Source organism: Xenopus laevis, chromosome 7L (genome assembly GCF_017654675.1).
Source record: "Xenopus laevis strain J_2021 chromosome 7L, Xenopus_laevis_v10.1, whole genome shotgun sequence".
Taxonomy (NCBI): domain Eukaryota; kingdom Metazoa; phylum Chordata; class Amphibia; order Anura; family Pipidae; genus Xenopus; species Xenopus laevis.
The window spans coordinates 82,430,061-82,559,114 of NC_054383.1; the positions used below are offsets into that span (position 1 = coordinate 82,430,061).

At 39.7% G+C, this 129,054-nt stretch overlaps 4 protein-coding genes across 10 annotated transcripts; 2 read left to right on the top strand and 2 right to left on the bottom strand.

Annotated features, from left to right (window-relative positions):
• Positions 1 to 28,776: 28,776 nt before the first annotated feature.
• On the top strand, positions 28,777 to 37,694 carry cxcr5.L (C-X-C motif chemokine receptor 5 L homeolog). Its single transcript, NM_001280587.1, has 2 exons — positions 28,777 to 28,846; positions 36,609 to 37,694. The coding sequence occupies exons 1-2, from the start codon at positions 28,787 to 28,789 to the stop codon at positions 37,671 to 37,673; spliced, it is 1,125 nt and encodes a 374-aa protein (NP_001267516.1). The 5' UTR covers positions 28,777 to 28,786; the 3' UTR covers positions 37,674 to 37,694.
• Positions 37,695 to 42,685: 4,991 nt separating this feature from the next.
• On the bottom strand, positions 42,686 to 69,985 carry bcl9l.L (B cell CLL/lymphoma 9 like L homeolog). 4 transcript variants are annotated; one of them, XM_041569258.1, is made up of 9 exons: positions 69,431 to 69,985; positions 55,067 to 55,372; positions 54,391 to 54,513; positions 52,437 to 52,641; positions 51,920 to 52,004; positions 48,644 to 50,759; positions 45,598 to 45,762; positions 44,117 to 45,049; positions 42,686 to 42,964 (listed from the first exon to the last, which is right to left on the bottom strand). In XM_041569258.1, exons 2-8 carry the CDS (start codon positions 55,323 to 55,325, stop codon positions 44,157 to 44,159), a joined length of 3,846 nt encoding a protein of 1,281 aa, XP_041425192.1. In that variant the 5' UTR covers positions 55,326 to 55,372; positions 69,431 to 69,985; the 3' UTR covers positions 42,686 to 42,964; positions 44,117 to 44,156. The 4 variants fall into 4 exon arrangements, with proteins under 4 accessions (XP_041425192.1, XP_018081325.1, XP_018081324.1 ...); XM_018225836.2 differs by having other exon boundaries at positions 42,686 to 45,049; positions 54,391 to 54,510; XM_018225835.2 differs by having other exon boundaries at positions 42,686 to 45,049.
• Positions 69,986 to 70,138: 153 nt separating this feature from the next.
• On the top strand, positions 70,139 to 97,322 carry upk2.L (uroplakin 2 L homeolog). 3 transcript variants are annotated; one of them, XM_018225837.2, is made up of 6 exons: positions 70,139 to 70,157; positions 91,602 to 91,691; positions 93,985 to 94,113; positions 94,993 to 95,125; positions 96,372 to 96,430; positions 96,687 to 97,322. In XM_018225837.2, the coding sequence occupies exons 2-6, from the start codon at positions 91,637 to 91,639 to the stop codon at positions 96,812 to 96,814; spliced, it is 504 nt and encodes a 167-aa protein (XP_018081326.1). In that variant the 5' UTR covers positions 70,139 to 70,157; positions 91,602 to 91,636; the 3' UTR covers positions 96,815 to 97,322. The 3 variants fall into 3 exon arrangements, with proteins under 3 accessions (XP_018081326.1, XP_041425194.1, XP_041425195.1); XM_041569260.1 differs by lacking the exon at positions 70,139 to 70,157 and adding an exon at positions 90,440 to 90,458; XM_041569261.1 differs by lacking the exon at positions 70,139 to 70,157 and adding an exon at positions 91,351 to 91,369.
• A 6,589-nt stretch (positions 97,323 to 103,911) lies between these two features.
• On the bottom strand, positions 103,912 to 109,231 carry rps25.L (ribosomal protein S25 L homeolog). 2 transcript variants are annotated; one of them, XM_018225838.2, is made up of 6 exons: positions 108,724 to 108,856; positions 108,420 to 108,449; positions 108,049 to 108,144; positions 106,872 to 107,055; positions 106,622 to 106,718; positions 103,912 to 104,970 (listed from the first exon to the last, which is right to left on the bottom strand). In XM_018225838.2, exons 1-5 carry the CDS (start codon positions 108,805 to 108,807, stop codon positions 106,624 to 106,626), a joined length of 489 nt encoding a protein of 162 aa, XP_018081327.2. In that variant the 5' UTR covers positions 108,808 to 108,856; the 3' UTR covers positions 103,912 to 104,970; positions 106,622 to 106,623. The 2 variants fall into 2 exon arrangements, with proteins under 2 accessions (XP_018081327.2, XP_018081328.1); XM_018225839.2 differs by lacking the exons at positions 108,420 to 108,449; positions 108,724 to 108,856 and adding an exon at positions 109,080 to 109,231.
• Positions 109,232 to 129,054: the final 19,823 nt, after the last annotated feature.

Consider the following 129,054-nt stretch of genomic DNA (forward strand, 5'->3'; position numbering starts at 1 on the left):
ACATTTTTATCATTCAGTTGTCTGAGGACTTCCCTTTGATAGTCAATGTAATCCATGATTACTATGCCTCCCCCCTTATCGGCAGGTTTAATGATAATAGAGTTATCAGCCTTCAGTGATTTCAAGGCATTCCTTCCCTGTAATGTAAGGTTAGGGTGTGTTTTGAATGTTTCCGCAGGCAATAAATTAACTTCGTTATTCACAGTCTGTAAAAATACATTGACATTGGCATTAGTCGAGGTGGGGTCATATATACTTTTTTTCTTCCATTTTGCAGCTATTGTTGGGGGTCCCTGTTCTCCAAATTGATCTAACAACCTCAGTTTCCTCCCCATTTTATAACAATACAAACAAAGGCCCTCCCATTATTTTTATGTGCCAACTTCTAGAACTGGCCCTGAAATATAATTACTTTAGATTTGAAAAAAACTATTATCTACAGAAGGAGGGAACGTCGATGGGTGCTGCAATGGCTCCTGCATATGCCAATTGCTATATGGCAGCCTTTGAACAACGTAACATCATACCCAAATTTGGGGACTCGCTACTAATATACTTACGCTATATAGATGATATCCTCATAATCTGGCGAGGACAGGAATGCGAACTACTTAAGATGGTGGAGACGGTTAATGCACTGAATACACCTGTGAAATTTACTGTTACATACAACACACAGTGTATCCAATTTTTGGATATCGAATTATTTAGGCATAAGAATGGCCTGGGATACAAGCTATATCGTAAGCCTACCGACCGAAATACACTGTTATATGCAACAAGTTACCATCCCCCTAGTTCTAAAAAGCGGTTCCATTTTCACAGTTCTTAAGAACTATGAGAAACAATTCAGATTGTAATATAGGGGAGGAACAGGTATTGGACACCTTCCATCGCTTTAAACAGAGGGGATATAGTCAGAACATGCTAACCGTGTCCCTCGATAAGGCTCGTGAACATCTAACACAAAAACAGACACCACAACAAGATGAGGCACCTAAGAGGCAAGATCGGTTTATCATAACTAGCAATTACACCTCGGGCTCTAATGTCATTAGATCCATTGTGGAAAATAGCTGGCCGATTTTACAAAGTGATAAAAAATTAGCCCAAAGTGTAACAAAGAAACCCCTATGGGGCTACAAAAGGGGAAAAAACTTAAGGGACCTTTTGATGCAATCTGACCCCATTAGATGCTATTCAAGTGGTGACAATACTATTAGCAAATTGAAAAAAGGTTGCTACAAATGTGCAGGGTGTACTACCTGCAGATCCATGACAACAGGTATGGTCTTCAGGCATCCACATACGGGAAAAGAAATACAGATTAAGCACCGCATCTCGTGTACCACAACACACGTTATCTATATGATAACATGTCCCTGTGGGTTATCATATGTGGGAAAAACACAGAACACGCTTCGTGAACGTATGGGGAACCATAGGTCCTCAATAAAGCGGGCGTTTGAGACTGGCGAATCAGATTTACCCTTACCACAACATTACCTAAAAATGGGACACAGATTACCCACACTTAGATTCATGGGCATAGATATGGTCCCTGAACCCAATAGGGGAGGTAACTGGAACCGCCTGTTGTCACAGAGAGAGATTTATTGGATTAAGACACTAAATACAGTCGCTCCCAACGGTTTAAACGAATATTGTTCATATAACCTTTTTCTATAATGTGCTTTCTCTATACATAGATTGAAATGGGTTTATTGTCACTTGAATCTGAAAATTGAAACAAAGTACTGTAAGACAATCATTTGCAAACAGAAATTCTGTCAATATAGTGTTTTTAAATGGTGTTTTGATACTATGTTTTTAAATGGTGATTGGATACTATGTCTCTTCTTAAAAATAGATTTTTGTAACACTTTTTAATATACCTTTTTATACTGTTTTAGGGATCAAATAACATGTATTTATGGCACTATGCACTTTCTTTTCCAGATTGTTCTATACAACTGACCATTCACCTCATAAGGCTCATGAAGGGTTTACCTCACAAGATACACGAAGGGTTAACCTGCTTAATTGAATATGTGGGTGGTGCTTTGGTGTTGGGTCACTAATGGTGAGTCTTTATAACCTCTCACATTTGTGTGTATTGTTATCTTGATAAAGATCCCCCTGGGGATCGAACGTCGATGAAATAAAATTAACCACTTGAAGAAAAATCCTGGTGTGCGTCAGCATTTGTGAGTGGATATATATATATATATATATATATACACAATCCAGAAAGCTCCTAGCGCACACCGTTAAAGTGAAATACCTGGGTGCTACCTTCAATGGCAGATTACGTAGTTTGCAAAAACGAAGATGCACACCAGGATTTGGCAAAAAGTTAAAAATTCATTTTTACTAATTTACATTTAAAAAAGAGCTGGTCAACGTTTCGGTCTAATTCTAAGGTCTTGATAAAGGTCTTAGAATTAGACCGAAACGTTGACCAGCTCTTTTTTAAATGTAAATTAATAAAAATGAATTTTTAACTTTTTTGCCAAATCCTGGTGTGCATCTTCGTTTTTGCAAACTATATATATATATATATATATATATATATATATACTTACTTGGTAAGGGCAGCACTCCGCCTTTGCAACATTCCTTAGGGTGCACGGTAATGTATAGTATAAGCAAAAAAGAAGACCAGCAACACGAGATCTCTTGTGATATACTCAAATATGTATTGTGAAATCACATGCAAGCCGATGTGACGTATATCACAAGAGATCTCGGTGTTGCTGGTCTTCTTTTTGCCTATATATATATATATATATATATATATATATATATATATATATATATATATACGTCTTTGTGTGTATAAGTCTGTATATCATTATTTGAAGGAATCTTTACCTTACATTAGAATTAGACTGATGTTGGCTACTAAAATGTAGCTTTTGAAGGCACCTTCCATCTATTTTAGAGGTGTCTTATGCAATAGATCAGGGGTGCAAATATAGACGAAGCAGACCCTTCAACTGCAGGAGGTATGGGTCCCATGAGGCCTTATTTCACATACAGTTTCAATAAATAATGGTAAACCTCTAAACATTTTGGGGGCCTGAAAAATAATTTGCTGTGGGGCCCAGTAATATCTAGTTATGCCACTGCAATAGCTGTTAATATCTGATACCAGATATCTCACTTACTATGATACTGACACTTTCCAGGTTTTTATTTGTATGCGTGATTATTACTTCTTCACACTAATATTGTATATTTTTTTGAAGCTTAAACCTTGCCAGTTTCCAATATCTCTTTATCCATAGCTGGATACCCTCTTTACACCGTAGAGTAAAGTTACTCTGCTGTTGGGAAAAGGTCAATCTGCCCTGAGCACGCTGACATGAGTTGCATCCATATCTGTCAATGCTCACACAGCGTTATTATGTGGGGTGTCATCTAGAAATGTATAATAACTGGATGTATGGAAGACTGGCTTTGTCTAGATTTGGTTTGGGCTGGGGTGGTTGAGGTCAAGACTGGTAGTACATTACCTGCCATAAATAAAAGAATGCAAACCGTTATTCTAATGCTACAATTATGAGTTATGTTATTAATTACAGAATACTGAGTAAGCATAGTAAGGTTGAAATATGAATTAATGAATTATTCATGTTATCTGGTCTTAAATATGTATGTCACAGCAAAACGTATGAACCCAACTACCACACTGTAATCCCTAGAGTTGAATCCAACAGCAACAGCCTTGAGTGCTGGTGCCTAATTGCTTATACATAGTTAGGGGAGTGCCATCTTCTATCCCAGGGCCCTTCGCAACAGGCAGAATTGCAATATATAGGCCTGGTTGTGCTTGTGTACCTTCTGTCTACTATTGAATCAAACAGCAGCCATTGCATCATAGACTTAGAAGACATAGCTAATGAGTTTGCAAGACATTATAAATGCTTAAATACCTATAAGCTGAATCAACACGGAGGAAGCATTAGTAACCTTTTTGGATAATATCCCAGGATTGACAAGGTTGTAGGGGGCATATCTAGATAATCCCACATTCCAGGAAGAAATGAATGCAGCAAAAATTAGTTTGCCATGAAGCAAAACTCCAGGTTCAGATTATCTCCCAGCAGTACTGTCTACTTTGAGACATACTGATACCCCCCTGCATAAAACACTGACCAAGACAAAGGAAGAGGGCACCCAACATAGTTCATATTACGCTCTTTTTTTTTAAACACTGATACCCAATGATCCTTATGCTGAGAGAGGGGGGAAATTCTAGTGCAGAGAACAGAGTTGCAGTCCCCCTCCAATGATATATAAGCAAGGGGAAGGGGGCACAACTCAGGATAAATTAAAGGAACAGTAACATAAAAAAAACATTTTTTAAGTAGTGAATAAACTATGTAGTATTGCCCTGCACTGGTGAAACTGGCATGTTTGCTTAAGAAAGACTACTATAGTTTATATCGACAAGCTGCTGTGTAGCCACGGGGGCAGCCATTCAAGCATAAGACAAATAGTAGATAACAGATAAGCTATGTAGGATAGCATTGTATACTACAGGGCTTATCTGTTATCTGCTGTGTATCCTGTGTCTTTTCTCCTTTATTAGCTTTGAATTGCTGCCCCCATGGCTACACAATTGTGTTGGGATAGCAGAGTCCCTGTCGGAACAGTTGTCTTATAATTAACAGAGATAAGTGAATATTGTTTTTTCTATAATGAGACAGAGGCAACCTACCTTGTGGGCAATAGAGCTTGATTTCTAAGTTTTTTACTTTATAGAGAAATAAGTGATCTACCAAACAGTAAAACTAAACCAACAGCAGTCCACTTTAGGAGGACTCTGTTGCCTGAGGAAGTGAATCTTTAAAATTGTTTACTTATTAAAATTCCTCTATCCTGTAGATAATTCACCATTACATATTTTATCTTCACTCTTCAATTACCAGGGATGATTCTTTATGCTTGTTGAAAATATATAATTGAACGTGAGTTCTTCTGCAAGGGCATTGTAATAATTTTCACTACAATTTCTGCTCCACTGGGTTTTGTCTTCACAATCATTGCAATATGTCCCTCCATATTTTATACATTATACAACACACATGCCTTGTTTTTCCATAATCTTTTTTTCCATTTTTATTTACATACTAATAAGAACTTAAGAAATGAGTGCCAAAATAAGTTTATGTTCATTAGTGTAACTTTAAAATGCTGCACCAAAAACACAAAAATCACAGCAGTATTTAGCAAGTTATATCACTCCTAATATGTTTACAACAAAATGCAATTTTCCATACAATTTGGTTGAATAGTATATACATTTCCTCTATATGTACAAATATATATTAATGCTCGTGATGTTTTCTAGAACAGTTGTTATAAACTCCCAAGACTTTGCAGCACGTCGGAGGGTTACATGACTGACAACAATTGGTTAAGTTTAGTTACATCCCCAGTCTGCCATCAAACGCCCATGTCTGAATTTGTTCCACATCTTTACATCCTCAAAGACAACAGCCTTACCTGTTTTATGCCACCAGGGGGCACTTGATCATTGGCTAATTTCTGGCACTTTACACAGGAATAAAGGATAACCACATTGAAGCTATAAACCTCTAGTCAGAATATAGTTTACATTTAATTGGGTATGCTTAAAAACGCTTAAAAACATTCAAAATATTTATTATAAAATATTCAGCTTTATATTAAATGTGACAGGATACATCAATTGCGTTACAGGATATATCAGATTCCTAATTCAACACTTCTGGTTGTCTAGTGCCTAAATCAAAAATCCTCTTAGCTTCTTTTCTTATGTAACAGGTTTAAGGAAACGGACCACTTATGGATAACCTGATACTGGTACCTGTGTCAGGTGCGCCCTCGCTTACTGTTAGAGATAGGGTTAACCACACTGTATCTCCACTGTAGAACAGATTATTTGAATAACTTGGGTGCCAGTGGTTCTTTAAAACAAATAACACTCTTTATTTGGAGATAATTCACAATTTGAGGTGAGTGCTGAAATCAAATTTGTAAATGCTCCAGATACTTTCTCAATGAGTTGTTACTCATACAATCACGGCTATAGTATTCTCAACACCCAGAGGTAGTATTGCCTGCCTTGGTGAACAATCCCCAGCATTAGGTGAAGATCACAGTGGTCTCGCACTCCAAGCATATACATTTTTATTGAGCCTAACCTGGCAGCATTGACTCTATAGGGTTCTAAATCTTATTAGGCTCCTTGTTGGAGCATCCGACTGCTCTACTAACTACGCTGATCCTGACTTCCACTCCTAGCACTTTTCCTACTGAAACCTTCCTTTGTTCCTCTAAGACCGCCAGCACCACACCACTTCCTCCAGCAAGTGGGTAGACCAAAATATAACAAGCATGTGTCCTTCACTTTTTATAAACTAGGGGAATCCTGACAACCCAAGGTCAAGTACTGAACTGCAAAGGGACCTGCTCCCCCTCCCAACTCTAATAAAGGCCCAATATAACTGGCTAAGAAGCCGCCTGGGAAAATGGTACTGGAGGTGTTGACGTTCTTGCATAAAAAGAGGGTATGGAATGTGAGTGGCAAGAGAAAAGTATTCAATGAGAGTGATCCTCTTCTCTGGAGAAGCTGATGGTTCATCAACATATAATCTGGAGAAAAAAAGTAGCTTTGTTGTAACATTAGAATATTAACTGAGAACAAGCTATAATGCTACTGGACTATCAATCTACAGATTCTGACTAATGCCAGAGGGGCTGCTATAAGATGCCACTGACAGTCACTATTTATCATACTTGTGTGGGGCTGTTTTGGCCTCTGTGTACTTCAAATGCCAGAATCTTTTTTGATTCTTAGTCCAGTTTTGGACACAGAGTTTTTTTTCTAGTGTGTCTCATTTTTCCTTCTCTTAACAGAAAAAAAGAAATATCATGGAAAAAATATTCATAATAGTGTATGATATTAGTCCCCTTCAGCCATCCAATTTAACTTAGGTCTTGAATGTATAATATCCATACAAAATCCAGTGTTCCAATTTGGCTAATAATTCTTCGGCTGGCTCCACCATGTGCTCCTGTCGTCACACACAGTTTTTGTAACAAGTATAAAAAAAACATGGAGGAAGCCTTAAAGCAGAACTTTGCTGCAAATAAATTTATTGAGTTGTGCCACTACATGTTGCGGGCCATAAGCCCTTTCTCAAATGTACACAGCAAATACAAATAGCTCAAGTTTGTAGAATCCCCTCCTCTTGAACAGTGAACATGGGTACATAAACAGTCCATAGGCAGAGTTTCTTATTATCTGTCCATTGTCCAAAAAGGGAAGGGGGTACTTCTCAGAGCTCACTTAGAGACTACACACACAATGCTTAAGGACCCAAAAATACCCAACCAGGTCTTCCAAAAGATGTAGTCCTGAGATAAAGGGCTTATTTGGGTTTATTTGCAAGCTGTAGGCCAGCAAATTGGGGTTAGTAAGTGTATAGCCAAGTTTGACTTTAATTTACAAGCATCTCATATTATTGTTATTTCTCTGTGGCTTTACTCTTATAACTAGATTTATTAAAGGTTACATTTTATTTGAGGTGCACTCAGTTTTCTAGCAGTGTTGTGGATTTTCTTGGACAACCTGTTGCTTAGAAGGCAATGAACCACAATTTCCACCATGTTTCTGACTTCACGTTGTAGTGCAGGACTAGCTGCAAGACCATATGAAGGAGCTTCTGGTGCAGACGGCAATGTTTGGACACATACTTGCATATGATGAATGAGTGCCTCAGTTCACGCATTATGCATGTGACTTAGCATCGGGAGACACTCTCTCCTGGTCTGAGCAGCATTGCAGTCTCGGGCATATTTTAATTTGTAGCATAAGCAATATTGCACTGAAGGGCATGTTTTAGTTACATTTAGTGATATGATTTAAATAAGAGATACCAAATGTGTAAAGTGGAAACTGATGTTTTTACTGAACATTGCACATTGACCCTTGGGTGAGTGCCCACAGATGCAGGACCAGCAGTCAACCCATGAACACTGTGCTTCTTGCATTGAACAGAGCTGTATTCATGGGTGAGCTGGTGCTATTTTTATAATGTTACTCTGTCATTGGCCAGTAAGTGGTACTCTTCACCAGATAATAAAATACATCACACTCTATAAAAGTTCATGTTTATACACTACATTACAAATAAATGATGTACAAATGGTGTCTCGTTTTTTTTCTTGAAGTGGGCTCCTGAGAGAGCTTGCTTCAGTGCGATATTTGAAGGCCATGGAAACTCCCTTTATATCTAAAAAAACAGAATCACAAAGCTACATCTAGGGGTAACTCACCTCTTAGCTAAGTGAAAATTGCTGTGAATAACTTTAATATACCATTGAATTAAAGTAAATGACCAAAGCAGTGGCATACTGAGACCATGCAGGGCCCCCTGCAAAAGAACTTCAGAGGGGCCTGGCACAATCTTACGCCCACAACTTGGCTGTCCACCCTCTCAGCCTCCTTCCCTTCCGCTTGGCTTCCAGCCCATCCTCCCTCTCTCTATCTCTCCCTCTGGGTCACCCGCCCAGCCTCTCACCTGTCCATGCCGACATGCCAGTCTCTGAAGATTTTCGAAGAGAAGAAGATGGCGCCCATGAACTCCAATACCTGAATCTGCACCAAGGGGTAAGTAAAATGTTAGGGGCACAGTGGCATAACTACTGGGGGAGCAGGGGGTGCGATTGGGCCAGGGCCTGCACCCCCTCAGGGCCCCACGGCAGCTCGTGCACCACTGACTTCTTCAGTGTTTCCGGGCGTACGGAGGGGGGCAGGCGCCCGGCTGCACGGCCCGTGCCACGGCCCGCCCCCCTCTAGTTACGTTACTGTAGGGGCATTTGCCCATGGTAACACTGAGGTTGGAGGGAGGGGGGGTCTATGTAGGGAAGGGGGGTAGGTTTTTTTAAGTTTAGGGTTGAATTCTCCTTTAAGTCAAAATTGACTATTTTAACGTATCCATCATTGTTCAGCATCAAATTCTCACGTTTTAAATCTCTGATTAAAAACAAGAAACATTTTAATATAGTATTCATTAGAGACAATTATTACAGAAAAATACAAAAAAGACAGACAATTTAGATGTTTAACACATGTTTAAAACATCTAATCCCTATTCAACTTAAAGTTATATTGCTGCAGTTAGATACAATGTACAAGGACTGCTCTGTTCCTCCATACCCTTGGCATACCAGCTGCTGGTTCAGGCCATACTCAATCAGGGATGGTAGCTTAGTGGGATGCCAATATCTAAGCAGAATAGCACAGTGAGGTGGGCTTCTGCCACAGGGCAAAATACAAAGTACAGTTATGGGACCTGTTAACTAACTTTAAATAACCCCCCATATGGTCTTTTTTGAAATGGACTCCAAACACATTCAGCAGAACTGAAGATGGGGAGGGCGTTTTCAGCAAAAGTTCTATATTTTTTAAAAAAAACTTTGACTTGGAGAGGTATATTTTAAAAAAATCACAAATTTGGATTTTGGATTTTTGTATTCAAACAAACTTGACATTTTACCAAAACCGAATGTTTGCTTATGTATTAAAAATTTGATTGAATAAAACCATGAATAAAGACATAAAAACATTCCTATTCTACTCACTTTCAATGAGATTACAAACTCTCAAAAAAAAAATCACACTGAAACAGTATTCCTATTGACTTCTACATAAACTTGCAAGGTTTTTGATGTCATGTGCATTTCCCCCTCACAAAAGCACTGATGCTGGTGTTATGGGGAAAAACACTGCTTTGTGGGCCAAAAAGATGGTGATTGTGTCCAATATTCTACTATGCACTTGAGGTAAGAAAGTTACTACTATGAACATTTTTTCAGAGGGTTAACTTACTTCTGAGGCATTTCCTACACATAAAAAGCCATACTTGTTGTTCTTGCAATAACTGACATGTCAGCCATTAAAATTGTTTGTACTATTTTTTTGGAATTGGTAGACATGAGGCTTTCCAAATCAGTTGTATTTTTATCCCATCTATCCACATTCAAAATATTTTATCCAATTGTCCTGCTTGATTGTTTCCTAGATATGTAAATCATTTTGTTCTTTCAATGACCATCTGACTATTGGTTAAAATGTTATCCTAGGCCTGTTCAAAATTTGATACAAATGGGGACCTGGCTGCATGTAAAATGTTGGTACTACGTGCCTGTGTACATGGGGGGCAATAACTTGTACAGGGCTGTTTCTAATGGAGGCCGGGGGATAACTTATACATTTTAAGTTGCACTCTACCTTTAAGCACCTCTTCTCCATTTCAAACATTCCAACTTGGCCAGCCTTTCTTCTGTGAATGTTTATACCCTTAACCAGCTTATTTGCCTTTTTTGGATGCTCTCTAATTCGGTAATATACAATTTGAGCTCTGGAGACCAAAAATGCACTGCTTATTCTATATATTGCCAGTGCTTTGTAAATGTAAATAATGAACCTCTTCTCCTGTGGATCTATACCCTTTTTAATACAGCTCAAAATCTTGTTTGCCCTTGCAGCTACTGACTGGCATTTTTTGCTAAATCCAAATTTATTATCTATGAGTATCACCAGGTCCTTCTCCATCATGGATTGGTCTAACGTAGTTCCATTAAGAGAATCATGATACAGGCCTTGTAAGAGTTATCTTGCCCAGTATGCTAGACATAATATATTTTTCTGATGAAGAGAACACCAGAAACATAAACACATAACTGTTGACTGGAACCAGCCATGTTTAAAGGGGTCACAACCAGTGATGTCCTGCTCTAAGCCCTGACTGGTAAGAGCCATGCCATGTGGGAGAGTTAAAGGGTGACTTGAAGTTCATATCAAGACCCCCCTCATAGGTGATATAGAGGTCACCAAAACTCAAACACAATAATCATCAAGCCCTGAAATCAGTGATAAATAGTCAGCTTTTCTGGCTAAGAATTGGATTTACTTTGGAGGACCAGTTTTAGTTGAGAATTCCTCCCATTTGTTTCCTCTTGCTTCCAGGACAACTTAAGTATAGGTTTTCCATATTTACCCTTTTTATTTTATAATTGTTTGTGATTATTTTGAGATATGGCATTTTGTAAAGTCTTTTTGTACTCATGCATTGTTATAGCTTTTATATTATTAAATATAAAATTTCATAAGTTTTGTCCTTGATGCCTTCAAAAGAACCCTATACTGAAAGTGTGTGATTGTGTGCCTTAATCTTCTGCATGTTGAAAGTAAACTTTCTATTTATATGATAGTTAACACTTTGGTGGTTGTGGAAGTAAACCTAACAATTTGAGGATTTTGTGGGTGTTGGTTGGCTTTTGGGGTGCCATGACGGTAGGATAACCTGTGTGTAAAGTGAGTGAGAGAATGAGTGTGTGACCCCCTTACCACCAAGAATTTCCTATGTATGAGGTGGTGTAATCGTGACAAAAGGAGTATGACTGACTTGCATATTTCTACATCCAAGGTGCATAACCTAACATTTAATTTTATCTGTGCCAGTTTGTCTTCATCCTGTTGCAAGAATACCACACCCTGAATAGAATTACTCATCCTGCATTGTTTTAGGTAATCTGAATACACTGATTACATTGCCAACAATGGGCTCTGGCAAGTCATTAATAAAGAAATTATATAAAACTGGACCCAATATAGAACCCCACAGCACCCCACTATGAACCCTACACCAATTAGAGAATGTAAATAATACATAAATATATTGCAACTACTGCAACCCAACTGTCCAAGCTCCTACTTACTTTATCATAACTTTCATAAAATTATAATATTTACTACTGTATAATAACATAATCCTGAATGTGATCCACTAACAACCCCTCAAATAACAACAGATGTCAAATTTATGGCAATTTTTTGAAATATTGTAATTGTATTAACTTTCCTTCGATTATTTCCATACCAGATAAAAGTTAAATAAGATAAAAGAAAATAAGAAAATGTGGTCTGACTAAATCAGAACTGAGCTCTCTAAGTAATCAAGGGTGTATTTCATTAGGTCCTGGTGACTTGTTCACATGAACTTTAAGTAAACATTTAAGTAACATATCTTGTGGAAGCCATTGTCTAATCTGAGCTAAATCATCTTTTGTCCCCTACCAAGTAAGTCTTGAATCAGTGACTCCTCTATTGTGTGCACTAGGGAAAAGAATGGATTAGGCACATTTAGCACGAGTCCTTCATAACCAAATTATTTCCATTTTAATGAAGCCAACCTGCATCTTTATTTGTTGATATACTGGCATTATACTTTGCCTGTGATGCAACCTATTCTTCATTTTCCAGTTTTGCCTTCCTGATTGCTGTTTTAAAACACTTGTTATAGTGTTTATATTCTTTAAAATAAGTGTCTGTCCCCTCTTACTTTTGTATTAAACCACACAAGGTCCTTTAAGGAACAATTCAGTGTAAAAATAAAAACTATAGATAGACTGTGAAAAATAAAAAATGTTTCTAATATAGCTAGTTAGCCAAACATGTAGTCTATAAAGGCTGGAGTGACTGGATGTCTAACATAATAGCCAGAACCCAACTTCCTGCTTTCCTTCTCTTGAACTCTTGAAGGGGGGCCACATGGGACATAACTGTTCGGTTAGTTTGGTTTTGATCCTACGCATGCAGCTCCGATTCAAAAGCAAGCAGTTATGACCCATATGGTACCTGATTGATTACTGACCAATAAGAGAGCTGCAAAGCAGGACGTTGGGTTTTGGCTATTATGTTAGACATCCACCATCTTTTATACATTTTTGGCTAACGAACTATATTGATAACATTTTTTATTTTGCACATCTATTTACCCAGTTTTTACACTGAACAATTATTTTAACACTTACTCCTTCTTAAAGGGCATGTAAAGGCAAAAAATAAAATCCCATTTTTACTTTCTTTAATGAAAAAGAAACCTATCTCCAATATATTTAAATTAAAAAACTGTGTACCGTTTTTATAAGAAACCTGACTGTGTTCAGTGAAATTCTCCCTTCATTTACTGCTGTGGATAGGAATTGTCAGATGGTCCCTAACTGCTCTGCAGGGAAACTGGGATTCTATTTGGAGGATTATTTTGCTGCAGCCACTGGTTCTGCAGAGTTGGAGAAAGTTTGTGTTAAACAATACAAAAACTATAAAATCCACATTAGATTACATGACAACACAGGACCCAGTGCAGTCTGTCTATTCTGACTATTAATCTGTATCGTATCTTGCTGTATCAGTTTCTGGCAGATATTATTTGACTTGTGCTGTTTTGATCATTTATGAGAAACCCTAAGCAGCCCAGACCACACTGGGCATGTGCACAGTCTTGGTCTTGCAAAGATGTTTAACAAAGTTACAAGATGGTGACCCCCTGTGGCCAACTTTGAAAGCATAAATCCTTTGTTTGATTAGACTTGTAGAGCAGTAAATTAATGTTTATGTTTAGTATACAAAATACAGCATTTCTAGCCTTATTCTATTTTAGACTTTACTTCCCCTTTAAGGGAATTAATTCAGAACAGTATTGCTTTAATATAGTCCACCTGCTGTTTTTTGTAGGTTTCACTTCCATTTGCCCTATGTTGTCATGCTACCTGCTGAACCTTAACATGCAAGACACAGGAGCAGAGTACAAGTTATTTTTCTGCATAAGACCCAGTCTTTCAATTAAAGTAAATCAACAATCCTTTAATGCACCCACAATCCATGCATAGTTTGCTAATCATTTGTGAGTACCTTGAAACCAAATGGAAACCTGCAGTGCAAAGGAATGAATCGCATACTTGTGTTCTCAGGAATAAGTTAAAGTGGCACAAATTTAGCACAGAAATGCTAATGCAACTAATGAAATTCATATCTTAGCAAAACAAAATATGGGGTTGCCATAGCCAGTTATTGGCAAGTCCATAGGATATCACAGTGGGCCCTTTAAGGGCATCCAGACTACTGATCCAAGTGACCTGCCAGCACTATGTCTATCCTGTTTTACCTATGGTCATTGCAGAAATTTTAATTCTAGATCTTCTGTGGAGTCAAAAGCCACAACTACTCAGCATTTGTAGCATGACTTTTTGGACTGTTCCAGATAAAGCTTTTGAGGATTGTCAGCAACAATAGTGCCTTATACATTAGTACTCCCTGTCCCCTGCTTTATGGTTGCTCTAAAATGGGCATGTCAAACGCAAATGTCAAACAGGGTAACAAACTAGGTGATATTCAGTAAGGGCCACATAAGTTATGTGCACATGCTATTGGAACGTTTTCCACAGTATTTATGTCAGTCAAAAACCTCATAACAAGCATTATAGCAAACTAACCTTATCTTTCAATGTCTTCAGTAATAATTTGAAACTTGAACTGTTACTACTATTATTATTACTACTACTATTACTACTACTGTCTGCTAAATAATACAGGTATATCCATGCCTTTCATCACAGAATGGTGTTCAGAGGTTGTGGCAAATACATTCAAATGGAAAAAAAATTAGTGGGAGGCAAAGTAGGGCAGAGAGGACCACATGTTTCCCCAAAACACAAGTTTGACATGTCTTGGACATGTCTTGCAGTTGTTAGGGAAAACTGCAGGCAGGGGAAGAGAATGTGTAGACGGGCAAGAGAATATGTGGTGAGAAAGAGAAGTGAGAAGAAAGGGAAAGGGAAATTAAGAAGAGGTGACAAGAAGAGAAATGAAGGCAATAAATAAATAAAAATAGAAGGGGAAAAGGTTATACATCAGAAGATGGGATAAAAACTAAGTGGGAGAAAAGAAGGTAGCAGAGAAAAGAAGGAAAGAAAGAAGGTGAATGAAGAGAAGAGATTGGTTAGTAGGTCTTACAGCTATGATTTATTTGTTGGCCCATATCATTGTTTGACAATGGACTTCCCTAAGAAATTTTGTCCTTACTATTTTACATTTTCAATCATTGGTTGATTTGCTAGTTGATTGCTCAGTGCTCATAATGACAGTCGCCATTGCACTGTACTGTACTACTTTCAGTGTTTTTGTTTTTTGTTTTACTGCAGCTGCATTAAAAAATGTTAAGTGAATCAGCATAATCAGTATGACTCAATGTTTTTGGCACAGGATGAAAAGAAACAAAGAAACAAAGAAAGAAAGAAAGAAAGAAGGCTAACAAATAACTAGACATAAAATAAAATTTTCATGTAAACATTCAGGCATGAAAGGCTTCATTTCACTTTGGGGTGCCACATGTTAGGCACCCCCAAGTGATTCTAATGAAACCTTGGGTCGGTGCTTCTATCAGCAGAAAAATGCAACGGCCCGTGGTGATACCAGTGAGCACCACGGATCGTTCCTCTTCTGGCTTCTTCTTTCTTCAAATTTCCCGGGGCAAAAGCATGCTCAGATGAATGAAATAGCTGACTATTAAGTTAAAGTTCAGCTTCTCGTTCTACTGCGCGTTCGCAGCCACGTGAAGAAAGAGGAAGACAGAAGAGGAGCGATCCGTGGTGATCACTGGTATAACCCCAGGCCGGTGCAGTTTTCTGCTGATAGGAGCACCGGCCGGGTTTCAGGTAAGTAAATACAGTCACCTGGGGGTGCCTAACATTTGGCACCCCCAAGTGCACGAAGCCTTTCCTTCTCCTTTAAAACTTTTCAATATATTTCACCCATTTGTAAAACAAACACAACTTTTTTGGTTTGTTAAATGCATGGACTGGCCATACAAACAATGATTTCTTTAGGAAATTTCAGACGTATGCTCTTTATATTCTATACTCAATGCCCACAGCTGATGAATATAGCTCTGCTATATGGGTTATCACTCATTACTACACAGATAAAGCAAAATTCTCAAAAATACTAGAAGAAACCAGAACATCTGGGTAGCATTAGCTGTTTGTGTCTCCCTTAATGTCTGCATACAATTTTAAATGCAGTAGGGCTCATCCATGATGGAGGAGCAACGTGTCAAAAAAAACCCCAAAAAACTGTTCCAAACTGCACTTTCTGATTTTCCCTTGGGCAGTCTTTGCTGTGCCTACTGCATTTACATAGTAAATGGCTGACAATGTGGAGGAGAATTGGCATCCCCTGACTGGGAGACATTATGTACCCTTTGCTGCCCTGAAGCAGTCTTCTTGATGCCGTTCCTGTCATCACCCACAATTATATTTTCTGCATCACTGGAGCAATTGCACCATCTGCACTAGAAGAGACCAATTTAAAGTTTAATAAGTTTAATTTTGAATCTGAGGGGCAGATTCACTAACTTCGAGTGAAGGATTCGAATGAAAAAAATTCGAATTTCGAAGTATTTTTTGGGTACTTCGACCATCGAATTGGTTAAATTCGTTCGAATTCGAACGAAATCGAACGAATCGAAGTAAAAATCGTTCGACTATTCGACCATTCGATAGTCGAAGTACTTTCCCTTTAAAAAAAACTTCGACCCCCTACTTCGGCAGATAAAACCTACCGAAGTCAATGTTATCCTATGGGGAAGGTCCCCATAGGTTTGCTAACCTTTTTTTGATCGAAGGATTTTCCTTCGATCGTTGGATTAAAATCGTTCGATTCGAAGGATTTAATCGTTCGATCGAACGAAAAATCCTTCGATCGATCGATCGCAGGATTAGCGCTAAATCCTTCGACTTCGATATTCGAAGTCGAAGGATTTCAATTCAAGGGTCGAATTTCGAAGTATTTTTAACTTCGAAATTCGACCCTTAATGAATCTGCCCCTTAAAGTTACCAGGGAATTATGTTTTGCTGCCACAGAAACCTGCTTCACACTGCTTACTGCCAGGCACAGGAGCCCCGCATTTTGGAGTGTGCTGCATATACAGGTATGAGACCTGTTATCCAGAATGCTAGGAACCTGGGGTTTCCAGATAAGAGATCTTTCCATAATGTTTATCTCAGTGCCGGCACTGCCGGGACAAGTCGGCCGGGCGCCTCAGGCAACCTGGCCGACTATGTCACCACCCGCCGTAGGGAAGAGCACATTCGCTGATGACGCGCGAATGCGTATGCGCCGATGACATGCGAATGCGCAAGCACGGAAGACAACGTGAATCAGTAAGTGAATCAGCATAATCAGTATGACTCAATGTTTTTGGCACAGGATGAAAAGTAAGAAAGAAAGAAGTGCTCTTCCCTACCACCTGCTGTAGGGAAGAGCACATGCGCTGATGACGCGCGAATGCGTATGCGCCGATGACATGCAAATGCGCATGCACGGAAGACAACGTGCACAGAGGACGTGCACATTTCTGGAACTAGGGGTAGGCGTCGGAAAAGGTACGTGCCTGGCGTCCCTCCACCTTTGCACCTTAGGCACGTGCCTCTTCTGCCTATACCCCTAGTTCCGGCCCTGGTTTATCTCCATACTATAAGTCTGCTAAAAAATCATTTAAACATTATATAAACCCAACAGGACTATTTAGCATCCAACCATGGGGCAAATTCACTAACCTGCAGAGTGGCGCTAGCGCATCATTCGCCGCACTTCGGCAGGCGAAGTTTCACCGGGCGCCGCTAATTCACTAAAATCCGAAGTTGCACTGAGGGATGCGAAAGGTAGCGAAATAACGCTAGCGTTATTTGTCAAGTAAAGCGAAATTACGCTAGCGATGACTAATTTGCATACAGCGCCAAGTTAAAGTACAATGGACGTATATGTAGCAACAAATACATTACACTACAAAAGCCTGGGAAAGCTTCATAAAATAAAATAGAGTTGTTATTTTGCCCTATACATGTGCCCACTCTAGTTTAGGTGCCATATGTTAGGAAATGTAGGGGGGAAGGAGGGTACCCCCAAAAAAATTTACGATCTTTTTCAGCCTATCACCCTTAAAAAAGTAAAAGATGCCAGCGTTTTTTGGGACTTGGAAAAAATGTAAACTTTTTTTGCTAGTGCACCAAACCTCCATGGTCTACCCCAATGGATACCATTTCTATGCCCCGCCTCCATAGCAACCACACATTCGCTGTCCTAAATATTCTATACTAGCATACTGCTGGTTTGCGTTGGGAGGAGAGCCAGTTGTTATATTTTATGGTTCTACCAGAAAAGATAACTGGCTCTCCTCCCAACACAAACCAGGATGTTACAGATGTCCCAACTGCGTCATATGCAGATGTTCATTGGTGGACTTGGACATTCCTCATCAACACATTGGAAAAAGATATAAGATTAAAGACGGCCATAGATGCAAAGATGAAGTTGTACAAATCTTTGTTTTTGTGCGATTCTCGGACTGTGTGTGGATCGTCCCGACACTTTTCGTGTCAAGGTGATCGGCATTTCGTCGATCAGACAGGTTAGAAGATTTCTGTCGACTAATGATAAGATCTCTGCATGTACTGACACCAGAAAATAAACTTTTTTAATATCTATTCCCTGTGAGGGGGCTGCCATATTTGTGCAGCAGAAGTCTGTCTGCATAAGAAACTCTAACTGACAAGTTGAGAAGGGACAGTCAGGTTGACAAAACAGTCAGGTTTAGGAACTTCAAGTAACAATTACTTACAAAAGCAGAACTATCAGTGAAAAACGATCAACATGACCTATAAGTAACTTTTCATGTAGATTAATATTTTGAAATAAAATTGTTAGAGTCAGTATCACTTTAAGGAGCACATTAGGAACCACAGGTCCTCTATAAGCAAGGCCCTTAAGGAAGGTAAAGCCAAACAACCTGTGGCAAGACATTTATTATTAAAGAAACATTCTTTGCCAACCTTTAAATGCATTGCAATTGACTTCCCCCCTGCATAGGGGAGGTGATGAGGACATGGCACTGCTACAGCGGGAATCCCGGTGGATCTATTACCTGGACACTGTATTCCCTAGGGGCCGAGACCCTACGCATTGGTTACTTTATGTAATACTACCTCTTCACAAGGTTTAACGTTTCTGAGACTATATATAGCTATGGACTTGCAAATTCACCCCAGTGCAAAAAAATCAATCTCTTAATAGACAATATAAGTTTTTATACATTTTTATATATGTATAATAGTCAGTTGCTGCCTTATATTCTTTATTGATTTTGATGCTAACTTCTGTGACGTTGCAATTTTTCTTCCTTCTGTCTCTGCTTCTCCCTTATCCCTTTGCTGCAATACCTTCAGTCGTGTGTTGCAATCAACCATTTGGCAGCCATCTTGGAAGGGGTATATACGTTTGATGGGCCAACCTAAACCTGGCCATTGAGTACATCCAGGTGGTACTTTTTATATACTAGCCAGCTATGGGCTGGTCACTTACAGTTCTGGCTATCCTGCTATGCACTGTTCTCCTTTGCTAAAACTGTCCACTAGAAAATCCGACAGTATGTTGGTATGTATTATTTAGGACAGCGAATGTGCAGTCTATCTGGAGATCTTGGTTGCTGTGGGGGTGGTGCCTAGCAACGGTACCCATTGGGGTCGATAACGGAGACTTGGTGCGCTAGCATGCTCACCTCTGCAATATAAACAGATGTACTACCCGGACACTGGCAATCCCTCTTACATATAGGTAATGAACTTGAGCATTTCATATTAGTAGGTTATGTTACATATACCACCAGTGTCGGACTGGCCCACCGGGATACCAGGAAAACTCCCGGTAGGCCCAGGTGTCAGGGGGCCCTCATGCTGCTAAACTTTTGGCCTATTTCATGGTCATTCCCTCTTTCTATGAGAACAAAGAGGCTACCGTATATACTCGCGTATAAGCCGAGTTTTTCAGCACCCAAAATGTGCTGAAAAACTCAACCTCGGCTTATACGCGGGTCATACGTAGATACGCTCCTTCCGCGGCCCCAGCAGGACTGTCTGTGACTATGGGCGCCGCCATTTTGGGAGCGAACGCCGGCAGGGAAGGACGCGCCGCCCGGAGCTCCTGGACCTGCTCCGGGCAGCGATCGTGACAGTCAGTCACAGACAGTCCTGCTGGGGCCGGGTCACAGGGGGTCGCACTGCTGGGCTGGAAGTCAAAGCTCTGCGGGACAAGACAGAGCTCCCTCTGTCTCTGCAGGGCTCGCAGGGTGCTGGGTGTAAAGGGGAACATTTCTCCAGCCATTTTATGAGGGATTTTGATGTTTTCACCCCGTCGGATCAGCAGTGGCATCACTATGCGTCTGTGCTAGAGAACTGTGTCCTGGCCCACCCTGATCCTTCTCAGGGTAAGCCCACCCTGATCCTTCTCAGGGTAAGCATATTTTTGCAGTGTCATGTTCCTGCTGATGGAATTATGGTGAGGCTCTTTTAAATAGTTTTAGATAGATTTCTATGCCATAAAACATGATTACACATTTACACATTCACATTTTGAAATCTGACATGGGGCCCCTAGGCTTATACACGAGTCAATACATTTTTCCAGTTTTCTTAGGTAAATTAAGTACCTCGACTTATACACGGGTCGGCTTATACACGAGTATATACGGTAAATAGTTGGAATAATTGATTATAGTAAGTAAAGAAAACAGACTAGGAGAATAGAGGTTGATTGAGTAGATGAAGAATAATAGTACTGAGAGTAGGCCCTGGTCTAAGGTTTTATGGTGGGCCCCTGGTGTCCCAGTCCGACACTGTATACCACCCACTCTTTTTCCTCTGTATGCACTTTAATTGCACTCTTTGTTATCCTTACTCCTCCAATAAAGTGTTACTATTGGATTATAACAGTGACAAACTAAAGCTTTTGTAAATATATAGCATGATTACATTTCTAACACATGTACTATTTTTATACATTTTATGTGACTGACAGAGAGTTTTGCACATACCCCCCATAGTGTAACATTAACACTTCAATGTTTAACCCTTGTTATTAACACAGTAAATAATGTATCTCAAAGTAAGACTCCTTACCTGGGGGTTCTACTGTATATAGTTGGACAGCACCTTCAAAAGCTACCTCTCCAAAAGTATTTTAGTACTTAGATTTTAAGTATTAATAGACTTGGAAATGAGAGGCAAATTGCAGAAAAGGAAAACACAATTGCTGAACCATGATACTGTGGTTTTCTAACCAGTAGTTTGCTAAGAGTGTAAGGGGGGAAAGAAGCAGTGAGCCAGTGGTAATGCACTCACAAATCATGCCCAGCCTATAAATCATTATAGGCCCAGACTGGCAATCTGTGGGTTCTGGAAAATGCCAAAGGGGCTGCTGTAAGATGCCAAAGACAGTCACTGGTTATTGGGCTATTTATTTTATTTATTGGGGCTTTACTGATTGGGCCTCTGTGTACTTGAAATGCTGGGGCCTATTTTGAATCTCAGTTCAGACCGAGTCAAAAAGAACAGGATACATGAACGGGAAAAGGGAGCCTATATCTTTGACCCTGTTTCCATGAAAGTCTGATAAGCTGAATAGTCACATTACTGATTGGTTGGTTATCCATGTAAAATATGAGGCAATTATGTGACTCTATAAAAACATGTTTATCTGTAATAGAATTTTGTGGGTGGGTGTTCCCCCCGAAACGTTGATGTTTGGTGGCTGAATAAAAGGGGATATTCCCCGACTGCATTAATCAGTGTGTGTGCGGATCCGTTTCTTATTCACATTTCTTTTAAAAGTTCAGCACTGTCGGGCCCCCCTTCAGAACCGGGCCTGGTACACTCATAACCCCTGTGCTCCCCTGATGGCAGCCCTGCCTACAGTAGTGCTGCAAGTGAGATATATAACTAGCATTGTTCTAGTTTAACCAAAGTTTTATGTACGTGATAAAACCAATCAATTATACAGTATCATGTTTTTGCTTATAAATACTTTTTGAAATATGTAATATAAGGTTATGCATCAGGTGTATTAGAAGGGGTGGAGTGAGGACATTATAATGGCTTGGAATACGTTAAGTTGGCCTCTTTCTATTTTTTTTGGGTGTGACAGCTGCTGGAGGAATAATAAAAAGGAGACATGAGACAAATATGGAATGAATCTCCTCTAAACCATTCCAATTGGGAATAAAATGTTATAAATTACATCAATGTTAGCCACCCTTAGTTAAACTGTCAGACAAGCAGAATCCACAATTGCCCAAAGGGCAGAACATTTGCTAGTATATATTTAAGTGCAGAAACAAAAGACTTTCCAAAGTAGGTAGATGCTTCCGTTCCCCCACATCCGTCTAGCACACCAGCAAGATGCAGTCATGCTCAGGAGGAACAAAAACTAGCAAAAACAGATAATTTGCATAAACCCTGTACTTCATACTCATATATTGCAAAACAACAATAACTAGATAAAAGAGCTATCATGCACATCCAGGAAGAGAGTTACTTTGATGTAGAAAATGTGGACACTTTCCCAGGTGTTATACTACTCCTCTATTCCCCCGAAGAGTAAAAAAGTGTGAAAGCAAAGTTAAAGAGCAGTGCTTTTTAACTGCAAACCTTTATTTGGAAAATTCACAACATGTTTCGGGATCTTGATCAAAGGATTTCAGTCTCAAAACATGTTGTGAATTTACCCAATAAAGGGTTGTACTTAAAAAGTACTGCTCTTTGACTCTTCTTTCATATTTTATTACTCTTTAAGTATTATTGTGCCTGCACATTGGCACTTCATGTTTGCATGAGCAAAATTTTTACCAGTTGGAACATAATAACTGGAAATCCTCTGCTCAGAAATGAAATAGTGCTGTAGGTGTTGATATGTCAATATGTTTAATTTATATTTTTATTTAGAGTAAAGTCTATAAAAGTTACATTCCATGACAAACCGATTACCCTTACCTTAATGTAGGAATCCCCAACCTTTTGAACCAGTGAACAACATTCCGAAGTAAAAGGAGTTGGGGAGCAACACAAGCATGAAAAATGTTCTTGGGGTGCCAAATAAGGTCTGTGATTGGCCATTTGGTAGCCCCTGTGTGGATTGTCAACCTACATTGAGGCTCTGTTTGGCAGTGCACCTGGTTTTTATGAAACCAAAACTTGCCTCCAAGCCTGGAATTCAAAAATAAGCAGCTGCTTAGAGGCCACTGGGAGCAACATCCAAAGGGTTGGAGAGCAACATGTTGCTCACGAGGTACTGGTACAGGATCACTGCCTTAATATAACTTACACCTTGATTTAGTCACCTTATAATACATGGGAACTTTTGGTAAGTTAGTACCCTCTAGTTTTTACATGAATAGATATGGGGCCTGTTATCCAGAATGCTTGGGACCCGGAGTTTTCCAGATAAAATAATCTTTCCATAATTTGGATCTTCATACCTGTAAGAGTACATGGTGGCCTAGTGGGACAACGGGGACACCTGCTGTGCTCACTGCAGGGACGACCCGCCTTCTTCTTCTCTTCACGCTCCTGAATTGCCACTTCCAGGCTTGCGTGGTGCTCGCTAATATCTGCTTTCTTCGGTGCGCCTCGATGTAGTCATTTGGCGCGAAATTCAAACATTTAAAGGTGCAAATATCCTATTCCTGTTGCCCAACGTAAAGGTCTATTCCTATAGTTCCTGGGTGTATTCTCTAAGTCTGATTTCGTTCCTGACCCTTGACTGTCACTGAACTTGCCATTCTGCTGCCTGTACCGACCTCCGCCTATAGGAATAGACCTTTACATTGGGGAATAGGACATTTGCTCCTTTAAATATTTGAATTTCATGCCAACCTCAATGATGTCACGCAGCGCACCGAAGAAAGTGGAAATTAGCCAATCGCCATACGAGCCCAGAAGCAGCAATTCAGGAGTGGTGAAGAGAAGCAGAAGGCGCCAGGAACAGTGAGTGCCGGGAGCATCCCCGCAGCCCCACTAGCCCACCAGGTACGCTTACAATACCTTAAGTCTACTAGAAACTCAAGTAAACATTAAATAAACCCAATAGGCTGTTTTGCTTCCAATAAGGATTAATTATATCTTAGTTTGGATCAAGAAAGGGGGCCCGAAGGGGGGGCCGACAAGGTACTGTTTTATGATTATAGAGAAAAAGGAAACACTTTTTAAAAATTTGGATTATTTGGATAAAATGTAGTCTGTAATTTGGAGCTTTATGGATAATGGGTTTCCAGATAATGGATCTCATACCTGTCCTATGAACCCAAAAAAACAACATAAATTGGGCTTTGCAACTATTTTTTGTACTGGTACATCAGGCTGGTATTCCTAAATTGCCATCTGTGCTTAAAGGGATACGGTCATGGGAAAAAAAAATCTTTTCTTCAAAACGCATCAGTTAATAGTGCTGCTCCAGCAGAATTCTGCACTAAAATCTGTTTCTCAAAAGAGCAAACGGATTTTGTTATATTTAATTTTGTAAGTTTTCCAGGTACCCCCCAGGCATGTGACTTGTGCTCTGATAAACTTCAGTCACTCTTTAATGCTGTACTGCAAGTTGAAGTGATATCAACCCCCTCCCTTTCCCACCAAGCAGCCCATCAGCAGAACAATGGGAAGGTAACCAGATAACAGCTCCTTAACACAAGATAGTTGCCTGGTAGATCTAAGAACAGCACTCAATAGCAAAATCCAGGTCCCACTGCGACACATTCAGTTAGATTAAGTAGAAGAAACTACAGCCTGCCAGAAAGCAGTTCCATCCTAAAGTGCTGGCTCTTTCTGAAAGCACATGACCAGGCAAAATGACCTGAGATGGCTGCCTACACACCAATATAATAACTTTAAAAAAATACACTTGCTGGTTCAGGAATTACATTTTATATGGTAATGTGAATTATTTGCCGTGTAAACAGTATAATTTAGAAATAAAAACTACATCATAAAAACCATGACAGAATCCCTTTAATAATTATCTCAGGTAACACAAAAGACTTTTTAATTTAATCTTCCTTTTTTTTAATTAACATTTTTTAGGGGTGAGATTTAGTGCTTTTGAAACGAATTTGAAAACAAAAGACAAAAAGGCTGTAACCCCAATCACATTTTTGCAAGGGTAGGGCTATGGGTTTGGGCTACAAAATGGAAAGCATAAGGTTATAAGTTTGTGAAGATTCTCTTCTTGTAGAAATAAGTTAACTCAACTGGACTTGCTGTGTTTTTTTCCCTTGAAGACGTTTCACCAGTCATACAGCTGGCTTTCTCAACTCAGAATAACAGGAAAAAAAAAACACAGCAAGTCCAGTTGATTTGACTTATTTCTACAGACATAAGGTAATAAAATACTGGTTGTGTCTTTATAAGAAGTAAAAGGTTAATGGCCCAAGGCAAAAACTATTTTTTTTCCTTCCCTGTATAGTTGTGGTCAAAAATATTGTCACCTTTTGACTTTTTTTTGACAAAACTCACAAATTACTCTAAAGTAGCTAGTTATTATTTTTAGAAGAGCTGTGAAAAAGTCCACCAATCATTAGGCATAGACATAGGTTTTATACATTTTGCTCCTTTGGCCTTTAGAGATGAGCCTGATTTTGCCCTGGTTGCTGCTGAATAAATAGCTAAATAATAATTAAAAATTATCCTGAATATCAATGATAGGGATTACTCATAATTTACCTATGGAAACTCAACAAAACCTTGGCCTTTTGAAAACTTTTGAACTGCATTGAACCAGATGAATGGCATGAACATCCTCACAAGAAGTGCATGATCTCTCTTCCTTTCTGATGACAGAGATACTAAGGGGGTTATTTATAAAGCTCAAGAATATCTGTACCTCAAATAATTCGTAGTTTTCGGAGCAAAAAAAAAAAAAGATGAATTTTTCGAGATTTATTAAAGTCCGATGGTCTAAAAACTCAGAATCCGAAACCCCGACATCTAAAAGCTCTTGAGGTCCTGTATAAGTCAATGGGGAAGGACCCAGTGTCTGCGCTGATGTCCGTACCGATATCCGATATCTTAGTTTTTTCAGAAAACTCCGAACAATGGAGTTTTGCCTGACCCTATTGGCTTTTTTCTTCATAAATAAGGTCCATTCGGGAATTTGGAGTTGCTCGGAGTTGGATATTAGAAAAACTGAGATAAATTCGGACCTTGATAAATAACCCCCTAAAAGTTTACCTCATACTCCTCAGAACCAATTATCAGAACAGGAGATGGAAAAAGAACTGGAAAAATTAATGTGTTTTTTGGCTTTAATGTGTTTTTTGGCTTTAACAGAGAGCCATGAAAGGATTTTGGGATACAGAGACATGCAGTAAACAACGTTATGGAAACAGGATCCAAAATTTGCAGGTCTTAGAAAGCACATAGAATGGAAGACCCAAAACAGAGGAGGTAAATTTTAAGTTATAGTAGAATGTCAAACAAAAGCACCCAATGTAAGAAGAAATAAAGATCAAAATTAAATATTTTTTAAAAAACCCCATATTGGTGTTCAGTAGAATTGAACTCGTGGCTTCAGGACTTCAACTTCGGCTATTTTCATGACTTTGTATCTTTTCGCCACTTCAGGACTTCAACTTTGTCTATTTTCGTGACTTCGGGTCTTTTCAACGCTTCAGGACTTCAACTTCAGCTATTTTCATCGTTTCGGTTCTTTTCGCTGCTTCGGGCCTTCGGCTGTCGGTTTGGGACTTAAGGCCCGGGCCCGGTACAGGAGTACCCCCTGATGGCGGCCCTGGTCCTGGTTCCCGGTTCCTTAAATGTGGATATTGCAATGCCATAATTCCTGGTCAATAACCTCACACATCATTTGAAAGGTTTAAAAAAATTTTTTTACCATTAATAGCAAATTTTTGCATGAAATGGTCTGCCCTATGTAGGCTAGGTTATTAAAGTCTACATGAATGAGCATAAATCTCTCGGAATATATTTTGCAACATAAATTCTGTTTGGAATTACCAACCTCCTATTGATTTTCACCCCTAATATTTGTGACAGTTGTTTAAGGTTGTGTCCTGTTAATACTTCTTTTACAGAAATTTCTTGCAGTATTGCAATTACAGTATATCGTTTTGGACTTTCCTCATTAAAGATAATTGATGACTTCACTTAAAAGTAATAAAGGACATTCTTTGAACTTTTTCCACTGATATTTGAACATTATGGTAAATGTGTCATGATTAGTTATGTATTGAAATATGTCCCCAAGCCAAAACATCTGGGACAAATGATTAAGGTACCAAAAAACTAATTTACAAATGTAAGTGCAGATAGAAGGGCAGAGTAGACTGCTCTGGAGCTTGTCATTAATGAGTATATGGAAGCAATAATTTAGATTGGAGGGATGATAGCTTTATTACTGAGGATTAAGAAGTGTTAGTATGAAGATCTTTTGCTTCCAATAAGAATGAATTAGTTGGTATCAAATACAGGTATGGGACCTGTTATCCAGAATGCTCGGGACCTGAGGTTTTCCGGGTAATGGATCTTTCCGTAATTTGGCTCTTCATACCTTAAATCTACTAGAAAATCATGTAACATTAAATACACTCAATAGGCTGGTTTTGGCTTCCAATAAGGATTAATTATATCTTAGTTTGCATCAAGTACAAGGTACTGTTTTATTATTCCAGAGAAAAAGGAAATCATTTTTGAAAATGATTCATTTATTATAATGGAGTCTATGGGAGACAGTCTTTCCGTAATTCAGAGCATTCTGCATAACAGGTTTCCAGATAAAGGATCCCATACCTATATTGCCTACCTGATGATATCCATGGGTCACTGGGACATAAATTTGGTTGTCTGTCAGTTAGATGGCCAGAAGCCAGAACATCATCTGATTTGTTATTTTTCCTACTTTAATCCTACAGTTTATATCTGAATGTTAGTTTTAGATTGTGGCATGAAAATGTACAATCGATATCTGAATGTTCATCGTATGACAAATAAAATATGAACGTGTAGAGATCAGCTTTAGACACACAATGTAATGCAACCTCCCTCCCTCACCTTGTTCCACTGTAAAGTGATGGATTCTGGGACTTAAAGTTTCTTTGCTTTTCATATAATCTGTGCACCATTCAGTATGGAAAGCAGAAGGACTTCAAGTCCCAGATTTCAACCTTGTAATAAACTGAATAAAAGACTGAAAAAATGAATAGGAAAAAAATGAATAGGAGAAGACTTCAATAGAAAGATGATTATTAAAAGTAGCAAAAATAATACATTTCTAGCCTTACAGAGCATTTTTTGATGGGGGTCAGCGACCCCGTTTGAAAGCTGGAAAGAGTCAGAAGAAGAAGGCAAATTATTCAAAAACTATATAAAATAAGTAACGAAGACCAATTGAAAAGCTGATTATAATTGGCCTTTCTATAACACACTAAAAAAAACGTAAAGGTGAACCACCCCTTTAAATAGTAGACACTGTCTATACACTGCAATTGTCCGTATTTATACAGGACATTTGTCCTTTGCTTTTTGAATTTTCAAGGGGGTTTCTTGCACTTCCCTGCATAAATATAGATTAATAAATATTGTTTATTAAGGGCATTTCTATTAGGCTAACTGGAAACATATTTATATATTAATTATAAATAAATGTTAAAAATAAGGGAAACAACCATTTTGTACCAACGGTTCACAGTTCTGATTTGTCTCATTTAGTTTATGCACCATCAGCACCCATTTCACCATCTCCCAACCTTTGCATCAACTTTCACTGCAACACTCTCTGTTTTCTCTGCAGCCCCAAAAGTGAATGTTTCTTGTTAAATGCATCACTCATACGTTACATGTTTGCAGCCTATGTATATTTCCAGGCAGTACTCTTTTATCATTGAGGTAAGGAAAGCACAAAAGAGATGTTATCTCACAGTTCAGTAGCAGCCCGCTGCCTAATTTGCCTACAATACTCAGATGTTTTAACCTAAATTTCCCCTGACAAAACATTCACTAACCTACACGTGAGTGGAACTATCTGCTTGATCTGAGATTATTAGGAGTGGAGGAATGGAGTCTACTGGGTTTGTTTTAAACAATATAGAGGAATCTGATTTCTTAGACTTCTTAGTAAGTATATATAATGTATATGGTACTCTTATAAATACCAGTGGCAATAACTTCCAGATTTTAGCAGATAGAAATAAAAATATACTAGCACAAATGAGATTTAAGTGGGATTGTCTTTGAATTACTTTAGTTTTAGCAAAAAAAGTCTTTATATGCATGATGATTATGTTGTTCTGTCTAGTATTTTCAAATCTATTTATTGAAGCAGAAGCAGCATTTTATTATATATAGGTATGTACCATACTATATATCTATAGCGTATAGAGAACATTGAATGACATTGTGACTGCACTAAATAATTGCATTCTGTATAATATCAGTTAATCAATGTTAAATGCCACACCCTAGAGCCATACAAAAAACCTTGTGGCACTTTACTTGTCCACAAACAGGTTTTTTTTTTATATAAAATGTATGCATTTGTTTCAAAAACTCTTATACAGTCATTTGAACCAGACTTATAGCTAAACGTTTATTAAACACTTGCAAAATAATTCTAATCATGGGAGAGATGATACTCTGATCTGTAATATGCAGAGATTTTTATTGGGGTGTGGGGCAGGCAGGTGGAAAATATTTTTTTAAAGAGCTAAAGAGCGTAATTTCGAAGAACTGATACAGAATAGGAGCAGTTATATAGAAATGTATTACACAGTGGCATAACTAGATTATACGGGACCCACAGCAAATGATTTTTCAGGCCCCCAAAATGTCTAGAGGTGGACCTGTTTTTCCAATATTTATTGAAATTGTATATGAATTGTGGTCTCATGGGGCCCTTTTAGCCCTTGCCCCCCCCCTTTTTTCTGCAGCCGCAGGGTCTGCTTCCTCTGTAGTTTCACCCCTGGTATTACAGAATTAAGTGACCTTGGTAGTGCTATAACTTTAAGAATGGGCTGCAGGGGTAAAATATAATTTGAAAGGAAAGGGTAACAAAAAACTCTGCTGGCAAAACTCCCCACAATCACCTGTGTGCTATTGCTCTGTAATATTTTACCAAAGATACCACAGAATAGAGTTCTGTCTCACTGAAACAAACTGTAGTATCAGAGTTCTGCAAGACTGTAGCAGGGAAAGAAAGATATTTTTCCTGACTCGAACTCTATGGGGTAATGTAAAAAAAAAGTCTCATATTTGCCCAAATGTAGTAAATAATAACAATAAATGCTACTATGAATTATTGGCAAGTAGCAAACTTAAGACCATTGGGGTAATTTCTGAAGCTTAACACAGTGAGCAAAGTGCAGAAGAGGTAACAATTACACATGTTTTGCATTTTGCACACTGTTAGGATCTGTGCAAAATTCTGCAGGTCTCCAGTGTGAAAGCAGCATCAGAAGGCGCCTCCTGCTGCTCCCGAAACAGAGGGCAGGCACTCCCACTAATACAGCACTGACTGTGTTCATCAGCATTGCATTGGTGAAGGGCAGCTAGTGGGAGGCACATTGGTGCATAAGATTTCACAAATTCACAAGCAGATGGAGCCTCCTGCTCCAGATTGAAAATGTAAAGTGCAGCTAACCCTGGGAGGGGGGGCTTGCTAAATCCTTGGATCCATTTTTACTATATGGTAACACCTTTGTTAAGTATGGAAGATCTGCAGGATACCTGACCTGACTTTGGACTTATCTATTAACACTGAGCAAATTTGTACCTGGGCAGTAACTACTATACTACTGGAAATTTACTGAGGGCCACATTTACTAAGGGTAGGGGCACACGGCGCGATTTCGCCACGATTCTGCGCTAAGCGAGTTGTCGCTGCGTTTTTTAAGCCGAAATAGCTTTGCTAACTTTGGCGCTGGCATCAATGCAAATCGCGGCGAAATCGCTGCGCTAATTCACACGCGGCGATTCATTTTCTATTGTCGTCTGAAGTTGCCTCGCTGGGCGTTTCCGGGCGACAGTAGAAAAAGAATCGCCGCGTGTGAATTAGCGCAGCGATTTCGCCGCGATTTGCATTGACGCCATCGCCAAAGTTAGCAAAGCTATTTCGGCTTAAAAAACGCAGCGACAACTCGCCCAGCGCAGAATCGCGGCGAAATCGCGCCGTGTGCCCCTACCCTAAGGGTCGAGTTTGGAAGTTAAAAAAGTTTGAAATTCGACCATCGAATTTGATACTTCGATAGTCGAAGTATCTTTTTGATCGAAAACGTCAGTTTTTGTGCAAAGTAAAAATCGTTCGATCGAATGATTTAATCCTTCGAATCGAACGATTCGAAGGATCGTACAAAAAAAAACAACTTCAACTTCTAAAAACTTAGCCAAAGACTCAGAGAGGTTCTAGGGGTTCCCCTATAGGCTAAACAGCAATTTGGCAGGTTTAAGGTGGCGACATTTTTTAAAGAGACAGTACTTAGATTTTCGAATGGTCGAATTTGTGACGTTTTTTCAATTCAAATCGAATTTTCGTCTATTTAACGCAGAAGTACCCAAAAATTACTGAAAAATTCTAATTTTTTGAATTAAAAAATTCACTTAGACCCTCACTAAATGGGCCCCTTAGTGTTAGTAAGGAGAGGAGGGGTGGAAAATAATGGAAGATTTATTGTGAAGATGTTACAGTGCTGGAGCAATGCTGTAAGTGCCAGTGAAACTGGGGGGAAAGCAGAGTTACAAGTAGTGAAAGAGGAAGATGTGCTTTAAGGGTCTGCAAAACGCAAATCAGGTTAAAGTACCGGTTAGGATCCTGCACAGAGGAAGGATATATGCTCTGTAAAACACAGAAAGGACAGGGGGGTTTCACTTGTACCTCCACATTTTCACTGTGTGGGAGTGGAAATTATAAAGTGGGGTTTTCCTACTTAATCAAGGTCATAACTTTCTCTTTCATCCCCCCCCACCCATTTACTAAATAATCAGTAACACCAGGGAATGTACATACCCTATATGCACTTGCGCATCTTATTAATATAGTTTGCATGTTAAAAAAGCTGCGTATTCTTAAAATCATATGAAATCATAACACTATTTCTGTAAAGGGGATACAGTATATATTCACTGTTGTTCAGATACAGTTTATTCAAATGTCTCTGCACAATAAATCCCAGAATACTTTACCACAGTGTTGGACTGAGATAGCAGGTTCCCACCAGAAAACCATAGGCCCATAAAGAAATAAGGAATGACCATGAAATTATCACAAAAAATAAGTTAGTTACATGCAATGGAGCAATGGGTATCTAGGTGACATATGTGGCCACGGCTTATTATCCATTCCAAAAGCACAGAGATTATTTCACGTTATTAGTAGATGTGTATTTACAGACTGCTCAAAAGTAATGAGGGAGAGGAAATGCTTTTGCTGCCCCAGTGCTTTGCTACAGCAGCCATCACCTTTCCCTATTGTCTTCCACATTACTCCTAGCACAGGAACCAACAGACATCAACTACTTGCTTGATGCACATAAACTGCACTCCAGCACTGTAAAATCTTCACTATAATTATCTTCAATTCCAATTAGTTTCCATACTTTTCCACCCATCCTCTCCTTACTAACTTTAAGTAAATTTCCACCACTGCAGTAGTTACTACCCAGGCACAAAATTGCCTAGTGTTAATAGATAAGTCCAAAGTCAGGTCAGGTATCTTTCTCTTCTGCTTAAAAGAACAGGAACACCAAAAGATAAAAGCGTTTTCAAGTAATTAGAGTATCATGTACTATTGCCCTTCATTGGTTAAAGTTACGTGTTTGCATTAGAAACACTACTATAATTTATATAAATAGGCTGCTGTGTAGCCATGGGGGCAGCCATTCAAACTGAAATAGGATAAAGGGCACAGGATACACCGCAGGTATGCTCTGTAATAGAATACAATGGGATTCTATAGTGTGCATGTGTTATCTGCTATGTAACCTGAGCCTTGAATGGCTGCCCCCATGGAACACAGCAGCTTATTTATTTAAAGTATAGTAGTGCTTCTAAAGCAAACACACTAATCATTCTAGTGCAAGGGAACAGTACATTATATTTTTGTTACTTTAAAACACTTTAATTTTTTGGTGTTACTGTTCCTTTAAGTTGCACTATTATATTGCATATTTTCCTTACTAAACAAAGGTGTTACCATATAGTAAAAATGGATCCAAGGATTTAGCAAGCACTTGACTCTCTTTCTCCCCCCCCCCACCTCAGGGTAAACTGCACTCTATATTTTCAATCTGGAGCAAGGCGTAGGAGGCTCCAGCTGCTTGTGAATTTGTGAATTATGCACCAATATGCCTCCCACCAGCCGCCTTCACCTATACAGTGCTGACTAATACAGTTAGTGTTGTATTAGTGGGGGGAAGATACAGCCTTGTCATGCTTCAAATTACAGAGTTATGTTACATATTATCTTTAAAAAGAACAAAGAGGAAATGTAACTGTTTAGACCCAAATTAACCTAAGTTTAAAGAATAATCACAAACAAGACTTGCAGTCCCATTCTAATCTACGGTCCTGTTCCCAAGTACATACAGCACAGATGTTCAGTCATTTTTGGCTCATTTGTGTCACGGTTGGCATCCTAAATCCAGAACCGATGCCAAGCACCCTGGTCTCGGCTCGTGCTTCTGCCTGTAGCAGCCGCCTTTGGCCTCGGGAGGAGCCCTCCGCTACTCAGATGCCGCCAGATCTTATAACGAGAGGTGCAAGGCGAGGGGTTCTGGACAAGCAGAGGGGCACAATGGTAAAGCACAGTCTTTGGGCAGAAGGTCGTGGTACAAGGCGTAGGCAGAATCGTAGTCAGAACAGGCCGGTCGGGGCAGGCAGAGTACAAACGAAGTCAATCAGAAGAGTTAAAGCAGAATCGAAGTCAGATATCAGGCAAGGGTCAGGATTCAGAAGTCAGGATCGTCAAATAGACAGGCAGGGGTCAACACAGGAATCAGAATCAAAATAACAGGTTAGCACAATGCTCAAAAGCTCCAGGAACAAACTCCTATAACGGGCAAAGTGCTGTAGTCTGAATGGTCCTTTTATACATTTAAATTTTCACGCCATTACGCCAGCGCCTATAATTTTTGCTTGCGCCCTAAGGAACCAGCACTGGCGCCTGAGAGGATCGGTGTGGCGGGCGTCCCCGCCGTTGGTGCCGCGGGCATCCCCGCCACACCGGGTGAGTTATTACAATTTGCATAGAACACAGTTACAGTTATATAAAAAACACCTTTCCATTAATTATTTCAGTGCAGTCAATAAGTCTCCATAATTTACATCCTAATTTACCTTCAAATTGGGCTTCTGCAAGTATCTAGGGAGGCAAATGAACACTTTACCCTAAGTAGTCTTCAGGCTTGGTCCATCCAGTCACTGTTCCAGTCTCCAAAGTGAGAGCAGCTGTTTGGTAACCACTGAAGCAGTAATACAGTGAGTATGGGAAAGATGCCCATAACCTGAGCAATATTATTGGGAATTTGTTATTCTTAGCTAAATTGCCAAACCTCACTCGATTGGATGTTTGTGATTCTCAGTAAGCACATGTGAATGGTTGACTCATATAGGACAATATCTTGAGATCTGCAAAATACTGTGTGTTAGTGGCCAAACTGTATATGATCTGCTCATTCAGCCAAATAATTATGCATGCCCTCCTTAGTAGTGTTTATTTGCAGGATATATTTTTTCCTTTTATAGTACGCATGTGCCATTCATTTAATATATTTTCTGACTGCAAATATTTACAGCTATAAAAAATAGTTATATGTGAGAGAGTTTACAGAAGAGATCAACAGGACGGTGATGTGTGTATCTGGCTATAAAAAAAAACAAAAAAAAACAGGCCTGTAAATTATAAAATATATTATTTACAGTAACCTTGTCGCAATTTATAGAATATTATTAATCCATAGAGCAGTCTCTAGTAAGATCACAACAGATGATTTACTGTCAGTAGGCCGAGCGGTCTCTTGATTTTACTCAATTCCTCGGTTTTCCCCCTCCCTCAATCACAAGACAAGTGCTCTTACTGTGTGCATTTAGAAAAAAAAAGCAGACAAGCTGCTACTAAAGTATTAAAAAAATCAAATCTTAGAAATCAAAACATCGAACTGCATGTTCTGTGCTATGCAGCAAATGATCTGTAATGCACAGTGTCGCCAATTAATGGTGAGTGAAACTGCCCCTGCTAAAAAATTTGTGAAACCATGGAAAAGTTCAAGAAATGGCAGAATTTAACTAAATGCATTGGAGCCCATACCAAGTGAAAAATGTGTTCATCCTTATTGGCAATAAGCTCAACAAACTCTAAGTAGGATTATATTTTACCCTACCTGTTTTATCTACCCATCAAATGGGACAGACATCTATTGTGTATAGCTGATTGGATATTCAAGCAGTTTTATTAGTAATATTCAGCCAGCACCATATGACAAACAGCTCATTGGTTTGTAAGGCACGTGTCCTTGATTGGTGAGTAAGATGTGCATCTCTACCCAGGCATACCAACTCCCAGCTTCCTTTCTCTATCTTTCCTATGTCTTTCTCCTAGATTCCATGACTGTGCCATGACCATGAAAAGTGAACTAGTTCCAAATATTAAGGGTGAAGACACCCAGAGCTCCTAGTAGCAGCTACTTGTCACAACTACAAGATAGACAATAGTGATAATTGGCTTTACTAAGACACTTTGTGTGTTTTAGCTGTGGCAATTCACAGTATTGTCTATTGCAGGGTATTTTGTATCCACAACAATTAAATGCTACTAGTAGTCTTCACTATTAATATTTGGAACTATGTGCAAGGCAAGGTGAAACTCATGTATTCTCTCATAAAATTAACATCTGTTTTTTCTTCACACTAAATTTTACTAAAGCATAACTTTTTTCTTATTACTATCATTGAGGTGCAAGTGGGTCACAGGAGATCCATTTTGCTGTGGCAAAAAGTAAAATAGGATAGGAGGGTAGAAATAAAAATGCCTGTGGCCTGATCTTTCCTTAGAATTTCTGACAGGGGGCTGTTGTAAGCAGTGCTCTGATTGGTTAAAATGGCAAAAGATAAAATTTTGACAATTTTCGTCAATCAAAGAATGGCTGCCCATCAGAAGTGCTATGGAAGGGTCTTTCTGTATTATGAGGTTGACATTTTAAAGGCTCATGCAGATGGGTCCCTCAGAAATTAAGAGCCTAAAGCAACTGACTCTGTGCCTTGCCCTTGAGCCAGCCTTGGAGGCCAGTTAAAATCAAGTTGTAATAGTGTAGATGGCATAGGATGGGTGCATTGATAAATATCTTAGATGTTGCTTGTGACCTGATTTTGCCAATATTGTGTTTATGTTCTGTGTATCATGTTACTATGCACCGGGATGGGCATTGTCCAGCCTTCTGCTCATTTGTTTCAGGCACATTCACCACTATGACTGCCCATGTCAAAGTTCTAGCTGTTCCTTCTTCTTACAAAACTATGAATACAAATGTAATATAATAATCACATGGAATATAATAATATATATATATATATATATATATATATATATATATAATCACATGGAATATAATAATAAATATATAATAATCACATGGAATATAATAATATATATATATAATAATCACATGGAATATAATAATATATATATATATAATAATCACATGGAAGGAGCAAAGTAGTAGAAGGTAGTTCTGGATCTTGACAAATGAGACTCTACTCTCAGTAGAAGTGGAAGCCTGATCATATAACCTGCCTGCTATACTTGTTGTGAAAATATTGGTAATGGTTTGGGTCAGATGAAAAAAATCAATGCCTCACAAGCTAATCTCTTTTCTTTTCTTTTATGCCACAGATACCGGATTTGAATGAAAGCAACTATGAAGAGAGCTTGAATGATACTAGTGACTTTGTTTGCCCAGAAACCTTCCAGGATGAACCACTTGGCACACTTGTCCACTTTCAGAGAGTCTTTATCCCTCTGGTTTATACACTGGTTTTCATTTTGGGTTTCCTGGGCAACAGCCTTGTGCTTCTTATCCTCATAAAGTTTCGCCGCAGTCGATCTACTACTGAGAACTTCTTGCTTCACCTTGCCTTGGCTGATCTTCTCTTGCTAGTTACTTTCCCATTTGCTATTACAGAGTCTGTGGCAGGCTGGGTGTTTGGCAGATTTCTCTGTAAGCTTGTAGGAGTCATCAGTCGTGTCAACTTTTTCTGCAGCAACCTCCTCCTTGGGTGCATCAGTGTGGACCGTTACATAGCCATAATCCATGCCATCCATACCTTTAGAAGTCGACGTTTGGTGGCTGTTCACCTCCCCTGCTTTGGGGTTTGGGCCTTATGTTTCCTACTGTCAATGCCAAATCTGTTTGTTTTGGAAATACAGGAAAATGGTAATGTAACAACATGTACATACCACCAAAGCCACTTCCCCAGCAGTAGATGGTGGCAGACAGGAAGATTTCTCAATCACATTGTGGGTTTCTTGGTCCCACTAATGATTATGGGATTCTGCTATGCTCACATTGTGACTGCTCTTTGTCGATCTCCGCGATTAGAGAAGAAAAAAGCGGTAAGACTGGCCATATTGATCACTGTAGTCTTCCTCTTATGCTGGACCCCCTACAATGTTACAGTGTTTATTGACACTTTGGAACAGCTGGGACTGGTGCAGAGCTGCAAAGTCCGGAAGGAGCTTCCATTTGCAATCACTGTCACAGAGTTCCTGGGTTCTGTGCACTGTTGTCTCAATCCTATCCTCTATGCATTTGTGGGGGTAAAGTTCAGGAATGATGCCCTGCGAATCCTGCGCAAAGCTGGCTGTTTCCGTTCACTGATATCAGCAGTCCCACTACATTTTGATAGAAAGAGTAGTGCCACTGACTCTGAAAATGGTACAGTCATGTACAGCTTCTAGGGTGTGCCTTTTTAATGATGAAGCAAATGAAAAATCTATAAGAAGATTTACAAATTATATTGTAAGTGTGGAATAGATGTGAAAAAATGGCCTGGGTGTACATAAAAAAGTGAGATTCTGGAATCCTAAAAGGGATACTATAGTCAGTGCATAATACTGATCAAAGCAGATAATTGCATAAAAAAGTGGGTTTGCTGTAATGCTGAAGTTATTTTTAAATTTTTATGCTTGCTTAGATAAGTGAATTTCTTCGTAAATATGTCTGTCTACTTCCTACCTTTTCATAATAAAACAATAAAAATGTAATTTGTTAGTGCCCTAGCAATTAGATCAGATCACCATAATCCTGAATGGTCAACCACTGGCGAATTCCTCTGTATCAAGGGTGCAGGTATGAACACTAAAGTACAATCCTTTCAAGAGAAAGAGCGGCTTTAATTTTGGGTTTGCATAAAGACAAACTCCTCCACCTTTTTTAATCAGCCACTTCTAAAAATTGAGTAATGATCTAAATTCACAGTCCAGACATATGATTCCAGTGTCAGACTGGCCCACAGGGATACCAGGAAAAGTCCCGGTGGGCCAAGGTGTCAGTGGTCCCTCATACTGCTAAACATTTGGCCTATTTCATGGCCATTCCCTATTTCTATGAGAACAAGGTGGCTAAATAGATGGAATAATAGATTATAGTATGTAAAGAAAAGGAGAATAGATGAGTGAGGAAAGGAAGAATAATAGTACTAAGAGTGGGCCTCTGGTCTAAGATTAATTGGTGGGCCCCTAGTAAAAGGTTTTTGGGTGGGCCCCTGGTGTCACAGTCCAACACTGTATGGTTCCTACCACCAGTTATCAGTATTATCAATCATAATGCAAATAACGCTAGCTCCCATTTTGCCTGACAAGCTGCATGCATTTGCAAGCAGAGGTTTCCCCTTTAGGACTGATATTCACATTATTGATCGGAGAATTAGATCTATAGTTACTGTGGTGAAACCATATAGTTCCAGGCACCCCACTCAAAATCTTTTTCTGCCTGGTAAACCAGAGTTTATCATTTAATGATGAATATTAAAAACAGTGTTGCAGTTACATGAGTGCTCTTCCTTGCAGATGATTAGAAGGATCAAGCCATTAATGCAGGGTTCAGTGGATCAAAATTAAACCGTGAACTTGCCTTTGACACAAAAATGGTTTAGAATGAATTAGGAGGCTTTATTTTAGTAACTATTACCCTCATTAAGGTAGCATAGGGACCCTGCTTAAACAGAACATTGAGAGGCGATATATAGTTTCTACACGCAAGATACACAGCTGATAACACAAGGAAAACAACACAATGATTATTAGAGGTGAAGACTTCATAACCTAAGAAATAATTTATATTTTGAAGGGTTGGCTTCCTGAGTCAGATGAAATAAAATCTGTCTGCTGTATTTGAAGCCAGGTCATATAAAGACTGGGGATAATATATAAAGCCAGTGTGCACTTTTAGTTTGACTTAAAAGGGTTGTTCACCTTCCAACACTTTTTTAGTTGTTTTCAGCTTATTTCCCAGAATATAAGGACTTTTTTTCAATTAGTTTATATTTAAGTTAAAAGTTGAATGTCCCGGTCTCTGGTGTTTAGAGTCTTCACATGAATCACTGAGCTGCCAGACTCAAACGGTTACAATTTTGCAACATTTAGTTGATATATTTCTCAGCAGCATCTGTGGAGTATTAGCAACTATTGTATCAATTCTAACAGCTGCCTCTAATGAAACCCAGGGATTCTGCTCAGCAGGGACAAACGAAAGAAATGCATCAACTAAAAGTATCAATTTAGAACAGTTTACAGGGTCGGCGACCTCCCATCCCCCCCAAGCTGCTGTAGAAGGTGAAAAATGAAACTTTCAGGGGTTAAAGGGGGTGTTCACCTTATTAACCTTAATTAACTTTTAGTATGATGTAGAGAGTGATATTCTGAGACAATTTGCAATTAGATTTCATTTTTTATTATTTGTGGTTTGAGTTATTTAGCTTTTAATTCAGCAGCTCTCCAGTTTGCAGTCATTGGTTGCTAGGGTCCAAATGAACCTAGCAACCATGCATTGATTTGAATAAGAAACAAATATGAATAGTAGAGAGACAGAATACAAAATGGGTAATAAAAAGTAGCATTAACAATACATTTGTAGCCCTACAGAGCATTTTGTCAGTAACCCTCATTTGAAAGCAGGAAAGAAGGCAAATAATTTAAAAACTATAAAAAAAAAAATAATCAAAACCAATTGGAAAGTAGCTTAGAATTAGACATTCTATAACATACTAAAAGGGAACTCAAAGGTGAACCACCCCTTTTTATATTTACAATAATGCAGATCTTTGTAACTTACCTCCAGTTATGTATTTCTCTTTGGAATTGCATTAACCCCAGTAAACTGGTAGTATTTTATTTTTGACTGTATGCCAACAAAACCACGTCTTTTGCTTAGCTGGCACATCTATGACCTGGAAAGGACCACCAGGTCAAAATCACAACAAGAGAATGGGTAAAAGGGCCCAAAAACACTCCAAAATGGAAATACATAAGCTAAGCTTGTACAGTGTTTTTTTTTACATTTCTAAATTTATAAAAAGTTTAAAGAAGTGAATGAATCCTTATACCTTGTCATCTGTAGTAGAAACTGCCTCTCAACAGGCTGCATGCTCCAGGTCTCCCAATAGTAGCAAATAAGTAGAGAAGTCACCACCACCATCAGTGATTTTATTGATGGCAACATCATTTGCACTACATATTTCAGCTTAGTGCAAATGATTTCTCCATAAATAATATCACTATGTTGAAAAAATATACAAAAGTTGACATGAAATGTATAGGTCTTTCCAACACAAGTTATAAATACACAGTATTTATAGAAACTATTTTTGGTGTTCCTGTTCCTTTAAGATAACATCGTAGTATTGATTCTGGATACAGAATACATTTTATAATCAATAATCTTAGGGCCTATTTGCACAGGTCACTAGTCATACTCACATGTTCAAAAAGCAACACCGAAAAACACCGCATTCCAAGAAAAACACCTGCTACCTACTGTCAAATTTGGTGGAGGTTCCGTCACGCTGTGTGGCTAGTTCAGGGCAGGGGCGATTCTTGGTATAATGCTGCCTGAGGCGGCCTTCTTTCGCCGCCCCCTTCCCTCCTCCCGGCACTAACCTTTATAGCACCGGAGAGGGCAGGGGCGGTCCGCGACGATACGTGCAGAGAGCGCGATAGCGCTCTCTGCGCTAGAAGAGCCGAATTTCCGGTTTGAAAACCGGAAATTCGGCTCTTAGTTACCAGGAGCGGCATTTTTGCCGCCCCTGGCAACCAGGGGGGCGCTGCCGCCTGAGGCGAGTGTCTCAACTCGCCTCATTGGTGGAGCGCCCCTGGTTCAGGGACTGGGGCCCTTGTTAAAGGACCAGTAACATCAAATTTTTTTTTTTTCAAAATTCGTTAGTATAGAACGAAAAATAAACACCAAGGCAAAGCCTTTATTAAGAGATAACTTACCAAAACTCCACTTCTGCTCTTCTTCTAAAACAGCGACCATCCATGCAGCGGTGTTCGATTTCTCCACCCTGGCTATTCTAGTGATGGTATGTGAAGGAGGCGGAGGTACGCTCTGCAGTGCTTCCCCTATTCCCAGCAGCAGGGAGAGCCGAAAAACGTGCTCCCCGTCGATGTGCCCATCTGAGTGTGCCTGGGGTTGGCAGTCCCTGCTGCTGCAGGAAAAGGTGGAGAAGCCATGCAGGCACGCACCCATTTTAGAATCCGGTTGTTACTCTTAGCTCGCTGCTAAAGATTCGGACTTCAGCTCCAGCCTCTGGCTTTCCAGGTGGCAAGTGCTGGCTGCAGAATCCATGGATGAGGTGGGAGAGCCGAACCACTTGCTCCCCGTCGATGCGCTACCATCCTGCAGACAGGCTGAAAGGTAGTAGTAGGCTGGATGTTTGCGGGTAGCAGTGGCCAGTGTATTTAGTAAAAAAAAAAACGAGCCGGTAGCACTCCCGGCTCAAAGGCGGAGCAGAATCCTTTTCTCTTTATTGACTGCCAAGCCAAAGTTTGGGGAGAGTGCACTTGGCCGTTCTTTACTAAAGAATTTTGAAAAAAAAAAAATTTGCTGTTACTGGTCCTTTAAAGTCGAGGATCGGATTAATTCAACCCAATATCAACAAATTCTTCAGGATAATGTTCAAGCATCAGTCACAAAGTTGAAGTTACGCAGGGATTGGATATTCCAACAAGACAATGACCCTAAACACACAATCTACAAAGGCATTTATGCAGAGGGAGAAGTACAAATTCTGGAATCTCACAGTCCCCCGACTTGAATATCATTAAAATCTATGGGTTGATTTGAAGCAGGCTGTCCATACTCAGCAACCATCAAATTTAACTGAACCGGAGAGATTTTGTATGGACAAATGGTCAAAAATACCACTTTCCAGAATCCAGACACTCATTAAAGTCTATAGGAGGCATCTAGAGGCTGTTACATTTGCAAAAGGAGGCTTAACTTAGTATCCATGTAATATCTCTGTTGGGCTGTCCAAATGTATGCACCTGTCTAATTTTTTGATGCATATTTTCCAATAAACTTTATGTCACTGCTGAAATACTACCGTTTCCATAAGGCATGTTGTATATTAAAAGGAATTTGCTACTTTGAAAGCTCAGCCAATGATAAACAAAACTCCAAAGAATTAATAGGAGTTCCCAAACTTTTTCATATGACATATGTACATATTAATGTGCTCTGCGTCTGTATGTAAATGCACAGAAACCCACCCGTGTCTAAGAGTTAGCTTGAGAGAGATCTCTAGTTACATAAAAACAACTAATCTGGCAGGCCAATTTGCCATCATGTATGAGAGGAGACTCTGATCAACCAAAATCTGAACAGAGAATTCAACATAAATACTTGTGCTGACACTAGTAAAGAACAAGCAAGTATGGCAGAACAGGACTGGACAGCTCCACATTTCACCTCTTGTATTTACATCTTTTTATTTATCTCAAAACGTGTTGCACATTTTGACTGCTTTAATTAAAAAAAGTAAAGAAAAAATGCCACACACAAAGATATACAGATGTGGAGACAGTACTGAGCAGAGATATGACATGTCACCCATCTCCCAATGCATTCAAGACAAAATGACAGACTCCCTGCCAGCAGTTACAGGATGGATAAAGACAAAACAATTGTAGATGTTAATATTTAGATTGAGTGAAGCAAAAGGAAAGTATTGGGTAGAAATCTGAATGGACAACCATAAGGTCAAAGTTACATACAAGTAGGAAATACCATGAATTTCATATAGACTTCTTATTACAGTTAATGGAAATGATGATTATTTTGTCTTTGGGCAATAGCTGATCATAGCAGAGTTGTCTTTAGGGGTTGTGAAGTAAGGGTGATTATGATGCCTTGAAGCACAAAACGCGCACAGCTTTTATGGACATGTAAACCTTAAGAAAGATACAATTTTTGATTTGAATTGAACCATCAGCATTGCATTTTGTGAATGCATACTCAATTATGCTTAATATGGTGTAATCCACTCCCTAGGACTGTAGATTTAAGGCAAGGCACCCAAACCCAAACCCAATCTGTCTACATCTATAGGATAATTACTCATCTGAAGTAAGGGTGACTGCTCTCTTGACTCTTGACTATGCAGTCAGCACATCAGTTCTCACAGCTGCAAAGATAATAGCCTCTAGAGCAACAATGATGCTTTATTACGGTCAGTGGCCCTTGGTGGAGCTGTGAGTTGTACAACAATTGCTGAAGGTCATAAGAGGGATTATCCCACTGCTTCTGGCTTGAGTTTTTGCAATGCACATGAATCTATTCAGCAGTAAATGATGGGGGCAGCCTAAAGTGTGGCATGCACTAATAAACCACTGACCCCACCACCACTAAAGACAGTCCTGTCTTTCTTGTGCCAGCAATTCCCATTAATTGCAATATGAAACAAATTTAGAACATTTTAGGAGAAAAAAAAAAACACTTAATCAACATGCCACATGTGCCACTGTCCTAAAGCAGACAAAGATAGTGGATAAGAGTATAAAAAATGAAATGGTTAGAGTAATGGTGCAAAAAAGGGCAACTTATTAGCAAAACAAGTCACAGATGAAATAATAAGAAAAGGCAGTTGGGAAATGTTCTGAAACTTCATTGTCACTATGTGTTGACAAAAGCAACATAAATTTGCTATTTTATGATAACCACAATTGGAAAGTTCATTAATTATCCAGCCACAGTGTAGAAAGGGAAAGGGTAGGAAAATGTGAAATAATGTATATCTGTTAATACAGAAGCATGTGGTAGAAAATAAATATTAGCAAGAAAGATGAAGAAAAATAACAAATTGGCACTTGGGAAAGAAGCTGGCAAGGGAAGTTGGCACTGAAGAATTACCATAGGGAGTTGGTGCTGGCAAGTCTCTGCTGTTAGAATTGTAGATGCCCTGGCCCTGTGATATAAGTATCCAAGGACACACTGCGCGGTCTCATTTGGTGTCCAACCAACATGCTCTGCTGTCCAGGCAAGTGCCCACCCAGAGGGCCTTGGGGAGATAACATTGGAGCACCCTGTGGGTACATTTCCCCTGATACACTCCTCTGTTTCATCATCATAAAGTTCTGTTGCACCATCTGTGGTGGAGGGAACATCCCTGTCCTGCCCATGGTAGGAAGTGGGGGCATTCCAAGTGATCTTTGTGGGCCTGGAAGACTGGGTCCTGAACGGCCTGGGTGTTGTTCAATCATCATATTCTGAAGTCCCAGAAGGTGCATGTTGGTTGGGTGTGGTTTTGGTGTCTGAGTACCTCCCTTAGGAAAGTACTGCAAAGTGCTGCTGGGTTTCTCTGATGGCATGATCCTTGACAAGTCAAATTCTGGGATGCCAGTGGCTGATGGCCGAATTACATCTCCCAACTCTGGGTCAGTAAGCATTGAAGGCAGGAGACGGCCATAAGGGTCTGACATTCTGTGGGGTAAACATGGCTGGGAAGTTGTGTCATCTGTGTAATGCTGCTGCATGGAGCTACCAACCCCTCCTTGGTGTCCAGGCTGCAAGCGTGATGGGAAGACCAGCTGGTTGGAGGACATTATTTGTGTGCCAGGACCAGGGCAACAAGAATCTTGTGTTACTGAGGAAATCAATAAAGGATTTTGCATGGTGGATCCAATTGATGGGTGCATTGGAGGCCCAGAGCCAGTGAGAAGAGATGATGGTGGCTCATGTGAGAGAGTGGACTGTCCTGGGACATTTATGTTCCCTATAGGGCTTTGTGAGGAATTTAAGTTTAAGTGCAAAGACATAGGAGGATTCATTGAAGAGCCTGAAAGAGAGTTCACTTATTTAAAATATATATGTAAATGTATGGATAAGGCAGGATAAAGCATTCAATTAAATGCAAGCAATCTTCTAATTTTTGTCTAACCTAGCACATTTGTATGCACTGAATCTATTCTTCTCAGCAATGGTATCTGTTTTCTTTGATAGGGGGGAATCTCCTACTGTATAACCATGTTGTCACTGCTGTACAGAGGTGGTCCCTTACCTTCTATGTTTTCTCATATTTTTTAGTTCTCCTGAACTCCCTACATTTGTAGTTTTATCTTGATGACTCTAAGCAGGTTATAGAATAAAATAAACAATTTTTTCTCCAGGTCTAATCAACTATAGAAACTGCAGCAGGCGACATTTACTGGCCATCTGATAAAATACAAACATACATACATATTTATGATTGCTATGGGTTAGTGCACCTGGGCAAGTTTTGTGCCTCTTATATCATACGAGGGTAAGTATTTCCACAATCACCCACTTGTACTTCTCTCACTCCTCTGCTTCCTCCTCCCCTTCCCAAGGGTCTACTGGGCTTACCCTGTTGACTTCCTGGTGGTAGGAGTACACGATCAGGGAGAAGCTCGTCATCTGAGGTGGCAATGGTTTTGATGGCATTGTGATATAGTGGAGTAGAGCTAGGCATAGCATATTTGGACATCTGGGACATCATCAAGGACAAAGGATTTTGAGAAGGAAGTTCATCTGAATAAGTGAAAGTAAATAGTCAAGTGTCACAGATTCTGGAATCAGATTACTACCATCAATGTATATGAATAAAGGTCATAGTCAGAAGCATACTGAATATAGCTGCAAAGACACTCAAAAAGCCTCATTGTAAACATACTGCTAACAATTATATTTGACACCGTGCCATGTTTTCCCAGCATGCTACAGGGCCTATTTATCATGCATGTGTAAAACACTGAAGACAAACATCACAGATCAGATCTTTACATTTGTTTTCTAACTTGTAGGTGACTTGTGGTGAAATTGAATTACTGATGGTTGCAATGGACAACAACAGTTTCTCCAATGTTTTACACAGCATGATAAATAGGCCCCTTATAAGTTCAAGGCAGCTTAGCGAGTGCTAAGCTTGCTGCTTTGCATATCTGGAACATGCAACTGCACAGCCAGAAGGGTAGCCTAGCATCTGAAGGCAGAACCAAAGCCAATAAATATGAACAGAGCCAGAGCACAGTACTGATTTGTGACTCACAGTATAATGAAAGTCAGGATCAGGGCCGGGCCAAGGTATTTTGAAGCCCAAGGCAAGTGCTTCAGCTATATATTTAAAGCCACACAGCATGACAAAACTAGTGCCAATTTTATGATGAATTCCATTAAACACATTGTAGAGGTGAAAAGAGGTCAGCAACTTTATTGGACAATGGCAGCTTGGAACAGGCAAGAAATCGGACAGGCATTGTGGGTTAAGTTTGGTGGGAGGAAATAATACAAAGTAGCCAGAATAATAGGAAATTAATAAGTAGGTGACTGGGGATTTAAAGTAAAGGTGGTAGTAGGCGTTAAAGGATCAATAAAAGTATTTTAAAGTAATGAACATACAATTTACCATTGTGCTGCACTGGTAAAACTGTGTGTTTGCTTCAGAAATTCGACTGTCGTTTATATAAACAAGATGCTGTGTAGCCATGAGAGCAGCCGTTTAAGGCTGAAAGAAGGAGAAAAGGCACTGGACACACAGCAGACAACAGATAAGCTCTGTAGTATACAATGGGATTCTTCAGAATTGATGTGTTATTTACTGTGTATCCTGCTCTTGAATGGCTGCCTCCATGGCTACACAGCAGCTTGTTTATATAAACTATAGTAGTGCTTTTGAAGCAAACACATTAGTCTTACTCATTCCTTTAAAACACTAATTTTTTGGTGCTAGTGTTCCTTTAATAAGATGTACGGGGACAGAAAAAATAAGGGAGTTATAAAACACAGATTAAGCAAATCGGTAAACTGGTAATAAAGGGTTGATTGAGATGGTACAGCAGATGTAGAGGTGCTTTACAAATAGCATAAAAAGAGATCCCAATTCGCAGTACACAAGAACTTCTCCAACACAGTACTGTTTAGTGGTCACAGCCTCATTGCACCTAATGTTTTTAAAATTAGTGGTGAGCACAACTTTCCCTTATTTGTTATAGTACTGCTTAGTGGCTGCTTCTGAGATAGCCCCGCCCCTTCCTGCAACTCATGCAAGCAAGCATTAAGCAATAGTGAAAGCAGAGAGGGAGAGCACCGATCTCCACAGCAACAAAGACAGTCACACTTGGGGAGCTTTATTACTCCCTGAGCTCCACTCTGTTACTTCCAAAATATGCTCTCTCTCACTGCCTAGTGCGATTGCCCAAAAAAAATGAAGGGCTAAATGAAGCTATCATTGTGATCTATCCTCCTTGAAAGTGCGTCCACTGTTCATTGCGCTCTATGCAGCTGCCTTGTCTGCCTACCCCTAGATCTGGCCCTGGTCAGTAAAGAAGTAGTTTAAAGTAAAGGAAAACACATGCATAAAAGTGTAAGGTACACCATCCAAACCTGTTATTTTCAACTGTAGTCCAGCTCAGCCAACCGTGCCCTTCGACTTGCAGCAAGAACATTTTTTTTTTACAACAGTAGTGCGGACCAGAGCAAAAGCTCATGTTGTGCAGCCTAAAATGATCTAGTTTCTCAGTAATCACTAAATAATCTAGGAAACATACAGTAACAAATGAGCCGGTCTGCTGTACTGCCTTCTTTTTGTGCAGTACAGCAAGGGGATACACCAAAGCTATCATTTTTGGATTTGTCAAAGAACAGAGCCTGTGCAAAACATTTTGCTGAATATGAACCCTAATTTTCATATTCAAGTTTAAGGGGAAAAAAACTGAATTGAATTGCATTTTCTGTAAACAGTTTGCAGAGCTGTAAAGTCGATAGGGGTTGTTGTTTGGCTGCACATTTAGGATTAGCTTAAATCCAAAAGTTGCAAAAGGTACTTGGATGTAGCCAAATTCCAAACCAAATTCTAGATTCTGTGAATCCATGTCATTATAACCAATGCAATGTACTGGCTGTCATACACAGAAGGGCTCATTTAGGAAGCAAGTTCCAGTTGCAAGATGCACAATTGTCATGCAATTCGCCAAGTTATTTACCCACAATGCAGGGTTATAGTTAAATAGTTCTTACATGTAGCCGATTGCATAATGCAGGCAATAGAGCACTAAGTGACACAAGTGCATGCCCCTTAATGCTCACTTACCAAGCACTTGTGCCATTGGTTGGTATTCAGCCAAAATCCAAAAATGATTTTGGTGTATTCCTAACAAATAGAGAAGAGTGAAATACTACAAAAGGCAAGTCAGATTTAAATCCATTTAATATATTAATGGAAAAGAGTTAGCAACATATCTGGAAAAGGTGCACAACCCTGCACCAAAACATGAAATGCTTTTTAATAAGTATATTATGAAGCGACCTGAGAATTTATACCGCTTGCTTTTTAAATAAGTATAGTTATAAGTGTCCTGAGAATGTTTACTATATTGAATATTTACACAGATGCACACCTCAGCTCAAGTCTTACCTCGACCCATCACACCAAGCGAAGCTGTAGCATTGAGGCCCATTCCCTGATTGCTCGGTGGTACACCTGGGCTGGATATGGTGGCTTTTGGTGATGGAGCCCACCCTGGAGAGGGAGCATTCCTCTGGGGTGACTTTAGCCTTCCAGGAGAGGCATTAGGCGAGCGTGCACCGATTGATGAGATCAACACCTGGGATGACTTGAGAGAGTCTAGAGGGTTGGGCAGAGGCAAGCCACCCATCTGATTTCCTGGAGTCAGGGGAGACTTTAGGTTGGAGGAAGGGGAACAAATAAGGGGAGAGTGAACCTGCCCTTGGTGTGGGGATTTAATGTGGCTAAGAACAGGAGATTCCATCTGGTTTGCATTAACTGTGAGCTCTCTACGGGTCAAGTTCCTGCTGGTAGCTATGTGATCTAGCCCAATACCTGATGGCATGGTGCCAGGTGTGGAGGAAACTGGCATGTGGCTAAGCCTTGTAGTGCCCACCACTGGACCTTGCTCTGGTCCAAATATGTCCATACTGATCTCCTGCTGCATGCCAGGGTATGAACCTTGCCCTGGGGGAAACCCTGCCTGTCCCTGAGGAAATTGACCAGGAAGCATCTTCTGGGGTCCCCTAACCATGCCACTTCCATTTTGTGCTCGTGCTGCCCTCACTAAATCCTCTGATCCAACATCTCCCTGGGAGTTTAAGTCTCCCACTCCCCTTATTTTGTGTGACAAAAGCATTTGCTGTTGTGGTGCCATTTGGAGGTTAAGGTTCATATTCATGTTCAAACTCATATTCATATTTAGATTTCCTCCACCTCCCATTGTAGGGTCAATTTCCCTACCTGTACCCGACTGACCAAGGGTAGGACTCAGCATTCCTCGAGATGCCCCAAATTCCATGCCCACAGCAGAACCTGCTCCCATTGATTCTCCGGGGAACATAGAAGGGTCACCTTGCCTATGGGTTATCATCATCTCAATTCCCTGCCCACAAGGCATGGATAGTTGCCTTTGCATAACGCCTGGACGCTTCTCTATCATCAACTGTTGTCGCAGAAGTTCCTCACGGGCACGAGGGTTAAGGAACCTTTCCATTTCCCCTTGAATACCTCCAGAGTATGGCATTCTAATTTGTGCAAAGTTACTTTGCCCTCCATCAATGGGTGGCATATCCTCACTCCAACGAGCAGGTCTTGACATGACTCCCACTGAATCCATAGGAATATTTTGCATGGGTCCATATCTGCCTGGGAAACGTGGCCCTTGAAATGGAATTCCACTCCGAAGCTGCATTGATTCTTGGATGTCCATGGGTACTTGTAACCGATTACCAGGCCACTGTTCTCCAGGTTTGCTGTGATAAGGTGGGGGAGGGCCCCGAAGAATCATTTCAGGCCCTGATCTCCCATGTATAGAAACATGTTCCTCTTTTCTCCTTTTCTCTACATAATATTCTTCCTGCAGTTTCCTCCATGCAGCTTGCTCTGGAGTGAGGCTGTCATGACCCATCCTCTGCATCATCAGGCTCATCTGGTGCCCCATATCAGGACCATTTTGGTTGCCTGCTAGATCCTGCTCCATTCCTGGACCCCCCAAGCTTTGTGTCTGTGTTATCATGGATTGTAAAGGTTCTTCGTATTTCTTAATATGACTTGGAGTGTTGGTAGGTCCCTCACTAGAGCTTAAGTTGTGCTTTGAGAAGGATTCATTGGCTGCACCACTTCGGAAAAGAAACCTTTCAATATCTCTAAGTGTCTGAAGAGAACGTTCCCTATGCTCAAGTTGCTCTTTAGAGAGACCATCTGTGCTTAATGTCACACTATCTCCCTGGTTATGATCACCCAAATGTGTATTATCCCCACGTAAGGGAGCGCTGGGTAGTTGAGACAGGAGTGGTGGTGGATTAGAGCGTCCACTGGCAGGATGACTACTGCCATTACCGAGTGGAGTTAACTCATGGTTTGCTTCATCACTACCTATTTCCTGCGATACTATTGTTGGAGGAGCTTGACTAGGTGCAGGTGAATGGTTTTCTGCTGGTTTTTGTACTGCAGAAGTGGGGATGCTTGGTACAGGAAGTACTTCTCCAGCTTCTTGGGCACTTGAAGGTTTTTGGGGAGAAACCTGAAAAGTATATATGGAATCGGAGAATATAAATTGGGGACTGGGGACAGGACATGAAATATAGTACCGCTTTTACAATATACAACCCAATACAAAACAAGAATTAACATAAATCCTGCCCTAATATAATCCTATTTCAATACACATTGGACAAATTTGCACATGGGCAGTATCCCATATCAACCAATCAGTAATTGGCTTCTTTCAACCAGAATGCAACCCAACCCACATTTTTACTCACATGGACCTGCAACTGCCTTAGCAACCATGCATTGATTTGAATAAGAGACTGGAATATGAATAGGAGAGGGCTTGTATAGAAAGAGGAGTAATAAAAAGTAACAATAAGAATATATTTGTAGCCTTACAGAGCATTTGTTTTTAGGGGTTAGTGGCCCATATTTGAAAGATGGAAAGAATTAGTAGGCAAATAATTCAAAAACTATAAAAAAAAATTCAGGCCAATTAAATTGCTTAAAATTAGCCATTGTAGAACATACTAAAATTTAGATAAAGGTGCACCACCCCTTTTAATCAGCTGTTCCCAAATTGTGCGACTGGCCCCTCCAATGACGACTCAGTCTCGCTAGCAGTAGCTGGAGATGCCCAGGTTGAGTACCAGTTAGACTCAGAGAAAAGTTTTCTTCAAGATACACCTGGAAACTCTGTCTGAAGGCCAGTTCAGATGAGATTTAAATTGAACACTTACTTCAGAGATATTCTTGGAATAATAGATGAATTACTGAAAAATTTGTATTGTAACCTTGTTAAGAAATACATGCTGGGGTGCTTCGCCAATGAGGCGAGTTGAGGCTGTCGCCTCAGGCGGCAGCGCCCTACTAGGTACCAGGGGCAGCAAAAATGCCGCTCCTTGAACTTTAAGAGCCGAATTTCCAGTTCTCATACCAGAAATTCGGCTCTTCTAGCACAGAGAGCGCAGTTAGGCTCTCTGCGCTAGCGTACTTGCCCCCTCTGATGCCCTCCTGGACCCCCTCAGGTGCAAAAAGGTAAGCGAACAGGGGGGGGGGGCGGCAGCAACTGCTGCTGCCTCAGGCGGCAGAGGGGCAAGGATCGCCCCTGAATACATGGGGCCCAGTGCAAATCTGAAAGGTAGACAGGGACTATGGCATCAGCAATGTGTATAATAAGTAGTGCCATACCTCATCCAGTTTTCTATGGGGCACATTTTGCTTGTGGTAGATGAGAATAGAGTCGTTATGTCCTTGTAAAACAGCTTCTGCTGCTCTGAAAGGGAAAATTATTATAATATTTGCAATGGTATGAAATTAACAATCACTATGAAAGGGAAAATATGTAAGTAGAATCTACCACATTAATTTATCTTTATTTATCCATAGTAGTGTTTGGTTTCCTTACCCCTCTGACACTAAATTTCTACCAATTACATTACTGCTTACATACTGATTACAATTACATTATGTATAAATAGTGAGTTGCTCAAGTTTAAGTTGTGTATATATATATATATATATATATATATATATATATATATATATATATATATATATATATATATATTTTTTTTTTTTTTTTTTTTTATCTCTTAGCCTTAGAGGTAGACTTAGTTCCAAAACATAAGCTTCTCTGTGGTTACCCATTAACCCAATTCTCCACTTGTATTCTTTGATCTTTCCTGCTCAGTGGTACAGTACTCACTTGTTTGCCAAGAATGTTGTGAAGACATAAACAAATTTTGATGGGGTTTTGGATGGACCTAAAGACCCTCCACCATCCCCACGCAGACTGGGGACAACTCCATGGGGTGTGCTAGAAGAACTGGTATCATTGATCCCAGGAAGAGAAGCAGATCCTGTGCCTGGTAATGTTGGTGTAGACATCACAGATTCACCTGCATTACAGTCTAATAAAGAAGACAAAAAAGGATACCAGGAAAGAGAGTGAACAACGGAGTAATATTACTTTGCCAGCAATGGTACAGGGAGAAAGAAAAAGTTGTGGAGAAAAAAAGTCTGAAAATGAAGAAATAGAAGGTTTGTGGAGGCTTAGAAATAAGCTGAAGAGGGAAGGTACGGAAATTTTTTTTTTGCAAATACTGCCAAAGACAAAACAACTGAAGAAAGTAAGAATAAAAATAGAAAGGGTTAAACATTAACAAACAAAAACACTGTTTATATATAGGAAAGAACAAGGATGAAAGAGGAATGATATGTAAAAATGCAGATTTAGGGGGTTATTTACTAAAGTCTGGTTGGGCTTTTTGGGGCAAAGCTTGAATTTTTAGTTTGTTATATTTTTCTTTTTTTAAACTCGAATTTTTTAGGATCTTGGATTATAGTTTGGTCGGACAAATTCGGATTTTGATAAATAACCCCTTTAATAACATCAATAAAGGGCTGCACTAACACATCTAGTCAGCAGGTGGAGGTGCCCTGCAAGTAATCAGTGTAGCAGAGTTTGCTTACTTTCTTATCATAAAGATAAGTCAAGCATAACATTACACAGCTAGCATATATTATTTGTGAGGGGCCGGCAGGTGACGAAATAAACTCAGGTCACCTGTCAATAAAATAGTGCAAGTATTTTGTTACAAATTCTTTGTTTTTAAAGAACTATGTGATAGATGCAAAAGAGCAAAGAAAAATTCTAGAAACCATTTACAGCAGTTGGCACATAACTGGTACAAAGATACAAAATTGGCTGAAAAGGCTGGCTGTGATCATTTTCAAAGTATAGTTGTAAGAATAAAGTTTACGTGTGATCAAGTAAGTATTGGAACAGTCTCAAATGTGGCACCTGAGAATTGCTTTAATGTAGGGATGCACCGAATCCAGGATTCGGTTCAGGATTCGGCCTTTTTCAGCAGGATTCTGCCGAATCCTTCTGCCGGCCGAACCGAATCCAAATCCTCCTTTACATATGCAAATTAGGGACAGGGAGGGAAATCACATTACTTTTTGTCACAAAACAAGGAAGTAAAAAATGTTTTCCCCTTCCCAGCCCTAATTTGCATATGCAAATTAGGATTTGGATTCGGTTCGGTATTCGGCCAAATCTCTTGCGCAGGATTCAGGGGTTCGGCCGAATCCAAAATAGTGGATTTGTGCATTCCCACTTAAATGTGTTTAAAGGGTCAGTTAGAGGCAAGAAATAAAAAATCCTTAAATGTATTTACTTTTAATATTACAGGTAAAGGATCTATTATGTTGAATGCCAGGGACCTGGGAATTTCTGAATAAGGGATCTTTCCATAATTTGGATTTTCATACTTTGTCTACTTAAAAAAATCATTTAAACATTAAATAAACCTTATAGGATTGTTTTGTCCCCAATAAGGATACATTATATCCTAGCTGGGATCAGTACAAGATACTACGGTTTTAGTATTATAGTGAAAAATGAAAAGATTTTTAAAATTTTGAATTATTTCATTAAAATAGAGTCTACGGGAGATGGCCTTCTCGTAATTACTGGATAATGGGTCCCCTACCTGTATTATTATTAACTTAGTGGTTTCAAAAATTCTGCATTATTGTTTAGAAATGTGTAGATTAATGTTTTGCAGGACTTTTGATGAATTCTTCTAAAAGCCCACTGTGACGCTGACCAAAGGCTTGTTGTCAGTCAAACCATATACTTGCCCCTTACTTACTGTGGGTGACCACAAGGGTCTTTTCATCTTCCTCGCTGTCTGCTCCTGAACACCACTCATCTCCACTATATGGCTGCTTTCGCTCCAGGACACAGCGACGCTTACGACGGGAAGGCAACTCTACTGGAAATTGAGTTAGTGTAGTGGTCAAACATCTATTCTGCAGGCCTCTGACACATACAGACTAGATGAGCAGGACTGGAAGAAGCAGAGCATGTCTGCACTTTACTGAGTTAAGGCAGCAGCACTGTATGAGTAGAACAATGCAAATGCACTGGGTACCAGAAGGCAACATGGCACAATGGCATATACCGTAGTATACACACTAGTAGCTGATACTTTTAAATGAGTGCAAGCTGTACAATGCAAACTGTCTGTGACTTTTGGGGTTTAACACAACAGTTGAGATTATACATTGTAGTACAGTTTAAGCACAGTGGATACAGAATGTGGAATGTACCATTTAAAACTACTCAAATAAATAGGCATAGAATGGCTAAATAAGGCGAAATTCAAGCTTTCAGCATGTGTAGTCAGGTATCTAAAGGAAACACCGGTGTAAAAATGTATAGGGCAATGTACATAAAATGTAGAAGAGATAATAGTATGGGAAGGATGTGGTCCACATTGTTTTTAGGGCAGATGTGTTGTATTTAAGTACAGATGTGTATCTCACCTTTGGGGTCTTGTTCCAGAGGGGGAGGCCCAGTTTCTCCTTGCTCATCCACATCTCCAGCTGATTCTCTTTGCCCTTTAGCCAGGTTGGACCCCTGACTCTGTCCACTTATCAGCCCTACTCCACTCGGTGATGTATGATTGGCTTTGGGGCTCAGAAGCCCAGCCCCTTTGGTCCCCTGGTTCACATTAGGAGTCTGTGACTTTCCACCACTGCTGGAAACATTTCCATGATTAGCCAGTTTGCTTTCCGGGTGCATCGGATCGAGCGTAGCAAGATACAGTGACGGGGAAGGTATCAAAGAACCTAAAAAGGACAGAACATAATTCAACTAAGGTCTTTTGAGATTCAGAGAATAAAATAACTACCAAGTAAAATGTCTACAAAGTAAATAAGAAGGCTACAAGATGGTCTGTGCAATGAACTATCAACCATTTTTTCAACAGAGTAGGGAACAAAGGGTGTCCTTCATGTAATAAAACACTTAGGGGCAGATTCACTAACTTCGAGTGAAGGATTCGAAGTAAAAAAACGTCGAATTTCGAAGTGTTTTTTGGGCTACTTCGACCATCGAATTGGCTACTACGACCTATGACTACGAATCGAACTATTCGAACTAAAAATCGTTCGACCATTCGATAGTCGAAGTACTGTCTCTTTTTAAAAAAAAAACTTCGACCCCCTAGTTCGCCTTCTAAAAGCTACCGAACTCAATGTTAGCCTATGGGGAAGGTCCCCATAGGCTTGGCTAACTTTTTTTGATCGATCGTTGGATTAAAATCCTTCGAATCGTTCGATTCAAAGGAATAATCCTTCGATCGTTCGATCGCACTATTTGCGCTAAAATCCTTTGACTTCGATATTCAAAGTCGAAGGATTTTAACTCCCAGTCGAATATCGAGGGTTAATTAACCCTCGATATTAGACCCTTTGTGAATCGGCCCCTTAATACAGTTAAAGACTATCTCCCATAGACTCCATTTTATCCAAATAATCCAAACTAAAAAGTATTTACCTTTTCTCTGTAATAATAAAATTGTACCTTGTGCTTGATCCAAACTAAGATATAATTATTCATTCTCTCTCTCTCACCGGGTGCTATGTGTAGATTGCAAAATCCAGAACTCTAGGTACACGCACACCATTTGTCTTATCATAATTTATTTAGAAAAGGTGATAAACATCGCATCAACGTTGAGAGAGAGAGACAAAATATATATATAAATCACTAAAATACAGTATGGCCTAAATGTTTTCTACATAAATCTCTGAAGGAATGCAATTGCAAGAAGAGTAAGGTGGATGTAAGGAGAGGCTACAACACTAACCGATTCACTAACTTCGAGTGAAGGATTCGAAGTAAAAAAACTTCGAATTTCAAAGTGTTTTTTGGGCTACTTCGACCATCGAATGGGCTACTTCGACCACGAATCGAAGGATTCGAACTAAAAATCGTTCGACTATTCGATAATCAAAGTACTGTCTCTTTAAAAAAAACTTCGACCCCCTAGTTCGCCATCTAAAACCTACCGAACTCAATGTTAGCCTATGGGGAAGGTCCCCATAGGCTTTCCTAAGTTTTTTTGATAGAAGGATATTCCTTCGATCGTTGGATTAAAATCCTTCGAATTGAACGATTCGAAGGATTTAATCGTTTGATCGAAGGAATAATCCTTCGATCGTTCGATCGTACTATCTGCGCTAAATCCTTCGACTTCGATATTCGAAGTCAAAGGATTTTAATTCCCAGTCGATATTCGACCCTTGGTGAATCGGCCCCTAATATATTTTTTTTTTTTATTTTTTTTTTTACAGTAAATGGTAAAATACGTGTAGGTTTAATGGACACTGTTTTCTCCTGTTTTTCCGACTTATCCACACTGGGCAGTGTAAAATATGGGGCAGTTTCCAATACATCAGGATACTAGTACAGTAAGCATAAACTTGAATTTGTTCCTAGAGATCTGGTACAGTTTCAAGTATGTCTTTTAACAAGTGCATTTTTATTGTCCTTCCAGTTTAGTGACATTTACAGATTTCCTTGTCAGGACTATGTCAGGACTTACTGTATACAATGAATCCATTTCTTTTTTTTTTTCAACTAAACCCAGACCACAATTTGCTTTTTCAGATTTGAGGTAAATTAAAAGATTGCATAGCCCGTCGAGCATTAATTGTTCAATTCAGTTGTCCATTGCTTTAGGTTGTGTCTGCATTAACAGGTACTGTGTCGGCCTGTGTGCATACACACGGAGTGGAAAATGCGAGAGTATGCATTTTGTGCAGATTACACCTCAGTTTGCTTAATTTGAGTATAAAAAGCACGGTCACCAACAGCATGGGAGGCAAGAGAGAAGAAATCAAGGGCACAGAAAGAAGGAGACGAAAGGTACTAGTATCAAAAAGGTAGAGTAGCAAACTTTTTAATATACAGTAATTAGTTAGAAATTCTGTAGTTTCTGAAATAATGAATTTACACTTTACTACCATTTCTCAATAATGTGTCTCTCTGCACACACAGCTTTGTAGGAACGGACAGATTTATTAATAGGCGACCCTAGGCTATAGCCATAGGGCCCATCTAGCTTTTACAATTATTATTTTTCTTTTCTTTAAAAAAGTTTATTTTTATCTGAGCCGCTGGGACTGAGTCCAGTCAGGACAGGTGCCCAGTACCTGCTGTGAGAAGAATTGGCATCCAGACAAGGCAAATCATGTGGGTGGCATGAGCCAGAGCGCTTTAAAACCCCAGGTTCTTTACACCCCAGTGATGTCACGTCACTTGTCCCTTATGTCTCCAGGTGCACCCATGACCCTGATTAATTGTTATATATTTCTAAACTTGTGGGAGTAGCCTAGAAGAGGGGGGGGGGATTGTTTTAAGTGTAGTCTAGGGGCCTCACATCTATCACATCTCATTAATCTGCCACGGTTTCTAGGTTTGTGTACCTGATATAGATTTTATATATATATATATATATATATATATATATATATATATATATATATATATATATATATATATATATATATATATATATATATATATATATATATATATATATATATATATATATATATATATATATATATAAATAAATAAGAGAGCATGTCCAAAAACTAAAAAGTAGGCTTGACCTTGAAAAAAAAGTGCACCTCTATCCCTGTCCCCAACTGTTGCTTTGAAAATCTGATAACCATATTATACATACTAGTTATATTGCAGTTTATAGATTAGTCCTTAACTGTTCCTTTAAGTTTGATTCATCCATTATAATAAACCACAGTCAGCCTCAGCATTCTGTTGGAAATATAAACAGGATATGTTCAGGGATTTACGGTTGCACAGTATATTTACCTTGGGCTACAGCCTTTGGGAGATGTGTAACTAGATTGTCAATGATAAAATAACACAGTATATTGTGTCATGAGTTCAACTATTATTTAGTTATATTTAGTAAAAACATATTCTGACTTAAATTGGGTGGGGGTGTTGTCTTTAAAGGGCTCCTCCACCTAAAAAATGCTTTTTTTTCATAATTAAAGGGGACCCGTCACCCAAAGAAATTATTCAAAATCCTATTTTATCACATTAGTCAAGCAAAAATAACTTTAATTACACTATATAAATTATTTGAATCTTGTTTCCTTCAGTCTGGGATTTCAAAATAATAGCAAGCAGGCAGCAGCCATTTTGTGCACACTGTTATTAAAGGGATACTGTCATGGGAAAACATGTTTTTTGCAAAACACATCAGTTAATAGTGCTACTCCAGCAGAATTCTGCACTGAAATCCATTTCTCAAAAGAGCAAACAGATTTTTTTTATATTCAATTTTAAAATCTGACATGGGGCTAGACATTTTGTCAATTTCCCAGCTGCCCCTGGTCATGTGAGTTGTGCCTGCACTTTAGGAGAGAAATGCTAAAGTGCAGGCTGCTGTTTTTCCTTCTCAATGTAACTGAATGTGTCTCAGTGGGACATGGGTTTTTACGATTGAGTGTTGTTCTTAGATCTACCAGGCAGCTGTTATCTTGTGTTAGAGAGCTGCTATCTGGTTACCTTCCCATTGTTCTTTTGTTTGGCTGCTGGGGGAGAAAAGGGAGGGGGTGATATCACTCCAACTTGCAGTACAGCAGTAAAGAGTGATTGAAGTTTATCAGAGCACAAGTCACATGACTTGGGGCAGCTGGGAAATTGACAATATGTCTAGCCCCATGTCAGATTTCAAAATTGAATATAAAATAATCTGTTTGCTCTTTTGAGAAATGGATTTCAGTGCAGAATAGAGGAGGGGTATACAATATTTGATTGACAGCAGAGATTGACAGCAGCTATGAATGCTTTAATAAAAAATAGAAATTGGATTTCATGTTTAATTTGAAAAGGACTTTTATTATACAGATTTTTGTGTCTGGGTGACAGGTCCACTTTAAAGCGATACTGACACGTTCCTATAAAGGATAGGATAAGTGTCAGTATAAAGTAAATGCTGCACACGGAATAGTTCCCCGCAAATCCGCCTCCAGCCCCTTGAACCTGTGTGCAGCAGACTGGCTGACACAGCTAACTGATCTTCCGCTTTCCTTCAGTGACGCAGGGCTGGGGGCGGAGCGATCCTTCCATAGGCTGAAGTCCTGTTTTGCTTCGTAATCAGTCTATGGAAGGATCGCGCCCACCCCAGTCCAGCGTCACTGAACCGGCTCAGAAGATCATTTAGCAGTGTTGGAGGGTCGGGTTAGCACAGGTTTGCGGGGAGCTTTGAGGGGAAATATTCTGGATGCAGCATTTACTTGATACGGACGTTCCTATGATTTTTATAGGAATGGGTCAGTATCCAGTGACGTAACTAGAGGGGGGCGGGCCCTGGCATGGACGCGCTGCCGGGCCCCCCGCCCCCCTCCGTAGACCGGGAACCGCCCGGGAATCGTGGTGCGTGAGCTGCCAGGGGTGCCCTGAGGGGGTGCGTGCCCTGGCCCAATCGCACCCCCTGTTCCCCCGGTAGTTACGCCACTGTCAGTATCGCTTACCAATATACATGAGTTAAAATTCCCAATGGTTTTAATATTTAATGATGCACTGAATCCAGGATCTGGTTTGGGATTTGGCCAGAATTCGTCCTTTTCCAGCAGAATCCAGATTTGGATCTATCCGAATCCAGGTGCCCGTCTAAACAGAATCTGAATCCTTAACATCATGTGACTTCTCATCACACTGTTCTTTTTAGCCTTTACTAGGATTCATGTTTGGACAAATCCTTCATGAAAGGAATCTCTATATACATGTAATTGCTATGAAAAGTTATATATGTTCACATTTTGTGCACCTCTTAAAACAATGTAGCAAGTCGGCTGATTAACTGATCTGGATAAACTGAATCCTGTCCAGAGAAGAGAAAGGGTTAAACAAATACTGTATTGCATACAAGTGCAATTACATTTACAAAAACATTTAAAACAACTAAAAAAATCTTTAACAAATGTATATTGGAAAGTTGCTTTTGAGGCGGAGGAGCCCTTTAAACATAGGGTTGAAATTTTGTGGAGCCACTGGTACTCTAAACAAAAGCTACACAGATCAATGCCATAGGGAGTATTTGCACAACAATCAGAAAGGGCATACAGCACACTAGACATAGCAGAGATCATTCCCAATGACATTTTACGTAAAAAAAAAAAAAAACAACTTTGTTTTGCCTCTGACTATAGGCCTTGCATTATTTTTTTTCTGCCATATCACAGTCATTTTCTTTCGATTTGTTCCTTTTTATTTTTAATGAGCAGACATGCTAGCAGACAATGTGCTACTCTGCATACAGATGTGCTATGTAATGCCTGCCATCTCCTCCCCCCTAGTTAGGCTTCCTTTTATTCTCTTCATCTTCTTGTTCTGCCTCCCTGCTTTGCAGAAGGAAAAGGAACTGCAGGTAGATGTCCTTCCAATCTGCCAGTGATTAGCAAAGCTCCTATGCTGTGCACAGGAGGGAAAATTTAGCCAAAATGTAGAAGAAGCTGAAGGCACCACATTGAAACAAAAATAAATATGCTGGTAGACAGTTGTGAATAGTGACAGGGGAAGTGGCAATATGAATTATCAGGGAGAAGAAAAAGAGACAGGGCTTCCTTTTGCTGTTGGCCGTCAGGGTCTGCACCACCTCTATAGCACTCAAATCATGCTTTCTGTTTTGCACAGACTGATATACCCAGAGCTATGCATACTTCACATACAGCTTAATGCTTGTCAGCACAAACATATTCCCAATGTACAGCCCTATTCTCTGCATGTCATAAATTGGCATCTAAATCGTTTGCTAGGTTGTTAGGTCACATGAGCTAATTAACCAACAGAGTTCTGTCTTTTGCTTCCACACTTCTTCCTGTTACAGTTGCATTATTTCTGGTCAGGTGATCTCTGAAGCAGTACAGAGACCATCATGAAATGATGGTTCAAGGCAAGAGATGTAAAAGGGCAATATTTAATGAAATATATATTCCAGTTTGATAAGATTCTTTAATATGTCACTTAATATGATATAAATGCTGTTGCTTAAGTATTCATTTTGGGGGTATATTTTTCCTTTAATTAGTTATGCCCCTGCACAAGAAGATCAATTAGGATGTGACTGATGGTGCCCCACTGATTGTCAAGTTATAAAGTTGGTGTACCTGACAAGCTCTGAATGCAGTCTGTACAACATTTATAGAATCGACAGCCATGCCAAGGTTTTTGGTATTTAGGGGCTACAGAAAAAGCTGGGATAGAGAGAGAAAATCCTTTTTTCTCAAACAGAAGTCAATGTTGCTTCTGGCCATGTGATATATTGTGCCTGCTTCAGCTGGGAATATGTGTCACAGCTTCATTGCCTTGTGTCAGAATAAGAACTCAGTCACACAAGTCTTTTATCCTGGCTCTACTTGCTGTTCTGTACAGCGGCACTCTCACTGTAATTATGCTGGTGCTGACAGGGTGCTACCCACATCATATAAAGCTTACTAGTACAGGTATGGGACCTATTATCCAGAATGCTCGGGACCTGGGGTTTTCCAGATAATGGATATTTCCGTAATCTAGATCTTCATACTTTATGTCTACTAGAAAATCATATCATTTAATAAACCAAATAGGCTGGTTTTAATCCAATAAGGATTAAATATATTTTAGTGGGGATTAAATACAAACTACTGTTTTACTATAACAGGGAAAAAGGAAATCATTTAAAAAAATTAAGGATTATTTGGATAAAATGGAGTCTATGGGAGATGGCCTTTCTGTAATACGGAGCTTTATGGATAACGGTTTTCTGGATAATGGATCCCATACCTGTACCTCCAGTATATTTTTGTCACTAGCGCCATGATATATGGAGGACACAATGACAAGGATTGTCTGTTTCACTGGTTTGCTTAATTTACATACTAGCTAAAGCCCTGGTACACTGAACTAGTAGAAAGAGAAAGGGGTTTTTTTTTTCTTGTCAATACAATCACATACTAGTTACAGCGCATTGAAATCACAGGCCTGCATTTTAAAAGAATAAAAAACAAAATAACACACAATTAAGTACAGCTATCTAAGTGAAACTGTGCATATTTGTACAAAATAATATTAGTGCAAAATGTACACATTCAAATTTATTAGAATATGCAAAGACAGGTATAAATGTAATTATACATTTGTATTGAAAAAATTCTAAATGTAAAAAAGTATTACTCAATAAGTTCCACAAATACTTTGGCCACTAAAGTGGACTGTGATAAGCAACTTATTCAGAGGGCCAATGGGGGTTTGCCAAAGTCTACAGCCCATAAAACAACACCAACAAATCTAAAGTGGCACTGTGGCATTGCTCCATCTAGCTCAGGGGTGTCCAAAAGGTAGATCAGAATCTACCAGTAGACCTTTAGCTGGTGATATGTAGATCTCAAGACCCTGTCAACAAATGGCTTGTCTAAATCACCCTCCTATTTCATGCTTTTCATTCAGATATTTATTATGTTCAGGTGACGGAAATAGTTGTTTTTATAAATATACTTTTTATAAATCAATATTTAAGTAATATTTTCCATGGAACAGAATGCTAACAATGTTTTTATGGATGTAGATCAAAATGGGACAACATCACTAAAAGTAGACCTCGCATTAGTAAAGTATGGGCACTCCTGATCTAGCTGCACTGATGGCTACAGCTTTTTCCAGAGTGCTTTCACATTTTCACGATGATCTCCTCTCTGTGTGCTGCATACCTGGCAGCAGGGGCGATCCTGGCCCCTCCGCCGCCTGAGGCAGCAGCAGTTGCTGCTGCCCCCCCCCCCAGAAATTCGCTCTTAAAGTACCAGGAGCAGCATTTTTGCTGCCCCTGGTACCTAGTAGGGCGCTGCTGTCTGAGGCAACAGCCTCAACTCGCCTCATTGGCGAAGCACCCCTGCCTGGCAGTACAGCTATATGGAGCTGTGGAAGAGTGCGGATCCACTTCTCTAGGCCTAAAAAGAACAGGAGGAGGGCAGTGGAGCCAACACTCGTTGTGACAAAGTTCTTAGCAGGGTATCCACAGGTAGTGGAGCAGTCCTTTTGCAGTCTAAAAGAGGATTAATGGCAGGCAATGGGAAAAGGTGTTACTGCAAATCACATAGTGATTTCTGACCTACAGTAACCTTTTAACAAAGTAGTTAAAAGAGAGAGAGATAATACGGTTACAAGATCATTTTAAAAATCTATGTTTCCTGGGCTTCAAGGAAACATTTAAATTAAGTGCAACTAGTTCAGACTTTCTGAACTTTCGGAGTTTCATAGTTGCCCTGATTTTTACATGATCTGCATGAATCTACTGTAAAATATGAGAATATATATGTACTGTATATAGCAGGTTATTGACACAAAGTTCTGAAGGTGTGGGAAGTAGGGGTTATGGATCACAGAGAGGGTCTATTTCCATTCTGACAAGGGTTGTTGTTATTGCAGCAGGAGTTGATTAGGCTGCATGTGCAGTTCCTGTATAAAAGCATTTTCTCTAGAGATTTTGGCATGCAACCTGACTGCGGAAGGACACCCCTCCTTAGCACTTCCTGGGAGTCTACAACTATAGTAGGAAGACTCTTGCCCAACAACTGATTAAATAAGCTAACAAGAGGAGGGCTGTATGAGGCTGGAAGGATAGTCAGGTACTGTTAATTGTCTAAGGGGGAAGTATGACCTGTGGATCTGTAGATTGTGAACTGCTTTTAACCTGTTGATGTGTTCAAAGGAAACATGCCAATGCTATGTGAACTGTATAAGAAGGACTTTGCATAGTTAACAGGCAAAATCTGTTCTAATTACCACTGAACTATTTAATGGGAGAGGGCTGTACCTAGGGCTGCCACCTGGCCGGTATTTTAATGGCCTGGCCAGTAAAAATTATGGCTGATCCCAATGTTATTAATAGGGAAAAAAGTTAAATATATAGGAAGGCCGGTATTTTTTTCCAAAAAAGGTGGCAACCCTAGTTGTGCCCCTTCAGAATTGCGACCGTTTCTTGCTTGCTCTGTTTGCCCCTAAAACCTTTCTTCTTGGAAAGCAATAAGTTCCTTATTTTGACTGCACTTAGGTCATCACAAAAAGGGAGGAAGGCAAACCAATGACAGGTAATTTAGCAATGTATCAAAAGAACAAACACATTGTTATTGTAAGCCAGTTTCTTGGAAGTGGCAACTTGGCAAGTGCTTTCACCATATTTTAATAACACTGTCACAATATCCCACAGATGAGGTATACAGTAAAACTGATACATCCAGAATTAGTTGGTTGGGCTCAGGCTCAGTTATGAAGTATAGCTTGTAATACAGTTTATTTGCCATTGCTTGCTTTTATAGCAGTACTTACATACCTGTGTCACCAGGAAACAGCAACTTTTTTAAAGAAGCAAACAAGAGCTGCTATTGATGTCACATATTTTCCAGTTTTGCTGGCACACCAGCTATGCAATCTGATTATTCCAGGGCTCGTTATTAACTTTTAACCAATGCTAAACAAACTTAATTAGATATAGAGGCAGATTTATTATAATGGGAGTTTAGAATAAATAAAAACTCACCCATGTTCTATTCATTCCTATGGGATTTCTGGAAGCATATTTATCAATGGGTGAAAGTTTGATTAATGTGGTTGTAAAAATCCCAGAAGAATAGAACAGAACATGGGTGAGTTTTTATTTATCAAAATCTAAACTCACATTTTGATAAATCTGCCCCATAATAAACATTTAATCAATCTTTTTGTGAAAATTGGAATAAACAGATGGACATATGGCAAGAAACATTCTCGGACATTATCACTTTAATTTAATCTGACCTTATTATTTTTATTAAAGGGGTTGTTCACCTTCCAAACACTTTTTTCCCAAATCTAAGTTTAAAGTTGAATGTTCCTGTCTCTGGTGTTTCAGTCTGGCAGTTCAGTGATTCAGGTGCAGACTCTAAACTGTTACAATTTTGCAACATTTCATTGATACATTTGTAAGCAGCATCTCTGTGAGTATTAGCAACTAGTGTATCAATTATAACTAGTGATGCACCGAATCCAGGATTCAGCCTTTTTCAGCAGGATTCGGATTCGGCCGAATTCTTCTGCCCGGCCGAACCGAATCCTAATTTGCATATGCAAATTAGGGTCGGGAAGAAAATTGTGTGACTTTTTGTCACAAAACAAGGAAGTAAAAAAAATTTTCCCGCTCCAACCCCTTATTTGCATACTCAAATTAGGATTCGGTTTGGTATTCAGCCGAATCTTTCACACAGGATTCGGGGGTTCGGCCGAATCCAAAATAGTGTATTCAGTGCATCCCTAATTATAATAGCTGCCTGTTATGAAACTCAGGGATTCTGCTCAGCAGGGACAAAGATAAGAAATGTATCAACTAAATGTATCAATTTAGAACAGGGGGGTCGGGGACCCCCCCCTCAGAGCTGCTTTAGAAAGTGAAAAATGAAGCTTTACACTTCAATATTAGAAAAACAGTCACACACAGAAAATAGAAAGCCATTGTAAAAAGAAAATTTCTGGTGATCTATCTGAAAACAACTAGTTGTTTAAATGGCGAACCACCCCTTTGATGTGTCTAGCACTGGCATATTCCACATCACTTTACAGAGATTATGCATCACTTTACATATATAGAGCAGCTGAATAAAACTCTAAATTACTCAAAAACCACAAATAATAAATAATGAAAACCAATTACAACTCGTCTGAGAATATGACTCTCTAAATCATATTCCAAGTTAATTGAAAGGTAAATAACCCCTTTAATATACCTTGGCAGAACGATCAGTGATACATCTGGAAAAGTGTCACTATTAACCTTGTGAAGCAAAATCAAGAATAACATTGACTCTGTATTCCATCTTGGAAAAAGCATCGGTAATGCATCTAGAAACTAGCGTCATTATTACAGCAGGGATGCAAAGTCAGTGTACACATGTGGAGTGTACCAGTAAATCATCTGGAAAGGGAGTACCTGGAAAGCAGAGCCAATAATGAAGCTGAGGTACTATGAATTAAATCCCAGTGGAACTTACAGTCAAAGGTCCCTACAGCATGGTCAGTTTTATCAGCGGCGCATTAACATGCCAGTATGTTTTTGGAGCGTGGGAGGAAACAAGAGTACCTAGAGGAAACCCATGAAGCATCGAGAGAACATACAAACTACTTGAAGATTCCCTGGCAGTGATTAAACCTATGACTCTAGAGCTGCAAAGCAAAATTGATAACCATTATTGATAATCATCTGCCAATTAAAAAGTCAACAGTATTGATATAGCAGAAAACTAGGCCACTACATGTAAAGAGTATCCAAGCAGTTAAAGACAAAGAGCAGAACTTTTACTATCACAGTTATTAAACTTATTGCATATGAAGTGTTGACTACATAAACACCAAAAAATTTAAGCGTTTTAAACTCTGTACTGGTGTGCTGCTTCAGAGAGACTACACTTTATATAAACTTCTGTGTAGCTAAGGGGCAGCCATTCAATAAGAAAAATGATAAAAGGCCAATTATGGATAATTAATTCCTTTTGATAGAAGTGCAACAACTACATACACACACATACTATGACCAAGTATAGTAGGGATATAAAAGACTAAATTTTAGAAGAGACAGAATCATACCTATGATACCTGGCAAGCACTACACCTGTTACACTGGCTATGCTGAAAACCAAAAAGTCAATAATCAATCTGCGATAGTCAGTAATGCATTTTGAAAGCAGTGAGCTTAATGCACCGGTGAAAATATAAGCATTAAAGTTTCTGTATGTGTGGCAAAGAATACCAGATTAAAGAGGTGGTTCACCTTTAACTATATTATAGAATGTCTAATTCTAAGCAACTTTGCAATTGGCTTTTTTTTTTTTTTAATAGTTTTTTTTAATTATTTCCCTCCTTCTCTTTCCAGCTTTCAAAAAACAAATGCTCTGTAAGCCTACAAATTTATTGGTATTGCTACTTATTGCTCATCCTTCTATAAAGAGCATCTCTTATTCATATTCCAGTCTCTTAATCAAATCAATGCATAGTTACTAGGTAATTTGGACCCTAGCAATCAGATTGCTGGACCTGCAAACTATAGAGCAGCTGAATAAAACTCTAAATTAATCAAAAATGAAAACCAATTACAACTTGTCTCAGAATATGACTCTCTACATTATATTCAAAGTTAATTGAAAGGTAAACAACCCCTTTAATGCCTTGGCTGTACGACTGGTGATACATCTGGAAAAGTGTCAGTATTAACCTTGTGAAGCAATATCAACAATAACACTGACTCTGTATTCTATCTTGGAAGCAGCATCGGTAATGCATCTAGAAAAAGTGTCATTATTACAGAAGGGATGCAAAGTCAGTGTACACATGGGGAGTGTACCAGTAAATCATCTGGAAAGGAGTACCTGGAAAGCAGAGCCAATAATGAAGCTGAGGTACTAAGAATTAAACCCTGAAGGCCATGTCGGAAAGACACCTTTTAAGCAGTTGGTAAGTTACAACTGAAGGAATCATTATGGCACCTCTAACGCAGCACCTTTGAAGAAGAGCCAGTTATCCAGAATGCTCGGGACCTGGAGTTTTCCGGATAACGGATCTTTCCATAGTTTAAGTCTACTAGAAATTCATTTGAACATTAAATAAACACACTATTACAGAGAAAAAGGTAATTGTTTTTAAAAATTTGGATTATTTGGATAAAATGGAGTCTATGGGAGACAGCCATTCTGTAATTCTGAACTATTGGGTTTCCAGATAAGGGATCCTATACCTGTATTAAAAGATTCACCATTACTCCTACTACAGTAGAAGTAATGCACATAATACACCGTCATGAACATTGAAGGCAGTGTAAAGAACATGCATAGATGAAGGGTCAGTATTAACATTGAAAACTGCAGAAGTTACCGTAAACCCCCACACAAGGTAATCATGCTACTCCTTGTTCCAGTGTGCGCCTTCAACTCCAACGCACAAAGGATATTGGTGTATCCAATTAACCTCCCCATGGCTTTTACTGTTACATTACGCAATGTGTCGACTTATACCTCATGTTTAAATTCCTGTTATGTATATGGGTTGTTTTGTATTGTATGTTAAAATAATAAAACTTAACTTTAAAGAAAAAAAATCTAAATTGTTCCAGGAGCATGTTGTCAATATTCCACCGGATAGGTGATTTAGAATTACACTTGGCAAGTGCATCAGTAATACTAGGAAGCAGGATCAGTTGTAGGCCCAGGTCGCAGATTTACCTCTTGGAAGTAGGGTGTAGTAATACAATATTCTCACTGTTTTAAGATAAATTCAATAATGTTGCTGGATAGTTCCTGGGAAAACCTTAGTATCAGGTCTAAGAATGTGTTAGTCACAGTGTCAGACTGTAGAGTGAGTAATGCACCTAGAATGAAGAGTCAGCAATGTACACTTGGAAAGCAAGTACTACACCTCAGAAATACCACCAGGACTAAATTAGGTGAGAAACATTGGAACTGGTAGCAGCATCACTGAAGGGAGCAGTTTCAGAAGTGTGCCTGGGAAACCATGTCAGCTGTGCAACTGAAATTCCACCTGGAAGGCTGGGATATTTATACAAAAACAGGAGGTGTAAAACTGCCCATTACTGCAACTGTCAGAAAGTGCACACCTGGAAGGCAATTATTAATACAACTGGCAGGCAGCACACACACACACACACCTGGAAGGCAATTATTAATACAACTGGCAGGCTGAATACACCAGGCAGGCAGTGAAAGTAGTACACTAGGGAATCGGTACAAGGACACGACGATTAAGTTGCAGTAGCTCCAGTGAATTGAGCATAGACAAGCTTGAGACAACCTTACCTTCCTCACACTTCTCGGCCTCCCATATCTCGCCGTCTCCAGCCTGCTGTATAGTGTCGCAAGACTCCCACGCTCAGAGCCTGGAAGATGGGGACATAGAAGCGAAAACATTCGCCACTGAGGCGAGCCTGGTGTCCCCTCTCATCCTGCCCCCTTCTCTGGAATACGGACGGCTGGGGGCATGTAAACAGCCTGCTGCACTGATCCTGTCTCGGCTACTGCTGCTGCGGGTAATGGCCGGCAAGGGCAGATATTAATCTATCCCGAGCCCTCACACCAGCTTTATTCCCCCGTTCCTTTACCCTGGGTACAGGGAAGACACAGGATCCTCCAGCCGCTTAGGCTGCCCGCTGTCAAAATAAGAGCCTCCCCTCCTTAACTGCTTCCTGCTCGCCCTCCCTCCCCCTCCACAGCAAAGTCCGTCCCTGCCTCATCGCACACCTGGGAGAAAGCAAAGCAGGGAGAGCCAGGCAAAGGCACATGGCTGAAACAGTAGCAGCAATGGGAGGTGGGCCGGCTGGGTAATCGGGGAGGTAGGCTGCCAGTGAGACGGTGTGGCTCGTTGTCAGGAGCAAGGGAAAGTCTAAACTGAGAAGTAAATAGGGGTGAGCGCTGGAGTGTATTGGGAGACAACAGACCTACATAGAGTTGCCGAGATTGGCAGTCGGTGATAGGCTGCAATACTAATGAGGACCCACGGCAGATCCATCCAGTGTGTGCAACAGAGGTGAGAATTAATTAGTAATGGGCAGAAGAAACAGCTGGACCCTAGAACTAGTGAATAGACAAATACCTGTCCCTAAACTCACTCACCGCTGCTAATGGATTCATCCACTGAAATGGCAAAAACTACTTTCCTCAATTCAGTTCATTCACCATCCCTTATAGCTTTTTTTATCGTGTTCCTTTGTATGAACACACTTTTTTTTGTCTTTGAGATTGTTGCTGTAGTTGAACAACACCCAGAAATACTCTTAAAGAATTCTTCCCATTAATTCTTGTGTTTTTTCCCATACAAATGGTTCTAGTTGCAGACAGGGCAACCACTAGAAATAGCAGGGCCCTGTACAACAACATTTTCTGGACCCCAGCCCCCAAGTGCTATAAACGGTAAAACAACCCACAAACATGTTATTAGAAGCCAAAGATGGGGAGGGCCCCAGGGTCGAACTGGGCTGACGGGGCACCGGGAAAAAACCCGGTGGGCCCCCTGCTCTTGTGGGCCCCACCAGGGCCAGGTCTGCCCTCAGGTCCGCATGCCAGCACTGCAGAGGGGCCCTGGGGCAGTAGTTTTTAAAAAAAAAAAAAAACCAGAGGCACCAGAGCCCCCCATAAAAGCTTTAACAAACATTGGTGGTCAGGGCTACCCTGTAAGTTAAAAAAAACATTGGCACCAGAGCCCCCGATAAAAGTTTTTAGAAAATCATTGGTGGTTAGGGCTCCCCTACAAGTTCCTTTTGTGGCTTCTGATCTTTTCGGGACTTTTACAGGTTCGGTACTGTCAAGGGGGGCCTGGCTATTTCAAAAAGTGCTGCACAGCCGGCCCCACTTTATGCCCGTACAGCAGTACCCCCTGCGCCCCCCTGATGGCGGCCCTGGTTGCCACCCCAACAGAGTTCTACCAAGACAAATTGTGCTTATTTTGTGTATCAGACACTAGCCATTGTTTATATTAGGCTTACAATTGCCACAACTGCCACTAAAGAAGGCCATACACAGCCTGACAAAAAGTATCCGAACATTTGGTCCATATGCCTGGGTGTAGCATGATTTGTCATACATGCCTAGATAGTTGGGCAGTATGCACAAAATTGGCCAAACTGATTAACCAAATCTGATCATGTTTGACCAGCTTAAAAACTCTTTATCAGTCAGTGAACACAAGTTCTCTGTCTCACATAGGTAGGGAAAGAAAAGTATTTATATAGTGATAAAGGACCCCCTTTTGTAAAATATAAGGATATATATAAGGCTTTCTGTGACCATATAAAAACACAAGGACAAAGGCTGAGTGTTTTTATACAGGTCGTGGAATTCCAAGGTGATAATCCTCATTTTGCTACAGGGGGTACTTTATTTATTATAATATACACGTTTCAGTGAGTCATGTGATAGAAATTACATCACTAAGCTCCAATTATAACCTATGACATCACTTAACACCATTTATCATTTACAGGATATTCATGGCTCTTGTGGATTATATAGCGCTTTGCCACATTTTGGGAAAATGTACCGGCCTTCCTATAATGTTATCTTTCTTCCCTATTAAAGGAGAAGGAAAGCTACAGAGGCATTTTATAGCCAATAGATGAGCTGCAATAGTGCAAACTAGAATGCTATATTTATTCTGTAGAATGTTTTACCATACCCGAGTAAAAAGTCTCTTCCTGCTCACTTATAGCTCTGGACTCAGATTACAGCAGAGAAGGGGGGGGGGGGAAGAGAAGCAAACTGAGCATGCTCTTGCCCAGGGCAATGAGGTTTAAGCTGAAGGCAGGAAGTCTGATACAGAAGCCCATATGTACACAATAGAAGGAAAGAAATGCTGTGTTTCTTTTGACAGGGGACTCAGAGCAGCACTACTTTGGGGGTTTACTGGTATACCGGTGGACCTTTCTGATAAGGCTTACTTAGTTTTAACCTTTCCTTCTCCTTTAATGTTAAAAAGGAACATTTGCAAAAGGCCCACTTAGACATGGGGCAGACTTTTCATCTGGTATAAGTTTTGACACAAGCCTACAGAAATGGTAGACTCCTAATCATTGAAAAAGCATTGTTAATTTATTTGCTTTTTTTTTTTGCCATTTTGTTATTTATCTGCTGCTGTGGCTGTTGGTTCAGGGTGGCAAACCTGGGCATCATGCCTACTTCAGTAAATGAAAATCATTTCTGCACTGCCTGTCTTTTTATATTGAAGTTCATGTGTTCTATCACAAATATTATTAGGAAGTGGGAACCGACTAATGAAATTTTTGGGCTACTGGTACCTTAAAATCATGCTGTGTCTATCAACTGACATTTCTAACAAGGTTGTCTGCCTGTTTGGATTTATGGTTTTGAACTATTAGACTGTATCTGTTCTTTTAAACCAGAGGTTCTTAATGCATAGTTACACACAAGGACATAAAGGAGTCATTTGCATGCATAGGCCCATAATTCCTTAAGTGTGGGTTAAGGGCTCTCATTTCTTGTTTCAATACAGTGCAATGTGTATAGCTGAGTCATAGGGCTGCCATTAGTAATTATGGAGCTCTATATTACCAAGCTATATTGTCCAGCTGTTATGTCAGGTTACAGGCTACGCAGAACTTCAGAACCTTACATAACTAGTGTAGGAAGCTTCTTCTGGTGCTTCTCTGCTCATTCCTATCCCTCAGTCTTATAGGAGTGATAGAATTGAGTATAGAAGAATCCTGAGACAGTTTATGGATTTGTAACTGGAGATTTTGCCCAGCCTATGTCCAGACAGAACAACAGGGGGCGATTGTGGTACACGTTTTTGGTATTAGCAGTGCGTTGGATGGGGGTCTCAGAAAGTTTCTTTTGCTGGGGGGCCTGGGCACACCATTACTGTGGCTTACTAAAGCCATTACATTTTACAAAGTATATCTGTTATGTAAAGTCTGGGCACACAGCAGCATATTTATATATACTTTAGTAGTGCTTCTGAAAAAAACTTTTATCAGAACATGGTAACAGTATGTAATATTTCAATGCATAAAACTCCTTTTCTGTTTTTGGAGTTAGTAGTCTTTTAATGTAGAACAAAAGAAAGACATTAGGGCACACTTCCTCATAAAGTAAAACCACTATTTATTGTTGCATTAAAAAAATATACAGATGGCTGCTGTGGAATGGCTGCATAATGCGTTTTGGGAAAACCCCTTAATCATAAGCTATAATTAAGGGGTGTTCCTTAAACGTGTTAGGTGTCCATTCCACAGCAGTTGCAGATGCAAATTATATAGCAAGGCAAATATATTATACAGCATAATTTGTATGCTTGATGTCTAGAACTGTGCAGATCTTTTTGTGTTTGTGTGACAGAGGAGTGAGATACGTGTGTATGTTTGAATATATGTATCCTCATAGGTTATCTTGTATCCACCCAAAAATAGGGTTCTTTTTTAATGCAAGTGCAAGCCATAAAATTGCAAATATTTAAACACTAGACTTGCAACTTGCATCTAGTACAAAAATGCCATTTTTTAAGAATTGCCTGCACAGTGCAGAGTTAATGTTGAATGGATACAAGGAAACCCTGAAATCGGTGTCGTACTGGCTTTCTGGGCTACCAGAATTTTTCCCTGGTGGGCCTTGACCGTAGCAGGCCTTTTTTGGGGCACAGACCCTTTTTGGGGCACAGAGTATCAACTCTTTTCTACCTTCTACCATTTCTCAAGACTGAGGCCACATTTATTGCCACAGATTAGCAAGAGAATCCAGGGGCTTTTGCAACAAAACTCTTCTCGATCATCCTCACATTTGGGAGGAGCTTCACAACTACTTTTTGTATGCAAAACCCTATGATTTGGGATCCGGACAATCCCGAATCCTTCTCTCTGTATTTGATTTGGCCAATCCTAAATCAAATTCTTTCATTGTTTGCAAATTTTTCCTTTTAGTAGGGTTTGGATTTGATTCACCCAGATTCTTGCATCATTTCCAGTGTTCAGCCTGTGTGGCATCTGCGCCCAATTTTTTAAGTGCAACTGCGCAACTGTGTTGATTGACGTAAGGTGCTAAAGGAACGCTGAAGCTATCACCTGGTCAGGAGGTGGGGGTAGCTCCAGGGTTCTCCTGTGTTAATAGGTACAACAGTGCCTGATTAGAAATGGAAGGCAGGAAGGAGTGGGGATGAGTGCAACTATATAGAAGTTCAAAGAGTGCATTTAAGGAGATAAAATACATATTTGTTTTTTTTAATGGAAGTAATTGGGCAATATTCAGTTCAGCCAGCAGATGGCACCAACCCTTAAGGTTGGCAGCAGAGATTCCCTTACAGGAGCCTACATAAGGAAGTGCAAGTGCCAGGCACTTCCTCCTTGGCCTAGAAACATCAAGCAAACAGACAATTGTCTGCAGAGCCACACGAGGTGTGAGGTTGTACCTTTGTACAGCCAGGACATGACTTAGGAGATTTATGTCAGCCTGTATATTAAAGGGGTTGTTCACCTTCAAACAACTAGTTGGTTTCAGATAGATCACCAGAAATAATGACTTTTTCCAAGGACTTTCTATTTTCTATGTGTGACGGTTTTTCTAATATTGAAGTGTAAAAGTGTAATTTCTCTCCTTCTGAAGCAGCTCTGGGAGGGGGGGTCGTCAACCCTGTAATGTAAACTGTTCTAAATTGATACTTTTACTTGATACATTTCTTATCTTTGTCCCTGCTGAGCAGAATCTCTGGGTTTCATTACAGGCAGCTGTTATAATTGATACACTAGTTGCTAATACTCACAGAGATGCTGCTGAGAAATGAAATGTTGCAAAATTGTAACAGTTTAGAGTCTGCACCTGAATTACTGAGCTGCCAGACTCAAACACCAAAGACACAAACATTCAACTTTAGACTTAGATTTTGGAAAAAATAAATAATGGAAAGTAATTGAAAAAAGTATTTATTTCTGGGGTACAATCTAAAAACAACTGCATTGAAAAAAGTGTTTGAAAGGTGAACAACCCCTTTAAACCTCGATTTTTTTCTGGCCGAGTTTTTAAAGGGAAATACTTTCCATTTTCTATGTGTCACTGTTTTTCTAATATTGAAGTGTAAAGTGTCTTTTTCACCTTCTAAAGCAGCTCTGGGAGGGAGGGGTCACCAATCCTGTAAACTGTTCTAAATTGATACATTTAGTTGATACATTTCTTATCTTTGTCCCTGCTGAGCAGAATCTCTGGTTTTCATTACAGACAGCTGTTAGAACTGATACAATAGTTGCTAATACTCCAGAGATGCTGCCGAGAAATGTATCAATAAAATGTTGCAAAATTGTAACAGTTCAGAGTCTGCGCCTGAATTACTGAGCTGCCAGAGACAGGAACATTCAACTTTAAACTTAGATTTTGGAAAAACAGTAAAAAATTAATAATGGAAAGTAATTTATTTCTGGGGAACAATCTGAACTGAACTGAAAAAAGTGTTTGGAAGATGAACAACCCCTTTAAAGAAAAAAAACTTTAATTTTTAGAGATTTATTATACCCCCAAAGCTGCAAAAAATTTTATCCAAAAATAATCCAGCCAAAACCTGTCAAGGTCATGAAGAAGTCAATGCAGATATCCCTTTTACAATTTGAAGATATCGTGATCCGTGCTTGGTTTTGTACGATTTTCAGGAGAGGGCATCATATCCAAAAAAGTGGTACAAATAAAATTTTCGCTCAATTTTATCTAGACTTTTGCAATCTGCTTATTCGATAAATGAGTTAAATTTGTGGATGGGAGTCGAATTTGTTTTAATAAAAAAATTGATAAATTTGTGTTTTAATGAATATCCCCCTAGGAGTGAGAGATAGCTACAACAGCCAGCAAGCCTATTGTCCATACTAGGAGTATTTGGAGAAGAGACTCCAGGCAATTATGCAGAGTGTTTAGGAGTTGTTTAGTGGCAACCTGATGGTGCTGTAGTGAGACAGCTCAGGAGAAGCACATGCACTGCATGGTGGTGAGATGTAGAGAAGTGTTAACGAGAAAGAGGATTCCCCTTCAACTCTACAACTACTAGTGATCCTCCACATGACAGGGGCATTGCAGGTTTGTGATAGAGAGACAAACGTGGTGTGTATGAGGAAGAGAGAGGATCTTTTTAAGTTCTGAATAGTATTGATTGTTTAGCTGAAGTATTCTGAAATACTCTTGAGTTGGTAATCAATGCTCCGGTCTGTCTGCTACATTTTTGAGTAGCTGTTAATAAACTTTGCCTTGGTTTTATCACATTGATTTTTGGCATGCCTATTTCTTGCAATAAAGACCTCTCCAGTCCCCTTTCCGTTATTGGCGATCTACCAGTTATTTTGACGCAAGTACCTTTAATGAAAGTGATTTTTGGTGCAACACACTGCATAGAAATGTGGATGTTCTCTTAAATATATTAGTGGATGCTATGATAAGAAACAAGTAACTGTGACGTCATCATCTTTTTATTATACAGTAAGTCATCTTTATTCAGCTTTTAGGTTGTTGCCCATTGCCATGTTAAGGTGCTTATAAATGTGGATGATTACTCCACATCTAAGGAGCAGATTTATCAAAATGTGAGATTAGAGAACCACACAAAAATTCACCTACTTTCTATCCATTATGGGATTTGTAGAATCTTATGTATCAATGGGTGAAAGTTCACCATTTGATAAATATGGTTCTAAAAAATCCCATAGTGAGTTTTTGTGTGGTGAGCTCTGATCTCACATTATGTTAAATCTGCCCTTATATGTGCTTACCCAAAGTTACTTGACCTTCCGAGAATATGAATTTGCAGATGTTTGTGGTCATGTAATCATTAATGCTGTTTTACTGCGCTGTAATAGCACTAACAGTCACAGACATTACCATCACCTATTGTTCCTTGGCTTCTAATTCTCTGTAATAGTCTTGCAGGGTACAACAATAACAATGTAATTCCACATTCATTCACAAATCTGGTAATATCTCTGGAAGAAAGTCATGAATAGGCTGTTGCCCTCAAAATCGTTTGTGCCCATATTGTTTTTTGTGATTTGATATGATGCCTTCTTAGTTGACAGACCTGTTGCAACTCAGATAAGAGGGCTCTTTTTTAAACCCAAATGCAGTGTGCAATGTGCAAAAAAGGCCACAATCGTGTCACAATAGCCATCAAGCCTTATCTGATGACATCAATGTGTGACACTTCTATTTGGCATAACTTTCATATGATTGCTGTCTGTGACAGAACATCGCCCGATTTGTTTCTTTTATTACTTTATTTCATTGAGTGGTTAATGGTAGGTCAGGAGATTGCACTGCATGATTGTTAAGTCCGATATAAATGCTATATCTGCACGTCTATGGCCAGCTTCATACAGAACAAACACTGTGGTACTCTGTTATCTGACCGTTATACTGAATACTCCTGGGCATTTAATATACTATAACATATATTCTATATTCTATACAAGAATAAAAGAAAAGAACACTGGCTTTTAAGGACTTGTACTATAGAATCCAGGTTCCATTACTAGCTTGAGTTGAAAATGTTAAAAGATCACCTGAAATGTTCCTGCATAATTGTACTTACTCTAGGGAAATGCCTATAAACTGCACTGTGTTGTAGTATGGAACATATGGCAAAACCTGGGAAGTAATCTCTGCAAAGGATAATTCAGTTTATGCCCTCTTTCAGATGCCCTCACCACTGTGATATACTAATCTGAGCAAAGACAGAACTGTCTTCTACAGTTAAGTGGTCAATTATTATACAAATCCAAAAGGAGACTAATAAAAAATGTTGTAGAGGCAGTTCAACCGTATGAGTACCCATGCAACAGTTCAAAGAATATCTATGTTTCCAAAATCTCAACTGCACAGGCCTTCAGGCTTGCCTTCTAGGGATATATGTGGCAGCAGCTAAGCACTGACCCAAAATCTCACCCTGATACATTATGTCCTTCAAGCTTCCCCATCCTCTGCTTATGCCTCCCACAGAGCATCTAACACAAGTGTTTGTGTATCCAGGCTATATGTAGGCATGACCTGATGGGCCGCTCTATGTATTGTTAAGTGTGGGGGGGGCGAGACTGACCACCATTGGTTTTTGTTTTTAACTTTTTGAGTGGGCCCTAATGTTTTTTTAAGGGGTGGGCCTGGCCACCAATGTCGTATGTTTATATGTGGGCTGCTTTTTAATCCCAGTCTGGCCCTGATAGACCAGTGGGACAACACTTCTGCAATTAAAATCACAGGCTTCAGAATATGAAGTTCTTCTAAAATGGAACTTTAAAATTGAACGAGAAAGAAAGATTTATGAATTGAAATATTTGGAGAAAAACATATTTTTTTCCCTAGTTTTGAAATCTGGCATGGGGCTAGACGTTAGTTTCCCAGGTACCCTCAATCATGTGACTTGTGCTCTGATAAACTTCAGTCATTCTTTACTGCTGCTGCAAGCCCAGCAGCCCATCAACAGAACAAGAGGAATATAACAAGAAAACAGATATGAAAACAACACTCTGTAGTAAAAAAAAGTCCCACTGTGGCTCAGTTATACTGAGTTGGCGAAACAATAGCTTATCTGAAAGCAGTTCTAAAGTGCTGGCTCTTTCTGAAAGTACAGACAGGCACAGTGACCTGAGAAGGCTGTCTACACAATTTTACAACTAAAAAAATATACTTGGTTCTGGAATAAAATTTTATTTGGAAGAGTGAATTATTTTAGTGTAAACAGTGTAATTTAGCAATAAAAACTACACAATACATTTGTCATTTGAGCTGATAATTTGTATTGTTGATTTAGTTAAGTGTGTTACCTTGACATGAGAAACTAGACACATAACTAACATGAATCGATGCAGAATTTTAATGTCTAGTTTTGAATGCATATCTTATGTACACTTCTTTAATAAAAACAAATTTAAAAAAATAAAAACTACACAATAAAAACCAAGATAGAATCCCTTAAAGACTTAATTTGGGGTCAGGATTCATGTCACACTATGTGGCCTGACAGAATTCATATCCCTGGACTATTTACAACCCACCCTAATTACTTTTATTATCTCTACAAGTTATCTATCTGTATCTTCCTAATTTATTGCCCACAAACATTTTTCAATGATCTAAAAGTATATATGCTGTGCCTTTTCAGCTTTCATTTGTATTTAGCCTGACAAAGGGGCCTTGGTGCTGTGAAAGCTTGCAATGTATTTTTTATTGCTAGCCAATACAGGTAGCACTTCTATAATACTTTTGTTTTTATTTATAATTTGTTTAAACTAATACAGCAAAAACTATTTTATTTTGACCCATGTGACTAGTAGGATGTGATCCATCAATCCAACACCATCCATCAAAATCTCCCTTGTAGTTTAGCCTAGTATCAAAGGGAAAGTTCAATAAAATATCTTTTTTATAAACTATTTCCTTTTGCTAATGTCAAAGTATACCATCCAACAGCTGGTGAGTTTATGTAAAAGGGAACTGTCCTTAGCAAATTTTAACTGCAACCAGGCAGTCATTTGAATGAGAGACTGAAATATGAATAGGGGAAGAACTGAATAGTAAGATAATTAAAAATGAAGTAGCAAAAATAATATAATTATAGCCTCAGAGAGCAATAGTTTTTCATCTGCTTGGGTCAGTGATCCACATCTAAAAGGTAGAAAAAGACAGGCAAACGAATTAAAAAAATATGCAATTAAAAAACAAGACCAATTGCAAAGTTACTACAAATAGGACATTCTATAACATTTTGCCATCTTAAACAAATAGCAATGCAAATAAAGCTTGAGAACTATTGGCTCCACCATTTCCCTTTGCTGTCTGCACAGTGGGCTCAGACCCAGGACAAAGCTGAATGGCATGAGACCCCAGCTGCCTTCCGCCCCACCCGCTCAGCAACATCTTCCCCATTCTGGCCCTGTGTGGGCTCAAGGGTTTTTATGGCAAATATATTATTGAGGGATGCTTTCTTATACAACCCCCTTTTTTAACAACAAAACAGATCCAATACCAAACTCTCCCTTCCAACTGTCATTATCACTGTAAAACAATTACTACACCCGATACTGGCATATCTAACACAGCAAGGAGTCCGGCTATTTTAATATTTGGACTAGTGGTGTAATTTGAGTTGGACACATAATTTAATGTGCATTGCAGATGAGCTGCAGGCAGTGTCGGCAGGCCCGGATTTACAAACTTGCCGCCCCTAGGCTGGCTCTACTCATCGCCCCCGCTCCCCTGTCGGTGCCGTCCCCTTCGCTTCCCCTGTCCAGCACTGTTACCTCCATTTCCGGTTTCCCCCTGTCCAGCGATGTCCCCTTGCCTTCCAGGGCCTTCCGCTTTCTGTGTGTGCGCATGCGCATAGCTTAATACTCAGGAACAGCACTGTCGCCTCCACTTCCGCTTCCCCCTGTCCAGCGATGTCCCTCCCCTTCCAGGTGCCGTCCTCTTCCCCCTCAGTTTGTGCGTGCGCATGCGAACATCTTAACACTTGGGAACAGCACTGGAGACTGATGTGAGTCTCCAGTGCTAGTTACTGATGCGGCTGGGCCGCCCCTGAAATTGCGCCGCCCTAGGCCCGGGCCTATGTGGCCTTGCCACAAATCCAGGCCTGAGTGTCGGACTGGCATGCCAGGGGCACACCAGAGAACCTTAGACCGTGGGCCCACTTTCCTAACTATTATTCCTCCTTTCCTCACGCAACCTCTTTATTCTCCTATTCTTTTATATCTGTTTACTATTCTCTTAAATTATTAAGCATTTTCCCATAAAGAAATAGGGAATGACCATGAAATAGGCTAAATGGTTAGAAGCAAGAGGTCCGACTGACAGCTGGGCCCACCGGCAGTTTTCCTGGTATCCTGGTGGGCCATTCCGACACTGGCTGCAGACCTCCCTACAGAGGAAGCAAACCCAGGCCCGCTGCAAAATAAACAAGAACACCTATTTTGTGTTCTGTGTTTATGGAGTTGTGTGGAGTACTCACATAAACATTAAAAAAATGAGTAAAAGCTGTGAAGATCCGCGCTCAGCCTAATGATCACATCTTTATACATGCATCAATCCTCTCACAAAGATGTACCAATCATCCAGAGATATCCACTTTTTTCAATGAAAGATAGGAGATCACTCAAAAGCAGATTAACTGCTGGTGATTATTTATTATCCATGCTGCTTTACACGACATGTTTCGGGCAAGTGGTGCCCTTTTTAGAAAGAGCACCACTTGGCCGAAACATGTCGTGTAAAGCAGCATGAATAATAAATAATCACCAGCAGTTAATCTGAGTTTGAGTGATCTCCTATCTTTCATTGAAAAAAGTGGATATTCAAAAAATTAGCTATCTTTTGCTTCTGCAGGCTGTTTTCTTTATTACTGGAGCTAAATTTATAGAACTATGATATCTACATCCAGTTTAGATGATTCAAATTAATAGAACATGGATCAGTCACAATATAACAGATTGATCTAATTCAGTTCTGTGTTAAAGGAAAACTAAACTCTAAAAAAGAATATGGATAGAATTTCTGTATATTTTATATATATTCGGCCAGGATTTGGCCTTCCTTCTGCCTGGCTGAACCGAACCCTAATTTGCATATGCAAATTAGGGTCGGGGAGGGAAAGTGCGTGTCTTTTTGTCAGAAAACAAGGAAGTAAAAATTGTTTTCCACTTCCCACCCCTAATTTGCATATGCAAATTAGGATTCGGATTTGGCCGAATCTTTCGCGAAGGATTCGGGGGTTCGGCCGAATCCAAAAAAGTGGATTCGGTGCATCCCTAGTATTTTATATACAGGTATGGGACCTATTATCCAGAATGCTCAGCACCTGTTTCTTTATTACAGAGAAAAACTAAATCAATTTCAATGAAGTCTATAGGAGACGGCCTTCCATAATTTAGAGCTTTCTGGATAATGGGTTTTCGGATAACATATCCCATACCTGTACTGTTCCAGGCCTTCAAATTATGCACAATAGCTCACAAACTTGCATTTTCTTAGGCGTATCAGTGACAATAAATATATTCAGTGTGGTCTGGTCTGGGCAGCTGTTGAGAAGCTTAGGAGCTGTCAAATTATCAAGCAGAAAATGAGTTTCGTCTGTCACAGAAGCTGATGCTACAGGGCTGATTATTAAATTCTGATGCAAATTGCACTGGTTTCTGAGCTGTCAAGTAATGAGAATCTTACTTAATTACTAATCAGCCTTGTATTGTTACATTTATATTTTATATACAGAGTATAACTGACAGCAGCAGAAGAGACGATAGGGAGCTGCTAGGCACAGATGTTTATTACTAATGGGCTGTGGTTGCTTGGGGCTGGTAAATAATCCAAACCATAATGTACTACCCTAAATCTTTGTTAAACTTCAGTTCTCTTTTAACTGCAAGAATATCTGATTCTTCAGTGAATATCTGCCTTCAGGGTTGGACCCCCTCCCACAGCCTGCCTGAAACTGTGCACTCCCTGACCTCCACCCGCCCAATCAATAAGAGAAAAGCAGGTACATGCTGGGGGGGTGGAGTAAGTGAGTTGCAGCTGGGACAGCGGGGGGTCAATGGAGGGAGGACAGGGGCCCTGACCCCCCAGTCTGACACTGATCAATGTATCTGATGCATGCCCCTATGTTGCTGAATGAGCGGATATTTGCCCAATCTTTACCCAAATGCTGAGCCAAATTGGGCTCATCTAATTATTGCTGTGGGCCAATGATCGGACCATACTGAATCCTAAATGGGGTGGTTCACCTGTAAGTTAACTTTTAGTATGTTATAGAATGGCTAACTCTGAGCAACTTTTCAATTGGTCTTCATGTTTTCCTTTTAATAGTCAACTACCCCTTTAAGTTAGGACATCAATACACAGATGTGAGCGTTTTCACTTTTTCTTGATTTAGTAGTAAAGAAACTTTCTGTGGGACTGAATAAAACAAGTCACTTTATGCAGCAGAAGAGCAAATCTATCAGGATTAAATGTGAATGTGGCCACTAGAGGGCAATGTTTAATTACAAATATAGCTGCACCAATAAAGATTGTGCCCCAATCAGAAATGTACCCAGGATGTTAAATACCATGCCTTGCAACATTACACTTTTTATACTGTAGATCTATAAACAAAAGATAATTTGCTGAAACTTGTGCAGCCCATTAACAATTGTTTATTGTTAGTTTTACTTATTAAGGGCAAAGCATAGGGGCCACAGTGGGTGACCCACAGAGATTTTAGAACAGCTTTATACAGTGTGTTTTACAAAATGTCCTTATTTAAAGGAACATGTTGGAGGGAGTTTACACAAATCAAAGTATGGAAACTCCTACATATGAAACATAAATCTAGATAAAGATGGTCATCTGTGCAGAATAACTAGGTGAATAACCACTAGGCTTCACTGGATATTTCTGGAGCACAGAGAAACCATGCTATAAACCTAGCATTGTATTTCTTTTTTCAGTCAAGGTTTTTTCTTATCATCCTCTCTCTGTGGAATGCAGGATTTCTGCAGCAGAATAACACAAGGAGAGGGGACTCTTATTGTGACGCAGGAATCTCCTCCCTCCTATCGAGGAACTAGAGAAAGGGAGCAGGCCAGAGAAATCAGTGCAGGAGAGGGAATGTGTGTACTGACAGTTAGGGAAGCAGGGATATAAGGTGGCAGTGAGGTGTACATTTTAGGTCTTCCAATGCCTCCTCTACCTGCACACAGTAGCAGGCACTCATGATAGAGAGTATATGGCATCTACCGGAGGATATAAGAAAAGAGGCCAGGGAAAGGAGGGGCATTTGGAAGGATCAGTGGGCATCATTTTTACCAGCTCGGTTTGAAAAATGTCAGATAGGTGGTATCCCTAGCCAGGGATTGCTGGGAATGAAAAGCAAACATGGAAGAAGAGGATTCTGCTAAAGAAGAAAATAAATGAAGGCAGTGATCATTATGGGTAGGGTTTGGGACAGAGGCAAATAGATGCATGAGATCAGTGCAGTGCAAATGGTCTGCATGGAACCAGAAGGTAGAAGGTATATTGATAAATGTAATAATTAGTGATGGGCGATTAAATTTGCTGGCTAAAAATCTGCTGCGTCAAAAAAAATTTGCTGCGCGTCAGAATAGTTGCTCACATAAACATTGCTGCACGTCAAAATTATTCAGACACCCATTGACTTTAATGCGTTTTGTGGATTTTTCGCTGTTAAGCAAATTTTGTGGTAAATTTGTGAATTTTTTTGGCAAAACGGGACAAATTCAACCATCACTAGTAATAATTCATGGCAAGCACTGTCAGCATTAAAGGGGTGGTTCACCTTTACGTTAACAGGGGTGGTTCGCCTTTACGTTAAAATTTAGTATGTTGTAGTATGGCCAGTTCTAAGCAACTTTTCAATTGGTCTTCATTATTTATTTTCTATAGCTTTTGAATGATTTGCCTTTTTCTTCTGACTCTCTCCAGCTTTTCAAATGGGGGTCACTGAACCCATCTAAAAACAAATGCGCTGTAAGTGTACACATTTATTGTTATCGCTATTTGTTTTATTACTGGTCTTTCTATTCAGCCTTTTCATATTCCAGTCTCTTATTCAAATCAGTGCATGGTTGCTAGGATAATTTGAACCCTAGCAACAAGATTGCTGAAACTGCAAACTGGAGAGCTGCTCAATAAAAAGTTAAATAAACCAAAAAACAAATAATAATAAATGAGAACCAATTACAAATTATTTCAGAATATCATTCTCAACATCATACTAAAAGTTAACTCAAAGGTGAACAACCCCTTTAAGGAAAGGCAGTGACATCAATTTGGAGCCGCGGGCTACATTCCTTCTGTACCAGGGAATAGATTGCGTGTGTGGGGGTAGTGATCGGGAATCGTAGGACACTAGTTTGGGGGTATGGGAGAATCACAGGTCCTTAACTGGCTCCCTCCATCTGAGGGATGCCCATTAATATTACCAGACTGTTCACTAAACACACTCCAACATTAAAGACTCTCCATGTGAGATTTCACATGCATCCTGACTTCCCGACTTCAGTACAATTACACCTAATTCACTTTAAATAAGTTGTTCCCCTTTAAATTAACCTTTAATCTGATGTAGAGAGTGATTTTCTGAGAGAATTTGCAATTGGTTCTCATTATTAACTATTTTTAATTTATTTGTGTAATTTATTTGAGTTATTTAGCTTTTTCTTCAGCAGGTCTCCAGTTTGCCGTTTCAGCAATCTGGTTGCTAGGGTCCAAATTATCCTAGCAACTGTGCATTGATTTAAATAAGAGACTGAAATATGAATACGAGAGGGTTTGAATAGTAAGATACATAAAAAAGTAGCAAGTTTGTAGACTTACAGAGCATTTGCATTTAGATGGGGCCAGCGACCCCTATTTGAAAGCTGGAAAGAGCCATAAAAAGAAGGCAAATAATTCAAAAACTGTAAAAAAAAATTAAAAAAATGACAACCAATTGAAATGTTGCTTAGAGGTCATTTTTATAAAATACTAAAAGTTAACTAAAAGGTAAACTTTTAATATGAATTAATGTAAAATGTATTGTTGCATTGCTTGCAAATGGGTTAAACTCAACTTTTCTTAAGACCACAATAAAAATTGAATTGTGGGAGAAAATGCTGCATTATGGGTAAAAAATTACTACCCTTAAAATCTCACTGTATCACTTTGAAAATAGCTGCCAAAATGTTCATATAACATAATTTACAGTGTTGTTCCAGTCCATAAGTAAGGTGACAGTATGTAATATCAAGGCTCATTTACAAACACAAGTGCAAGTTCAAAATTGACTGCTTTACTACCTACAAAGGTATCTCAATAAATCGTTTCATCTCTGGGAACCTCGGTTGCAGCATTTACCTGGCTGTGGTACATACATACATAATATTGTGAAATACACAACAATGTATACATGCTCCTTGCAAACCTGTGTCTAGCTATAGCCAGTATAGCCTGCATACAGGACAACATAAACCTGCAGAATCACATACTACTGGTGTCATTGACACTGCTTAAGCAGACTGACTGGCAGCACAACTTGCGTTCTGTTTACTAAGGGCCCTTACAGGCGTTTTTACCTGTGCTCCCCTGCGTCGTTCTTTCTTCTGTTCAGCCGCAGGGGAGCGCAGGAGTAGACGCAATCAATTATTTTGAAGGGGGCTGTACTCACACAGACCCATGAAAGCTCCAAACGCAGGTTGGAGACAGGATGTTGCATTTCACCTGCGTTCAGCGTATACATGCGTCTGTCTGAGTACAGCCCCCTTCAAAATAATTGACTGTGTCTACTCCTGCGCTTCCCTGCGGCTGAACGGAAGAAAGTGCAACACAGTGGAGCACAGGTAAACATGCCCGTGTGTAAGGGCCCTAAAGAAGGTTCTAATTTGTGGTCCTATTAGTAACTCAAGCTGTTTTGCAGGTGCTCATTATTATGATGAAAATTCTGGGTAAAATATTGCATTGTGGGTAAAACCAAAACAACAGCAATATGCACTGATATCTAGTTCCATGGTACATACCAATGATTTGATAAATGTGCCCTACTTTGTAAGGTTTGGGAGCAATATCTCCTAAATTGCGTGTCATGCAGACTGTGATCTCACACTCAATTTTCAGTTCTGCACAGGGAGTATAAAGTGCAGCACTTCCCAGACCAAGGCATACCTCCCAACATTCTGGAAATGGAAAGAGGGACAAAAATTTTTTCTGACCACGCCCCTTTTTGTGGTCACACCCCTAATTACCGAGCCCATACAAAATTTGGCAGGTTATGAACGTTTGAACACATTTCCTGTAGTTTTTGTTTTATTACAGTTTTACTAATAAAGGTAAATTGCCCTTTAAGCTGTGAGTTTAACTTCTCCCAAGGGAAAAAACTGTTACAAATGTATCTTAAGTATCTATTCTGGGCTCTCTAGAAACAGTGTATCTTTTTTGACTGTTCAGTACAAAAGCAGGACTGTCCCGCTCAAAATGGGACAGTTTGGAAGTATGCCAAGGGGGGTATGGCCTTGCTCCCCTTGACCCAAGAAGCCTATGAATTATAACTAATACCATTAGAAAAAAACTAATACGCACCTTCCAGGAGTTATAGGCATGGTGCTGTAAATTATCCTGAAACAGGTTTATGGAAACCTTTATATGAAAGATTTGCAGCAGCGGATGGTGGAACTCTAGGCATTGCAGTTTAACGAAAGCTGTAGCCACAGGTTGGACATAACACATATCTGCAATACAAATCATTTTCATTTATTCCAGTTATATACAGCAGGGGTCCCAACCTTTTTTGGCCCGGGGACCAAAAAAGAGCCAAATTTTTTCCAAGGACCGGGAAGGGGGTCGGAGGGAGTCAGAAGGGGTTCAGAGGGATCGGGAGGGTTCAGCGCCCAATTCGGTGCGCCGCGTTAATTGTTTGGTGGCCCAGTTCAGGACTGTCCGTGGCCCAGCGGTTGGGGACCCCTGATATACAGTATGCTTCATAAAGCTCCCCCCGCCTGCTTCCAGCAAATCCCCTTTTAACTCTATTGATTAATAAATAAGGCATGAAACTAGAAGTTTCATTTGTTCTAATAGCCATGCATATGTTAATCAGCTGAATTCTCATGCACACTGCTGATATATGCCTTTGAGCCTCAGATAAATAGGACACACTGAAAAGTGACACACCTCAAAACTAAAACAATTAATTTATTGATGTCTTGTTTATGTCATGCAAATCTGGTTTTAAAAGCAATGAGACATGGGGGCCGTGGTCTCTTCTATGGCTGCCAGGCATCCATAGATCGCTTTGCACTCGTTGCTGTTGGAATTGTCACATTGAAACATTTATAGGTGTAATTTACAACAGTGTCGGACTGGCCCACAGGGATACCAGGAAAACTCCCGGTGGGCCCAGGTGTCAGTGGGCCCTTGTGCTGCTACACTTTTGTCCTATTTCTATGAGAACAAAGAGGCTAAATAGATGGAATAATAGATTATAGTATGTAAAACTATAAATAGAGGTTGAGCTAGGAGAGGAAGAATAATAGTACTGATAGTGGACCCCTGGTCTAAATTTTCTTGGTGGGCCCCTGGTATCACAGTCCAACACTGATTTACAACACCCCTTGTCGCAAGTAGAAGAGCACTATAGAATGCAAGAGTGTGTCAAGAAGTGCAGCGAAGCAGAGTTTTTACAGTTTTCCCTTGGCTCATGCCACACACCGCGGTTTTCGGGCTGTGGATACATGTATGCCGAGAATCCACTCTTATGACCAGAATCAGCCCCTTCCCGGTCTGCACATAGATCCATTACATCTGCTTGGGTGCAGGCACATGTGGCAGATTTTGGAGCTGAAATCCATACACATGCGTTTTGATGACAAAATCCACCTTGTATGTCATTTGCAGGAGGTCTACATACACAGCCCATCCTTTTTGAATCAAGAAATTTCTAGCACAGGCAGTGTGTGATTCAAGGCACATGCTGCAGGTTTCCTTTTCAGAGTGCAGAGGTCTACAGCAAGTTACACAATTTAGGATACTGCCTACAAATTTCAAAAAAATGGCAGATTGCTAATTTTTTTTTATTTTTGCAATATGCATGCTGCATCCTGCATTGTAAATTTGGCCTTTTATATCCTTCACTTACCTCCCTGCTCCCATGAAACCTATATTTTACCCCTACCTGTTATTCTAATAAGAATGCCAGGTATTCATTCTGCCTAATTCTGGTCACATACTGAAAGAATGTGACTTGACAAACAGGTGAAGTGACATTCCCAGAGTATCTGAATTGAACCACCACACCTCCCTCATTTCTAAAACAAATTTATGTATAAGGCAGAAAACCTAAACACACGGGGCTTATATATATTTATAAAGCTGGATAAGAGTGCAATTCAATTTGCAAACTGCACATTTTTATTCGCACTGTGAATGTCCGTAAGAGCTTTTTAAATATGCAAATATTTCTGCATTTGAGTTGCTTTGGTGGTGGAGAAATTATTCGCAAAACTATTTTGCATATTACAAATTTAATTTACTGTCACCACTATTTTGCGTACAACAACCTTGTACAGTGGTCTCACTCATGCAAACACCAGTCTCATTTGCAAGCCATTTGCGAATATTTGTGCACAATGCGATTTCGCAAAAAAATAGGAAGATGGCCACAGCAGGTTAGTATTTCAGCGTTCAGGAAAAAAACATGGGCTATAGAATCATTGGCAATGCAAGGCCCTACCCAGAGTGTTTATAAAACTCATTTATAATGTGGAACATGTTGGAAAAAAATGAGAACTCAACTTTGCTCTGTAGTAGACTTTAACAAGCGCATGCTTCATAAGGTATAAATGGCAACCTAAGGGCTCTTACACAAGGGCAGTTTTACTGCGCTCCCCTGCATTGCAATTTCTTCCATTCAGCCACAGGGGAGCGCAGGAGTAGACACACTCAATTGTTGTGAAGGAGGCTGTACTTACACAGACACATGTATGCGCAGAACGCAGGTGAAATGCAACATCCCACCTGCGTTTGGCGCTTACATGCGTCTGTGTGAGTACAGCCCACTTCACAATAATAAAGTGCGTCTACTCCTGCGCTCCCCTGCGGCTGAACGGAAGAAAGTGCAACGCAGGGGAGCACAGGAAAGACCGCCCCTGTGTAAGAGCCCTATGGCATATATAATGTAAAAAAAATCTACATTACAGGGGGTAGTTGACCTTGAATATTTTTTTAGTATGATGTAAACAACAGTATTCTAAGTCACTTTGCAGTTAGTCTTAATTTTTTTGTATTTTTTGAAAATATTTATAATTTTTTTTCCACCACGCACATGCTGGGAATTTCAACTGTTTATAGCTAGGGGTGGGGGTCTGGTTGTTTAAATTGTCTGCTCTAGTGGTTCTGACTCCTGAAACAAAGCAGCATAAGCCAGCTAATCGAGAACTGACTTTGATACATTGTTTCAATCAGAGTCAGAACAAGAGAACGGCCTACAGTTGAAATTACATTTGCGAGTGACCAAAAAATGATTAATATACTGTATATATTGTACAGTTGTTTAGAACCAATTGTTGCTGGAGATCCTCTTTAAGTGCAAAGCAGTTCATAGTGTCAGTTATTTATAAAAGGTCAAGCATTTCCCCCCGTGTTTCCACTAAAAATTGCATTTTTTCCTGCAGATCAGAACTTGCCCATAGGAGATTTTAGTCCACTAGTTCTGAACGTGCAGTTTTTGTGCTTTAGGATTTTGTCCATGTTTTCTTAGCCAGCTCTACCTGCTGGCCCAACCTGAGTAGCCAAGGATCAGAGCCAATTCCAGAAGAGCAAATCAAGACCAAGTTCTCACCAGATTTAGGTAGCTTTTTGAAACACTGATCATGTGTTTCTGTTTGACAAGTCCACATATTCACATTGTTTATCCTTACTCCTTCAAACCTACAAAGTTCAAATTAGTTGTACATTTTATACACAACATATGGCACAGAGATATATGAGCAATGCATTTAGAAAACTAACATGCAACATAAAAATGGTTCCTATGTTAAATAAATACAAGAGTAACTTTTATAAAAAGAAGTAACCTTTAGTGCCACTTGGTTAAAACAACAAACAAACAAAACATCAGTAGCAATACTTATAATTGGCCTCTGTGAGTCAACTGGAACACTACAAAACATAGTTATAGTAATGTTATTACCTGAGAAAAAAAAGAGATGTAATCTCCGCAGCTTGTTTACAAGTTAGTAAGAATAGAAAAATAACATAGATTCAATAAAACAGGAATAAACATGCTTTAATTGCAGTAGAAGTCTTCATGCAGTTTGAAGTCACTTGTAAAATGCATTGTTTCATTTTAGTTATGGTAAATTCAGACAATGGGTGAAATGCTTTATGTCGTATGGGTTTTAAATAGAAATGTACGTTTATAGAAGAATTTACCATTTATAGACAGTTTTGGGGAAATTCTAATAGTAAGGTGTTTACCATGACGTGGTATGGTGGCTTATCAATTTTACGATCATAGCTTTGTAACTAAAAAACCCCTGTTTTTGTAAACACATGCACTTGCATTTATACTGAATTATTTATGAGACTGGACCAGGGAAAGTGCGTTGATTAATTTGCCTAATCGGTATCACTTTAATATCATTTAAACACATTTTAACTTAGCCTTGGAGTGCACCCACAACCCTCCTCTTTTGTATTTTGAAATTCTAATGGTAACTATAATGTTGGAGGATAGGCTGTGTGCAGTATGTTAAATGTGTGAGTATCAGGCTAAACAAAATGGAGAGGAGAGATTTTAGGGTGATAAGATGTATCTGGGGGAAAGGAAAGAAGTTCAGGGTGTGTAGAATGGGGGAGGGAGGTGAATTTCCAGAAGGACCACATTCCTTCCCCCTTCACAATTCTCTGATTGGCCTGGTTCAGGCAGGTGAAACTAACTTGAGAGACAGGTATCTGTTGACTTTATATTTTCTGGGCATTATACAAGCAGGTTGCAAACAACTGCAGTCATAGAGAGGCATCAGCATGCAGCTCCTGTGGATCACCGCTGTGCTACTTCTCATCTCTGGTGCCATAGCTCGTAAGTCTGAATGGTTTCATATAACTGTCATGCATGCTCTAAATATCCATTAAGGGGTTTGGGGAGATTGGACATATACATGTAATAACAGAAATATACAATTATGTTTGTTTTAAACAGTAGCTTCCCCAAAACTAAAACCACCTTGCACTGAAATGTATAATGAACAAATGCATTGTTCCATGAGTTTAAAAGCAACTATATATATATATATATATATATATATATATATATATATATATATATATAATTTTTTTTTTTTTTGTGTCACTTGCTATCATATGCAATATAAGAGTATATTCGCTGTTGTAAGAGCCAAGCATACTGTAAGTCAGGGCCATAACATTCTGGTTCTGAGCCCCCTCCAAAGTAAAACATTTCTGAGCTCCCATCCCCCTTAGCCTCGTGAGTGTGTGCACCCCCACACATCCAGCTATTTGGCCCCTGACAGTCCTTACTGGGTCCCTCCAGGGTGGCCATTATGGGTGCTGCAGTCAGGGGCCACATGCCTGATGGTATTCTGAAATGAAAAAGTGTAATTAATGGGTTGTGTTCAGGGTTAGGGCTGGAGTGGATCATGTGTGGAATTTTTGCTTTATTAGGGTGTGGCTGTTCAGAATAGGAGTGTGGCCATGGATGTTAGGACCCCATTTTACTTTTTGCCAGTCCTCATCACCTGGGGGGGGGGCAGGAGACTAGTGAGCCAATAATTATTTGTATGGAGCCCCATAATTATTGATGGCCCTCTCCTTCCAGGACCCCTACAGTCACAGTGTCTGTATCTTTGCTAGTTAAACCATTGATTAATAGTAAGCCTGGAAACTTCATATTTCACAATGAGCAATGGCACTGCTTGTCTTAACTATGGGATTCTCTATAAACCATTAAAAATATTGCCTGATATATATGTTCCAAGTACCAACAGTATAACTTTTAGGAACTAGCATGCTAAACATTGTTACTGTTGAGAATAACTAACTGTAAATAAGTTTGAATAATAGGATGCTAGTAGATTCATACCATAATTCCATTTGGTTTGCGTTGCTCCTTTTAAAGTATTTATCAGTTACAAACTAAAATTGTTTCTATAATGAGTAATATAATAAATCAGTGGCATAGCTAGAAGTACATTGGCTTTTATGAAGACTTTTGGTTGAGACCTTTCCTTGTCTCCCCCAAATGTCAATGCCCCTTTAATCCCTTTATTCACTGAGTTCCTGTATTGCCTTTATATGGGATAGTATATTTGTTCATTCACACATTTTATCGCTTTTTGTCCAGATATTGGTCGGGTAGGTTGATAGGCAGGCACCATACATTGGCCAATATGCTGCTGACTGGAAGTGTGGAAGGCTTTGCAAAGCGTGAAAGGACTGGATTGTAAACTAGTAATCAAATTATCAACCTCTAAGGGTAGGGACACACTGGGCGATTTGGGGAGATTTAGTCGCCTGGCGACTAATCGCAGCGACTTTTCTTCCGGAATGCCTCCCCTCACTCTGCGCCTGGATAAAATGAAAAGTCGCCGGCGCTAATCACACACGGCGATTCGTTTTCCGAAGTCGCCCGAAGTTGCCTCACGAGGAAACTTCGGGCGACTTCGGAAAACGAATCGCCGCGTGTGATTAGCGCAGGCGATTTTTCATTTTAGCCAGGCGCAGAGCGAGGGGAGGCATTCGGGGAAGATTGGTAGTGGAAAGTCGCGGCGATTAGTCGCCAGGCGACGAAATCTCCCCAAATCGCCCAGTGTGTCCCTACCCTTAAGGACCAAACATGGAGTGGCTTTAATGCCCCTATTTAGCTCAAGAAATAAAACCTATAGATTTTCATTATGATTAAAACTGTAGGCATAGGTGTGTTCAGAATAAGGGGATGATATTCTGGGGTCAGTGACCGAACATCCAGACAGCTGCAAGCTGAAAAGAGGCATGATAGTTAAAACCCATTTTAAAGTTGCTAAGCATATGTTCTATGTATCTCAACAATTAGTTTAATACCCCCTCTTACTTTAAGTAAATATATAAGGTATGTTTTATAATCTAATGGAAATTTACTCCACTGGTGGTGTCCATTTGCTTTGATTAATCTAGTTAGTATAGGCACCTGCATTAGTGCAGTTACGTTGGGGTATTATTAATGTATTCTGTCAGTGTATGAAGCATATGCATTGGATAAAGGCAAAATTATAATGGCAAGAAATGTTGTCATTATTAATGTTTTCACATGAAGTGTGTTAAGTAATATATTAGTAGCTCATATCTGTAATAGAAAGCTTTCTCTCTTTCTTTTGCAGAGAATACTTCCCTGGCAGATGGGGTTCTTACTCCACTTAGTACATCTGTGATAATTGCATTTCCAGGATGCAAAGACTCCGGAAAGACTGTTAACCTGATCGTAGCAAATGGCACAACTACTGTACAAAGTATGATCATTTCTTATTTATAGTATTTGAAAAACAGCAATTTTTTGTAGATTTCTTTTATACCAATCAATTACAGTTGCATTAAGTAACAGTACACAAGCAGGGTCGGAGTGGCCCACCCAAACACTGACAAAAATCCAGGTGGGCCTCAAACCTGTTGGGCCCTGCCCACAAGCCAGCCACCACTGCTCCCCGCTCCTCTATTGTGCGTTCCACTGTGGAATGCACAGCCATCTTTTATTTTTAACAGTGGGGCAGGGATATGGAGCGGCTTTGTCTGTACACAAGGCTGATTCAAATTTAATTTTTTTTGCCTGAGAAAAACATGTGCCTAAAAAATACCTGTACTGGTGCAAATCAGAATCATTTACTCACATTACTGGACAAAAAAAATGTAATTGCACAAGTAAACTGTTTTACCAGCAATATAAAGGTATTTTCAGGCACTTGTCGCTCACAAATGGCATGATTTCCCTTGGCCAAAAAAGCACCCGTTTGTTCTTATGCTTGCTGATATCTTTGTCCACATTTACTGCATGCCTTTGAAGATACAATTTATATTTACTGAAAGCAAACCTAATTTGGTAAACCTTTGAAGTACAGTATTGTTATGACATGGGTGAGCCCTTCATTAAAGCAACTGATAAGAGTTCAACAATATATTTTATTCATGAACTGTGATTCATAACCTATAGAGCTGTAGTGGCTGTATTGGCAGGGATGTGGCTGTAGTGCCAGGTATACAAGTGTAGATAGGGTGAAACAGCTGGTAGCAAATTCCCATGCTCTACGTGAATGTCACATACGGATTACTCTTATGGATCATACATTCTGTTCTTATTCAGTATTCCTCCAAAATAACCCATTCTCTGTCTGCAGATATTTCCCTCCAGGTACCACAGTGCCGCCTTAAACGAGATGTTGTTGTGATTAATAATTCACAGTCTGGTAATGTGCAGACTGTGAATGTGGGCTATCAAATACAAAACCTACAACCAGGTGCCATCTACACGTAAGTATCTTATCTGCTCAGCTTGTGATCTGTGTACCTAAAATGGTGAAACTTTGCACCACATATTTCAAGGGTTGCGCTAAAAGGAAATGGGGCCAGGCACACCTCTTAAAACAGAAGTACATGTTCAAATAACTATAGTTTTCAATCCTTCAGGAGCACTGCACCCTATTGCAAAACAGTGTACTTTACTCCTGTGCAATGCACCTCTAGTGCCCATTCTGGTGTATATAGAACAGGAAATAATCATTCTCCCTAAATATGACTAATTGGCCTTCAGTCTCAATCCCAATCACTGTTTAAAGTGCAACCAGGGGGCAAGCCCCACAGTTTGGAACCACTGGCATAAGCCATAGAAGTCTGTCTAAATATGATATCTTCTAAAATAAAAGTGAGTGAATGAAAGGGTCATATTAAATGTACTGTTCACCTTTAAATTAACTTTAAGTATGATATAGAGAGTAATATTCTGAGATATTTTGCAATTGGTTTTCATTTTTTATTTGTGGGGTTTTTAGTTATTTATCTTTTTATTCAGCAGCTCTCCATTTTGCAATTTCAGCAATCTTGTTGCTACGGTCCAAGTTACAACCATGATTTAAATTGAATGAGAAATTGGAATATGAATAGGAGAGGACCTGAATAGAAAGACTAGTTAAAAATAGCAATAACAATTAATCTGTAGCCTTGCAGAGCATTTTTTTTTTATGGGGTCAGTGACCCCCATTTGAAATCTGGAGAGAGTCAGCAGTAGAAAAACTATTATAATATCAAAAACTAAATAATTCTAAAACTAACAAAGAAAAATAAAGACCAATTGAAAAATTGCTTATTATTAGCCATTTTGTAACATACTAAAAGTTAACTTAAAGGTGCGACATTCCTTTAAAGAAATGAAAACGGAACTCCATTGGGCATATTAAACAAAACCTGAACCAACTGTTGCCATATGCAAACTCCAGAACTCTTGTAATCACTTGTATATGTTTTTTAGAGTTATTTGATAAATGTACCCCCAATTCAGTCAGATTAGACTTTTAGACATATAAACTGTAAATATTGTGTTTATAAGGCTTTATTTGGTGTACAAACCTTCTAAGGGCCTACAAAGGGAAAGACGGACCCCTTACTGACCGACTGGCCTGCACTCATAAATACATATGAGCAAGCATGGAACTTCTGATGTATGATTATAGTCCCTCTAAGATGCCCCTCAAAAATGATTAAACATGTGACTCTCTTCCAGGACGTATTATGCAGTTGACGGAAGCAATATTCCATCCATTACATTTTCCACAAGATCAGGTAAATAGATGTCAGCATTCCAGTAAACATTAGAAACTGATTGGATTTTTAGCAATATAATTTAACTACAGATTATCTGACATTGTATTTGTTGTATTTAATTTAAAAATCACATTTTAAGCCTTTATATAGTGTCATATGAAATTATTTCATTCACCTTACTAATCACTCCTCCTTACACACAGGGATCCACATAAAACATTAAGAATTTTCTAACCGTCCCAAATATAATGTATGTAATCTCTTTTCCTTGTAGTGTCTCAAACTGTCCCTGATATCATGGCTCGCAGTGGAGGCATGGTGGTGATCACCGTCTTGTTAAGCATTGCAATGTTTGTGCTCTTGGTTGGATTAATCGCTGTTCTTGTTATTGGAAGGAAATGAGTACAGAAAGGGATGGCATTGGAGAGCAGTCTGATTACTGATTTTGCGTCCTTTTGATGTTCATCTAACTTTTTTAAACAAATATTATGTTTCTCTTACTGTATTTTACATTTTGAACATCATGTAGAATAGTATTCTAATGCATACTCATCTAGAGCAACAACAAAACCAGAATATTTTGTGTAAATTGCTTTTTTTTACCATGATTTCATATGACTGGGCTCTCCACCTGTGACACTGTGCTGAGAGGGTGGCAGAGTAGGATGAGATCAATGTAGCATCTATGTACTGCCATTAATGTGGGGATTCTCAATAATGTATAGAAGCTGTTAACTTGTTTTATTGGAACAGTGGTTTATTTTTAATGTTTATTGAGATTATTTTCTCCATGCCATAGCAATAGGAAACAATACCTCTTTGATTGCCAGTCCTTATGTACCACTAATTTAACATCTCTTGATTAATTGCAGAAGGATTTCATTAATAAATATAGTTTTTTTACATCTAATAATGGCCTTTACTTACTGTGTGTTTAGTTGCCAAAACACAAGGTGCCAAAATATCTAAGATCAGCCTCCACTACCCTCTATGACTATTGCCAAAAGCTCTAGTTGGTCTTAAAGCGCACTGCATGTTTCACCAATTAGGCAGCACATTTTGGCAAAAAACCCACAATTGGCCCATACATCATCAAACACAATGGCTGGTTTACAAACATCAGTAGGAGGTGTAAAATCCATGTTTTTTATATATCTATAATACACAAAAGCCATGAATATTTTGCAAATTATATCCTGATAAACTGTGAGTTCTGATGTCATCAGTTATAAACGGTGAGTTCTGAGGTCATTTCTGTCACATGACTCACTGAAACTTGTGTATTATAATAAATAAAGTACCCCCAGTTGCAAAATATGAGGATATTAGAAGTTACCTCGGAGTTCCATGACCTGTATAAAAACACTCGGCCTTCAGCCTCGTGTTTTTATATGGTCATGAAACTCCTCTGTAACTTATAATATCCTTATATTTTACAAAAGGGGGTACTTTATTCACTATATAATGCACCTTGCCACCCCCAGTTGCATCATTCTCAGGTGAAACTCTTGTGGTACTCTGTGTATTTAGCACTGAATACAAGAGAGGTGGTGCTGGTGAAAACATTTGGGGGCACATTTACAAAGCTCGAGTGAAGGATTCGAATTAAAAAAACTTCGAATTTCGAAGTGTTTTTTGGGCTACTTCGACCATCGAATGGGCTACTTCGACCTTCGACTACGACTACGAATCGAACGATTCGAACTAAAAATCGTTAGACTATTCGACCATTCGATAATCGAAGTACTGTCTCTTTAAGAAAAACTTCGACCCCCTACTTCGGCAGCTAAAAGCTACCGAAGTCAATGTTAGCCTATGGGGAAGGTCCCCATAGGCTTGCCTGAGTTTTTTTGATCGAAGGATATTCCTTCGATCGTTGTATTAAAATCCTTCGAATCGTTCGATTCGAAGGATTTAATCGTTCGATCGAACGAATAATCCTTCGATCGTTCGATCGTAGGATTAGCGCTAAATCGTTCGACTTCGATATTCGAAGTCGAACGATTTTAGTTCCTAGTCGAATATCGAGGGTTAATTAATCCTCGATATTCGACCCTTAGTAAATCTGCCCCTTGGTGTAAAGGACCTTCCCCTAGTTTTGGCCTATTAGGATCTCCTAGTTGTAGTGTCCCCTTCGCACACACAGGTCTTTTGTGCATAGGCTGTGAAGGGAACGATGTTGTACCCCTTAGTTCCCCACCAATTGAGCCACTGCCCATAGTAAATGAACCATACTGTATATTGTCAGATAAGTTATAGATCTAAGGGCAATGAAACGTGATTTCTGGTGTTTTTTATAAGTAGCCTAAACATGGAGCATTTTCAGTTGGAAAGATGAATGGTTTGTAACTAAAGCAGTTTACCTATACATCATCACAATCTTTTGCCACTAGTTTTTAATTACTGTGAACAACCATTCAGCATGGAACTGATGAATGAGAAATAATGTGTAAAGGGGCTGTAAAACATTGTCACATAAAATCAATGTATATCTTAAATGTGTGTTATAAATAATAGCAACAATAAATCTTGTTGGTGGCATTATACTTTCCTGTAAATTTGTAATAACCAGTGCACTGACCCAACCCAAATCCACCCCTACTGCCTCCCAGCTCATTCCTCTACCCTGCACTACTCACTAAGTTTGGTATCGGTGGCTGGTTACATCACGACTCTGTCCAATCACGTTGTTGGCATGACCTCTCACCCACACATGGCAAAAGGTGGCAACCATACCTGTACATATCACACTGTGCTAACTCTGCCGCCCTGCGGGACTCAGGTGGGTTTTGGTTGAGCTCTTCTGCCTCCTCTCCCTGCCCTTACACTGTCGGCTTCCTGCTTCTGGTTTTATAGGTGCCTTCACCGCTTTATAGACCCGCCCCACTGATGACATCACAAAAGGCGTGGTCGGGTTTAGTTTGGCTGCGGGTGGGTCTGGTGCAGGTCCAGTTTTTCTCAGCCAGCACGTGACTACTGTACATATCAAATAGCACCACCTGACCACCCTGTACATATATTGTTGCACCCCTGCATATATTTCACTGTGCTACAAAGTCCTGTACATACCACACTGTGCCATTCCTGCACATACCACAATGTTCCCAACTACACACCTATCACCGTCCCACCCCTGCAGCTCCAAACCTCTTTCCTCCAGAGAGAGGTTTGGAGCTGCAGGCTTTCAGTGTTAGAAGATAAATATGATCATGTTTTAATGAATGCATGATTTGCAGGAGCAGTGACCAGCTCCATGTTGTAGCTCCCACCCTTCCCAGCTATAGTCAGGTGATCCCACTGGTGTCTAATAAAAGGGCAGCTGAGTTTGGGAGTTTTACTTTGAAAGCAGCTAGTAAGTTGCAGGTAAAACTTAGTCCCTTTGTAAAATATATAATGAAGCAATATAATTCTTAATGAATCAGATGAAAATTGAGCATAGGACTGGCCAGATATGGGATGACTTTGACGTAGTTGGCCAGCTTAAATATATTGCAATATATGGACAAACAATCCCTGTTTTGTTTAAAGGGTAAGGCATTTTTCAGTAGCAGTATGCACAAAATGTCTCTGTCTTAAATATATTGATAATGGGTTGAGTGCAGAGGACCTCTTGTAGTTGACTATATGTATTTTGTGGTCACAGCCTCATTGCACCCCCGCCTAATGGTTTTAAAAATTAGTGGTGAGCACAACTTTCCCTTGTTTGTTTTACACATTCAGAATATTATTCTATGTGTTAATTTCTCAGAAATGTATTGCATATTCAATGTTTTGTTTCACCAGGACCTGTTTTAGAATCACCACCAGCTCTATAGTGTACTGAGCAGCACTGTACAAATCCACAATACCATCCACTTGTAGTCCCCCAACACCCTTCTTCTCCATCATTTTTTGCAAGGTGCATTTCTTCCTAAAGCCACAACTTCCCTTAAACATCAACTGTCATTCCATACAAACTGTATTATTTAGTTCTGTATCTTCCTGGATTTAATGATCTGCCACCACACTTGTACATTCAAATGCATCTCCTCTTGAGTTGTTTTGAACTAGTCACCAGAAATAAAGACTTTTTTTCATTTACTATTTGTATTTTTCTAAGATTGAAGTTTATAGTTTAGATTTTCAACTTTTTATATCTTTCTAAAGCAGCTATAGGAAGGCGGGGGGGGGACTCTGCAAATGTGTTCTAAATTGATACATTAGTTGATACATTGATGTTTTTCCCCAACAATACATTTTTATTGTATTTTTCTATTTCACAAACTGCCACATAACGGAAAAGACAATTTAAGGAAAAATAAATCATACAAAGTATCAATAACAAATTATAACAATACTTGTATGTTGATGGAATACAATTAGTTGTTTATATTTCGAGGATTTCATTGCTACAGTTTACAGACATGGGACCCAAAAAGGTAATGCATTGAGTGGGTGAGCAGGGCACCTGAGATTCTAATGATGAGGGATATTTTTGTTGTGTTTATATAGATAATAAAGCTTGAATCTGAGTACCTGCATGCCTTAAAAGGAATTGTTCAGTGTAAAACTAAAAACTGGGTAAATAGATAGGCTGTGCAAAATAAAAAGTTTCTAATATAGTTAGTTAGCCAAAAAATGTAATGTATAAAGGCTGGAGTGACTGGATGTGTAACATAATAAACAGAACACTACTTCCTGCTTTTCAGCTCTCTTGGCTTCCACTGACTGGTTACCAGACAGTAACCAATCAGAGACTTGAGGGGGGGCGCACATGGGTCATATCTGTTGCTTTTGAATCTGAGCTGAATGCTGAGGATCAATTACAAACTCACTGAACAGAAATGTACCATGTGGCCCCCCTTCAAGTCGCTGACTAGCTCAGAGTTATAGAGCTGAAAAGCAGGAAGTTGGATTCTGGCTGTTTTATTAGACATCTGTTCACTCCAGCCTTTATATATTACATTTTTGACTAACTAACTATATTAGAAACATTTATTTATTTTGCACAGCCTATCTATTTACTCAAGTTTTTATTTTCACACTGAACTGTTCCTTTAATATAGGCATGGTTTTCATGTCTTTACAGATTTGGCACGAGTGTTCTTTAGTAGACTGGTTAACTTCTCATTTGTCATAATCCAATCTATTTTTGCTTAAAAGCTGGTAATAAATTTTGCTCTTCCATGCTTTGGCAATGGTATCAGCTATAACAATGTAGTTGATTAATTTCTTATCTTTGTCCCTGCTGAGCAGTATCAGTTTCATTAAAAGCAGCTGTTATTATTGATACAATAGTTGCTAATATTCCACAGATGCTGCTGAGAAATGTTTTTAAATAAGTAACTAATGTTGCCAACACTTCAGAATCTGCACCTGGATTTTTGAGCTGGCAGGCAAAAAACACCAGAGATTAAGCTCATTAGCAGCAGATAGATCTTTTAGAATACAGAAAATGTGAAGTTGACCATGAACCCATTCCAAATTACACTAAATGAATCATGGGTAGTCCCTGGACTGTGATCTGGCATTAGATTGCCAAAGTGGAGCCAAGAGGGGATTGGTCTGAAAACAGCAAACAGGCATTTTCGGGCTGATCCCAATTTGGCGCCTTTTCGTTCTGCAGTACAGAGGCAGAATCTGTACTCGTCAGTGCTGTTTTACTAAGGTGCATATGGTTATGGGCACACAGGCTATAGGCTCCAGCTACTATCAAAACCACAGACCACTGTCAAGGCGCTGATCAAGAATATCAGGAATCCGGCACAATTAACATCAAGATTCGGCTTTATTCACACCTAGGAAGGATAACAGTGGAGGATGTACAATTCTTAGAATTGTACATCCTCCACTGTTATCCTTCCTATGTGTGAATAAAGCCGAATCTTGATGTTAATTGTGCCGGATTCCTGATATTCTTGATCAGCGCCTTGACAGCGGTCTGTAGTTTTGATGTAGTAGCGAGGAGTGACCGGCGTATCGTGAGAGCAGCGATCGAGCAGGACGGCACTTTGGTCCGGATGAGCTCTGCCATTGACGCTCCGTGAGTAGAGCTCCAGATGCTCTCAACCTGCATATTTTTGCAAGCTGAGAGAAGCATGTCTGCTACATGCCCCTGCTTCATTGATCTGAACCCCATCAACCTGTGTCCTGAGGTATGAAAGGAGCTGCTCTGCTTCTCTCAGCCTGCAAAAAAAAAAAAAAAAACACAGGATGAGAGCCATGGAGTCAGTGTTCCATTTGCCCTCAGCCACAGCTGAAAAGTGCATCAGTATCATCTTTCAGACTATACCATTCTGTAATTAGACCAGAACCCTCCCCTTTGTGACATCTTCAGCCAACTACATCTTAAGGTGGCCATACACGGAGAGATCCGCTCGTTTGGCGATGTCAAACAGTAATGGACGGTTGGATCGCAGGACTGCATCAACGAATAGATGCGGCCGCGATCCGACGGGATTTTTCGTCCCATCCGATCGAGATCTGGCCATCTTGATTGGAGAAGCCGTCGGCGGGCCCCCATACACAGGCCAATAAGCTGCCGACACGGTCTGTCGGCAGCTTTTATCGGCCCGTGTATGGCCACCTTTAGTGACATGGTTGTGACATCACTACTTCCTTTAGACAATTGGCTTCTACCGGCTTTAAATTGCAGACCGTAAAATGGATGTGTATGAGTGCAATGTATGTTCAAAAGGTGAACCAACCCTATAATACCAATACTCATGTTTGCATAAGTTACTAGAACTCATTTCTGTATCACACAAACTGAACATCTTTGTTAAAAAAAAAATATTTATATATAACATTATGTGAACGTTAGCAATGATGGGGGCAAAACTTGAAGGCCACTTAGGATTAGATTTAGAGAGAGCTTTTTTCTGTACTGACTTTTTTCCCCTTTTGATATCGATTGACAGACTTTCATATCAAAGTAGAACAGGTCTCTGCATAGCGAGTTAATGGTATTCATTTAAATCCCACAAGTAATGTGCAACTAAATCATTATTGGTGCTGTCAACCATTACCCAAAATCACAAAATAAGAGTAGACCATGTGTATCTGGAAGTTCCAGCTTCTGAAGTCAGTTTTGTGGCAAAACTTACACCATGAGAACTCGCCAAGGAACTTTTGTGAAATGACAAAGAAGCAGGGTCTGGACATAAGGTCATTCCCTTGAAGTACAGTTCAATCAATCAGTACAGCACAGTCATAAATCTGTTAGGGATTGTTCATCTTCCTTTTCAGATAATTCACCAGAAAGACACTTATCTATTTTTTTCTTCTAATATTGATGTAATTTTTCAGCTTGGAGGGGGGTGTCAGAGTCCGCAAACAGTTCTAAATTGATATTTCTTATTTGTGGCCCTGCTGAGTATAATGCTCAGAGTTCTGTTAAAGACCGTTCTAATTCATACATGTTCCAGATACTGCTGAAAATTTATCAAATAAAGTAGCAAATTGTAACCATTAAAATAGACACCTGGATCTTTCAGACTGAAACACCAGAGAGGCAAACATTCAAATTTAAAAAAAATATAAAGTATTTATTACTGAACAATATGAAAACTGGGGGGGATAAGGGTGGAAAAATTGTTCCAAGTTCACCAGTTGCAGCTTTGTAATTGGCAAAAAGAAAGCCACTTGACTTAAATGCAAGCTAGTAGCCTATTTTACCCAATGCCACATAGGAGTTTTGGGAACCAAAATTATTATGGCCAAAGTAAAGTCACGCTTGGCTAAGTTCACCATCCCCTCCACAATGCATGGTGGTGGTACTGCATCAAGCTCTAAAAAAAAAAAAAATGGCAATAATACATTTGTAGCCTTACAGAGCGTTTGTTTTTTAGATGGGGTCAGTGACCCCCCCATTTGAAAGCTTGAGTCAGAAGGGAAATCCAAGGAAAGTATGGAGCACCAGCAGGATCAAGTCCAATAAAACCAGTCTTTTATTCATATTAAAATACAGGATCTTAAATAATCCTCTCCATACCAGTATGGGGATAATTTAAGCTCCTGTATTTTAATGATACGATTAAATGACTTGTTTTATTGGAATGGATGCCGCTGGTGCTCAGTAATTTCCTTGGTTTCACAATTACATTGCTGATTTTGTAAGTAATTACTTAAAGTTCCTAAAACCTGACTGTTCCATCTCAGTCTGTCAGTAGAGTTTCTAATGCTAACAGACTACTGCTCCACAAATATGGCAGCCCCCTTATAGCGGAACATGGGGGCTAGAAATGTAATGTAAAAGCATCAGGCAAATACTTATGGCAAAATTATAAATAACATTCAAAGATAAATGTTATGATGGATATAAACAAAGGTTATTTTCTGGCGTCAGTATCTCCAACACCATAATATTCCAGACACTAATTTTAAATTTGATACAGAATACAATGTCACAGCTAAAAAAAAAAAAAATTTCATTAATCATTCATCTATGAGTGGCAATCAGAACTTTGGTTTACACTACAGCATTTTAATAAAGAAATAAAACCAGCCTTTTTTCTCAGAACAGTTTATTTTTTTGTAATCGCATTTACATAGCAAATTCTTCAATCCAGAGTCCAATTCTGGAAAAGAAAAAATAAATTGTAAACTTAAGTGACAGCAAAAATTTATATTTACTGCTACAAAGTAAGCAATGTTACAGATTCAATATTCAACATATTAACAGATGTAAGAAAACCACTAAACTGCACACACAGGCATATTTACTAAGGGTCGAATTTTGAGGGTTAAAAAATCCTCGAATTCGACCCTCGAAGTAAAATCCTTAGAATATCGAAGGATTTAACGCAAAAGCTTTAATCAAATGATCAAATAAAAATCATTTGATTGAACAATGAAACCGTTCGAATCGAACGATTTTAAGCGATCGATCAAACGATTTTTATTCGACCAAGAAAACATTTAGAAAAGTGCTGGGGAAGGTCCCCATAGGCTAACATTGGACTTCGGTAGTTTTTTTTTTTTTTTAAAGAGAAAGTACTTCGATTATCGAATGAGCGAATGGTCTAACGATTTTTACTTCGAATCATTCGATTGAATTTGACCAATTCGATGGTCGAAGTACCCAAAAAAATACTTCGGAAATCGAATATTTTCATTCGAACTATTCACTCGAGCTTAGTAAATCTGCCCCTTATAAATGAATAACAGTATTGAGCCCTATACAAAGCTGCATCAATTTAATTAAAAAAAAAATGTAGAGTTTTAATATTAACCACAACACTAAGGGTGTTTTCTGCAGGAACTCAATTCTCCCTTAGTCAAAAAACATGCTGGTAGGTTAATATGCTTATGTAATTGAAAATCATTTGTGTTTGAATGCAAGTGAAAGGAACATGCATGATTAACTTCTCTGTAAAGCAGAAAGTAATAGAAAAAGATAAACAAAGCACCTTTAAATTACTGTTTCAACTACAAATTAAAGTTTTAGGCGGAAGAGGCCGTGTGCAGGACACTTTTTGCCTATTGTTTTAAGAGCTAAACAGGGCAAACAAGGAGATTGAAGATACTCCACGTGTTGTCCTTGCATGCTAGATAACTAGATTAGTACAAGTATGCTAAATACTGATCTACCTTGCAAGGACCAAAACATGGAGTAGCTTCACTTTCTCCGTTTAACTCAAGAAAAGTGTGGTATACTGCCCGAGAGGATATTAAGAGCCAATGTTTTGTTCCTAACCCATGTTAGGGCCAGAACCGCATTTTAAGAACAGCTGCCTTACTAATGGGGTATTTTTTTATTGGAGACTAACATTACTTGTGATATTGCACATAGCAAGTAATCAGCAGTTAGGTTTGAAGTCACTTACAAGTTAGAAAACAAATGCAAATATCTGATTGGTTGCTATGGACAACATCACAAGTAATGGGTCTACAATGCTAATGAATATACACAGCCCAATGGCCAGATGGAGACTATGCCAAGGTAGGTCAGGTAGGGTGAGCTATGGGATGATCACATTTTGGAACCATGACTGAATGGCTAATATTACATATACTGAATAATCTTTACCATAACTGTAAATTACTTATATGTAACCTTATGAGCTAAGAGGGCTGTGATCAAATACCTCAAAGAGGATCATATCCAACTGCAGGTGGTCCCGTTGCATGGTGAATAAAGTGTGGGTTTGTATAGTGTTTTAGTTTACGGGGGGGGGGGGGAGCAGTTAAAGAACAAACAAATACCTAAAGGATAATAGTGAAACTCACAATTAAGACTCTTCTGTTCCTGCAGGTGCATCTCCTCCTTTAGTATTTCTGGTGTAAATAACCTGTGCTCTATGTTTTGACACTAGTTTAATTAAACCTGGGGAGAAAACACAATAACAGAACAAATCACAAAAGCTAGCAAACTTTAGTATAGCTCTCAGTTCAGATTCAGTTTCTTCAATAACTTCTTTCCAGGTTTCATGCACACAAGATGAAGCACTAAACAGTTTGTAAGGACCACGTTTCTTACCTTTGTTGAGCAGCTCCTGCAGTGCAGCTCTGGCCAGTGAGCCCCTGATCTTAAGCCTCTCAGAAACCACAGCGGGTGTGATGAGCTTGTAGTTGGGAACCTCCTTGCACAGCTTGTCATAAGTGGCCTTGTCAAACAGAACCAAGTTGTTCAACTTGTCTCTCACTTTCCCCTTGGACCACTTCTACTCAGAAGAAAAAAAAATCCAATTAAACTCAAAACACTAATACAACTAACAAATTTTATCAAGCATCGCCAATACACTACCAACATCATTCACTAACACAAGGTTATGTATTACAGTGGACCCACCAATCCCATGTTGACACGGAGGCCTAAACTTAAAGCTGGATACAACTACAAAGCTGTTCCATGTTCATTTGATTTTTAGACAGCACTTCACCACCCTCATCTGATGTTTAAAATCCATCTCAGCTGGGAGCTACCCTATTTCCAGCAAGATGTCTGGTAAACATAAGTGAGGTATATTTACCCGGTACTACTTTACCCTGTATAGAGATGGCAGTTAGATGGCTAACTACCCCACTGTCATTTCCATCTAGAGCAATACATGAGAAGGGCCTTTTTGTTACATGCAACATTTTAGTTATATAAGAAGTCTTGGATTATGTGTTTTTTTTTTTTAATTCTATCTGAAGTGCTTTCAACACCTTATTCCATAATTTGTGAGGGAGTGAAACTTGAATGGTGCCTACTCCAGACTAAGTGAAGGGGATGAAGCGCAGACGCCCCTCAAATGAGAAGAAACCGTGCTTTTGAACTGCTGACAACAGACCAGCTAGGTTGCTACAACTAAGGCTATGGCGGTTTTCGGCCTGCGTAATTTTGCAGGTGGAGAGAATTAGATCAGCTCAGTGATCCTGCTCCATTGATTTGAATTCGATAAGCCTGTGTCCAGTTACACACAGCAGAGTTGAAATAAGTATTTAAGTTCACCTAAGCCTGTGTGTGACCACGCACAGGCTTATTGAATTCAAATCAATGGAGCAGGGGCACTGAGCTGATCTGCTTCTCTTAGCCTGCAAAAAATATACAAGCCAACAACAGCCAGAGCCTTCAGCCTGCATGCCCATAGCTTAAACAGTTTTAGGAGAATTTAAACAGGCTAATAAAGCAGGTGATCAAGTGGTTGCCATGAGAAAGATGCTATTCTTACCTTCTTCTTGGCCTTGCCCCCAGACTTGTTAACTGGGTCCTTGTCCTTCTTGGCAGATTTGCCAGCATCCTTCTTCTTCTTGTCGTCCTTGGGTGGCTAGAGAGGGATAAGAAAAATAAAGCAAAATGAAGATTCTGAGGCCTGAAGCAGCGTAATAAAAAGTTACAATAAAATGGATATCAACAAAATATCCAAAAATGGAGTATAACCAATAAGCCAGCTTGACTATTTTCAGGTTTAAACTCAATACCTAGTATGGTTATGTATTCTTTAGATAGATTTTTTGGGGTGCAAAACTAGAGTAAGAACAAACGAATGCAGTGTCAAAAGCAGAATGAGTTAGTGTAAAAGTCTATACTGCAGACTTATACCTGCCAGGCCCGGACTGGCAATCTGAGGGTTCTGGCAAATGCCAGAGGGGCTGCCATCAGGTGTGATAGAAAGTCACTGTTTAGTGGGCTGTTGGGACCTTTTTGGGCATCTTTGTACTTGGGAGTGCCAGGGCCTATTTTGATTCCCAGTCCAGACCGGATACCTGCCTTTATATTTTATTTCTATTTTAAACTGGTCATCAAGTATCATTCACCAGCCAGGTGGTAACCATAAGTAACTATGCACCCAACAGAAATACAACACAATGGCCACCTGCCCTGTTTTCCACTACTAAGCACTAGTAAGGAAACAAGCTTCCCACCAAGCTATTTCCAGTCTCTTAGAGAGAGCCATTTGGGTGTAGCTGAATAGCAATAGCAAAGCCATATTATTCCATGTACAATCTGGAAAGAACACGGTTTTCCGGTATGGGCAGGGTCCTGCCGTTTCATAAAAGCCCTTCAGCATATGCACTGTAATACCCAACATACAGGGACATCGGGCCTGTGAGACCTTGTAGTTGCAACCACGCAGCCCACACGCGATCCAAAGTCATGGAGTCTACACTGAAAACATGCCCTTCATCGGCCATGTCACCAACCCCTCTCCATTTCAATTCCCGGAGCCCTTCTGAATGCTTTCCAGCTCTCTGCTCTCACCATGCTGCTACTTCTTCAAAGATGTCGGATAGAAAGGAAGAGAGGCCGCGCTAGCAGACCAGGAGACCCCGTGCGGGGCGGGTTCTTCCGCCTGTGAGACTACATTTTGATTTCAATAAAAACTACAAATCCCAGAATGCTCATGTTGTCACGTGACATCGTGCTCAACTTAAAGGGAAACAGTTGTGAAAAGGAGCATTTGATATAAGCTTAGCCACACAGAAATAATACGTTTTCTAGATCTAATCAGTTACAAATTCTGAACTGTTTCGGACGTATTCAAATTACTTTTCACAATCCTTCTCTCGGCATCTGTCTTTCTTCATTTTCACTTCAAGCAGCCAAGTGTTGGGTGTCTGATTTTGAATGACAGTTAAATCTAATGTGTATTTTTAGGGGTGTTCCATTTGCCTAGAAGAAGATGTGCTCTATTAAAAACACTAAAAATACTGTCTCTGCATGCAGAGTTTGTACCAAAGTCAGTTATTTTGTTTCGGCATGCACTGAATCCACTATTGGATTCAGCCGAACCCCCAAATCCTTTGCGAAAGATTCGGCCAAATACCGAACCGAATCCGAATTTGCATATGCAAATTAGTGGTGGGAAGGGGAAAACATTTTTTACTTCCTTGTTCTGTGACAAAAAGTCACGCAATTTCCTTACCCGCCCCTAATTTGCACATGCAAATTAGGATTCAGATTCTGTTCGGGCAGGCAGAAGGATTCGGCCGATTCCGAATCTTGCTGAAAAAGGCCGAATCCCGAACCAAATCCTGGATTCGGTGCATCCTAATTTTGTTAGATTTTGACTAGAAGAGGTACTGGTTGTATGGTCTCTTTTTATTCTAGAGCCAACCTCTTTTAGGCCAACGCAATGCCTCTCAGTGCAGAGACACACAGACAGGAGCTGATAAGAATGTATTTTCTGCAAATAAAATGAAGGTGGATAAAAGTGAATTCCCAAAAAGAACATTTTCCAATGTTTGATCTGGCACAGAGCTGGCACAATGATCTACTTATAAGCTCAGAGCTGGCACTGTGTTTAGCAGCGACTCAATGAATATGTAAAAGAAATAAGTGTATACTGTGGTTTCAAAGCCATATGGCATAAAGCAGCATACCGTTTTGCTTAGCCAGTAGTCAAATTCATTCATCAATGCTTAATGATATGTGAGGAAACTTTTGTAGTTTCTTTGTCACATTGGTTAATCCCAATGTTATTAATAGGGAAAAAAAAGATACTTTTATAGGAAGACCAGTATTTTTTTCTACAAAAGGTGGCAACCCTATGCGTAGTGAATGATTTTTTAACAATGATTATCTGATAGTCCACTGACCGATTACAAAAATGTTTAAACCTGTTTGATCGACTACTGGGACAATGCCAAAACAATCATACATTTTGCAATTGCCCACACCTCATCACAGGGCCGGGCGCCTTGGAGAACCCGTCCCCGCCGCGCAACCCTACGTGAGCGTGCGCTGACCACCACGTCACCCCATCACCTCACGTAGGCGCGCAAACAAGAGCAAAAAACTGGACTCTAAAGACCGGACTGGGGTAGGTAGCAGTGAAAGGTATGTGCCTGGCGCCCCATGTGCCTACTCTGCCTACCGCTAGTTCCGGCCCTGCCTCATTAATGAATACCTAACCAAATTTGTACCTCCAATTTGCAGATTTGAAAATATTGAAAAATTACATTAATTATGAACAAAAACCTTGTTGCATTTAGTTGTCCAGAACTTTAAAGACATATGACTTTAAGGGTTCAGATTTGGTTAGGCTGAACACTATTAGGGTTCATCCCTAACAAAATCCTGGATTCAGCTCCTCCCTATTTGGAATATCAATTATTATTGTGTGAGAAAGAAAAAGAAATGTTGCTCCGGCACAGCGTCATAATAAAGTTAAAAACAACCATTAAAAATCTATCGGTATATGGGATGCAAGTCATGTTTGCGATTAAGGCCATGGGGTTCCAGCGTTTCTAGACGGCGTATCCATTTAGCTTCCTTTTTTAATAGCATTTTAACACGGTCACCACCGCGACAAAGTTTTGGAATATTATCAACTATTTGGAACTCTAATTGCTGGACCCCATGACCCTTTTCAGCAAAATGACTAGATACCGCCTGGTCTGATTTTTTTAGTTTAACTGCAGATTTGTGCTCACGTATTCTGTCTTTAATGGCACGTGTTGTCTGTCCCACATGTAATCGGCCACATGGGCATTTTATCACATACAGTAAACTACAAATGTAGTATTGCATGTATAGAAACCATTTATTTTTATCGGGTTTCTATACATGCATTACTACATTTGTAGTTTTTGTGATAAAATGCCCATGTGGCCGACAGACAACACGTGCCATTAAAGACAGAATACGTGAGCACAAATCTGCAGTTAAACTTAAAAAAATCAGACCAAGCGGTATCTAGGGTCATGGGGTCCAGCAATTAAAGTTCCAAATAGTTAATAATATTCCAAAACTTAGTTGCGGTGGTGACCGTGTTAAAATGCTATTAAAAAAGGAAGCCAAATGGATACGCCGTCTAGAAACACTGGAACCCCATGGCTGTTTTTAACTTGTTGTTTTTAACTTTATTATGATCAGATAATTTTTTACAAATATTGGTCATTTTTACTGTTTTGCAGATACTGTACCATGAGATTCAAATCTTTATCTGGATGAATATAACTACCAGAAAATAAGTGGATACTATATCTACACATTACAATGTATCTGACAATGTTGCCTTTATGCTTCTTTCTCTGTATCAATCAATTCTTGTTCCTTGCCTATAGATGGCGATCTAATGAGTGAGTATAAAACTTTGTAACCAGCAGTAATTTATTAACTTGAAAAAAGGCCACGCAGGCCTGAAATGTTGTTCGTTTAAGATCCAAGCCAGAAATCCAATAAAGGCTTTTTAAGATTACACACAATTTGGATGGTGCTGTGATTTCGTTTTGCATTGTTTATCCGGTTGGAGTGGACAACCTTGCACGTGCACTTGTCTGACAAGCTTGTGGTTTGGGTGAGTGCTGACCGATTGTTCCTGATTTACCAGTTTGATAACCAGAGTCCGCGATCGAAAACCGAGAAAACCTTCAGTTTCCCGTTGGATCTGGTGCACGATGAGCGAGTTATTATGTCTTTTGGCCAACGTGACAGAATTAAAGGTGAGAAAAGAAACTATCTATGGAAAACATAGTTATTATCGCTTAAGACAATGCTCTAAGAAATTTTCCTTAATTTGGACCACCATGTCTTGTTTGCTGCTACTGTAAACAAAAACCATTTAAAGATACAGATAAACAGGCTAATTTTGCCCTCAATATGGCTTAATTTTACCTTATGCTTCACTACCTTATACTACCATAGTTAAATACAAATTCTGACCAAAACGCATCTGTGAAAAATAAAGAATTGTTTGTTTCAAATGATGTCTGTGGCAAATGGCAGTACTCTGTAGCATTCTGAATAACTGGTTTCTTAATCATAAATCCCATACCTCTAAAGGCCCCCATACGCGGGCCGATAAAAGCTGCGACAGGCCGAGTTGGCAGCTTAAGGGCCCGTCTGTAGGGCCATCTGACGGGCTTCCCCGATCGAGATCATCTCGATCGTGCAGGTTAAAAAATCCCGTCGGATCTGCGCGTCTATGCGGTCCTGCGATCCGACCACCCACATCAGATGCATTATGAACCCTAGGACCCACGATTGGATCATCCCGATATCGGGCACTTCAATGCGGACATATCGCGGAGAGATCCGCTCGTTTGGCGACATCGAACGGATCTCTACGTCTATGGCCACCTTTAGATGTGGATAGGGTTGACACCTTTTTTTGGAAAAATATGCCAGCCTTCCTATATTTATTTTGTTTCTTATTAATAACATTGGGATCAAGCATCATTTTTACCAGCCAGGTGACAACCCTAGTTGGGTCATAGGAGAAATCAGGTTGTTAGGAGACTTGACTATACCGTAAAACACACTTTCTAAATATTTGTGCATTTCATTTTCTCCTGTAGTTGGACATGCTGTTCTGTCCATTAATGGAATTGATATGAATGGTAGATACAAAGCAGATGGGAAGGAAATTTTGGAATACCTTGGTAACCCTTCTAACTATCCCTTGTCCATTCGGTTTGGTTGACCTCGACTCACTTCAAATGAAAAGCTTATGCTGGCGTCAATGTTTCACTCAAGAGTAGAAAAGATTTATAATGCCTTTTTGCCTGTATTAGAGATAAGTGACTGGCATATGACAGTTTTGAGCCCTGCATCATAATGAAATAAGTTGTGGCGGTTCTCAACCCTTCCAACGCAAAGAACATTGGGGACAATGAGATAAAATACATTGGGAAGCATAACTTCTTTTAAATCCTAGTAAGATGATATCAGATCTATTTTTGAGATCATGGGTGTTTTATGGGCCAGCAAAAGCATACAAGCTGGGAGGATGCTACCTGGCAGAATGTGAAATGCTGACTATTAAGTGTTTGATGTTGGAGGAATAATTGTCTGGTGCTGTTTTTCATGGTTTGGTCATGGTACCCTGGTCCAGTGAAAGAATACCATAACAGTACAGCTTACAATTGTAATTACATACTTCCTACTTTGTTGCAACAATTTAGAAAGGCCCTCTCCTGTTTCAGCAGAATAAATCCTCCATGCACATATCAGGCTCTACAACCTGACTGTTTTGCGCAGAGCCTCAACTTCAATTCAGCTGAACACTTGTGGAATGAATTAGAATGTTAGCTGTAAGTCAGACCTGAACCTCAATCAGTGCCCAAGCTAGATATTTTTGTGGCTTATTTGAAGCAAATGCCATATAACATGTAAGCTAAAAAAGACAAAGGGAGAACTAACTTCATATGACTAATCTTTGTTTTGGAAACAAATTTATTTGTCATTCAGGTGCTAGCCATTTTATCCACAACGTTTATATATAATATTGAAAAGATGCTTAAACGAGAAGGAAAGTCATTTTACACTTGGGGGTGCCAAATGTTAGAGGCACCCCAAGTGAATGTATTTACTTACCTGAAACCCCGGGCCGGTGCTCCTATCAGCAGAAACTGCACCGGCCCAGGGTTATTTCAGCAAGCACCACAGATTTCCCGGGGCAGCCGCTTGCACAGTAGAATGAAAAAGGCGACTTTTTGGTTAAAGTTAGGCTTTTCACTCTAATGCGCATGTGCAGCCGCAAGAAGAAGCCAGAAGAGGATTGCTCTGTTGTGCTCGCTGGAATAACCCCAGGCCGTTGCAGCACTGGCCCAGGGGTTTCAGGTAATTAATACATTCACTTGGGGGTGCCTAACATTTGGCATCCCCATGTGTGAAATGACTTTCCTTCTCCTTTAAAGGCATTAGAGTTTTATTTGGTGGTAAGAGAAGTGAGGAAGGCAACACAATATCTGCATGGAACAGAACAACTGCCATTTCTAGTTCAACAAAGTTTTATGCATAATTACTTTTTAGTTGATGAATTTAACAAATATAAATGTGCAAAAGCGTTGTTGCCTTCCAGTTAATTCAATTGTAGTATTTTGTTTTGAATCATTAATTCCAGCCCGATTAAGTAGATTCTAGATCATAAACTATTATTTTTATTTATTTTGTAGTTTTTTTTTTGTCATTTTTGAACTAGTTAGCTTTTTGTTCAGCAGTCGTCTAGTTGCTAGGGTCCAATTTAGCCTTGCAACTAATCAATGGTTTCAATGGGAAACTGGAATAGTAGGGGACATAAAAGGACACATTTACCTAGGGTTGAATTTCGAGGGTTAATCAACCCTCGATATTCGACCGTCGAAGTAAAATCCTTTGACTTCGAATATCGAAGTCAAAGGATTTTGCGATATTCCTACGATTGAACGATTCGAAGGATTTTAATCCATCGATCGAAGGATATTCCTTCGATCAGGAAATTGTTAGGAAGCCTATGGGGACCTTCCCCATAGGCTAACATTGGCCTCGGTAGGTTTTAGGTGGCGAACTAGGGGGTCGAAGAAATTTTTAAAGAGACAATACTTAGACTATCGAATGGTTGAATAGTCGAACGATTTTTAGTTCGAATCGTTCGATTCAAAGTCGAAGGTCGTAGTCGAAGTAGCCCATTCGGTGGTCAAAGTAGCCATATTCGACCATTCGAAATTCAAACTATTTTTCCTCTATTCCTTCACTCGAACTAAGTAAATGGGCCCCCTAATGTTTAAAATAATAAAATTGTAGCAACTTTTGATGCAAGTACCTTTTAATGAACAACACTTTTTTGCAACCTTGCATGACTGAAGCAGCACTATAACCATAAATTATGATTTTTCTTCAACGTGCTTATAGTATTTTGTGTATTAAAAATTGCTAAATTACCACATGTTTGCTTCCTTTAGAGATTGTGTTGGAAGTTCTTTTCCCATAGAAATGTGACTTTAACATGACTGTATTTGTATAGTTCTTCAGCACTTGGTATACTTGTGTATTTATTTTTATACTTTTGCCCCAAAACTTGGTTAGGAAATGGTTAACAGCCCTTATTTGAGTGGGTCTAGTAGGCTCTAACAAGCTATAAGCTATTTATAAAAAATGGGTCCTGCACAATCGCGATTGGCTTTAAAAATGGTTGGGTCACTTACAGTATCTTATATCTTGCGCAACAAAAATTGCATGAGCAAGACTCCCCAAGCTGCCCGAGATGTAAAGCTCAGATAGCTGATTTTAGGCATTTAATGTGGAACTGTCCTGTGATACAGCGGTTTTGGCAACAGATCGTAAATTTTATGGGCACAGAGTTGGCTTTACCACACATACTGCTGGGAAAGTTTAATGGTATTTGGTCTCCTTGGCTTGACTAACCTGCAACGACAATATAACCAATCCGGTAGCTTCCATTAACTCTTTTCTTCCTTTTCTCACTTTTTATTATTTATTTTATTTAATTTTAAAATTCAATAAAAAGCATTCTTTAAGAAAAAAAAAATGTGTGTGTACGCTTGTAAATGTGTGTGTGTATGTGTGTATATATATATATATATATATATATAGATATATATATATATATATATATTTATGCGTAGGGTGGCACATCGCTTCAACTGTTGAGTCCCAGCAACCTGGGAGTTTTGGTGAAACAAATCAAACGTCTATATTTTTTTAAAGTGCATATACAGCCAACGTTACGTTTAGGTCTTAGATTGTATCCTATCCTGTCAATAACAGCCTTTTTTCTGGTATGGAACCTGTTATCCAGAATGCTCTGAACATGGTTTTTTTTCAGATAACGAATCTTCATGTAATTTGGATTTTTATTTGGATTTTAGGCTAATTTAAACATTAAAAAAAGGTAGTCTTGTCTTGCCTACATTAGGGATTAATCATATTTTAGTTTATTATTATAAAGGAAATCATATAGAAAAACGTAATTATATGGAATATATGGGAGACAGCCTTCCTTTAATTCAGAGCTTTCTGGATAACAGGTTTCCTGATAACTAATCCCATACTGGGGCACAGGTAAACACCCAACTGAATTGCCGGAACTGCAGAAGCTGATTCATTTTTACATATCGATACAATGCAGACAGATTTGGATGACAGAGCAAACTTCATTCTTGTTATTGGTATATGTATTTTCTTTGCAATTTTAGAGGTGCATCAGAGCCACGCCACATACCCTGTGTTTACTAGAAATCTACCTAACATGTAAAAATAATCTGACATCTGTGTTTTTCATTTGTCTTCTATAGATTATTTGCTATTGGATCACAGCTCTCCCCTGGCATTGAGATGCTGGAAACTGACATTCAAGCTACACTGCTATCAGACATTAACAGGTAAGAAAGCATGTATATGCATATATGTCCTTGTGTATAACTAGACACAGGCTTCTGTTTACCCTTAGTTCCTACCATGTTCTGAGCTCTAGTGTGGCGATTATATGTAATAACAAAAAAACCCCAACCATTTACAGTTTTGACAATGAATTCAACTGTGTCAGACTCGAGATAGAAGTGATGCTTTTTCACATTTCCTCTACCTGTAACCTCAAGCAGAGGGTTTAGTGTGGGAATGCTAGTGGGGGCTGTCTGTTTGACTCTCGTTTTCCATGGCTCCTCTGACTCTCAACTGGAAAATGGCATGGTAAAGAGCAGACTGAGCTCTTCTGTGGACACGGATAAAAAACAGCCTTATTGTAGGCCATTTATTCCATTCAGTGTCTGCTCCTTATTGTAAGGCCAGAGTAAGAGGAGCAAGTATGGTTCTTATGAGTGAGCAGAAAATTGTGTGTGCATAAAAATATATTATGAAGACCTCAGAGGTGCCTACAGGGCCTACTCGATGCCTCTGTTCCAATGAAAATCAATCAGGCATGCGCAGTAGGCATCTCTTTGAGGTAACCAAAAAAATCAAAGTGTTTTAAAGTAATGAAAATATAATGTACTGTTGCCCTGCACTTGTACAACTGTTGTGTTTGATTCAGAAACTCTACTAAAGTTAATATAAACAAGCTGCTGTGTAGCCATGGGGGCAGCCATTCAAAGCTGGAAAAAGAGAAAAGGCATATGATAATAGATAAGTTCTTCAAAACTTACCTGTTATCTGCTGTGTATCCTGCACTTGAATGACTGCCCTCATGGCTGCACAGCAAGTTGTTCATATAAACTATAGTAGTCTGTCTGCAGCAAACACACAGCTTTTACCAGTGCAGGGCAACTCTACATTATATTGTCATTCCCTTAAAGCACATCGTTTTTTTTGGTGTTATTGTTACTTTAACTCTTTTTTTTATGACAATGACTTGGGACTCAATGTATCTGACAGAGGGATTTGTATTGTATTGATACATTCAAATCTGGTGCTGTAATATAGTCCATCTATTTACTGTTGTCTAATGTGATACCTAGCATTAGAGGAACACTTACCTGCCTCTGTGTGTCTAACTGGTACAATAAATTAACTAGTTTATATTTTTCCTCTTAATCCAATTTCCTTAGACATGCTCTTATTATTTACTGGTGTAATTACCAGTAATTATGCACAATGTTTCAGTTTAGCATTTTATTGAATTTCTCAATTTTTGACTATAGATATGGGAGGTGCAATCAATTTTACTAATTAACTTGAAGACTTTATTGTAGCCTGTATACTCTATGCAAGTGCCTGTGCTTGTCTGACTTTAAGCTCTAATCTAAGATTAGATACAGTTTTAGGAAAAAGTTTGGGAACCCCTATTAATTCTTTGGAGTTTTGTTTATCATTGGCTGAGCTTTCAAAGTAGCAACTTCCTTTTAATATATAACATGCCTTAAGGAAACAGTAGTATTTCAGCAGTGATATAACGTTTATTAGATTAACAGATATATTACATCAATACTTGTGCCTCCTTTTGCAAATGTAACAGCCTCTAGATGCCTCCTATCCTGGATTCAGGATGGTGGTATTTTTGACCATTCGTCCATACAAAATCTCTCCAGTTAAAGTTGATGGCTGCTGGTCATGGACAGCCTGCTTCAAATCGTCCCATAGATTTTCAAATATATTCCTCTGCATACTTCTCCCTCTGCATAAATGCCTTTGTAGATTTCAAAGTGTGTTTAGGGTCATTGTCTTGTTGGAATATCCAATACCTGCATAACTTCAACTTTGTGACTGATGCTTGTACATTATCCTGAAGAATTTGTTGATATTGGGTTGAATTAATCCGACCCTCGACTTTAACAAGGGCCCCAGTCCCTGAACTAGCCGCACAGCCCCACAGCATGATGGAACCTCCACCAAATTTGACAGTAGGTAGCAGGTGTTTTTCATCGGAATGCGGTGTTCTTCTTCCACCATGCAAAGTGTTTTTTGACCAAATAACTAAATTTTTGTCTCATCAGTCCAAAGTACTTTGTTCCATTATGACTGTGGCTTGTCTAAATGAGCTTTTGCATACAACAAGCGACTGTTTGTGGCGTGAGTGCAGAAAGGGCTTCTTTCTCATCACCCTGCCATACAGATGTTCTTTGTGCAAATTGCGCTGAATTGTAGAACAATGTACAGATACAACATCTGCAGCAAGATGTTCTTGCAGGTCTTTAGAGGTGATCTTTGGGTTGTCTGTAACCATTCTCACAATCCTCCGACATATGCCACTCCTGTATTTTTCTTGGCCTGCCAGACCTGGGTTTTACAGCAACTGTGCCTGTGGCCTTCCATTTCCTGATTACATTCCTTACAGTTGAAACCTCTGATATAGCTTTTTGTAGCTTCCCCTAAAACATGATACTGAGCAATTGTTGTTTTCAGATCTTTTGAGAGTTGCTTTGAGGATCCCATGCTGTCACTCTTCAGAGGCGAGTCAAACAGAAGCACAACTTACAATTGACCACCTTAAATACCTTTTCTCAAGTTCCTGCAACAAACAGAAGGCTTTAGTGCAAGAAAATACAGAATTCAACAGTAGACAATTACTAGCCAATTCCTAATTATCTGAAAAATAGAATATTTTGTTTCTGGAAAGGTGACAGACAGGCCCAGGCTTTCTGAAGTCACAAAAATATAACTGAATATAAGTAACTAAAGTGTATGCCTTTTAGCCTCACAATGGAGAAATATACACAGCAGACTGGTAAGTTGATCCAAGTTAAAAAGCCTTTAAAGGGGACATATTGTGTAAAAAAACAAGAATGTTCAAGTGCATTATACTCTTTAAAATATAGAAGGAATGTGTATTAAAGGGCATGTAAAAGCAAAAAAATAGAATCCCATTTTTACTTTCTTTAATAAAAAAAGAAACCTATCTCCAATATACTTTAATTAAAAATGTGTACAGTTTTTATAAGAAACCTGACTGTATGCAGTGAAATTCTCCCTTCAATTACTGCTGTGGATAGGAATTGTCAGATGGTCCCCAACTGCTCTGCAGGGAAACAATCATATTTATGAACAGCAGGGGGAACCACTGCCTTACTTCCCAGCTTAAGCAGCTTTGTTTGTTTCCCTGTAGAGCAGTTGCGACTGTGTAGAGATTTGTATTGGATTTTATTTTTGCCTTTAAATACCCTTTACAGTTTCCAACTCCAACTGCAGGGACAAAGATCATGGAGCCAGATTTAAACAGATAAACTGGGATTCTATTTGGAGGATTATTTTGCTGCAGCCACTGGTTCTGCAGAGTTGGAGAAAGTTTGTATAAAACAATACAAAAAATAAAATCAACATTAGATTACATAACACAAGACCCAGTGCATATTCTGATTATTAATCAGTCTTGCTGTATCGGCTTCTGGCAGATATTATTTGACTTTTGCTAGAACCTCAGATCTGCCTTGGAGGTAGCAGAGAAAGCAGCAACATTTGGACCTAGCTGGTAATCCTATCCAGGACTAAATTGCTACTCTTAATACCCGTGCTTTTTATTGAAATGGCAGAGAAGTTACAGTTTTTAAAAGGGACCTACACCTTTCTGCTGGCGATTTTGCCTTCTTGAGCGAAGAGCATTATGGCACATTGCATAGACTGTATATATTGTAATATTGAATGCTTCAAAGTATGTTATTGTAAAAATAAGTTTGAAGACATATCTTCCTAAAGAACTTAGAACTCCATTTTATCCAAATAATCCAAATTTAAAAAAAATATTCCCTTTTTCTCTATAATAATAAAACAGTACCTTGTACTTGATCCAGACTAAGATAAAATACTTCTTATTGGAAGCAAAACCAGCCTTTTGGCTTTAATTGGTATTTACATGATTTTCTAGTAGACTTAAGGTATGAAGATCCAAATTACAGAAAGATCCATTATCTGTAAACCCCCAGATCCCGAGCATTCTGGATAACAGGTCCCATACCTGTAGTTATTATAAACCTATGGTTTTTGTTATTTCTTGAACTAAACAGGGCAAAAAAGAAACAAACACATTTAATATGAGCTTCTTATTTAGAAAGAAGAGTCTTTCTAAATATAACCAATAACCAATTGTCTGAGTGAGAGTCAGACCTGTTGGACAGGTCAAATACATCAATAATGTATGCTCAGTTTGCCTAGACATTTCAAATAATTGATTCAAACACAATGCTGCATGTAGAGAGAGAGCCGAGATGTGTATAGTGAAGAGTAACTTGATTATGTCAAAAACCATACACAATTGTTGACGGACTATATTTAGAAAGTTGATTTCCATGATATGACCCATATTATATTTCACTTTCACAACCGCCCCCCCCCCCTTTGATTTTTCATCCTGCAACTGTGGAGGAGGCAGGGGCTATCCTGGCCCCTTTGCCGCCTGAGGCAGCTTGTTGTTGCTGCCGCTACAGTGTGCTCATCTTTTTCACGCCAGAGGGGATCCACGAGGGAGGCAGGGCCAGAACGCTAGCGCAGAGAGCATAATTGTGCTTTCTATGATAGAAGAGCTCAATTGCCGGTTTGAAAACCGGAAATTTGACTTTTAAAGTACCAAGAGGGGCATTTTTGCCACCCTTGTACCTAGTGGGGCACTGCCGCCTGAGGCGAGATTCTCAACTCGCCTCATTGGCGCAGCACCCCTGGGAGTAGGAATATTCCCTTTCCCAAATAAACCCTCTGCATAATGGATATCATCTTATCTGTAAAACAGCAACATATACAACAGAAGGGGAAAGAGGGAGGTGTTTATACAGACCTCATTAAAGGAAAACTATACCCCCAACAATGTAGGTCTCTATAAAAAGATATTGCACAAAACAGGTCATATGTAAAACCCTGCTTCATTTAAATAAACCATTTCATATTAATATACTTTTTTAGTAGTATGTGCCATTGGGTAATCATAAATAGAGAATTGCCATTTTAAAAAAATAAGGACCGCCCCCTGGGATCGTAGGACGGTGCACACAAACAAACCATACATGTTAGGTCACATGAACCAATTAACAGACAGAGGTGTTTTTTGCTTCCACACTTCTTCCTGTTACAGTTAGAGTTGTAGATCTTTTTCTTATATTTGATTGGAAGGGATTTTATGTTACATTGTTGCTCTTTGTTTACAAGATTTAATGACGTTTCAATATCTAAATGTCACGGTCGGAACCCAACACCAGAACAGATGCCAAGCACCCTGGTCTCGGCTTGTACTTCACCAGTTAAGTGACCGCCTTTGGCCTCGGGAGGAGCCCTCGGCTTACTCAGATGCCACCTGGACTTAACGAGAGGTGCAAGGCATAAGTTCTGGCAGGCAATGGGGCACAACTGTTTACAAGGATGCTGGAAGATAGGAAGCCAACAGGAACAGGCAGGCCGGGCCAGCACAAGCAGATAGAATAGTCGGACAGGCCAGAATCAGGATAGAGATCGGAGAATAGTCGGAGAACAGGCAAGGTTTCAGGATTGGAGAGAACAATGAAGTTTCAGGCAGGCAAGGTCAGGATTGGAGAGGTCAGAGTAGTAAGCAGGCTGGCAAGGGTCAAACACAGTAGATCAAAACAGGAATCACAAGTAATAACACCCAGGAACAAGCTAATTGAACCTAACAATGGGCAACTTGCTGAAAACTAAATTCCCCTTAAATACTGTTTGAATTTGGCCCCATTGCGCGCTGATGTCACACGCCAGCGTCACTGCGCCTTTAAGAAACGAGCACCTTAGAGGAAACCGGCACCAGGAAGGAAGGAGGAGCTGCGCAGCGGACGTCCACGCCGAAGGAGCGGCGGTGGACCCCGCTGCCCACTAGACCACCAGGGTAAGTCCTGACACTGAACCACAATATATAAGAGCTATTCTTGATTAGATGACTACTGTTTTATGTAATCAATACTACGTGAGGGTGACTTTGAGACTACATTGGTTTTATGAACATGTTTTGTTTCTTTTATATATATATATGCATCTATTTCTTTAGGTTTTTGACAGTGGGAAGAGCTCTGATAGTTTGGAACTAGGGAGTTATTGTTACTTTATAAGGCAATGTAAGGGTTAAAATGTTACATGGGAGGAGTTTGTTCCTCTTTTAAGGGTTTGTGGGGGGGGGGGTTGGCTGCAATTCGCTTCTGAGGAAGTGGCAGCTAGCCCGTGGGACGATAGAGGCATGCAATATTTTTGATGATAGAATAAACTACACTTTTTAAACGAAATTCGATGTGATCTCTGAGGCAGCACACAGACCATCACAAAGTGGTGGTTCAAGGCAAGGGGTGTAAAAGAACAATATTTACTTCATTATATATTCCAGTTTAATATGCCACTTAATTTGATATAAACTGTTTATTAAATATTCATGCTGGGGGTAAAGTTTTCCTTTAAATCTTTTTAAAGAACAGGGAAATGTAACGTGACTGGGGTGGAAATTCATTAGGCACCTCCTAGTGGATTTAATTGCTTACATCATAACCTGGGGTAGTGTAGATGTTCTCTTTAGAAAATGTTGGGCCTGCAAATCTGCCAAGCCTAATCTAATGCAGGGGGGCTCAGCTGTTTTCAAGGGAGAGATCGAAAAAGAAAACTGAACTGATTCATATACTATTTTTTTTTGCTTACTGCAGTTGGTAAGTTATTTAGCCCTTATGTTGGTGTGCCATATCTATTATGATCCAATCAAAATGCTAAAACAATTAGGCAGCTGAAAATTATTTTTTATTATATTTAAGTTAAACCTTATTTATATGTGCAGGGGCGCTGTGCCAATGAGGCGAGTTAAGAAATTTGCCTCAGGCGGCAGCGCCCCACTAGGTACCGGGGCAGCAAAAATGCACAGTTACGATCTCTGCGCTAATGTTCAGGCCCTCTCTGCCACCCTCTTGGACCCCCCTGGAACCACTCCCAGGGCAAGATTTACATAGCGGGCGCCCCTAGGCCCACTGCCGTTTGTCGACCCTGTTCCCTCCCCTTTATTCGTGCAAATTTTCATTATCAGCACTGGAGCAATGGGGATTGGCACTAAAAAACTATTGTATCTCCAGCGCATCCCCAGTGTATTTGAACCAATGTGGGTGTGGTGTGGCAGCATGCCACCCCCTAAAATCCTGCTTTCCGGCCCTTGGTGGCCTTTCCACAAATCCCGGCCTGCCCCCTCCGCTGCAAAAAGGTGAGCACACGGGGGAGGGGGACGGCACAACAGCAAGCTGCCTCAGGTGGCGGAGGGGCCAGGATTGCCCCGTACATGTGTATCTGTTATAGGGTAAACCTTTTGATATGAAACATAACAAAAGTTTTTTATAGGCGATACCTTTATTGGCTAACTAACATAATAATCACAGCAAGCTTTCAGAACATTTCAGTTCCTTTTTCAAAGTTGATAATCAGCTGTATTTATATACAGACACTCAAGGGCCTGTGCACAGGAAGGCAGCTTTAGGGTTGGCTGCCCTCCAGTGCTTATATACAGGGCCGCCATCGGGGGGGACACGTAGGATTGCCACCATTTCTGGAAAAAAATACCGGCCTTCCTATATATTTATCTTTTTTCCCCTATTAATAACATTGGCATTAGCCATCATTTTTACCGGCCAGGTGGCAACTCTAGGGACATGGGGTATAGTCATACAGGGCCCGGGCCTAGCTGTGCTGCACTTTTTGAATTAGCCAGGTCCCCCTTGACAGCGCCAAAGTAATGCGCTGAGCCACCCAAGATCCAAAGCCGCGAACGGAGTCAAAGCTGCTAATAGACCCGAAGTTGTGGTCCTGAAGCTGCAAAAAAATCCATGAAAGGAGCCAAAGCCGAAGCCCCGAAGCCGTGGAAAGACCCGAAGGAAAGAAGCTGTCATCGCCGAGGACAAGGAAGAAGAACCTTAGGTAAATTACCCTGAACACCAATGTGTCTTTTTATTTTATTAAAACCCTGGCCACCAATGTATTATTTTAATACTGTGTAGACCCTTGACCACCAATATTTTTTTTAAAATGTTCTATGGGTCCTAACCACCAAAGTTTCTTTATAACTTGTAAGCCAGTCATTTTTTTTAAACTTTTATGGGGGGGCCCTGGTGTTTTTAAAATGTATATAGCGGGCCCTGGTCACCAATGATTTTTCTAACTTGTAGGGGGCCCTGACCAATGTTTTTTTAAAAACTTTTATGGGGTTCCTGGTACCATTTTTTTTTTTAATTTACAGGGGTCCCTGGCCACCAATGATTTTTTTAACTTATAGGGGGTCCCTGGCGACCAATTTTTTTTAAAAAAAAACATTTATTGGAGGTTGTGGCGCCAATGTTTTTTTAACTTATAGGAGGGCCCTGACCAACAATGTTTTGTTTTTTTTGGGTGGGGCCCTGACCAACAATGTTTAAAAAAAAAAAAAAAAAACTTTATGTGAGACCCTGGCCACCAATGTTATAGGGAGGGCCCTGACCACCATCAGCTTTTTATAACTTGTGTGTGGGGGGGTTTACTGTTTTTAGCGCTGATGTCTCTGTGATAGAGAAACAAACAGGCGGCACTCCGGATATTTATTTTGTCCGGAGTGCCGCCTGTATGTTTCTCTATTTTACCAAAGCACAGCTGAGGCACTGGTGGCTGAGCACCCAGTTTTGGAGTGGCATCAAGTGGGGGAGGAACACCTGCAAGGGGTGAGTTTGGAGTGGCTCTTCCTTTTTGACTGATGTCTGTGTGGCCTTTTTACTGTGGTGTGGGCAGGATCTGAGGTGGGACTTGGGGACCAGGCTGTGGTGGGGTGCGGGGACCACGAAAATCTGGTTTTATGTACCAGTGATAGCGGCCCTGCCTATATATAAGATGCTAAAAAAAAAATCCAGTTGGATATTGTCGTAAATGCAGTGGTGGAGCCAGGGGTCTATCTGGTCTTCAGGCTATCTGCGCATGCACCAGTTGATAAAGTAGGTGATGCCTTCTGGGTCCAGTGCCCAGGGTGGCACAGAATGAAGATATAGCCCTAGGCTAGAATGTGTTACAGGGCAGTTCTGCAATACTATAGAATGCTGATATTTGATAAGTCAGTGCGTACCAAAAGTCGTCACTGGCCATCTTCTGAATAAGAGGATGGTCCCTGTGAAGTTTTGTTGCATTTTGGGTCCAAAAGAATAGTAACATGAAGTATGAAATAACATGAAACAGGACCCTGAGATATTGAGGGCCATTGCAAATTATGCCCCAATGTTTCATAAAGTTGACCTGTCACCCAGACAAAAAAACCTGTATAATAAAATTCCTTTTCAAATTAAACATGAAATCCAATTTCTATTTTTTATTAAAGCATTCATAGCTGTTGTAAGCTCATTTAAAAATCTCAGCTGTCAATCAAATTTTGTCTGCCCCTCCTGCTTTCCATTCAGCACTTCCTAGATGTCACTGCTCTCCCCACATTACCCTGCTCTCTTCACCATTTAATTGTTTAGTCTGGGCATGGGGGTGGACATTGGGTCCATTCTGATGCACAAACAAGATTCTGAGATGATGCAAGACTTGCCTTAATAACAGTGTGCCCAAAATGGCTCCTGCCTGCTTGCTGTAATTATGAGTTCCCAGACTGAAGGAAACAAGATTCAAATAATTTATATTGTGTAATTAAAGTTAATTTTGATTGACTAATGTGATAAAAGAGGATTCTGAATCATTGTTTTGGGTGACGGGTCCCCTTGAAATGAAAACTAATGGACATCCTTGTAGATGAATGGATTTATCCATGAAATTAAATCATGCCATGTCCAAAAAAAAAACCACCAAACAAAAGGAGGTTATTTTTATTTATATATAAGATAAAGTGTTTACACAAATAGTTTAAATGTTTATTTTGTATAATGCTCACTTTTCTGAAGAAAAATAAATGCTGAATAGTATTACAGTGTTTACTTTACACCACAATACTCAGATAATTTGAAGTATGCTGCCATGCCCCCCCCCCCATCCACATTACATGGTGACCATAGGAACATTTAAGCTTTTTGTGGCTCCTGGAAAAACACCACCTCAGGACAGCCTTCTCTCTGACATGGTATTATTATCGATGACCACAAAGATACTAATAACTCAAGAGTAGCAAGATGTCGCGTTGCAAGGGTGCAGAGTTGAAACGAGGGCTGAACCTCGGACACTGCTCAACCTAAAGCTGCAGGTTATTTTACTGTTTACCATCCGTATAGGGGTCATAGTTAAACAGCAACAAAGTTGAAGAAAGTTCCAGAACTTTGTAATTACCTGACCCCGTAAGACCCCTTTCCTGTATTTCAAGGACATAAATAATGCAGTATCACCATGAGTGAAAGTATCACTATGTATCACTATAAAGGGTGAATAGTATCAGGTGTTTCCCATTCTCCAGTTTCTGTTCTATTTGATTCACATTACACACTAATATCCGCAGGAGCAGGGTATCTAGGTCAAATTTTCAAAACCAGCCCAAAACTAACCAACGGGCACTTCAAAAGTAGCCAGAAAATAGCACATGTGCAGTGAAAAGAAAGTCTAAAAAAATAAATGAATATATGTGAAAATATGCCTTTTTCAATTGTTCACTGATTTGTAAATATTTATGTGAATCAAAATGGGACAGATTTGCCTTTCACCAGGTGCGTAACTACAGAGAGTGCACAGGATACACATACCATTTCAATAGATATTGGTAAAACAGCTCAACCTCTAGACATTTTGGTGGCCAGCTGATTTTTGCCCCAAAATTGTCTGAAATTAAAGGACATGTCAACTCCTACAACAAAAGTTTTATAAGCGATATGCCTCGTTACATGTTTTACATACCTAGTATTGCAGCCCTTGAAAAGTGATCCGATAAGCAGCTCTGTTGATTTTGGCTGCCTGCTGCTGTCCTGCACTATCTGCCTCTCTCCCCCCTCCCTTCGGAATGCGAGCTGTAGTTTGGCGAGACGCACATGCGCACTTGTCTAAACTAATCTAGCACATGCGCAGTTTAGTTGAATTGGCCTCGGCAAAGCCTTCCAGCCGCATCATGCGTGACCTCTGTGTCTTCATTCTGCCAATCAAAAAATAGCATTGGGGTTGCTATAGTGACTGTATTCTGCCAAGCTTTTGATCTCTGCTCACCCAGCCCCCCCTCCCCGCTTCTAGCACATAGTTCTTCGTGCTGACTGCAGGGAGCAGAGCAAGAGAGCTGAGACATTAACTATTACACTGCCAACCAGGATAACTACTGTATGTAAGTTACTAGCAAGTTAGCAAGTCAGACTGATGGGAGTATTGGCGCATCTGCATGAAAAAATGGCCGCTGGGTTAATAAAGGCACAGGGAGGCAAACAATGTGTCGGTGCAGGGAAGGTAGAGTGTTTTTCCAAGTGAAAATAATGCAGTTCGATTGGGGCTAAGGTAGGCTACACAGGCATGGTAAAAGTCAAAAACGGCTTGACATTTCCTTTAAGGAGTCACCAGAAAATTTGAGAATTCTGAAGTGTGACGGGACACTGGGGTACAGAGGCCAAAATCTGGTAACTACCAACTTCTACATGTCAGTCCCATTGCATGCTGGGTATTGTAGTCTTACATTATACTTGGCAGTCAGGGTTGGACTGGGGGGCCCAGGGCACACCGGGACTGCTGACCAGGGCCCCCCTCCGCCCCCCCGTCCCCCCGTCCCTCTCCTGTCACGCCATGAAGGCGCCATGAAGGCGCCACTCGGCGTGCAGACGCAAACGGTGCCCCTCTGCGCGCATGCTAAAACAAAAAAATTTTCAAAAAACCGAGCATCGGGAGATGAAGTCTGGCCCGGCGGGGGCCCCCTGAGGGTCGGGGCCCACCGGGCCAGTCCGACAGTGTTGGCAGTCAACAAATTGTTAAACAAAAACTACATTACCCAACATTCATTGGGAGACACAGGCTTTGCACATTAGGGCAATAAAAAACTTTGGCTGGTCTCCAGAGTACTAACTAGCCAAAGGCCCAAAAAGTAGCCCAGCTGCCCAAATCCATACCTTGGCTAGTGTGTACTTTCAAAACTCGCCTGGGCTTTAAATAAGTAGCCCAATTCAGCTGGAAAGCTGCCAACCCTGCGCAGGAGGCTGGAATTTCCTTGTCAATACTAAAG

Excerpts from the sequence above, each read along its gene's own strand:
- cxcr5.L (NM_001280587.1), top strand. The coding sequence starts at position 28,787 with ATGGAGTCTACTGGGTTTGTTTTAAACAATATAGAGGAATCTGATTTC. Across the intron at positions 28,847-36,608 it reads CTGATTTCTTAGACTTCTTA|ATACCGGATTTGAATGAAAG; the intron begins GTAAGTATATAT and ends TTTATGCCACAG.
- bcl9l.L (XM_041569258.1), bottom strand. The coding sequence starts at position 55,325 with ATGCACCCGGAAAGCAAACTGGCTAATCATGGAAATGTTTCCAGCAGT. Across the intron at positions 45,763-48,643 it reads GCTTGGTGTGATGGGTCGAG|ATGAACTTCCTTCTCAAAAT; the intron begins GTAAGACTTGAG and ends TCACTTATTCAG. Across the intron at positions 45,050-45,597 it reads ACCACCAGGAAGTCAACAGG|GCTCTTCAATGAATCCTCCT; the intron begins GTAAGCCCAGTA and ends ACTCTCTTTCAG.
- upk2.L (XM_018225837.2), top strand. The coding sequence starts at position 91,637 with ATGCAGCTCCTGTGGATCACCGCTGTGCTACTTCTCATCTCTGGTGCC. Across the intron at positions 94,114-94,992 it reads TGGCACAACTACTGTACAAA|ATATTTCCCTCCAGGTACCA; the intron begins GTATGATCATTT and ends CTCTGTCTGCAG. Across the intron at positions 96,431-96,686 it reads TACATTTTCCACAAGATCAG|TGTCTCAAACTGTCCCTGAT; the intron begins GTAAATAGATGT and ends TTTTCCTTGTAG.
- rps25.L (XM_018225838.2), bottom strand. The coding sequence starts at position 108,807 with ATGGCTTTGCTATTGCTATTCAGCTACACCCAAATGGCTCTCTCTAAG. Across the intron at positions 108,145-108,419 it reads TGCCAGTCCGGGCCTGGCAG|CCACCCAAGGACGACAAGAA; the intron begins GTATAAGTCTGC and ends ATCCCTCTCTAG. Across the intron at positions 107,056-108,048 it reads GGGGCAAGGCCAAGAAGAAG|AAGTGGTCCAAGGGGAAAGT; the intron begins GTAAGAATAGCA and ends TCTTCTGAGTAG.